General features: G+C 44.4%; 1 protein-coding gene and 1 pseudogene across 2 annotated transcripts; both read left to right on the top strand.

Moving 5' to 3' along the window:
- Positions 1–5,023: 5,023 nt before the first annotated feature.
- SLC25A17 (solute carrier family 25 member 17) lies at positions 5,024–58,369 on the top strand. 2 transcript variants are annotated; one of them, XM_054469592.2, is made up of 9 exons: positions 5,024–5,287; positions 25,493–25,553; positions 29,982–30,048; positions 31,895–32,046; positions 45,455–45,571; positions 47,201–47,346; positions 47,439–47,534; positions 50,230–50,312; positions 57,018–58,369. In XM_054469592.2, exons 1-9 carry the CDS (start codon positions 5,234–5,236, stop codon positions 57,163–57,165), a joined length of 924 nt encoding a protein of 307 aa, XP_054325567.1. In that variant the 5' UTR covers positions 5,024–5,233; the 3' UTR covers positions 57,166–58,369. The 2 variants fall into 2 exon arrangements, with proteins under 2 accessions (XP_054325567.1, XP_054325570.1); XM_054469595.2 differs by lacking the exons at positions 5,024–5,287; positions 25,493–25,553; positions 29,982–30,048; positions 31,895–32,046 and adding an exon at positions 39,968–40,074.
- LOC129023101 (riboflavin kinase-like) lies at positions 35,079–35,817 on the top strand (annotated as a pseudogene).
- Positions 58,370–125,129: the final 66,760 nt, after the last annotated feature.

The following is a 125,129-nucleotide window of genomic DNA, read 5'->3' as shown; positions in this document are numbered from 1 at the left end:
GGCGCTCCTCACTTCCCAGACTGGGCGGCCGGGCAGAGGCGCTCCTCACTTCCCAGACTGGGCGGCCGGGCAGAGGCGCTCCTCACCTCCTAGACGGGGTGGCCAGGCAGAGGCGCTCCTCACTTCCCAGACGGTGTGGCGGCTGGGCAGAGGCGCTCCTCCCTTCCCAGATGGGGCAGCCAGGCAGAGGCGCTCCTCACTTCCTCCCAGACGGGGTGGCGGCCAGGCAGAGGCGCTCCTCACTTCCCAGAGGGGGCGGCCGGGCAGAGGTGCTCCTCACTTCCTCCCAGACGGGGTGGTGGCTGGGCAGAGGCACTCCTCACCTCCCAGACGGGGCGGCCGCGCAGAGGTGCTCCTCATCTCCCAGACGGGGCGGCCAGGCAGAGGTGCTCCTCACTTCCCCCCAGACGGGGTGACGGCCGGGCAGAGGCACTCCTCACCTCCCAGACGGGGCGGCCAGACAGAGGCGCTCCTCACTTCCCATACGGGGTGGCAGCCGGGCAGAGGCGCTCCTCACTTCCCAGATGGGGCAGCTGGGCAGAGGTGCTCCTCACTTCCTCCCAGACGGGGTGGCGGCCGGGCAGAGGCGCTCCTCACTTCCCAGACTGGGCGGCCGGGCAGAGGCGCTCCTCACCTCCTAGACGGGGTGGCCAGGCAGAGGCGCTCCTCACTTCCCAGACGGTGTGGCGGCTGGGCAGAGGCGCTCCTCCCTTCCCAGATGGGGCAGCCAGGCAGAGGCGCTCCTCACTTCCCCCCAGACGGGGTGGCGGCCAGGCAGAGGCGCTCCTCACTTCCCAGAGGGGGCGGCCGGGCAGAGGTGCTCCCCACTTCCTCCCAGACGGGGTGGCGGCTGGGCAGAGGCACTCCTCACCTCCCAGACGGGGCGGCCGGGCAGAGGTGCTCCTCATCTCCCAGACGGGGCGGCCGGGCAGAGGTGCTCCTCACTTCCTCCCAGACGGGGTGACGGCCGGGCAGAGGCACTCCTCACCTCCCAGACGGGGCGGCCGGACAGAGGCGCTCCTCACTTCCCATACGGGGTGGCAGCCGGGCAGAGGCGCTCCTCACTTCCCAGATGGGGCAGCCGGGCAGAGGCGCTCCTCACTTCCTCCCAGATGGGGTGGCGGCCGGGCAGAGGCGCTCCTCACTTCCCAGACGGGGCGGCCGGGCAGAGGTGCTCCTCACTTCCTCCCAGACGGGGTGGCGGCCGGGCAGAGGCGCTCCTCACCTCCCAGACGGGGTGGCCGGGCAGAGGCGCTCCTCCCTTCCCAGACGGAGTGGCCAGGCAGAGGCGCTCCTCACCTCCCAGAGTGGGCGGCCAGGCAGAGGCGCTCCTCACTTCCCAGAGTGGGCGGCCAGGCAGAGGCGCTCCTCACTTCCCATAGGGGGTGGCAGCCAGGCAGAGGCGCTCCTCACTTCCCAGATGTGGCAGCTGGGCAGAGGTGCTCCTCACTTCCTCCCAGACGGGGTGGCGGCCAGGCAGAGGCGCTCCTCACCTCCCAGACGGGGCGGCTGGGCAGAGGCCCTCCTCACCTCCCAGAAGGGGCGGCTGGGCAGAGGCGCTCCTCACTTCCCATATGGGGTGGCAGCCGGGCAGAGGTGCTCCTCACTTCCCAGACAGGGTGGCGGCCAGGCAGAGGCGCTCCTCACCTCCCAGATGGGGCAACCGGGCAGAGGCGCTCCTCACTTCCTCCCAGACGGGGTGGCGGCCAGGCAGAGGCGCTCCTCACCTCCCAGACGGGGCGGCCAGGCAGAGGTGCTCCTCATCTCCCAGACGGGGCAGCCGGGCAGAGGTGCTCCTCACTTCCTCCCAGACGGGGTGGCGGCCGGGCAGAGGCACTCCTCACCTCCCAGACGGGGCGGCCGGGCAGAGGCGCTCCTCACTTCCTCCCAGACGGGGTGTAACCTGACCATACTTAAGCCAGTGTAAAAGTAACATACACGAAATGGCAAGTACTAGCTAGGTTCCTTTAATTCTTATAGCATGGGTGTATATAGAATGACCCTAAATTTTTTATATACTTTATGTAGTGTCAAGGGGTATGATGCTTATATAATTCAAAGGACCCTCTTTAAGGAAAAGAATGTAATTATGAACACTAAATTGGACACACAAGTGGATATTTGTTTAGAACGAAAAAAGCAGCCAAAAATTACAATCCTTAGGTTTTTTGAAACAATCTTTCTCTGTTGCCCACAGTGGAGTGCAGTGATGCAATCGCAGCTCACTACAGCCTTGACCTGGGCTCAAGCAATCCTCCCACCTCAGTCTCCCAAGTAGATGGGACTGCAGGCATGCACCACCATGCCCATCTGTTTGTCTTTAACAGCAATGAGGTCTTACTTTGTTGTCCAGGCTGGTCTGGAACTCCTGGTTTCAAATAATCCTCCTGACTCAGCCTCCCAAAGTGCTGGGATTACAGATGTGAGCCACTGTGCTCAACTAAATTATAATTTTTAAGAATTATGTCTCAGCCGGGCATGGTGTCTCATGCCTGTAATCCCAACACTTTGGGAGGCCAAGGGGGTGGCGGATAACTTGAGGTCAGGAGTTCGAGACCAGCCTGGCCAACATGGTGAAACCCTGTCCCTACAAAGTACAAAAATTAGCCGGGCGTGGTGGTGCATGCTTATATAGTTCCAGCTACTCGGGAGGCTGAGGAAGGAGAATTGCTTGAACCTGGGAGGCAGAGGTTGCAGTGAGCTGAAGTTGTGCCATTACACTTCAGCATGGGTGATGAGCAAAACTCTGTCTCAAAAAATATATAAATATGTGTCTCGAACATCACAACCTCATAGTTCCATTTAATAACTGATGTAGCTATGCAGTGTCTACGTTTTTCAGTGCATACTGATTATATGAAAATGACTGGCTGGGTGCAGTGGCTCATACCTGTAATTCCAGCACTTTGGGAGGCCGAGGTGCGTGGATCACCTGAGGTCAGGAGTTCGAGATCAGCCTGGCCAACATGGTGAAACCCTGTCTCCACTAAAAATACAAAAATAAGCCAGGTATGGGGGCGTGCACTTGTAGTCCCCAGCTACTTGGGAGGCTGAGGCAGGAGAATCACTTGAACCCGGGAGATGGAGGCTAAAGTGAGTCAAGATCGTGTCACTGCACTCCAGTCTAGGCGACAGAGCGATACTCCGTCTCAAAAAAAAAAAAAAGTGACTGTACTGTTTTCAGTATGTCAGTCTTTAGTTGATCAGGCTGGGCGCCTTGGCTCACGCCTGTAATCCCAGCACTTTGGGAGGCTGAGGTGGGCGGATCACGAAGTCAAGAGATTGAGACCATCCTGACCAACATGATGAAACTCCGTCTCTACTAAAAATACAAAAATTAGATGGGCGTGGTAGCGCATGCTTGTAATCCCAGCTACTCGAGAGGCTGAGGTAGGAGAATCAATTGAACGTGGGAGGCGGAGGTTGCAGTGAGCCAAGCCTGGGCCACAAGAGTGAAACTCCCTCTCAAAAAAAAAAAGTTGCAAGGCCCGGTACAGTGGCTCATGCCTGTAACACTAGCACTTTGGGTGCCTGAGGCAGGTGGATCACTTGAGCCCAGGAGTACAAGACCAGCCTGGACAATGCAGAGAAACGCTGTCTCAGGTTTAAAAAAAAAAAGCTGATCAAAATGTTTTTGGTATCTAAGATAGAAAAACGTCAAAACAAAGTAGTAACAATGTTTTCATAACTATGGTGCATAATCCAGTATATTCTTGACAGCAAGCTCCCAATTTGATAAGGAGTCAATGAGAACTGAGTTCTCAAGTTTTACAGCCAACTAGTTTCTGTCTACGTTCCCGTGCCAAAATCTTTTTTTTTTTTTTTTTAAGGAGTCTCACTCCGTCCCAGGCTAGAGTGCAGTGGTGCAATCTTGGCTCACTGCAACCTTTGCTTCCTAGGTTCAAGTGATTCTCCTGCCTCAGCCTCCCTAGTAGCTGCAGTTTCTACATTGTAATTTCTACAAGGCACGTACCACCATGTCCGGCTAATTTTTTCTATTTTTAATAGAGACAGGGTTTTGCCGTATGGGTCAGGCTTGTCTCAAACTCTGACCTCAAGTGATCTGCCCGCCACGGCCTCCCAAAGTGCTAGGATTACAGGCCTGAGCAGCTGCACCCAGCCCAAAATCACCTACGCTTCACTTTTGGTCCTGCACTTTCACGTCATGATTCTATGGCGTGATGGGAATGTTCCTGGAAGCAGTATCTTCTGCAAATTTTGTGAAAACGGCCAAGTTAAACTTTGTTAGGACCCTCTCCCAGGGATTAAGTGTGATGTTGGGCATAAAACACTTAAGCCTGGCACGTAGTCAGCACTCAGGAGTTATCACGAGGATATTCTAAAAGGAAACATGGTAGAGACAAGTGGTGATGGTATCTCAGGAAAGAATCCCTGAGTCCCTGAGGAGCATCCTGAAGCAGAATCTGACAGTATGGCAGGTTAAAGCTGAATGTGGTTTCTTTAGTTCTGTGTAATTTTGTTAGTCACTTTGCAACATGGAAAAAAAATTTTTTCCTTCAGTATTTTATGAAGTACTGCTACATAAATTGGCTTTCGTAATCCTCACAGCAGATGGGGATTGTTGGTACTAGTACATTGTCATTTCACAAAGGAGGAAACCCAAGAGGTTAAATGACTTCCATAGTTGCCAACTAGGGGGAGGCTCCCACTCGCGTCTTGTATTTTGGGCTCCTGATGCTCAACATCTCTTCCCACCACACTCAAGGGTTTTTCGGAAGAAGTTTCCAAATCCACAATTGAATTTTTTTCGTCTTGGCCAGAATGTGACTTTCAGAATAGAAAAGAGCTCAGGCGCAGAGAAACAGGGAGACTGGAGTCTCATTGAGTTTCCCCATCTTTGTCACCAGAGTAAAAGAAGGCCATTAAGACTTCTGAGATGGAGGAACTGGTCAGGGCCCTGGAACGCCAGAGAACGTCGTGGGAACCGGGAGCCGGGTACCTGGTCTCAGGCCGCCTTGCGCCTTGGAGCCCAGCCCCCGCGAACACCTCGCTGTCCCGCCCCGCGCCCAGAGGGGCCAATCAGCGCTCAGGGGCGTTCTCAGGCCCCCCCCTTTCCCGCCCCGCGACCCGGAAGTGGTTCTAGGGCAGGCGGGCGGGTTTGAGAGGGTGGGGATTGCGACTCTCACGCCCTGAGCTCCGGTGCTCCTTTCGTAACTCCACTGGCCGCGGCATCTGTGGGAAAAGTGTGGCTGGTCTTCGAGGAGCCGCACCAATGGCTTCCGTGCTGTCCTACGAAAGCCTGGTCCACGCCGTGGCCGGAGCCGTGGTGAGACGGGGTCTTCACGCCCGGGCCGCAACGGGTTGTAAGGCTTCTCAGGGGCCAGTCCTGGGATATGCCTGAGGGATGGGTCTGAGAGGGAGGTAGTGTGGGTTGGGGTCCACTGTCATGACTGTGGGGCAAAGAGGAATGGGCCATTGGCGGAAAGTTGTTGGAGGAATTCGAGGTAAGGGCCGAGACTCCGCCACCTCCTGGTCTCCTAGAGACTGTGGGGTAGAGAGCCGTGGTCACACGTGCCCACTCAGGGTCCGCATCTTTGCCTTGGGAAGTTTAAGGTCAGTCCACCACCGCACACTCAAACACTTCGCTTCAGTGGCCCTGAGGAGAACGTAGGTGTGAAGCCGTGTTGCATAGTCACATGCTTCCCTACAGCCTGTCTTCACGCTTGCCGCGGGCAAGTGGCAATACCTAGTAGGATAGCTCTGGGCACCATTATTGGCAGGAGAAGATAGTTCTTTTTTTTTTTTTCCGAACAGAGTCTTGCTCTGTTGCCCAGGCTGGAGTGTAGTGGCGCGATCATGACTCACTGCAGCCTCGATCTCCCGGGCTCCAGCGATCCGCCCACCTCAGCCTCCTGAGTAGCTGGGACTGCAGGTGTGAGCCACCACACCCGGCTACATTTTTTTAAAAAAATGTTTTGGGTCTGGCAATGTTTCCCAGGCTGGTCTCGAATTCCTGGCCTCAAACGATCCTCTCGCTTTGGCGTCCCAAAGTGCTGGCATGAGCCACTGTGCCTGGCTTTTTTTTCTTTCTTTCTAAATCAAGATCTGGGTTCCTGTCTACCACGAGTGTGGTTTGTTATGAGGTATACGCTTGATTCTTGGGCTTCTGATGTTTAGGTTCCACTTGACACTTCCCCTCTCCCCTCTTTTCCCTAAAACTTTCAACTTTTGGCTTGGGTGACTCCTCTTGTGGTTCTTTTATCTCTCTGCCTTTTCTCATATTCTTCACCAGTTGTTAGCACACACCTTTAGCTGTTAAAATCACTGTGACTTCAGAGGAACATCACTGAATCCTCTGTTTAGCCTCCAGAAACTTCACTGAGAGCTCACCTTCTGTGTAGACTAATCTGGATTTAACCCTAACTCCATCATTTGTTAGCTAGATGCCCTGTAAACCTCATTCCTAATCTGTAAAGTGGAGGAAGTGATACCTACCTCATAGAGTTTAGAGAATTAAGTGACACAGCATTTCATGAAAATGCCTAATTCAGGAAGCCTGGTTCATTCAGTTCAGCCAGAAGAGCCTTTCAGCCAGTATGAAGGCCGAGATGGACGCTTGCGTGACTTGCTTTAAGATGGGCATAGAGGCCTGTGTTTCCGGAGTGGAGGGAATAAAGAGGCAAATAGGTTTCAGGGGACCAAATTGTGTGAGACTTTCACTCTGGCTAGCTGTTGAACTTGCTGATTTACCTTTAAACGTGATCACCCTGGCTGCTGTGTTGAGAATAGAATGTAAGGGAACAAGGGACAATTAATTATTAGGCGAGAGATGATGGTGATTTGGATCAGGGTGGTAGCAGACATGGTAGAAGTGATCATTGACCTGGAATATATTAATAAAATGAGGGTTGGTTGACTCCAAGAGTTTTTGGCTTCAGTAACTGGAGGGATGGTGTTATTTACTGGGATGGCAGAGGCTGTGAAGGAGAAGGTTTTGGGGGAAATGATAAATTTGGCTTTGGTTTTGGAGGAGTTTGAAATGCCTAAGAGTAGTCGTGAGACTAGATGAGCTCACTAGGGAAGTGAGTATGGACTGACAGAAGAATCTCAATGACTGAGTCTTGGAGCAGGCTAACCATTAAGAGGCCGGGAAAATAAGATTGCACCAGCAAAGGAGACAAAGGAAGGATGGATCAGTACTGTGGGAGGGAAGCTAAGAACTAAGAGTGAAAGCCAGGTGAAGAAAGTGTTTCCGGGGAAGGATGTAGACCAGCTGGGTCATATGCTGCTGATGGGTCAAGGAAGGTGAGGACTGAGAAGTAACTGAGAATTTATCATGTTGATAAATTGAGTGGTTAATTGAGAAGACCAGTTTTGGTGGAGTGGTGGGGTAAATAGTTGGAGTGCATCTAAGAGAAGAAAGTGAGAAGATGGGAAATGTTTTTCTCTTCCTTCTTGCAATAAATGTTCATTAAACACCTTTATTGAGTGCATTCTATGTGCCACACGCTGTTCTAGGTGCAAGGAATACAGTAGAGAAGAAGGTCTTTTTCTTCATGAACTATGCATTCCAATACGGGAGTCAGACAATAAATGAATAGGCCGGGTGCGGTGGCTGACGCCTGTAATCCCAGCACTTTGGGAGGCTGAGGCGGGTGGATCGCCTGAGGTCAGGAGTTTGAGACCAGCCTGGCTAACATGGTGAAATCCTGTCTCTACTAAAAATACAAAAAGTAGCCAGGCATGGTGGTGGCGCCTGTAATCCCAGCTACTCGGGAGGCTAAAGGAGGAGAATCACTTGAACCCGGGAGGCGGAGGTTGCAGTGAGCCAAAATTGTGCCATTGCACTCCAGCCTGGGTGACAAGAGCAAGACTCCGTCTCAAAAAAAAAAAAATAAATAAAAAACCAACAAAAAATAAATGAATAAATAAAAAATAAGTAGAATAATTTTAGATACAGTTAAGCACTATAAAAGAACATAGAGGTTGGCAAACTTTTTAAAGAGAGCAGATGGGAAATATTTTAGGCTTTGTGTATAGTTGTCACAGCTACCCAACATTGCCATGGTCGTGTGAAATCAGCTGTAGACAGTAAATGAATGGACAGAGCTGTGTTCCAATAAAATCCTTTTTCAAAAACAGGTATTAGATTGGATTTGGCCCATAGGCCATCATAGTTTTCTGACTCCTGCTGTAGAGAGAGTGACTGGCAATAGTAGTAATATATTTCTATTTAATCTACAAAGATACTTCTTTTTTTCACTTGTTGCCTATTTTTCTCTTTTTTTCTTTTTCTTTTTCTTTTTTTTGAGATGGAGTTTCGCTCTTGTTGCCCAGGCTGGAGTGCAGTGATGCGATCCATCTCAGCTCACCACAACCTCCGCCTCCTGGGTTCAAGCGATTCTCCTGCCTCAGCCTCTGGCGGAGTGGCTGGGATTACAGGCATGCGCCACCATGCCTGGCTAATTTTGTATTTTTAGTAGAGACGGGGTTTCTCCATGTTGGTCAGCCTGGTCTCGAGCTCCCGCCCTCAGGTGATCCACCTGCCTTGGCCTCCCAAAGTGCTGAAATTACAGGCGTGAGCCACTGCACCTGGCCTGGAATTGCTTTTCTAACTTTGTTTGTTTATGCCTGAATCAAAAAGGATTAATGAAATTATATCGTCGTACATAGTATTCTATAACTTAATTTTTTTAAGAAGCAAATATGGCATAACAGCTGAAAAAAAAAGTTCTGTAGTAAAGCTTAACTATGAATGTCATCTTTAATCCAACTATAAAACAGGGACAATAACAACACCTCACTTAACTGGGTTCTTGTGAGAAGTAAATGTGATTATATTTGTGGAGCATCTAGCATAATGGAACATTGTAGTAAGACCATAATTATTCATTTCTGTCTCAAGTATATTCTTGCAAATACAGCACTTATACCTAGTTTTAGAAATTTAAGGGAATTGAAATGTTCTCTTGCCTCATGGCCATCTCCACCCATTCCCTTCACTTGTTGCAGATGATCTTACCTTTTACTCTCTAGATAAAATAGAACCTACTTGGGATGAGTTTTTTCCATTTTTTCCAATTACAGTTGTACTCGTGTTTTCTACATTCTGCTGGTCTCAGAGGAAAAACAGACATATTCAGTGTCTGCTACCTTCGATCTTGGCCCTCTCCTCCAGCCCACGGGCAGTTTTCTTCTAGAACTTTGCTCCAGTAATTTTCATCTCTTTCCTATAGCTTTAACCTAGTGTCTGCTTCTGTTCAGCCCTCAAACATGGTCAGCCTGTCCCATCAGAAAACTATACCAATCTGATCTGGAATCTGGCAGCTTCTTCAGCCTCTGCCTGTTCTCTTTCCCTTTGTGCTAAGCTTATTTAAAGAATATTCTGGGCCAGGTGCGGTGGCTCACGCCTGTAATCCCAGCACTTTGGGAGGCTGAGGCGGGCAGATCACGAGGTCAGGAGATCGAGACCATCCTGACTAACACGGTGAAACCCCATCTCTACTAAAAATACAAAATATTAGCCGGGCATGGAGGCAGGCGCCTGTAGTCCCAGCTACTCTGGAGGCTGAGGCAGGAGAATGGCATGAACCTGGGAAGTGGAGCTTGCAGTGAGCCAAGATTGCGCCACTGCACTCCAGCCTGGGCTACAGAGCAAGATCCGTCTCAAAAAAAAAAATATGTATATATATATTCTGCATGTACTGCCTTTTCTCATCCTACTTTGACCACTGGAACTGCTCTTCCAAAGGTCAACTCTGACGTCCTAACAGCTTAATCTACTATTGTGAATGGTATAAGGTCATGGATAACCAAGTACACACAATTTGTGTCTTTTCACAATGTCAGACTTCTATTGTGTTATTTCAGTTACAAAAGTCACAAGTTACATGGAGTTCTCAAGGAGGCAATTTTTTTTAGTACTTCTCATTCACTAGGTAGTCAATATTGTAAATCATACATAATAGTATACCTAATTAATACATAAATGATGTAGATTAAACATTCTGCAACAAAGTAACATTGAACATCAAAAGGAAAGAGTTAGGAAAAAGGGTTACCTAACCAGTCCAGGGAGAGTGATATAGACAAGTAGACAAAGTAGACCAGTCCAGGGAGAGTGATATAGACAAGTATCCTGGTTTCATCATGGCAGTGTGTTGGTCTTGTAAGAAAGAATCCTTGATGTGGGCAGAGCCTTTGGACACAGATATCAGGCATTTATAACAAGTGACAGCAAGTCAGTGTCTGTTAAGACCATTTTGAGTTTTTTAAGTCCTGTTCTTTTTATGGTCACAGAGTCTTCTGGTGAGGACTGATAGTGGAAGAGCATGCATGCTTGGTTGTGTCTTTATCTGGAAAAACATCTGGTCCCTGTTGTCAAAGTGCTTTTTGAAATGTAAGTTGGAGTCTTTTTCTAAGATGGAGTCACTTATGTCAAGAGTGCTCTATACATCTACTGACTGTTTTTGCATTCTTAATTGATTCCATTTCTTTGTAAGTATTCTATACTGTTGACCCTTCTACCTTTCTGAAGCTCCTTCTGAAAGAGCAGTTGGTGTTTGTTTTTTACTAAATAGCAATTGCTCTTTTGGAAGGAACTTGAGAACACATTACTCATTTTAGGGACCTCAAATTAATACTGGCTTCTACTACTAACAGATGCTATAGCTATAAAGGACATGTAGAAACCAACAATTGTTGAGTGCCACCTGTGTGCCTGGTATGATGCTAGGGGCTTTCCATAATTTTTTTTTTTTTTTTTTTTTGAGATGGAGTCTTGCTCTGTCGCCCAGGCTGGAGTGCAGTGGCATGATCTTGGCTCACTGCAAGCTCCGCCTCCCGGGTTCACGCCATTCTCCTGCGTCAGCCTCCCGAGTGGCTGGGACTACAGATGCCTGCCACCACACCCGGCTAATTTTTTTGTATTTTTAATAGAGACGATTTTTTTTTTTTTTAATACAGAGTCTCGCTCTGTCACCCAGGCTGGAGTGCAGTGGCATGATCTTGGCTCACTGCAACCTCTGCCTCCCGGGTTCAAGTGATTCTCCTGCCACATCCTCCAGAGTACCTGGGACTACAGGTGTGTGCCACCACTCCTGGCTCATTTTTGTATATTTAGTAGAGATGAGGTTTCACCATTGTTGGCCAGGCTGGTCTCGAACTCCTGACCTCAAGTGATCCACCCACCTCAGCCTCCCAAAGTGCTGGGATTGCAGGTGTGAGCCACCGCACCCAGCTACTTTCCATAATTTGATTCTAACTTCTCATAGCAACTTTGACAGATACTGGTCTCAAAATTACAAATGAGGAAATTGAGACATAGAGATTTGAAATTACTTGTATAATATATACTGTACTTGGGACCTGAACCTAGATTTTATCCCAAAGCCCACGCTCTTTCCATTAAACACTCGTGAGTGTCATCCATGAGGCCATTTGTGTAACTTGCCTATCTGTCTGTGTATGTATGAGTTAGCTTGATTGTTATGCCAGGGAAAAGACTTACATTAACTCTGATGAGGTGAACAACATTTTTAAATATGAAAGCCATAGTAAGTGGCTTTTAATCTTTAGAATTTTATTAGCTCAAACCATAGAAAACATCTTAGGTGGTTTTTAAAATTTTTTAGAAATTTTTATTTATTTATTTATTTTGAGACAAAGTCTCACTCTGTTTCCCTGGCTGGAGTGTTGTGGGATGATCACAGCTCACTCAGCCTCAATCTCCTGAGCTCAAGCCATTCTCCCACCTCCTGAAGTGTTGGGATTACAGGTGTGAGCCACTGTGCCCGGCTTTAAAATAATCTTTCTGTTCTATAGTGCAGTGTTCTAAATCAGGAGAGGCTATACATTGATTTCAGTGGTGCTGCTGTGACTCAGCCACTTCTGGACCCCTCTGGAAACTGATTTTGGGCTAGCATTGTCTTTTTCCCCCCACCCACTAGTTTTCACCCTGCTAGGATGAATCAACATTTTAGAAACAGTCAGTCACATTTGGTGATTTGGTTGGTATACCAACCCAAACATCATTGTTTTATTCTTAAAAGGCATGAAAATTTGCTTCTGTATTTATGTATGTTCCCATTATTCCCATAAGATTGCACACGCTGGGGGGACCAAGTCTTGACCAGATTTACCCAGTGTTTCATTCTTACTCTGTCTGTAAGCTCAACTTCATGTGTGGATTGTGTTGGCCAAATTGAAAAGTATACTTTAGATATTTATTGCCCTTTTACAGGAGAGATACAGCCAAGAATGAATAAACCATCTATTTTTTTTTTTAGTAAGTAGCCTGAAATGTAGATGATAATGCATTCTTAAGAAATCCAGGTGCCAGTCTGGGCACGCCTGTAATCGTAGCACTTTGAGAGGCTGAGGCAGGCGGAACACTTGAGGCCAGGAGTTCGAGACCAGCCTGGGCAATGTAGTGAGACCTCGTCTCTAAAAATAAATAAATTAATTAAAAAGAAAGAGAGAGAGAGAAAGAAAAAGAAAAAGAGAAAAAGAAATAAATCCAGGTGTCAGTTGTAGAATTGTTCACAAAAAAGAGGAACTCCCAAATCCCCAGGAACTTAGGTTAAAAATTGTTTATGTGACTGATATAGTTTGGATGTTTGACCCCTCCAAATCTCATGTTGAAATGTGACCCCCAGTGTTGGAGGTGAGGCCTAGTGGGAGGTGTTTGGGTCATGGGGGCAGATCCCTCATAAATGGCTTGGTGCCATCCCCTTGGTGATGAGTGAGTTTTCACTGTTAGTTCATGGGAGAGCTGGTTATTTAAAAGAGCCTGGTCCCCACTCCTCTCTCTCTTACTCCCTCTCTTACCATGTGACATACCTGTTCCCCTTTCACCTTCCACCATGATCATAAGCCACCTGAGGCCCTCACCAGAAGCAAATGCCAGCACTGTGCTGGCTCACACCTGTAGTCTCAGCTACTCAGGAGTCTGAGGCTGGAAAATCACTTGAGTCTGGGAAGCCAAGGTTGCAGTGGGCCACGATGGCACCACTGCACTCCAGCCTGGGCGACAGAATGAGACCTTGTCTCAAAAAAAAAAAAAAAAAAAATCTAGAAATAAAAAATAATCTAGAAATAATCTAGAAATAAAAAATAATCTAGAAAAAATCTAGAAAAAAAAGAAAAAATCTAGAAAATAAATGACTATAATTTAAAAGTAGTCATTGGCCAGGCTCAGTGGCTCATGCCTGTAATCCCAGCATTTCAGGAGTCTGAGACGGGTAGATCACTTGAGGCCAGGGGTTTGAGACCAGCTCGACCAACACAGTGAAACCCCGTCTCTACTAAAAAAAAAAAATAAACAAAAATTAAAAATAAAAGTTAATACATGATAATCATGGGAACACCCAATATTGATTTAAGCAAAAATCTTAACTATTAGAAGGATGGAGAGAATAAAGAGAGGGATTCGAGACTAGCCTGGGCAACATGGCAAAACCCTGTCTCTACAAAAAATACAAAAATTAGCTGGGTGTGGTGGCTCACTTCGGTGGTCCCAGCCACCTGGGAGGCTGAGGTGAGAGGATTGCTTGATACCCAGAGGTGGAGGCTGCAGTGAGCTGAGATCGTGCCACTGCACTCCAGCCAGGGCAATAGAGTGAGACCCTGTCTCAAAACAATAACCACAAAAAAAGAGGGAATGTGGTATAAGAGAGCTGAATTCTCATTCCCCATAAGAGAATGTAAATAATGTCTAAAAACGATTAATAAGATATCAGTATATTATTATATGGAGATGTATAAATTCCAAAACAAACAACTAGAATTTAATTGCCTCTCTGAAGGAAGATTGGATAAAATAGAGAGGAGTGGGGCAAAAACTGCTTTATTTTGTCATTTATACTATGGGATTTTTTAAAACTATGTGCATGCTTTGCTTTGATCGATTAAAAATTTACAATTAGAATATTTAATGCACAGTGGCTCACGCCTGTAATCCTAGCACTCTGGGAGGCCAAGGTGGGCGGATCACCTGAGGTCGGGAGTTTGAGGCCAGCCTGACCAACATGGAGAAACCCCGTCTCTACTAAAAATTCAAAATTAGCCAGGCGTAGTGGCGCATGCCTGTAATCCCAGCTACTCAGGAGGCTAAGGCAGGAGAATCACTTGAACCCGGGAGGCGGAGGTTGCAGCGAGCCGAGATTGCGCCATTGCACTCCAGCCTGGGCAACAAGAGTGAAACTCCGTCTCAAAAAAAAAGAATATTTAATGCATAGCTATGAATTTATGTTAATTGTTGAAGCTTAGTGATATGTTCACATTCAAGCACAAATTTCTGAACATATTAGATACGGCTGAAGATGCAATTAATGCACTAAAAGATAGGGACCACCAGTATACAAAAAGACACTCTTAGCACTCTGGAGATTCCAAGGGTCTTGGATGCTCTTGTATCAGGAACCAGAGACTAAGACACTATTATAACAAAAGACATTCCTATCATTCAGGAAATTACAAGAATTTTACCAGGAACTCTGTGTCGGGAGCCTAGGATAAGGACCAAATATATATTTTGCATCATAATATCATAGCCCATCATTTAAAAAAAAAACCCTAATAAATGATCATCTGTAAGACATTAATGATAGGATATAATTAATATCCTATATAATATATAGCTTCCTAGAGGTATTTACCTTTTTGTAGAGTTTTCCTAGAAAGGACAGTGGCCAACCCAGAGGTAGTGTGATGATGTCAGGTTCTGTTTCTGTGACCCTGGTGTGATAAGATTAGCTGAAAGGAGTATTAGAATTGATAGTAAATAATAATGAAGTTTGTTAATAATGTATTTTTTTTGTAGTTAATGGCCTGTGTTCAAACTATAGGCATAGGACCCATTCACACTCCTAAAAATTTTCACCAACCCCAGAGTCTTGCTTATGTGGTTATAACAATCAATATTATTGTGTTAGAAATTAAAACTGAGAAATCATTGAGATATTTGGTTTTGTTTTTTGGTTTTTTTTTTTGAGACAGGGTCTCACTCTGTACCCAGGCTGGAGTGCAGTAGCACAATCTCAGCTCACTGTAGCCCCAACAGCCCAGGCTCAAGCAGTTCTCCCATTTCAGGTTCTCAAGTAGCTGAGATTACAGGTGTGCACCACCACGCTGGCTAATTTTTTTTTTTTTTTTAATTTTTTTGTAGAGACTGGGTTTCTACATGTTTCACCATGTTGCTCAGGCTGGTCTCGAACTCCTGGGCTCAAGCAATCCGCCCACCTCAGCCTCCCAAAGTGGGATTACAGGTGTGAGCCTTTTTGTTTGTTTGTTTTTTTAAAGAGATGTGGTCTATGTTGTTGGCCATGGTGGTCTTGAACTCTTGGCCTCAAGCAGTCTTCCTACCTCGCCCTCCCAAAGTGCTAGGATTACAGGCATGAGCCACTGAGCCCGGCCAAGATATTTATTAATTCGTTAAAGATCATTAAAAATACATTAGCTGGGTGTGGTTGCTCCTACCTATAATTCCAATGTTCTCTCACCTCTACAAAAAAAAAAAAAAGGTAAAATACATCCATTACGTATTAACATACATAAGCTATATTTTTTAAACCATATTTTCCAAAATGTCATAAGATGAATGGCATTGATGTATAGTTTTGCAAACCTCTCTTTGACTTGATAGAAGATAGCTGGATCCTTTTATCTGCTTCTGAATTCAGTCTGTTGCAATATCACACATTTATGCGTAGGTTTTGGAAAATTTTGCTACACACTGAGAGAGAATAAGAATGAGAAAGGCAAATAGCATCTTATTATTTCATAATGATTCTTATGAAAAGGTTTTTAATCCTACAAAGCCTCCTAGAAAGGATTTGGGGACTTTTAGGGATCTCCAGACTATAGTTTGAGAATCACGAGACTGTATTATGTCTTGTATTCTGATGTCATTTATAAAAAATATTTGCCTCTTACCCACTTCAAAACTGAAATGTTTAGCACATGCGTCTTTATAAAAACATTGTACAGAGAGGCGTAACATGAGAAATAGAAACCACTCTTAATTCCCTCCCTCCCCATATAATCATTCTTAAGAATTAGTTGTTTGATTTTCCCAGATCTTATGTGTGTGTGTTGTGTACACTTTTATAAGTGGAAGAGAAAATGTCAACGTCATGTGTGTCTTGATTGAAAAAAGGTTGAGAACTTCGGTAGGAGAACCATAAACAGTAGGAGTAGGAGTCAGAGATCTTGGTTGTAACCTTGCCTCTGCCACTCTGGCTTTGGGCAGACCCCTTAACTACCCTGCCCCGTCTCCTCACTTCTCAGCTGAAGGGACTCCACTGCTTCAAGTGCCAATATAGTATAGGAAGTATAGGAAGTCATTTATTCTCCCAACACTGAATGGTTAAATGCTGTGGGGGTGGGAAGATAGAGTGTTGTAATTAAAAATGTTTTGAGTGAGATACAAAGAAGGGTGTCACTTGGGAAATAGATTCTTTAAAATTGTAATTGCTGTCAGCGATAGAACTCCCACTCAGATAGATGGTTAGAATTCTGTGGGACTCAAAATAATGGATTTATTTTATGCCTCTCTGGCACGACAGTATTGTACATTGTGGTTATCTTCTCGGTATTTTGTGCCTTCTAATTTTATGTAAGTGAACAGACAGTCCTCAGGGGAAAAAAATGAGTATTTATGTTAAGATAAATTAAATTCAAATTCTGAAAAGTTATGTGCTTATACAGCTTGGCATAAGACTCACATATATAACAAATATTTTGCTTTAGGTAACAGTTCCTTTAAAAACTGTCATCTTTGTGTTTGCTTGGCTAGGAGACAAATATAGCAAGTCCCTGAGGTATAGAATGCTGTGTTCCAAATTTACCTTTAGCATTTGGAGTACATTATTATTATTATTATTATTATTATTATTTGAGACGCAGTCTTGCTCTGTCACACAGGCTGGAGTGCAGTGGCACGATCTCGGCTCACTGCAAGTTCCGCCTCCCGGTTTCACGCCATTCTCTTGCCTCAGCCTCCTGAGTAGCTGGGACTACAGGCACATGCTGCCACACCCGGCTAATTTTTTGTGTTTTTAGTAGAGAAGGGGTTTCACTGTGTTAGCCAAGATGGTCTCGATCTCCTGACCTTGTGATCCGCCCAACTGAGCCTCCCAAAGTGGTGGGATTACAGGCATGAGCCACCGCACCTGGCCTCTAATTTTTATTTCTATATTAGTAATTTTTAAAAAGTTTTAATTATAGTAAGAGTGTGAGCTCTGTAGTCAGGCTGCATATGTTCAAATACTGATTCTATCACAAACTATCTGACTTTAGGAACATTGCTGTACCTTTTGGCATCTGCTTCCTTATCTGTAAAATAAAGAGAATGATAGTGCCTGCTTCATTGGATTGTTGTGAGGATTAATTTTTTTTAATTGAGATATAATTCATACAACATAAAATTATTTCAAGTATAGTTCGGTGGTATTTAATACATTCACAATGTTGTATAACCACCACCTCTATCTCATTCCAAAACATTTTAAATAGATAAAATGTGGCATATACACACAATGGAACACTCAGCTATAAAAAGGAATGAAGAATTTGTATGTGCTACAAGATGGGTGAACCTTGAAAGCATGATAAGTGTAAAGAAGCCATGGCCGGGCATGGTGGCAATCATCAGTAGTCATAGCTACTTGGGAGAGTGAGGCAGAAGGATCACTTGAGCCAGGAGTTCAAGGCTGTAGTGTACCATGATTGTGCCTATGAATAGGTACAGACGGCACTCCAGCCTGGGCAACATAGCAAGACCCCATCTCTAAGACAAGAAAAGAAAAGCTGGTAGCAAAAAGTCACAGGTTACATGATTTCCCTCAGAGTAAATATCCAGAATAGAGACAGAAAGCTGATTAGTGGCTGCCAGGAACTGAGTGAAGGGGGAAATGGGAAGTACTTGCTTAATGGGTATGAGATTTTCTTTGGGATGATGAAAATATTTTGGAACTTTGGTGGTGGTTGAATAATATTATGAATATATAGAATGGAATACTTTAAAATGGTTAATTTTATAATATGTTAATTCCACCTTTTTTTAAAGCCCCTTGAGCAATTAGACTGGCAAAAAAAATCCTCAGACAAACAAAATAGAAGAGTCTTCATAACCCTGTAGGTTTTTAATCTTCTTTCTGGCCCCAATGGATTTCCCTTACTTTCTTGCAAGCTCAGCTAAGCATTTAAAGGATATTTGTTATATATATTTTATTCGACATTTCTAGGTATTCTGCAGCACGTTGTCTAGGCTACCATATTGCTGGAAATGGAAGTCTACATTTCAACTTTAAATATTTAACCCTCACATTTACACTTACGTTTTCTAACAAAGCCTAAAAGAAATCCATACCTGTGTGTGTATGTGTGTGTACCCTTTCCTTTAATTGGTTAAAACTGGTCAGCTTTTAGTTTCCTCCCCACTTCACAGCTTTCCCCCTGCCTCTGCCTATCTGTTTACTGCTTCCAGCCTCCAGGGATTGTAGCAAAAAGGTGGAATGGGTTTCTGGCAAAATATGATAATGGTTAGCTTTCTGGGCACAGAATTTCCTGTTCCAGCTGGGTGCTCCAAGTCACCTTTGGCAAGTCAGGTTCCCGTACTCACAGTTACTAGCTGGGACTGGTACTGCCTGTCTGGCATTACTGTAGCACCCAGCCAGTCAACCTGAAAGCTGGCCCAGGGCTTCCTTCTGCTTACCAGTGTTTGTGTCCACAATTTGTATAATAGTAATCCTGTTGTATCAGTTTTCTATTGCTGCTGTAACAAATGACCACAGACTTAGTGGCTTAAAATAACACAAATTTATTTTCTGTAGGTCTTGTAGATCTGTAGATCAGACTGATGCAGGTCTCACAGAGTTAAAATCAAAGTGTCAGCAGAGCTGTATTCCTTTTTGGAGACTCTAGGCCTGCAGCCGTGTCCAGCCGTTTGAATGCGAGGACTTTTTTGCTTATCTGGTGTGGCGGATATCACAAAAATTATGCACAGACCTTTTTTTAAGCTCATCAGCTCTCTTAGTGTTAGTATATTTTATGTGTGGCCCAAGACAATTCTTCTTACAGTATGTCCCAGAATTATCCCTAAAAGGTTGGACATGTGTGCTCTAGGGGATAATCCATTTCCTTGCGTTTTCCAGCTTCTAGAGGCCGCCACATTCCTTGGCTAGTGGCTTTTTATCCCATCTTCAAAGCCAGGAATGTTGGGTTGAGTCCTCATCACATTGCAGCATTCCCACTACTCTTCTGTATTCCTCTGCTATCTTTTTTTGAGACGAAGTCTCACTCACTCTGTTGCCCAGGCTAGAGTGTAGTAGCACGAACTTGGCTCACTGCAACCTCTGGTTCAAGCGATTCTCCTGCCTCCCAGGTTCAAGAGATTCTCCTGCCTCAGCCTCCCGAGTAGCTGGGATTACAGGTGTTTGCCACTACTCCCAGCTAATTTTTGTATTTTTAATAGAGACAGGATTTCACCGTTTTAGCCAGGCTGGTCTCGAACTCTTGACCTCAAGTGATCTACTGCCTTGCCCTCCCAAAGTGCTAGGATTATAGGCATGAGCCACTGCTCCCAGCCAATAGTGCTTTCTTCAGAACAGCAGTTCTTAACCATTTTCTTTTTCTTTCTTTCTTTCTTTCCTTCCTTCTCTTTCTTTCCCCACCTTTTTTATGTTTATTTTTATAGAGACAGGGTCTTGCTATGTTGCCCAGGCTGGTCTCAAACTCCTGGCTTAAGTGATCCGCCTGCCTTGACCTCCCAAAGTGCTGGGATTACAGGGGTGAGCCACCGCACCTGGCCTTGGGCCATTTCCTCACAAGACAACAGATGATGCTCACAATCGACACAGACCCGGAGGCTCTCCTGGATGTCAACCATAATCCCACCCTTTTCTCACACACTCAATAAAACACTTCAGGCCGGGCACAAGGGCTGGCCTGAATGAAGAGACAACCTATACAATAGGATAAACTATTTGCAAACTATGCATCTGACAAGAGGTTAATATCCAGAATATACAAGCAACTCACACAACTCAATAGCAAAAACAAACAAAAACCAAGCAAATAATTAAAAAATGAAAGATCTGAATAGACATTTCTCAAAAGAAGACATAGAATTGGCCAAGAGATACTTAAAAAAAAGCTCAACATCACTAATCATTAGAGAAATGCCAGTCAGAATCACAGTGGGATATCACCTCACCCCAATTAGATTGACTATTATAAAAAAGACAGAAAATAAGGATCCCATTCCTTCACAAGGGCCCTGGTAGAGCGACCTTGCACGTCTAGGTACCAGCGAGCCCCAAGTACACACTTGCTCTGGGGTTGGGTGGGTAGATGGGCAAGGATGGATTGTCTCTACCATTCCTCAACCAGCTGAGGCCCTGAAATCCTCCCTTAGCCAGATTTCAGGACAAAGGAGCACTAGATATTATTAAAAGGACCCCTTTTGCTAGTCCTTTGGAGCCCGAATTTGGATTGAAAGGGAGAGGAACAGGGCCTGGGCTCAGAAGGGGGATATAAGGAAAGCAGAACCCAGTGTGCCTGTGTCAGTGTCATCTGGAGAAAAAGCTCTTGATGATATCTAATAGCCGTTATTCACATCAAAACTCTCTAAGGCCCTCCACCTATTTTCTCATTTATGGGAAATGAAACATTCAGAGAAAGGACTTGCCCAGTCACCTCAGATGGCTCAGCTGGAAACTAGAAGTGAGATGCGACATAGTGGAAATGTGTAGCATACAGTGAGCCACTTTCCAACTTAGCCATTAAAAAAAAAAAAGCCAAAAACTAGCAAATGCTGGTGAGGATACAGAGAAAAGGGAACTCTTGCACACTGTTGATGGGAATGTAAATTGGTACAGCCATTATGGAAACAGTATGGAGGTTCCTCAAAAAATTAAAAATAGAACTACCATATGATCCAGCAATCCCATTACTGGGTATATATCCAAAGGAAATGAAATCAGCGTGTCAAGGAGACCTCTGCATATCTGTGTTAATTGCAGTGCTGTTTACAATAGAAAAAATGTGGAATCAATGCTTATCTACAGATGAATGGATAAGAAAAATGTAAATATACCAATGGGAATTTTATTCAGCTGTAAAACAGAATGAAATCCTGCCATTTGTGGTAACATGGATGAACCTGGACAATAAATATTATGTTAAGTGAAGTAAGCCAGGCACAGAAGAACAAACACCACATGATCTTATAAGTAGAATCTAAAAAAGTTGATTTTATAGAAGTAGAGAGTAGAATAGTGGTTACCAGAGGCTAGAGATGGTAGGAAGGAGAGGGAGACCAGGAGAGGTTAGTTAAAGGGTACAAAGTTTCATTTAAGCCAGGTACTGTGGTGGCACAGGGCTGCAGTTCCAGCTACTCGGGAATCTGAGGCAGGAGGATTGCCTGAACCCAGGAGTTCAAGGCCAACTTGGGCAACACAGGGAGACCCCATCTCTTTAAAAAAAGAAAAAGTTAGACGTGAATAAGTTCTGGTGTTCTATTACAAACTATGGTGACGATAGCAAATAACAATGTCGTGCGTATTTCGGGATAGCTAGAAGTGAAGATTTCCAATGTTATCACCACAAAGAAATGATGTTTAAAGTAATGGGTGTGGTAATTACCCCAGTTTGATCATTATACAGTGTGTACATGCATTGAAACACTACACTGCATCCCATAAACATGTACAATTATTACATGGCACTTATAAATAAATAAATTTTAAAATGTCTCACTGTGGTATTCTTTTAATTCTCATCTACCAATTAGAACCCTTTTTGTTTTTCTATATAGTCCTTTTATATATAAATATGTTCTCATTATTAATCATTGGAGTAGGGAGGAGGCAGTGGTGGGTTTTCAGCTAACCCTCTTGATCCGGTCTTTCCAGTACTACTAAATTTATAAAGCTGTTACTTGGTGTTACTCATTTGAATTTTCTTTTTTTCTTTTTTTTTGAGAAGGAGTTTCCCTCTTGTTGCACAGGCTGGAGTGCAGTGGGACGATCTTGGCTCACTGCAACCTCTGCCTCCCGGGTTCAAGTGATTCTCTTGCCTCAGCCTCCCAAGTAGCTGGGATTACAGGCACCCACCACCACGCCTGGCTAATTTTTGTATTTTTAGTAGAGGGGGGGTTTCACCATGTTGGCCAGGCTGGTCTCGAACTCCTGACCTCACGTGATCCATCTGCCTCGGCTTCCCAAAGTGCTGGGATTACAGGCGTGAGCCAATGTGCCTGGCCTGATTTGAATTTTCATATGCCAGTTCTTGAGGTAGTAATAGACCAATGAGCTCTTTGGGCTGACTGTTCTCTTTATCTTGGTGTTTCACTTCAAGATATCCAGGTAGGTAGGCAAGGACTTTTATGTTTAGGAACCTTCAAGTATCTATTTAAAGCTGGCAGAAAAGAGGGATGAGGATGACCCAGTGTTTGAAGAGGTAGCTTCCAGAGCTAGACTTTTTCTGTCTGGAGATGCCCTGTCTATGCAGTACCCTTCAAAGAAATGCAGTACTGGCTGGGCGTGGTGACTCACGCCTGTAATCCCAACACTTTGGGAGGCCGAGGCGGGTGGATCACCTGAGGTCGGGAGTTCGAGACCAGCCTGGCCAACATGATGAAACCCTGTCTCCACTAAAAATACAAAAAATTAGCTGGGCATGGTGGCGGGCACCCTTAATCCCAGCTACTCGGGAGACTGAGACAGGAGAATCGCTTGAACCCAAGAGGTGGAGGTTGCAGTGAGCCAAAATCCCGCCATTGCCCTCCAGTCTGGGCAACAAGAGCACGACTCCGTCTTAAAAAAAGAAAAGAAAAGAAATGCAGTACCATGCGATAGAAAACAAATGCCAGAGCCTTAATAAACTTAATAAGCTTTCTCTAACTTTCCAGCTCCCATTTTTCTTGGAAATTGCCTCCTGAAGATGAGCAAGGATGCTGGATGCATGGATTTGTAGGATTTGTAAAGCCTTGTGGGTTCAGTGTTTTGTGAGACATTGAATATCATTTAGTCGTTGAGTATCATTTCTTGAAACATTGAATATCATTTAATCATTTATCATGACTAGAAAAGAACATTTATGTTGGGGTCATCAAAAAAGCATAAATAAGTGAAAGTACAGTGAATTGAATAAATGTTTAATTGAGAATTTAGGATGTGCACAGATATAGAAAGAATACTCTCACAAATTAGCAGAAGAGTTGGATTTCACTGTAGTATATGTGTTGAAAGAGCCATAAATAAGTGCTCATGGCAACCTAGAGGACTGAACAACCAATTGTAAGCTGATAGGTGGGGAGAGGTAACATTTAATATGTGTTTTGAAGAATACAAATATTAGAATATTCTCCCTTGTCATGGAGGCTGACCTATTTAAATTGATAATAGGCCTACCAAATTTTCTTATTTATCTTTAAGTTGACCTAGTTCCTAGTTATTTATCATGATATATATATATATATATTTTTTTTCTTTTTTCTTTTTTGAGAGAGAGTCTCTTTTGCCCAGGATGGAGTGCAGTGGCATGATCTCGGCTCACTGCAACCTCCATCTCCCTGGTTCAAGCAATTCCTCTGCCTCAGCTTCCCGAGTAGCTAGGATTACAGGCATGTGCCACCAGGCCCAGCTAATTTTTTTTGCATTTTTAGTAGAGAGGGGATTTCACCATGTTGGTCAGGCTGGTCTCAAACTGCTGACCTCATGATCTGCCCACCTTGGCCTCCCAAAGTGCTGGAATTGATTACAGGCATGAGCCATCATGCCTGGCCTTTATTCAATTTTTTTTTTTTTTTTTTTTGAGGCAGAGTCTCGCTTTGTCACCCAGGCTGGAGTGCAGTGGCACAATCTTGGCTCACTGCAACCTCTACCTCATGATTAAAATACTGTATGAAGCCAGGTGCAGTGGCTCACACCTGGTACTACTGCACTTTGGGAGGTTGAGGCCAGAGAATCACTTGAGGCCAGGAGTATGAGGTCAGCCTGGGTAAATATAGTGAGACTCTGTCTTTACAAAAAATAAAATTAGCTGGGTGTGGTGACACACATCTGTAGTCCTAAATACTTGGAATGCTAAGGCAGGAAAATTGCTTGAGCCCAGGAGTTCAAGGTTACAGTGAACTATGATCTCGCCACTGCACTGGAACCTAGATGACATAGCAAGACACTGTCTCTAAAATAATTAACTAATTAATTAGTTAATTTTTTTGTAACCATTATTAGATCAGCAGTCTGAAACTTGATTTTATGCCTGCAAATCTATACCAGTGGGTATGCATCTGGATTGAGAACCATAAACCAAAATGGAAGTTTCATGCATATAGTTTCATCCCTAAATATATGCTTGTGGTTTTTATATAGGACCTTATGAGTGGAAAGACTGTTGTTTGCTTGTTTTTTTCATTGATAATTTGTGTCATTGTGTTATCTTGGATGAGCTTAAAGAATTATTAGCAAAGAGATTGTTCCTATTTAATTTAAAACACAAGCAAACTACTACTGTTTCAAAGACAATATGATTCTTACATGTCCTTTCACTTTGTGGTGAATGTATTAAGCACAGAATAAAAGTATGTATCTGTTTAATTACCGGGTATTTTGGTTTTGGGCGTTATCAGGGAGTGCTCATGATAGCAGAAACTGACCTGTAGAAGGTTAAAAATCCATTTGCCTGCTATCTTTGACATGTGTCCTAGGTTGCAAACCCCTAAGTTTGTCATATGCAGGGAAATACATTTTCTTTTTCAGTGTCTGAGAGAGACAGAAAGAGGAGTTTTCTTCTGAAAAATTAAATACTTCTACTAAAGCATAGTAGAAGCTTGAACATTGCTAATCCTAATAGATTAAAATATTGTATGTATTTGTTCACTGAAAATCTGATTTGATCGATTGCTAATAATAAACTTTTGTTCATTTAAAAGTTGTGACTCCCGGCCAGGCACAGTGGCTCACGCCTGTAATCCCAGCACTTTGGGAGGCCTGAGGCGGGTGGATCACGAGATTAGGAGATCGAGACCATCCTGGCTAACATGGTGAAACCCCGTCTCTACTAAAAATACAAAAAATAGCCGGGCGTGGTGGCAGGCACTTGTAATCCCAGCTACTCAGGAGGCTGAGGCAGGAGAATCGCTTGGACCTGGGAGGCGGAGGTTGCAGTGAGTTGAGATGGTGCCACTGCACTCTAGCCTGGGCAACAGAGCAAGACTCCATCTCAAAAAAAAAAAAAATTGTGACTCCCAGCCTGGGCAACAAAGTGAGACCCCCATCTTTACAGAAAAATTTAAAAATTAGCCTGACATGGTGATATACACCTGGAGGGTATGTGCTTGTAACCCCAACTACTTGAGAAGCTGAGGTGGGAGGATCACTTGAGCCCAAGAGTTCAAGGCTGCCATAAACCACAACCACGCCACTGCACTCCAACCTAGATGACAGAGCAAGATCCTGTCTCAAAAAAAAAAAGTTGTGACTTACTATGTTTGTGATGCTGTAATGGCCTTTTTCAAACTTTTCAGGGAAGCGTGACAGCAATGACAGTGTTTTTTCCCCTGGATACAGCTAGACTTCGACTTCAGGGTAAGTACAAATCATATTCCTATTCATATGGTGTCAGGAAGCAAACATTTCTCTAGTAATTTCTTTTTTTTTTTTTTGAGACGGAATTTCGCTTTTGTAGCCCAGGCTGGAGTGCAATGGCATGATCTCGGCTCACTGCAACCTTCGCCTCCCGGGTTCAAGCGATTCTCCTGCCTCCGCCTCCCAAGTAGCTGGGATTACAGGAACCTCTTTTTTTTAGTAGAGACTGGGTTTCACCATATTGGCCAGGCTGGTCTTGAACTCCTGATCTCAGGTGATGTCCTGCCTTGGCCTCCCAAAGTGCTGGGATTACAGGCATGAGCCACCATACCCAGCCTCTTTTTTTTTTTTTTTTTTTTAATGTATGTGTGCTTTTATTTTTCTAGGGGGGATAGGGTTAAGGGGGAACAAGTTTTGACTGAGAAAATAAACTTTTCAGCTGAAACTGTATCCCAGAAGTTTGAAGTAAGTTGTAAAAGAGGGAGAAGATAGATACCTGGTAGACTGGGGCCTAAAGTTGCCACCCCCTTTCCCACTCTAGAGGCCCCTTGACTTCCTGCTCCAGATTACAGTGGGGAAGGAAGATTTCAGTTTTTTTCTGCCCATCAATGATCTGAAAGAGGCAGATGGAGAAAAGGCTCCGAGGAACCAATGGTGCACATCAGGCCATGTTACTTTCTCTGTCTGAGATGAGTTCTCTAAGACCCAGGGTAAAGGGTGGACTGTAGCTCTGTGGACTCAATTTGCCTCCAGACCTTTTCCAGAGCTTTTTGCCCAGTTGTTGCTGACAACTGATGACAAGACAGGCAAAGATCAAGGCCACATCAACAGCCCCTTCAAATTTCCAGAACAGGTGTATTTCCATCAGAGCCGAGCGGGAGGCTTTCAAACTCATTCCTTAGATGAGCTGCTTGCGGTTTTCTCCACACACCCTGTGAAGCCACACTCTGGGGTGACTTTAGCCTGGAAATGAGAATGGGCAGTGCCCTCTTCTATGCAGATCTGAGACGCTCAGGACCGCTGCTCCTCCCGGGGTGCAGAGGCAGTGCTTACTCTACAGCCCTTGCAGAGGTTCCAGGTCAGGGCGGGAAAGCCAGAGGTGCCCATGGGGCAAAGGCTTTATCAGATGTCCTTGTGGCCACAGCAAGAAAAACCCATGTGCATTCGTTGGCTGCGGAGGAAGGGCTGGCCGGGCATACAGGCCTGGCGCACCTCGGCCTTCACCCCAGTCTAGTGATTTCTGAATTAATCAATGATTTATGATACTATAGAGATCCACCATTGACTTTAAATACTGGTCATCGTTGTTTCCTATTTTATTTTTTATTTTTAAGGTTTATTTTCCTTTTCTTTCTAGAAGATATCATGTTTCCTAATTAACAGAGAGTCATTCCTGGATGAGTCATAGCCTTAGCCATTTTCTAATCTAAGAACCTGAGTGGGCTTGCATTAATAATTTTGAATTGTTACAATCCTTTTCTAAGAAGCCATATGACTTTTTTAAGGCACACAGTGGAGAGTTTTTTGAGGGAGTTAGATGGTCTCAAAAGAAGAGGCAGAATAGGAACATACTGGAGCCACATACTCAATGCCATTGCTAATGTAGGCATGTAGTCCTAATCTGCCTTTGCAGCTTTATGGGACTCTACAACTCACTGTGATTCTTGCTTGTTTTTTCCTCAGATTTGTTCAAGTTGAAATTGTAAACCTATGCCAGAACTTGCATGAAGAGATGAGTAAGATTAGCTTTGAATAGTAATTCAAAGGTTAAACCCTTTATGCCTACTATTTTTGGTTAATTTTATAGTTTTTGGATAAATAATTTTACATGATTCAACAGGCAAAATATATAAAAAGGTATACAGTGCAGTGAAAATGCTCGCTCTTAGTCTGCCCTGTCTCCCTTTCCTCTTCACTGCAGGTAACATGTTTATCAGTTTCTTGAATAGCCTTGCAGACTTTCTTTATGGAATAACAAGCGAATAAGAATATATAGTCTTAATTTTCTCCCTTTTTTACTTTTTTTTTCTCTCCCTTTTTTACACAAAAAGCATACTTTACATGCTGTCCTGTACTTTGAACTTTTCACTTAACAGTATGTTTTAGATGCCTTCCGAATCAGCGCGTTGGGAGCATCTTTGTGTGTCTTACCGCCGTGGAGTGTTCCATTCCATGGTGTGAATGCACCATAACCTGTATCACCCTTCCCCTGTTGTAGATTCTGGGGTTGTTTCCACCCTTTTGTTATTACAGAAATGATGTAAGAATAGATTTGTTCCTATGCCGTGTTGTTTATGTGAATTCTATGGGATAAATTCCCAGATATAGGATTACTGCATTAAAGGGTAATTGTATTTGTAATTTTGATGGTTATTGCCAGATTGCCTTCTTTTTTTTTTTTTGAGACAGAGTCTCTCTCATCCAGGTTGGAGTGCAGTGGCACAATCTCGGCCTGGATTCACGTGATTCTTCTGTCTCAGCCTCCCGAGTAGCTGGGATTACAGGCATGCACCACCATGCCCAGCTAATTTTTGTATTTTTAGTAGAGACGGGGTTTCGCCACGTTGGCCAGGCTGATCTTGAACTCCTGACCTCAGGTGATCCACCTGCCTCGGCCTCCCAAAGTGCTGGGATTACAGGCGTGAGCCACCACGCCCAGCCTCAGATTGCCTTCTATAGGAGTTTGCCAGTTTGCCATCCCACAAGCCATACTGGTACCAATTTTAATTCTTAGGAAATTGGTTAATTTGCGTATTTTATGTTCTAAAATTACTTTTCAGGTATGGGTAGGAAATTTGAAGTTAATTGAGGTGAGTTTTGTTTTCGGTGAGAATGCCAGGAAAAACACAGTCCTCGTCATTTTGAGACTTTATTTTTTAGATTAGGAGACAGAACGCAAGGCTAAAACCCTTTAAGGAACTTGAATTTTAGGCCGGGTGTGGTGGCTGACACCTGTAATCCCAGCACTTTGGGAGGCCAAGGCGGGCAGATCACCTGAGGTCAGGAGTTTGAGACCAGCCTGGCCAACATGGTAAAACTCTGCCTCTACTAAAAATATAAAAAATTAGCTGGGCATGGTGGCAGGAGCCTGTAATCCCAGCTACTCAGGAGGCTAAGGCAGGAGAATTGCTTGAACCCAGAAGGCAGAGGTTGCAGTGAGCCGAGACCGCACCACTGCACTCCAGCCTGAGCGACAAAGCGAGACTCCGACTCAAAAAAAAAGAAAAAAGAAACTTGAATGTTAATACTGGCTTTGCGGCCGACCACATCTGTCCTTCCAGCTTTTGTGTCTATAGCCTCTCCTGTAAAAGGTAGATAGTAATTTATTTCCTGTCTGCTTTATAAGATGCTAAAATGAGAAAATACATACATTAATTGAATAAAACAAGAGAGCTTTATAAAATATAAGAAATAAATTAGGCTGGGCGCGGTGGCTCACACCTGTAATTCCAGCACTTTGGGAGGCCGAGACAGGCGGATCACGGGGTCAGGAGATCAAGACCATCCTGGCTAACACAGTGAAACCCCATCTCTACTACAAAAACAAAAAATTAGCCGGGCATGGTGGCGGGTGCCTGTAGTCCCAGCTACTCCGGTGGCTGAGGCAGGACAATGGCGTGAACCTGGGAGGTGGAGCTTGCAGTGAGCCGAGATCACGCCACTGCACACTCCAGCCTGGGTGACAGAGCGAGACTCCGTCTCAAAAAAAGAAAGAAATGTTTTCTGTCATGTCTTTTCCTTTGGAAATTAGGAATTAAATTAGACTGCTTTATGGTTCATGAGTAACAGATGAAGGGCAAGGGATCTGCAGTGGGAATTTAGCACATGGTCACAGGGGCATCATTTAGTTCTGGGGCAACCTAGGGAACTCAAAGGTGAGGTAAATGGCATTTCAGTGAAACTTGCTGATGTTGACAATTATAATTCTCAAAGGATTTAGTTTAAACAGACACAGGCAAGGTATGGTGGCTCACGCCTGTAATCCCAACACTTTGGGAGGCTGAGGCATGAGGATCCCTTGAACCCACAAGTTTGAGACCAGCCTGGGCAACATAGTGAGACTCCGTCTCTAAAACTATTAAAAATAGGCGGGGCACAGTGGCTCATGCCTATAATCCCAGCACTTTGGGAGGCCGAGGTGGGCAGATCACTTGAGGTCAGGAGTTCAAGACCAGCCTGGCCAAAATTGCGAAACCCCACCTCTACTAAAATACAAAAATTAGCTGGGCATGGTGGTGTGCACCTGTAATCCCAGCTACTTGGGAGGCTGCGACAGGACAATCGCTAGAACCCAGGAGGTGGAGGTTGCGGTGAGCTGAGATCATGCCACTGCACTCCAGCCTGGGCAACAGAGTGAGACTCTGTCTCAAAAAAAAATTTTTTTTTAAATTAATAAATAAAATAAACATGCACTGTTTGGTCTTGTAGTTGATGAGAAAAGAAAATCCAAAACTACACACATGGTGCTCCTGGAGATCATTAAAGAAGAAGGACTGTGAGTACTACCTCATTTCACCTTCGTTAAAGCAACTTGTTAGGAGATTCCTGTGCTTCCAGTAGAGTTATGCTTACTTTCTGTCTTTCTCATAGCACTATAATGTTGTGAATTTGTAATTGCCTGATTTATAAGTACATAATTGTTTTCAGTTTCTTAAAGATCTGTAGTGAGGCATTTGATTCTTTTTATTTATTTATTTTTGTACAATGCTTATCTTAAGCCATTTGATTCTTGATCATGGAGTCTTCCATGAAACTAAAATGCATTGTTTTATATACAGTAAACTGAAAAAAAAATAATAGTTGTTTAGTTCATTCCTGTCAGGTGCATTAAGACAGATTATGTACTTCTTTTTTTAGCTTTTTATTGGAAATAATTTTAAATTTACAAAAATTTGCAAAACTAAACCTAGTACAAGGAAGACAAGTATATACTTTACCCAGATTCATCTGTTAACATCTTTTCCTGTTTGTTTTACTATTTTTGCTCATGCTGTCTCTCTGCCACCTCCCTTTTCTCTTTACACACACCACACACAAATTTCCTCTGAATTATTTGAGAGTAAGTTACATACATCAAAGCCTTTTAGCCCCATGACATTGACACTTTTAAACAATACAGTCCGCCTGTAATCCTAGCACTTTGGGAGGCCGAGGCGGGCGGATCACCTGAGGTCAGGAGTTCAAGACAGCCTGACCAACATGGAGAAACCCCGTCTTTACTAACAATACAAAATTAGCCGGGCGTGGTAGCACATGCCTACAATCCCACTTACTAAGGAGGCTGAGGCAGGAGAATCACTTGAACCCAGGAGGTGGAGGTTGCGGTGAGCCGAGATTGCGCCATTGCACTCCAGCCTGGGCAACAAGAACGAAACTCCGTTTCAAAAAAAAAAGAATGTTTCTCATTTTAAGTTTGCCTCACATTTCCTCATGATTCCATTGAGGTTATACATTATTGGCCTGAATAATGCACAGGTGATATTGTGTCCTTCTCAAGGTATCACATCTTGACTCACATATTGTCTGCCTGCCTTTGGTTGGCTAATTATGATTTCTTAAATTTGATTTAGCCACTGTGCAATTACTTTTTTCTTCCCTTGCAACTATAAGCAGTCTATGTGGAGATACTTCAAAACAATACAAATATCCTGTGCTATATCAACATTTCTCCCCTAAATTTACCACGAAGTTGCAAAATGACGACTTTCCAACTCCAGCATTGCTTCCACAGTGGAAATTTTACCCGTGTTGGCATTCTGCTATAAGCAGGACCTCCCCTTCTCCTTCATTTATTTATCTACTTATTATTGGTATGGGCTCAGAAATGTCTATTTTTCAGTGGTTTACAATTGATTACTGTACTTAATTATTTTGGTATTCAAATTGCCCCAGATTTGGCCTGTAGGAGCTCCTGTGAGCTCCTGTGCCCTTGTGAATTCCCCCATCCTTTTTTTTTTTTTTTTTGGTACTTATTTCCTATAATTACTTCATTTTAACTGTTCTTGCCCTGTAATAAAACATGAATGGTACTCTATTAACTAACAGCCATGAGGAAGTTGTCTCTAATTTTATATACCAATGTTACTAAAGAAAATTAAGGGAGGGAATTAATAAATCAATCAGACTTTGTGTTGTTTCTTTGGTATCATTAGTGCTAGAATAGATTTCTTGATTTGGACATCCTTCAGAATGTGAGGTGTGTGTACAGTTTGGAGTCCCTTGTATTCGTGTAGGAGTGAAGCTTGAGACCATGTGAATGATGGTCAGCCTTTCCTAGGATTTCTCTGCCAATTTCTAATTTGTCCATGACCTTTACTTTGCTTATTGTGTTTTTCCCCTAGCCTGGCACCATATCGAGGGTGGTTTCCAGTGATTTCCAGTCTCTGCTGCTCCAATTTTGTCTATTTCTACACTTTTAATAGCCTCAAAGCACTCTGGGTCAAAGGTCAACGTTCTACCACTGGAAAAGATCTGGTAGTTGGGTTTGTTGCAGGTAACAAGGTTTTCTGGGTATAAAATGTTTTTATATTTATCTTGTGGTTTTATATCCTCTAAGAGGTTATTTAGCCCAAAGTAATGCTTACAAAGAATATAGCCAGTTTTCCAAACTTGGTTTTTTTTTTTTAATTGTGTTAAAAAATATGTGACATAAAATTTACCATGTTAATTTTAAGTGTAAGGTCAGTAGTGTTAAACATGTTCACAATGTTGTGAAACAAATCTCCAGTACTTTTGCATATTGCAGACCTGATTCTATTCTCATTAAACTCCCCTTTTCCCTTTCCCTGAGCCCCTAGTAACCACCATTCTACTTTCAGTTTCTAAGAATTTGACTGCTTTAGATACTTGATATAAGTCGAATCATACACTACTTGTTTTTTTTGTGACTGGCTTAATTCACTTAGTATAATGTCTTTGACTTTCATCCATGCCATATAGCATGTGACATGACTTCCTTACTTTTTTATGACTGAATAATATTCCATTATATGTATATATCACATTCTGTTTATCCATTCATCTGTTAATGGGCACTTAAGTTGCTTCCATCTTTTGGCTGTTGTGAATAGTGCTATGAAAATGGGTGTGTAGCTCTCTCTTTGAGAGCCTGCTTTCCATTCTTCTGGATATATACCCAGAAGTGGGATTGCTGGATCATTTGGAATTCTGTTCAGTTTTCTCAGGAACCTCCATACTGTTTTCCATAACACTGTAACATTTATAATCCCACCAACAGTACACAGAAGTTCCCATTTTTCCACTAACACTTACTTTCTGTTTTATGATAGTAGCCATCCTAATGGGTATGAGGTGATATCTCACTGTGGCTTTGATTTGCATTTCTCTGATGAAATGAAACTTTTTTTTTTTTGCATTTCTCTGATATGAAACTTTTCATATGTTTGTTGGCCATTTGTATATTATCTTTGCAGAAATGTCTGTTCTGGTTCTTTGTCCATTTTTTAATCGGGTTATTACATTTTTTTGCTTTGAAGTTGTAGGATTTCTGTATGTGGTATAATAAAAAATGTATGTGGCCTTTGTCCATGGTTGCTGGCACAGTTCCTAAAACCACTGGAATTTCCTGAGTGGTAGTATCTTTTGTTATTCCTAATGAGCCCCTTTGAACTATCCCTGAGTTTAGGCTAATAAAGTTACTATTGGTGGGCTCCTAGATAGCTTCAGGATGGAGGCTGGTGGCCAGAGGAACCAGCCATGTGCTTAGAGAGAAGGGGAGAGAGGTTGAATTTTGGATAAATAACTCAGGATAGAAGTCTAGGAGTCATCACAGGCTCTTCGTGCCTTCCCACCCTCCACATCTGCTTGGCCATCAAGAACCACTGGTCTGTCTCCTCACTATCTCTTGGATCCATTTCCTCTTCTCCATATCCATAGCCATTTCCCCAAATCAAACCTTATCATTGCTCACCTGAACTATTGCACTAGTCTGATCTTCCCTTTGAGGTCTTCCTCATGAACCCACTTTGCGCAGTTTTGCAGCCTTTCTAGGAGAGTAGTTTTCAAAGAGTATCACGACTCAAAGACCTCAAGTTTGAGATTTGTTCACTTGGGGAAAAAAATTAGAATAGTTCCTGTAAGAAAAAGACTTGTTTTTTACATAAATTACAACAAATGGCAATCTAGTGGGATGTTCTATACTTGAGGCCAGTTATTTGTAATACCTTGATTTTAATCATTTTAGATTAGTTTATATGTATTTGCATTTGAAAGATTATAACTTACAGAGACTAACTCATATAACTTTCCATGAAACTTCTAATTCATGGACTATATGTTGAAATCTTTTGCTTTTTAAATTGTCCAAAGCTGTTTATTTGCTGTGTCTGCCATCCCATTACCCACCAGATATATACCACCCCTGTGTTACTCTCTCTGTCCTGTTCATCTCCTTTCTAACTCTTAGCGCAATTTAGGATTAAAGCAGACTCCCCCATACCTAACACAGCTGGACTGGTATAGTAGGGCAGCTAGCTTTCATTTTTTACTTTTTTCCACTTGTTTAAAATTTTTTTTTCAGGGCTCATGAACAATTTTTTTCTTTTTTTTTTTTTCAGGGCTCAATTTTAAAAAGTCAGTTAAAGTAACACATATAATAAATAGCCTACTAACCTTAATTGTTGTATTTTAACTTTAAAGTTCACTCTTCCACTTTTTTTTTTTTTTTTTTTTTTGAGATTGTGTCTCACTCTGTTGCCCAGGCTGGGGTGCAGTGGCATAATCTTGGATTGCTGCAACCTCTGCCTCCTGGATTCAAGCAATTTTCCTACCTCAGCCACCTGAGTAGCTGGGATTACAGGCACCCACCACCATGCCCAGCTAATTTTTTATATTTTTAGTAAAGATAGGGTTTCACCATGTTGGCCAGGCTGGTCTTGAACTCCTGATCTCAAGTGATCTGCCCGCCTCGGCCTCCCAAAGTGCTGGGATTACAGGCGTGAGCCACCGCGCCCAGCCTAAAGTGTTTTCTTGAGTGTGTGAGAAGAGGGTAGGATTACAGTTGACACATAGGAGACACTCTGTGTTGACTGTGAGCATCATCTGTTGTCTTGTCAGAAAATGGTCCAAGGCCAGGTGTGGTGGCTTACCCCTGTAATCCCAGCAGTTTGGGAAGTCAAGGCAGGAGGATCACTTGAGCCAGGAGTTTGAGACCAGCCTGGGCAACATAGCAAGACCCCATCTCTATAAAAAATAAATTTTAGACCAGGTGCGGTGGCTCACGCCTGTAATCCCAGCACTTTGAGAGGCTGAGGCGGGTGTATCACCTGAGGTCAGGAGTTTGAGAACAGCCTAGCCAACATGGTGAAACCCCACCTCTACTGAAAATACAAAAAAATTAGCCAGGTGTGGTAGCAGGTGCCTGTAATTCCACCTACTTGGGAGACTGAGGCAGGAGAATTGTTTGAACCCAGCAGGCAGAGGTTGCAGTGAGCCAAGATCATGCCACTGCACTCCAGCCTGGGCAACAAGTGGGAAACTCTACCTCTAAATAAATAAATAAATAAACAAACAAACATAAAATATTTTAAAAGGTAGGGAAAGAAGGAAAGAAAGAAAATGAAAATGGTCGGGAGACCCAGCTCCTGAGTCACCGGCATCAGGGATCCTCCGTGGCGTGTCATCGGCATTGTCTGGCCCCTGGTGCACCCCCGAGGCAGACAGAGCTCACGCCCCTTCCCACCCCGTGGCTGGTCCAGGGTCCGGGCACCGTGTAGACGGTGGCTCTGTAGGACGCAGGGACTGGGCTGCAGCCCATGCCTCGAGCAGACTGCATTACGAAGCATGTATCATACTCCTGCCGGGACCAAGTGGTATGGGGCTTCGGCCGTGGCTACAAGCAGCTTGGCATCCCCCACAGCTAATTTTCCTGAGCAAGTGGTAGATAATCTGCCAGCCAATGTATCCAGTGGCATTTATTATGGTTGGGCCAGTGTTGGAAGTAGAGATGGTCAGAAGATGGTGGTGAGCATAGGATGGAACCCATACTATGAGAATACGAAGAAGTCCATGGAAACACATACCATGCATACCTTCAAAGAGCACTTCTATGGGGAAATTCTGAGTGTGGCCATTGTTGGCTACCTCAGACCAGAAAAGAACTTTGATTCATGAGAGTCACTTATTTCAGCAATTCAAGGTGATTTTTGAGGAAGCTAAGAAACGACTAGATTTACCAGAACATTTGAAACTCAAAGAAGACAATTTCTTCCAGGTTTCTAAAAGCAAAATAATGAATGGCCACTGATGAAAAATCATATTATTTATTCATTCACTGTCTTCCAGTATTTCAGTGTTTTGTTTTGTTTTTATTTTATTTTATTTTAATTTTTTGAGATAGAGTCTTGCTCTCTCTCCCAGGCTGGAGTGCAGTGGCGTGATCTTGGCTCACTGCGACCTCTGCCTCCCAGGTTCAAGTGATTCTGCTGCTTCAGCCTCCTTGAGTAGCTGGAATTATAGGCGCACACCACCACGCCTGGCTAATTTTTGTATTTTTAGTGGATACGGAGTTTCACCATGTTGGTCAGGCTGGTCTCGAACTCCTGACCTCGTGATCTGTCTGCCTTGGCCTCCCAAAGTGCTGGGATTATAGGCATGAGCCACAACGCCCGGCCCAGTGTTTATTATTGTCCAGCATCATCTTGGTTATATTTCAAAAATCAAACATTTTCCTACAGCTGTGAATTAGTTTAAACAGTACAATGTAGTTACCATATCATGCTTCATCTGTTAAATTAAGCCCATCATGTCATAGCACTAAAAAGATTCATTTAAAAATCAAGATTTAAAAAATATATATTGATTAAGATGTACCACTAGGAAGGTATTACATGTGTATAAGTATGGGTAAAAAGGCAAGTCACTAGTTTGAGATGAAAAGTAAAATTTTCATGGTAAAATACCAGCATGTATGTACTTGTATAGTGCATACTTCTAAGTAGAGAAGGCTTATAAAAGTAAATGGATTAAGGCCAAGTGCAGTGGCTCACACCTGTAATCCCAGCACTTTGGGAAGCCAGGGTGGGAGGATTGCTTGAGCTCAGGAGTTCAAGACCAATCTCGGCAACATAGCGAGACCCCATCTCTATAAATAAAACAAAAGTAAATGCATTAAATGGAAGGTTGATAGTTTATCATAAACCTATGAAGATGTTTGTAAAATTTTGCTTTAGTCATTTTCTTTGAACTCACATCATTATACCATCTTCATTTTTGTATGGAGCTGGTTCAATTCTAAGTCCTCTAGACTTTCCCTGCCTATCTTTGTTGTTGTTGTCGAAGACAGTAAAATAAGTGTTCTTCAAGTCTAAAAAAAAAAAAGGAAAAGAAAACTGTCAAGAACTGCTATTCTGAAACTCTAAGTCTGTTTTATCCCTGCTTAAAAGCTTTCAGTATCTGTTCCTTGCATGCAGCTTGGCACCTTCAGCATACCAGACTCCTGCTGTTTATAGGATAAAAGCCTGACATATCTTATCTGCTGTGATACAAATTACCTCAAGCTTGATCTTTACGGATCTTGACTGCAGACACCACAGCACACTGAGCCCTTGTAACAGGCTACTCGCTAGGATGCCTGTGCTCTTCCACTTCTAGTTTTACGCTTACCAAGAGTGAACTGTTTATTCCCAAATCTGCTTATGCCAGTTGCATCTGTTACTGTAGGCAAAGCATTATGGTGTGGGTGTGCTTCCATGCCAAACTGTGAGTCTTTGACTGTACCAAGCCATGTAGTAACCCCATTCCTCTACAGCAACTGTGGTCTGTCTGACAACAGTCTTACTGCTTATTTCATCTTATTAACTCCCATTCATCCCTTTATTCTCAGCTACCTCTTCTTCAGGAATCTTTCCTTGTTTCCTATACCCACCACCCCAGGTTTTATTCTGGGTTAGGTGCCCTTCCTATGTGCTCCAACATGGCATCTACCTCTGTCTTAGTGTTTGTCTAATAATAAGTCTGCATATTCTTCTTCATCTTTTGCTAGACAGTAAGCTCCTTAAAGGCAGAGATTACATTTTTGTTATTTCTACATCCCCAGTGTCTTAGCACACTGCCTAGTACATAGAAGGTACTTATTAAACATTGAGTGAATGAATTAAATTTAAAATACTGCTCCTCCTGGAGTCTTCTCCATTTTACTAAATGGCAACTCTGGTCTTCCAGTTGCTCTACCAAAAATCTTGAATATATCTTCCTTCTCTCTGACCCCACCTCCAATCCATGAGCAAACCTTTCTTCTTATGATACCCAGAATTCAACTACAGTTGGCCCTCATCCGTGGGTTCCACATTTGTGGATTTGGCCAACTGTGGATTGAAAGTATTTGGGGAAAAAGAAGAGGGTAGTTGCATCTATACTGAACATGTAGACTTTTTTTTCTTGTCATTATTCCCTAAACAATACAGTGTAGCAACTATCTACATAGCCTTTACATTGTATTATAAGTAATCTAGAGATTAAAGTGTATGGGAGGATGTATGTAGGTTACATGCAAATACTTGTGTCATTTTATATCAGGGACTGGAGCATCTGGGGATCTTGATATCCAAGGGGGTCCTGGATCCACTTCCCCTAAGATACTGAGAAGTAACCGTACTTTCCTCTCCACCACCACCTCAGTCCCAACCACCATTATCAAATCTTTCTGGAATTATCTCCAGAGCCTCCTACTTTTTTTTTTTTTTTTTTTTTTTTTTGCAACAGGGTCTCACTTTGTCACACAGGCTGGAGTGCAGTGGCACGATCTTGGCTCGCTGCAACCTCTGCCTCCCGGGTTCAAGCGATTCTCCTGCCTCAGCCTCTCTAGTAGCTGGGATTACAAGCACACACCACCATGCCCAGCTAATTTTTTGTATTTTAGTAGAGACGGAGTTTCACCATGTTGGCCAGGCTAGTCTCAGACTCCTGACCTCAAGTGAGCTGCCTGCCTCGGCCTCCCAAAGTGCTGGGATTACAGGCGTGAGCCACTGTGCCCAGCCAGAGCCTCCTAACTGATCTCTCACTTCCTCCTTAGTCTCCTTCAGTCTGTATTCAGCACGGCAGCCAGTGTGATCATGTTAAAACACGAATGAGGGCTGGGTGCAGTGGCTCATGTCAATAATCCCAGCACTTTGGGAGGCTAAGGTGAGAGAATCGCTTGAGGCCAGGAGTTTGAGACAGCCTGGGCACCATAGCAAGACCTCATTTCTACAAAAAAAAAAAAAAAAAAAAATTAGCAGGGCATGGTGGCATGCACTTGTAGTCCTAGCTATTCAGGAGTCGTTCAGAGTGAGACCCTGTCTCTTAGAAGAAAATTTTAAAAAGTGAATGCGATCATGTCATTTCTCTGTTCAGAGCCCTCCAGTTGCTTCCCATCTCACTCAGAGGAAAAGCCAAAGTCCTTACCTTGTCCTGCAAAGCCTGTTTAACCCGGCCGTCCAATTCTCTTTACTTACACTGCTGCAGCCACCCTGACTTCTTTTCTTCGTCCTAAACACTCCTGGCATGTGTCTGCCTGTGTACCTGCTATGACCTCTACCTGGTAACCATGTGGATAACTCCTTTGCCTCCTTTTAGGTTTTTCCCTAAATGGCCACTGTTAAATGATAAACTTTAGACAAATTATGTTTAACAGAGCTTTTTTTTTTGTTTTTTTGAGAAGGAGTCTCACTCTGTCGCCCAGGCTGGAGTGCAGTGGCGCGATCTCCACTCACTGCAACCTCTGCCTCCCAGGTTCAAGAGATTTTCCTGTCTCAGCCTCCCAAGTAGCTGGGACTACAGGCTCAAGTCATCAAGCCCAGCTAATTTTTGTATTTTTAGTAGAGACGGGGTTTCACTCTGTTGGCCAGGCTGATCTCAAACTCCTGACCTAAGGTGATCCACCCCCGTCAGCCTCCTAAAGTGCTGAGGTTACAGGCATGAGCCACCATGCCTGGCCTAACAGAGTTTGATCAAGCAAAGAACAATTTGCAAATTGGGCAGCCCTCAGAACCAGAAGGTCAGAGTGACTCTGGAGCTGTCACATGGTAGAATATTTATGGACAGAAAAAGGAAAGTGACATATAGAAGTCAGAGGTGAGGTACAGAAACAGCCAGATTAGTTACCACTTGTTTACCTTATTTGAACAGTTGGCTGCCTGTGATTGGCTGAAACTCTATGATTGGCACAAGATCCAGGTAGGTTATAGTTCACTGTATACTGAGAAACCTTCAAGGTTATTTTTTTTTCCTTTTCTTTTTTTTTTTTGGTTGTTGTTGTTGTTGAGACAGGGTCTTGCTTTGTCATCTGGGCACCGGAGTACAGTGGTGCGGTTATAGTTCACTGCAGCCTCCAACTCCTGGGCTCAAGAGATCCCCCTGCCTCGGCCTCCCAAGTAGCTAGGACTACAGGGATGCCACCACACCCAGCTAATTTTTTTTTTTTTTTTGTACAGATGGGGGTCTTTCTGTGTTGCCCAGGCTGGTTTCAAACCCCTGGCCTCAAGCGATTCTTCTGCCTCGACCTTCCAAAGTGCTAGGACTACAGGTATTAACCACTGCTCCCAGCTGAATATTTATTTTAAAAAATAAAAAGAATATTCATTTTTATTGATATTAAATCTACCTTCTTAAAGCAACTAGAAACAAAGATGAAACTTAGTACATATGTTTTCTCCCCCTGCAAACGTATGAGTTAGCAATTCCAAAATGAGTTTTTGTATACTTTAGGATAAGTAAATATATTGTGATCCTGGCCTAGTTCCCTTGGACAATAAAGAAAAAGAATATACCCTCTCCCACAAGCCATTTATTCATCATGGTTTGTTCATCAAATATGTATTGGGTGTCTAGTATGTGCTAAATCCAGTTCTAGATGCTAAGGATATGGCAGTAAATAAAAAATGAAAATCTCTGTCCTCATGAAGCTTACAATCTAATATTGTAAGATAGACAATAAACAAGGAAAATACATAGTATGTTAGAGGATAAGGTTACAGACAAAATTTAAGCAGAGAAGGGATAGAGAGTACTGAGGGTTAGAAAGAGGTAACATTGGCCGGGCGTGGTGGCTCATGCCTGTAATCCCAACACTTTGAGAGGCCGAGGCAGGTGGATTACCTGAGGTCAGGAGTTTGAGACCAACCTGGCCAACGTGGCGAAACCCCCTGTCTACTAAAAATACAAAAATTAGCTGGGTGTGGTAGTGGGCACCTGTCATCCCAGCTACTTGGGAGGCTGAGGTAGGAGAATCACTTGAACCCAGGAGGCAGAGGTTGCAGTGAGCAGAGATCGAGCCACTGCACTCCAGCCTGGGAGACAGATCGAGACTCCATCTCCAAAAAAGAAAAAAAGAGGTACCATTTTAGATAGTATGGTGTTAAGATAAAGCTGTCTCTACATATTTTAACTTCAGTGCTGGGAATGGTAAAAAATTAAAAATAAATTAGCTGGCATGTGCCTGTAGTCCCAGCTACTTGGGAGGCTAAGGAGGGAGGATCACTTGAGCCCAGGAGTAGAAGGCTGCAGCAAGACCATGTCTCAAAAAAACAAATAAAATAAATAATTGTAACAGCTAATGGAATAAAACAGGTGTGAAAGTGAATTCCTGTGTTTTGAAATTGTAAAGAATAAAAGGAATAATCACTTGGTGATTGGATTAGATTAGTGGTTCTCCACTGAGGCTGATTTTGACCCACAGGGTCAAATGTGGCATCTAGTGGGTAGAGGCCAGGGAGACTGCCAATCATCCTACACAAGAGCCCACATACACACACAACAAATAATTTTCCACCCCAAAATATTAGTACTGTCACAGTTGGGAGACTCTGGGTTAAAGAATTTTACAATCCTTTGTGATTGTGAGAGTCTCTGATTGTAGGTCTTCTCTTTTTCTGAAGGTTGAGAGTTCCTTGAAAATTACTTTTGTGAGTTTTAAACTTCTCTTCATAACAAGTTTTTATATCTTAATATGTACATGTTTTTATAATAATTATAACAGCTTTCTTCCTGCTGTGAGTATTATAATCACTGTAGAAATGAGTTGTATCATCTCTAAGAAGAACTAGGAACAGCGTTGTTGCTCTTCAAATTCTTCTTGAAACTTAGAAATTTATTATTTATTGTATTTTCCCAGAAAAACAAGCCTATAAAGCTTAATATCTTGGGGAATAATTTGGGAACAGAATCTTAACAGATAACTTAAATGAAGAGACACTTATTTTTATGAAATTGGAATTTTTAGCAATAACTCTTACTGAATGCCAAAGGTATTATCATTCTTGTGATAGTTCAAAATGTATTTCCTGCCCTTTGGCCTTAAATCTGGCAAGACAGGTTTGTTCCTGTTGTGTGTAAAGTTTCATTCCTTCCTACAGAGTCAAGTGAGATTTGTTAGATTTGTGCCTTTGTTTTGCCATTTTCTTATATCCATGGTCATTGCACGTATTTCCCAGAAGTGCATACCCAATTAGCCTACTTCGTTTGTGTTTTCTCTCCATAGCAAAGGAGACTCACTGCTGATAAAACTATTTGTTTTCAAGATTTCAGGAGTAAATAGCTGTGTTCTAATTGTTCCTTGATTCAGTGAATAATTTTAGTGTGTTCAATTACTGTTATTCATCTCTTAATTTTGGTTTATTCTTTCTTGTAAATGATTTGTTACATAAAAGAGAGAAAGAAAATAGAATTATAGACATTAGAATTAGAAAAAAAACAGTCTTCTGCCCTTTGGTAGATAAAGTATTAATTTGTATTTCTACTTCAGAGCTGAAGTAGCATCCACAGCTTGGAACTGGCGGAAGAGTTTTTGTTGTTGTTGTTTTGAGATGGAGTCTCGGTCTGTCACCAAGTCTGGAGTGCAGTGGCATGATCTCGGCTCACTGCAACCTCTGCCTCCTGGGTTCAAGCAATTCTCCTGCCTCAGCCTTCCGAGTAGCTGGGACTACAGGCGCCCGCCACCATGCCTGGCTAATTTTTGTATTTTTAGTAGTGACGGGGTTTCGCCACGTTGGCCAGGCTGGTCTCTAACTCCTGACCTTGTGATCCACCCGCCTCAGCCTCCCAAAGTGCTGGGATTCCAGGCGTGAGCAACCGCGCCCGGCCGGAACTGGAAGAAGAGTTACACGGGCTTATAAAAAAGCAGACAATTTTCTTTATCCTTTGGGCCTGTCAGGAGTTGGAATTGGTGCTCACGAATGGTTTGTGGCATGCTTCTCTCAGTGGAATGCTGACCTTTGCTTGATGATATAGGTTGCAAGTTTTAGTAAAGTTTTGGATTCGCAAGTATTTTGAGTAGCTTCTCTCAGAACTCATAAAATTATACTGGTTAAAAAATACTCCTCCATCTATTTTGGCTTAGAGAGTGAAAAAAAGTACTTGAACTTCTCAGATAAAAAGCTTTGAAATACCAAATGTTCTTACAAGGACTTTATAATGTTATTTAAGTAATGTAGTACGTTTTTGTACTTGAGGTTGTCCTTTAGAAGAATCCTTTCAGGCTGGGCGCGGTGGCTCACACCTGTAATCCCAGCACTTTGGGAGGCCGAGGTGGGCGGATCACGAGGTCAGGAGATCGAGACCATCCTGGCTAACACGGCGAAACCCCGTCTCTACTAAAAATACAAAAAATTAGCTGGGTGCGGTGGCGGGCGCCTGTAGTCCTGGCTACTTGGGAGGCTGAGGCAGGAGAATGGTGTGAGCCGGGAGGCGGAGCTTGCAGTGAACCGACATAGTGCCACTGCACTCCTGCCTGGGTGAAAGAGCGAGACTCTGTCTCAAAAAAAAAAAAAGAAGAATCCTTTTAGTCTTTCTGCTTGTGTTAATAATGGGGATATGAAAGCAGATTTTTTTTTCTTTTTTCTTTTTTTTTTTTTTAATAAGAAAAGGTCTCACTCTGTTGCCCAGCTCTGGAGTGCAGTGGCACGATCACAGCTCACTGCAGCCTCAAACTCCTGGGCTGAAGCGATCTTCCCACTTCAGCCTCTTGAGTAGCTGGAACCACAGGAGTGTGCTACCATGCCTGGCTAATTTTTAATATTTTTTTTAAAGATGGAGTCTCCTTCTTTTGCCCAGGCTGCTATTGAACTCCTGGGCTCAAGTGATCCTCCCATATCAGCCTCTCAAAGTGCTGAGATTACAGGCATGAGCCACCACACTGGGTATGAAAGCAGAATTTTAAAGAATGGTTAGATCTTAATCATAGCTGCATTGCCTCCTAAGTGTTTTTGTATGTGCCTGCCTCTTAAATGAATAGAATTTTTATTTCTGAAGAATTTATTTAACAGGCAACATATTTCACTTGTTTAGAAAGGTGGGTGCACCATACCTTTCTACGGTATCTGTGGAAGCTTGTGATCTCTGGTCCTGAGCTCTCCTTTCCTCCTTTTCTCTTAAAACAAATGCAGTAGACTGCTCAATAGCACTTTCTAGTCTGATTTTTCCGGCTGTTGGTTTTTCTTTGTTAAGTGAAGTGTGCATTGCATTGAATAGGAATACATTCTAAAATCTAGGCAAATAGGAATGTGTTAATATCCTTCTATACTGGCCTCTGGGGCATGGGTGCTTTTGAAAAAATGAGACTAGCAAGAATCTGTTAACTAAGGGTTTTTTAGATTATAGGCAATGCCTCCAGTGACAGTGTATGAACATTTTAAGTTATAACTAAAGATGACTCCTTAATGTTATGTGAATCTATAAAAATATAACAAATATGACTGATAAAATTATTAGGTGATGTCTTTTATTTTGAGAAATGTGCTCTCATAATGCTCCTTAGAGATAGGCAGCAAAATATCTTTAACAACTGTACACAACCAATGAAAAAATTGAATTTGAATCTCTTGGCTGTTTTGTCAAGTTTATCCTTGGTTAGACTGTATTTCCTATATATAATATTTTGACATACCTTAAATCAAAACTTTATTTCTTCAATTGTCTTTAAATGGATTTTAGTAAAAGACTTCTCTTCTTTAGGATTTTTTCTCTTGATTCTTCAGATCTTGACTAGAGCCAGACAGCTGGATGTGTGTGCTTTTTTACTGAGTTTGTTCATTGCTTCATTTGTTCCACTATTTATTTAACAAATGTTTATAAAGTATATACCATGTGTCAGGCACATTGTTACAATTCTATCTGGTATTTTTTTTTTTTTAATCATTTCAGGACTGGTGAGGAATATTTTAATATCTCAAGATGGTGTTAAATTGGGATCATATGTTTTCAAAAAAGAAGCACCTGGCTCATTGTATTCTACTCTGAGGCAACCTTGGGGGGCCAAGATCCCCATCCTTAAGCTTGTAAGGATCATGATGCTTGTGAAGCTGTTTCAGGTGTTTTGTGACACTTAACTGATGCTTGCTGCCTGCCTATCCTAATTCTCTAAGCAATGAGGAACTCTTCAATGAGCTTCTAGTCTCTGTTAAGGCACTTTTAAATGTCACCACCTTTCCCCCTCCTGTCACTCATTGTACCAGATCCATACTCACTTCAAACCATATGAACTACTTAAGTAAGAGTTGTAAATTGTTTGTTTTATCTGATATTGTCGATGGACCTAGCATGTTAGCTATAAGCCACTCTCATCTCTAAAGCTGTTATGTTAAAATTATATTTAAAGCTATATCAAAATTGCTACTTTGAATGGTATATAAATTGACAAATAGATTGCCTATTGTACAAATGAGGGAACTTGTTGCTCTTCATCTGGAGAGGTGCTGCCGCCAGCCATTTTGCTATCAGCAAAGCTTCCAAATCGCTTCTAACAGTAGTGGCTTGTGTTGTACCCTGGCACAAAGAGACTCCTTACCTTAGGTCTCCTAAGAGGTCAGTGACAGGGATATAAATGGAATATTGCTATGTAGCTTTAAAACAGCAAAGCTTAAAAGCTGACATTTTGCTTTCCCTTTTTCTCTCCATCTTTCTTGTTAAAGGAGTGGTTAACGTGTTGCTAACAACTCCACTCTGGGTGGTAAACACCAGACTGAAGCTGCAGGGGGCAAAATTTAGGAATGAAGACATTGTACCAACAAACTACAAAGGTATCATTGGTAAGTATCTCTTCGCTGAATTCCTATATAAGAGTTTTCTTCCTTCTTTATATCTGGAATATGTTGCCACATAAAGCTACATAACATATCCTTTGCCTACTTTTTGATGGGTTTGTTTGATTTTTTTTCTTGTAAATTTGTTTAAGTTCTTTGTTGATTCTGGATATTAGCCCTTTGTCAGATGGGTAGATTGTAAAAATTTTCTCCCATTCTGTAAGTTGCCTGTTCACTCTGATGGTAGTTTCTTTTGCTGTGCAGAAGCTCTTTAATTAGATCCCATTTGTCTATTTTAGCTTTTGTTGCCATTGCTTTTACCTAATGTAAATGATGAGTTAATGGGTGCAGCAAACCAACATGGCACACGTATACATATGTAACAAACCTACACGTTGTGCACATGTACCCTAGAACTTAAAGTATAATTAAAAAAAAAAAAGGTGCATAACAGACAACCTCAAATCTCGGCATCCATCAATAGCATTTTTTTTTAACACGTGTTTGTGGATTGACGTGGTTTTGGCTCATCTAGGCTGACCCTAGCCTGACAGTCTCAGTTCACATGGCTCTCCTCTTTCTGGGACCAGCATGAGCATATTCTTCTCATTGTGATGGCAAAAGGTCAAGAGGACACACCCAATGGTATAAACACCTTTCAACCCTGTTGGCACCTTGTCTGCTGACATCCCAGTGGCCAAAGCACATCACATAGCCAAGCCCAAGACAAGGGGTAGAGAAGTATGCTGCTCCCAAGGAGTATCAGTGGGAGGGGATGAATATTTTTGAAGAGTAATCTGTACTTTTTTATTCTAGTGTTGTCTTTGGATAGACACCAGGTTGGTATCTGATATCTTTGAGCTTCTGCCTTTCAATAGTACCGCATTGCCAGGTTTTCCTTTCCCATACATCAATCTTTGTAGTGAAATAGTGGTTTTTAAAAGTCAAATCCTGTATAATAAATTCTAGGAAACTATCTTATCTTTTCTCGTGCTGGACTTTTTTTGTGAAATTTGTGGGCGCAGTTCACAGTTCTGTGTAATCCAGAATTTCCAGTGATGGTGATAATGACTTAGGAGAATTCGATCATCAGGAACAGTTGCCTGTGATTGAAGTTGGTCTCTCAATAACTTGGTGACTGTCAATGTCTGATTATCAAAAAGTAATTAACTGATAAACTTGCCCCCAAACTATCATTGCAAGAAAGAAATCTTTTTTTTTTTTTTTGGAAATGGAGTCTTTCTCTGTCACCCAGGCTGGAGTGCAGTGGCACAATCTTGGCTCACGGCAACCTCTGCCTCCTGGGTTCAAGCAATTCTCCTGCCTCAGCCTCCCAAGTAGCTGGGATTACAGGTACGCGCCGCCACACCTAGCTAATTTTTGTATTTTTAGTAGAGACAGGGTTTCACCATGCTGGCGGGGCTGGTCTCGAACTCCTGACCTCGTGATCCACCTGCCTCGGCCTCCCAAAGTGCTGGGACTACAGGCGTGAGCCATTGCAACCGGCGGCAAGAAGGAAATCTTTATAGAACCAGTATGGTTTGTGTTCTGGGTACATTTGAACAGAATTCATGTTGTCTTCTCTAGTTAGGGGATTGTGATCATGCTTTTCAAAAGTCCCTGATTTCTTCTTAGATGCTTTTCATCAGATCATTCGAGATGAAGGAATCTCGGCTTTATGGAATGGCACATTTCCCTCATTGCTGTTGGTCTTCAATCCTGCTGTCCAGTTCATGTTTTATGAAGGCTTAAAACGGCAGCTGTTAAAGAAACGGATGAAGGTAATCCCTGATTTTGAAAGCAGTAAAATAATTCTGTCTGACACCTTCTTGTTGACTTGATTGATATGGTTTGTTCTTCTTTTGCTTTCCAGCTTTCTTCCTTGGATGTGTTCATCATCGGTGCAGTAGCCAAAGCGATTGCCACCACGCTGACCTATCCCCTGCAGACGGTACAGTCAATTCTGAGGGTGAGTGCTGGGGTTCTCTTCGCATTTAGTCAAACAGCATTCGAATATATGTGGTCTCTTGATTTAAAACAATGTTAATAAAGCAATAAAGCAGTTAGTTGGTATACCAGAATATTCCCTATCTGTTTTTTTTCTTTTCTTTTCTTTTTTTGAGACAGGATCTCCCTCTGTCACCCAGGTTGGAGTACTGTGGTGCAACATGGGTCTCTATAGCCTCGACCTCCTAGGCTCAAGCAGTCCTCCTGCCTCAGCCGCCCAAGTAGCTGAGACTACAGGCATACACCACCTTGTCCAGCTAATTTAAAATTTTTTTGTGTGAAGATGGGGTCTCACCATGTTTTCCAGGCTTGTCTCAAAGTCCTGGACTCAAGCGATCCTCCCACCTTGGCCTTCCAAAGTGCTGGGATTATAGGCATGAACCATTGTGCCTGGCCCCCATTTTTCATTTGTTTGATATTCTGCTTAACTAGGCTGGCTGTCATTGGTTTAGAATGAAGTTTGCACTTGTAATTTCTTAGGTAACGTAATGTCTCAGAAAACACAAATGTGGAGACAAGTTCCTTAAAGACCTCAGGAAAGCATAAGTTTCCTTCCTTCTCATTCAAGTTGATTGGTTTGGTGCCCTAGCAGGGATTATCCTTTACAAAGTCAGAGGTTAATTCCTTTAGTTCACTCAGGAGGAATGAATGATTTAGCTTTTCTGAAGCACTCTCAAACTTCTGTTTTTTAATTCATTCAGTTACTTATCCATTCAAATATTTACCAAGCGCCCACACTGTGGGAGGACCTGGGCATGCAGTGGTAAATAAAAGTCATAATCCCTGCCCTTATGGAGCTAGTGGAAGAGAGAATGAACAGGTAAACAAGCAAAATAAATAGGTAATTACAAATTGAAAAAAGAGCTATAAAGGAAATTATTTACTGGAGAGGGGCGTGGTGGCGCTCTTCTTAGACAGCATGATTGGAGGTGGGCTTCTTTGAGAAGGAATATTTAAATCAAGATGCAAAGGACGGTAAGGCCCTAGCGGGGCAGAGTGGAGGAAAGTGCATTCCAGGCAGGGGGAGCATGATGTGTGTGTTAGTCCATTCTCATGCTGCTCTAAAGGACTGCCTGAGACTGGGTAATTTATAAAGGAAAGAGGTTTAATTGACTCACATTTCAGCATGGCTGGGGAGCCTCAGGAAACTTACAATGATGGTGGAAGGGGAAGCAAACATGTCCTTCTTCACATAGCGGCAGCAAGGACAAGTGCAGGGGGAACTCCTCCTATAAAACCATCAGATCTCATGAGACTTATTCACTACCACAAGAACAGTATAGGGGAAACCCCTCCCCCCCCATGATTCAGTTATCTCCACCTGGCCCTGCCCTTGACATGTGGGGATTATTACAATTCAAGGTGAGATTTGGGTGGTGACACAGCCAAACCATATCAATGTACTAAGAATTTGGTGCATCCTAGGGACTGAAAGAAGCACTCTATGGCAGTAGAGTGGCTCGGGGTGAGATTGCAAGAGCAGCAGGGAAACTGTAGGTGAGGAATGTACATTTTTATCCTCAGCACTTTAAGCTGAGAATATGTGATGGGAAGGGCTTTAAGCTGGGGAATATGTGCTGTGATTTACAATTGGAGAAGATTGTTATGGCTATTATGTGGTGAATTGGTCAGAAAGCTAAGAGAGAAAGCCAGGGGCAATCTAGTAGGAGGCCATTCAGTAATACAGGTGAGAGAGGATGGTGGCCTGGACCACAGTGGTGGCACTGGAGAGGATAGGGATAGGATGAGGACAGATTCAAGATCTGTTTTGGAGAAAAATTTCAAAAGGCTTGTTGCTAGATAAAATAGGGGTGGTAGTGAGAATATTCCAGTTCAGAAAAATTAGTACCTTCTGTTAAAAGCATTTTTACTAATATATTATTTTAAAATTGGTACTTAATATAAGGGAATTCAGTAGCATCCTTATAAATGTATTTTAACACTTTTATAATGTAAACACATAATGTGAAGAGCTTAGACTGCAGATGTTCTAAATGATTTGTTTCTCAGAATTTCCTAAAGAAGTGGAAGTTATTACCATCAATATCTAAATCATCATCCTCGGCATATTTTTTTCTTTTGAGGTAGAATTTTCCCTATACCTCTCTATAAAATGAAAATTATTATGCTTGCTTCATTGAAAAATTTTTCTTAGGCCGGACATGGTGGCTCATGCCTGTAATCCCAGAACTTCGGGAGGCCGACGCAGGTGGATCATTTGAGGTCAGGAATTCGAGACCAGCCTGGCCAACATGGTGAAACCACATCTCTACTAAAAATACAAAAATTAGCCGGGCGTGGTGGTACATGTCTATAATCCGAACCATAAGGGAGGCTGAGGCAGGAGAATCACTTGAACCTGGGAGGCAGAGGTTGCAGTGAGCCAAAATTGTGCCATTGCACTCCAGCCTGGGTGACAGAGTGAGAAGATGTCTCAAAAAAAAAAAAAAGGAAAAATTTTTCTGTTTTCACTTATTTGATTGAAATATTTCACTCAGTTGAAAAATACAGGATTAATGAAATCTGTGGTACTAATTGGATAAATTTATTAATGTATGCTGTAAGATACTGCTCCAACATAATATCCTCTCCAGGTAGAAATGAAGATTTTAAAAAGCAGCAACAGTACTTTTGTTTTTTTTTCCCTCTTTCCTCAGTTTGGGCGTCATAGACTAAACCCAGAAAACAGAACATTGGGAAGTCTTCGGAATATTCTCTATCTTCTTCACCAACGAGTAAGGTGAGCTTTGTAGATGCCTCACATTCCGTGCTCTCCTTCAGCAGCCATCTCTGCCAGGGAGGGGTTGCATTTCCCTCTCTCACACTACTGCCTTGGTGGTGGCAACCTCAAAACCTTTCCCTTGCTTGCTGTGCTTAGACATTTCCCATTTTAGGAGCCTAGTACAGTATGATAGCATTTTGGGAAATTATGGAAAAGTTCAGGTTCTTATTCTTTGTTAGTTACAAATATACAGAACTCCTTCAGAAAGAGAACCCTTCTATACTCCAATCACCCTGAGTGTGCTTTCATCAGTGGCATATCCTATGACGCCTCTTAGCAATATAACATCTGCCTATAGAATAGGAGTACTGGAGAAGGGAGGGGGCAGTGGAAAAAGTGATAATAGTGATGATGATGATGATGATGATGATGATGATGATGATGATGATGATGATGGTGGTGGTGGTGGTAAGAGTAGCTAACATTTTCAGTGGTTTGCCATGCAGCAGACACTGAGCTAGAGGCTACACATAGGTAATCTCAATCCTTTTTTTTCTGAGACAGAGTCTTGCTCTTTTGCCCGGGCTGGAGTGCAGTGGCGCGATCTCCGCTCACTGCAAGCTCCGCCTCCTGGGTTCACACCATTCTCCTGCCTCAGCCTCCCAAGTAGCTGGGACTACAGGCACCTGCCACCACGCCTAGCTAATTTTTTGTATTTTTTATTAGAGATGGGGTTTCACCATGTTTGCCAGGATAGTCTTGATCTCCTGACCTCATGATCCGCCCTACTCGGCCTCCCAAAGTGCTGGGATTACAGGCATGAGCCACCGCGCCCAGCCTTCTCAGTCCTAACAGTAGCTCTGTGAATTAAGAACTATTGTCATTTCCTGTTTCATTTAAAGAAACTGACACTTAGTGAAGTCAGATAAGTCAGGGACCTCCTTTGAAGCAGAAGCTCTTATAACTTTGTTACTGTTCCTAGATACAAGATACTTTGAAAATAAATTTATTATTAAAATAAAATATGCAGCCAGGCAAAGTGGCTCACGCCTGTAATCCCAACACTTTGGGAGGCTGAGACAGCAGGATAGCTTGAGGCCAGGAGTTCAAGACGAGCCTGGGCAAAGTAGTGAGACCCTGTCTCTACAAAAAATATTTACAAAATTAGCCAAGCATGTGGCACAAACCTGTAATCACAGCTACACACGAGGCTGAGGCAGGAGATTCACTTGAGCCCAGCAGATTGAGGCTATACTGAGCTATGATGGCACCACTGTACTCCAGCCTGGGCTATAGAGGCAAGACCTTGTATCAAAAAAAAAAAAAAAAAATTCAAGGGACTAAAAGATAAAATTAGGCTGGGCATGGTGGCTCAAACCTATAATCCCAGCACTTTGGGAGGCTGAGGCAGGCAGATCACTTTAGCTCAGGAGTTTGATACCGGCCTGGGCAACATAGTGAGACCCCGTCTCTACACAAATAAGAAATTAGCTAGGCATGCTGGTGCCTGCATGTAGTCCCAGCTACCCAAGAGGCTGAGGTGGAAGGATTGCTTGAACCCAGGAGGTGGAGGCTGCAGTGAGCCGTGATTGTGCCACTGCACTCTAGTGAGCAACAGAGTGAGACCTTCTATCAAAAAATAAAATAAAAGACAAAGAATAAGTATAAAGTAAAAAATAAATACTCACTATATCAAGTATTGGGAGGGATGTTGGAGCAACCAGAACTTACTTTCTTATGCTGCTGTTGGGAATATAGAATGGGAATGTACAGCTACTGCTGTATACAGCTGATGGGAATATACGGCTGCTTTGGAAGGCAATTTGGCATTTTCTTTAAAAATTTGTATATACCACACCTATTATAGGACCCAGCCATCCACTTCAGGGTATTTACCCAAGAGAAATGAAAGCATATGTCTACACAAAAGCTTGTATACAAATGTTAATAATGGCTTTGTTTTTTTTTTAATTTTTTAATTTTTGATTTTTGTGGGTACATAGTAGGTATATATTTTTGAGGTATGTGAGATGTTTTGATACAGGCATGCAAAGCATAATAATCACATCATAGAAAATGGGGTATCTATCCTCTCAAACATTTATTCTTTTTGTTACAAACAGTCCTATTATACTCTTTTAGTTATTTTTAAATGTACAATCAAATTATTATTGACTATAGTCACCTGTTGTGCTAGCAAATACTAGGTCTTATTCAAACTATCTATTTTTGTACCTATTAACCATCCCTACCTTCTCCCCGCCACTACTCTTCCCAGTAGTCTCTGGTAACCATCCTTCTACTCTTTATCTCCATGAGTTCAATTGTTTTGATTTTTAGGTCCCTCAAATAAGTGAGAACATGCGATATTTGTCTTTCTGTGCCTGGTTTGTTTCACTTAGCAGAATGACCTCCAGTTCCATCGATGTTGTTACAAACGACAAGCTCTCATTCTTTTTGATGGCTGAATGGTACTGCATTTTGTATAAGTACCACATTTTCTTTATCCATTTATCTGTTGATGGACATGTAGGTTGCTTCCAAATTTAAGACATTATTTGTAAGAACCAAAAACTAGGGCCAGGCACAGTGGCTCACACCTGTAATCCCAGCACTTTGGGAGGCCGAGGCGGGCAGATCACGAGGTCAGGGGATCGAGACCATCCTGGCTAACACAGTGAAACCCCATCTCCACTAAAAATACAAAAAAAAAATTAGCCTGGTGTGGTGGCGGGCGCCTCTAGTCCCAGCTGCTAGAGAGGCTAAGGCAAGAGAATGGCGTGAACTCGGGAGGCGGAGCTTGCAGTGAGCCGAGATTGCGCCACTGCACTCCAGCCTGGGCAACAGAGCGAGACTCTGACTAAAAAAAAGAACCAAAAATGAGAAACAACCTGGCTGGGGTGCAGTGGTTCATGCCTGTAATCTCAGCACTTTGGGAGGCCAAGGCAGGCGTGTTATTTGAGGTTAGGAGTTCAAGACCAGCCTGACCAACATGGTGAAACCTCATCTCTGCTAAAAATAAAAAATAAAAATAAATTAGCCAGGTGTGGTGGCTCATGCCTGTAGTCCCAGCTACTCGGGAGGCTGAGTCAGGAGAATGGCTTGAACCCAGGAGGCAGAGGTTGCAGTGAGCCAAGATCTCGTCACTGCACTCCAGCCTGGGTGACAGAGTGAGACTCTGTCCCACCCGCCCCCTACCCCCTCCAAAGAAAAGAAAGAAATTGGACAAAAAAACAATTCATACTGTCTGATTTCATTTCTATAAAATTCTAGAAAATGCAGATTAATCTGTAGTAACAGAAAGCAGTCAGTGGTTATCAGGGCCAGTGTAGGCAGAGTGAGAAATCGTTATAGAAGGACATGAGGATACTTTTGGGGTAATAGATATGTTCACTGTCTTGAAGGTGAACTTATCAGGGTGGTGTCATGAGTATATACATGAGTCAAAACTTCTCAAATTGAAGTCAGTTAAACTTCAGTAAAAGCTGTAAGTACATGCATATATAATCCCTATTTTTCTTTCTCTCATTCCTTTTCTAAGAGGTAATCACTATTAACAGTTAAGTGTATATATTTCCAAAATATTATGTAAAATATATATTGCCAACATATCGATGCAGCTTGCCGTTTTTTAATCATCCTCACTCCTTCATCAGAATTTTTTTTTGGATGGGGTGACAGGGTCCCACTTCTGTCACCCAGGCTGGAGTGCAGTGGCACAATCATGGCTCACTGCAGCCTCAACTTCAAGACCTCAGGTGATCCTCCCATCTCAGCCTCTCGAGCAGCTGGGACTACAGGTGCACGCCACCATGCCAGGCTAAATTCTTGTATTTTTAGTAGAGACAGAGTTTCACCATGTTGCCCAGGCTGGTCTCCAACTCCTGGGCTCAAGGGATCCACCTGCCTCAGCCTCCCAAAGTGTTGGGATTACAGGCATAAGCCACCATGCCTGGCTACAACTTGCCTCTTTAATAAACTTAGTATCTCAAACATCTCTTCACATCGAAATCTATAGACTTAATCTATTTTTTGTGGTGACTGCCTGGTTTCCTGTTATATAATATACCATGATTTATTTACCAGTACACTTATTGATGGATATTTAGGTTGTTTCCAGGTTTTTGCCTTTACAAACATTGCTGAATGAACAATCCATAAATTTAGCTCTGTATACCTGAGGGAGTATAATTGTAGAGAAAATTACCTTAACCAATGAAATTACTTGGTTAAGGAGTTTGAACATATGAAATTTTGATAGAGATTTCCAAATCGACCCCAAAAAAGTGATAACAATTTCTGTTTCTATCAGCATTGAGAGAATTAAGAAAGATGTAGTTAACAAGAAAGTTAAGAACGTAGTGTTAAATGGAAATCTATGGGTTTATGTAGTTTTCAAATCCATTGTGTTTTTACATCTTGTATCTGCTTTGGTTCTCATTCAACCTTAAGGATGTGGAAGGGTGATTATACTCCCATTTTGCAGATTAGGAAACAAATTTAGAGAAAGAAAGTGACTTGCCCCATATGAGATCAAGGCAGAGTCAGATGTTCAAACTCAGATGCTCAAACTCAGATGCTCAGTAAGCACTCAGGAAGGATTGAATGAATGAAGAGCTTTCATTCTGTTCATTAGAATGTTCTTCAATGATGGAAATATCTGTACTGTCCAGTAGAGCTGCCACTAGTTATATGTGGCTATTGAGCACTTGAAATGTGCCTAGTGCAACTAAGAAACTGAGTTATTTTTATTTTTATTTATTTTATTTTTTGAGACAGAGTTTCACTCTGCTGCCTAGGCTGGAGTGCAGTGGCATGATCTCGGCTCACTTCAACCTCCGCTTTCCAGGTTCAAGTGATTCTCCTACCTCAGCCTCCTGAGCAGCTAGAACTACAAGGCATGCGCCACCGCACCTGGCTAATTTTTGTATTTTTAGTAGAGATGGGGTTTCATCATGTTGGCCAGGCTGGTCTTGAACTCCTGACCTCAGTTGATTTGCCTGCCTCGGCCTCCCAAAGTGTTGGGATTACAGGCATGAGCCACCATGCCCCGCCTATTTTTTAAAAATTTTAATTGCCACATATGGCTAGTGGCTGTGATAATAGATAGTGTAGTATACCGTACCAGGCCTCTGCAAACTTTTGTGTGATTAAAAATCACCTCAGGTGCTTGTAAAATGTAGGTTTGCCTCCTCTCTGGGTTGTGGCCTGGCAATCTACATTTCTAAACTAACCCTGGTTCTTCTGATGTGGCTGAACCTCACCTTGGGAAAGACTGAGGTGGAATTTCTTAGGTTTCTTGGGGTAACATAATTCAAGTTAGTAAAGGAACTAGACATTCATGGGTCAAGTCTTTAAGTTATTCCCCTTTATCACATGATTTTCCCCCAATTATAGGTTTTCACACAGCGTATATATAAGATGTAGTAATAGCTTCTGATGGGAACACTTGATTCATTTTAATATCTCAATCTGCATGCTGTAAATAGCCCTGGAGTTGCTGATGAACTAGCAGATAGGATTAATTCACTCTCAACAAATAGCTTTAGAGAGATCTTTTGCTCTGAACTCCCATTTTAGCTGAAACATTCTTCCCTGAGGTTAGATTCATACGGGCTGGTTTCCAGGCTGGCATCCTCCTCCTCCTCATCTGGGAGCTTGTTAGAAATGCACATTCTTGGGCTGGGTACAGTGGCTCACGCCTGTAATCCCAACACTCTGGGAGGCCGAGGCTTGGAGGATCACATGAACGTAGGAGTTGGAGACCAGCATGAGCAACATAGTGAGACCCTGTCTCTATTAGTAAAAAGAAGAAATGCAAATTCTTGAATTTCATCCCAAACTTAGTCAATGAGAAACTAATCCAGCGATGTATGTTGTAACTGATCCAGCGATGTATGTTGTAACAAGCCTTTCAGGTGATTTGGATGCCTGCTAAATTTGAAAACCACTGGGTTAGAGGATGAAATGTATGGGAAGTTTGAGAATCAGGTGGCTTTTCATTTTTCTCTTTCTCTAGTTATATTGAGCTAAAATGATCTAAACATATTGGCAGCTTTCCTGCCATTTAGGGACTAAGTTGAAATAACTGAATTAGCATTAAAGTGAAGATCCAAAAGTTCTTAGTTAGATCTCAGATTTTGCCATTAATACGGTTTTAGGAGGTTTTAGGATCTGCATCCTCTCAGTGGGATATTGTCAACATTCTGCTAATTAATGGTGACTATAAAGACAAAGTATTAATGGTTCATGAATACTAAACTTTCATCAGTCCCCAAATACCTTTAAAGATAAGAAGTACTTTAACAGGCCGGGCGCGGTGGCTCACGCCTGTAATTCCAGCACTTCAGGAGGCCGAGGCGGGTGGATCACGAGGTCAAGAGATCCTAGCCAACATGGTGAAACCCCGTCTCTACTAAATATACAAAACATTAGCCGGGGGTGGTGGCGGGCGCCTGTAGGCCCAGCTACTCGGGAGGCTGAGGCAGGAGAATGGCATGAACCCGGGAGGCGGAGCTTGCAGTGAGCCGAGATTGCGCCACTGTGCTCCAGCCTGGGCGACAGAGCGAGACTCCGTCTCAAAAAAAAAAAGTACTTTGACAACAGAAGTCTGTGTTGAAATCTAAAACCTCCATTGCTTGTTCTTATCAAAGTAGCTATCTAGGTAGCATGTTCTCTGATGCAGGAGCTGACTTCTGTTTTTTCAAACCTCTTTCTCTTTAGACGTTTTGGAATAATGGGACTCTACAAAGGCCTTGAAGCCAAACTGCTGCAGACAGTCCTCACTGCTGCTCTCATGTTCCTTGTTTATGAGAAACTGACAGCTGCCACCTTCACAGTTATGGGGCTGAAGCATGCACACAAACACTGAGACGCCTTCCCAAGAAAAATTCCGAAGATGCTCAAGAGGGAGGTTTCCTCCTGAGTGAAGAGAAGTGATTCTCCTTTGACTCTGGCTCCTGCCACCACAAATGTTACCCTCATTGGCTTGAAAAGCATCCAAGGGTGAACAGGGAGTATGGCCAACTGGACCTGTTGTCACCTTAATTGTCATGCTGGCCGGTTGGATTCTGGGGTTGCAGTTGGACTAATGTGAAAAAAACATATTGCTGAAAACCTAAAAATGAAAGTTTGTGAGTGTTTATTGGTTTTCTTAAGAGAAATGGACTATTTTGCTCTCATGTGTAATGTTTTCTATTTAAATCTTTCTTAAATATACCAGCTGTTCTCTTTCCCTGAACTCTCCCCCAGGTTCTAGGACAAATTTAATAACATGTAATTCTCCTCAAATACTTTTGTATGTCTCAGTGTTGGTGTTTTCCTCCCTAAAACTAACATTAGGGCTGCACCACGGGCATGACTTGATTTTTGTTGGGCTTTTTTTTTCCTGCTTAAGGAGAGGTGTCTTTTTAGGATATGAGCTATTTATTTTGTGAAACGAAAATTGTTCATCCCAAATGATTCTCTTATAAACTATTTGTAAATGTCACTTATTCATTAGTGTTTGACATAATTTTTAGAATATTTATTTTGAATCAATCCTTTCATTACGAAAGACTTGAAGTTTTGTGTCCATCCTTACAAGCCCTGGTCAGTCAAGTCCCAATAAATGGTCAGCACAAAAAAGATATTCTTGAAAATTGCTCTTTATTAAGGTATTACGTTGAGTTTGCAACCAGATGGGAAAAATCACAAAAATGAGAAGGGGAGCAGATATCTTGTTGAGGTCTGGATATTATCTCCCTTTATAAACTTGGTGTAGGCTGTATATTTTGAAAATAAACATCTGGTTGAGGTTATTTCATTTGGAAACCTTCCTTAGAGTCCTATTGCTCATGTGGTCCATCAGATGGTAATACTGCCACAAGCTGAGAGCTTGCTGGGCACGCAACCCAGAGTTTCTGTATCCTGTTCCGTATTTTAACATTCCCAGGTGATTCACAGCCACATTAAAGTTCAGGAGACCATAGGACCCCTGACCCATGAGAAGAAGTGATTGGTTTCAATTATAGACATCAAGATAAAGATTTTTCTCAAAGGAAAGAGATTAATGTATTAAAACAACCTCTGAAAAATCTAGGAGTCCTATCTCATCTTTTGCTTTCACCTCACGGCACGTTGTTAAGGTGGTAGGGCTTTTATTATGCAGCCAGGAGTGGATTTCGATATCTCGACCCACTCAAGAAGCAAATTCACTTGACATTAGCAGAGCAGTTCTTTGGATTTCTCTGACTTCGTTTTTGTCCCTATAACAAAATGGCGGGTTTTTCATTTGTAAGTCCATGATTTAGTCAGAGAGAGTAATAATGAAATACTTCATTATTAAGGATTTAGTTCAATTTTGAGAGTGGAAATTTCCTTCTCTTATTTCCTCTCTTTAGTCTCTGTGGTAATTTCAAAGTATATGATTGTTAAAGATCATTGTATTGTTCTAGCAAACAAAAATTAGCAGGAGCTAATAATCTGGGAAGAAGACTGAACATTAGTCCCCTATTTAAGTCAGAGAATTGAAGACAGAATTGTTTTTACTATTTTCTAATTTGACTTTAAGTTTTTTGTGTGCCTGTGGCAGACCTTGAGTGGGAAATACAAAATTATTTTGATTTCTGTATAGGAGAAGAATGATCATAAAGGTGTCATGTGTATTTTCATTATTGTTTTAATTATGCTGTTCCCTTTGGAACTTGAATTTTGAGCTCAGAATATTGTGAGTTGGTCTGTTAGGATAATTTCCAATTCAAATTATAAAGCTGTATTAGGTATTTATGATGTGAGAATGTATTTGATGCTTCTCTTTTTCTGATTTTATGAGGAAACAATTTAACATTGAGGGTTATGTTCCTTATGGAAATTTACAAACTCACTAGTTGAAACTAGTTAGTAACCCACCTAGTTTTGTAACCACTGGTTAATAATAAGTTGTTTGAGAAAACTAAAGAGCTGAAATCTGTACTAGGGAAATGGGAATTTTTTATTTTTGATACTTTGTGCAACTTCTCTAGAATATGAGGATTAAGAACCTTCAGGATTGTATTAGTGTCACAGCAGTAGAAAATTTAATTTCTGTAAGTATTTAATATGTGTTTTGAAGTAGGCACTGTAATATTTCTACCCTTGTCTGTTGTACAGTTAAGTATGAAATGCAGAAATAGATCTAGCATAAGAACATATTCAATGGGAGTTAGAAATCTTGGGTTTTATTCCCAGCTCTGTTGCTGACTAGCATTTTACGCCATCTCTTTGTAATTTGCTGTTTGATAAGTGGAGATAATACTACCCACTTCAGAGGATGTTTGAGAGCTAATGATGTCAGCCAAATCCCTTTATGACTGTGGAATAGGGAAGATCTGAGTGAAACTTTAGACAGTACCTAGATTTATATAGCAATTTCCCTTTTGAAAGCTTATATACTTTCTCATTTTATAATCCTAATATTTCTGTGAAATAGTTAAGGACAAGTAACAATATCCCCATTTAATTAACAAGGAAATTGAGAGAAAACTCTCAAACGACTTGCCTCTTTGGAAGCAGGACTAGAGTTTGAGTTTCCTGCAATCTAGTGTAATGATTAAGAGAATGGGTTCTGGAATTAGATAGACCTAGGTGCAAACTTGCCCTACTCCTTACCAGCTGGGGGAACAAAGCAATTACTGAACTTTTATGAAACTTGGTTTCCTCAATTATGAAATGGAGATTTTTTTTTTTTTGAGACGGAGTTTCGCTCTTATTGCCTAGGCTGGAGTGCAATGGCACAATCTCGGCTCACCGCAACCTCCGCCTCCCGGGTTCAAACAGTTCTCCTGCCTCAGACTCCCGAGTAGCTGGGATTACAGGCATGCGCCACCATGCCTAGCTAATTTTGTATTTTTAGTAGAGACAGGGTTTCTCTATGTTGGTGAAGCTGGTCTCAAACTCCCAACCTCAGGTGATCCACCCACCTTGGCCTCCCAAAGTTCTGGGATTACAGGCATGAACCACCATGCCCGGCGAAACGGAGATCTTGATAAACCTACCTCATAGGGTGATTGTGAGGATTAAATGAGATCATACACGTAAGTCGCTTAGCCCGGTACTTGCCACATGAGAAGAGCTAGATAAATGTTAGCAACACTATTATGATATCATTGTTACTGGTTAGGGATATGGCTATTTGAATGGATGTATCTGTGATTTAGTGGAAGCCACTATGGATTTTGAGCCAGACCTGGTCCCAGTTTTCGTTCTGTCACTTTATTAGCATTTGTGGCTACAGACAAATCACTTGACCTTTTTGAGCTTCCAGGGCTTCATCTGTCAAGTAGAAATGATGACCTTTCAAAGCCGTTCTGATGATTAACAGCTGTAGATATGGGAGAGCATCTGGCACAGTATAGGGCATATCTATGTGCTTAATAAGAGCTGTTTGAACCAAGCAAATGAACTAGGTGTTACTTTGGGGCAGCTTTTCCTCTTTCCATTTGTTTTAATTGTGAACATTTCTTTTTTGGGAGCCTTCCTTTGTTGTATCTTCTCAAAAAAGGAGCCAAATCCAGTAATTTTATATTTTATTTAGTAGTCAAGTTTCCCAAACACTTAATCAGTTAATCAGTAAAACATGAACTGGTTTAATGGCAACATCACTGACTGAGCTAGTGACTCACCTTGGCTCTTTTGAAAAGCTAAAGAATGGTGACTTGAGGAGCCAAATGCCACACACCTAAGGAGAGCCCTTCTCTGGGCAAGTGAATTAATTACTTGCCTGGCAGTGTGGAATGTCACCAGAATACCCAACATACACAAAGCCTCATTTGTAGGATATTTATGAGAATAGCACTAAAAGTGGCTGATTGAGGCCAGGCACCAGGGCTCACACCTGTAATCCCAACACTTTGGGAGGCCAAGGCAGGAGGATCACTTGAGTCCAGGACTTGGAGACCAGCCTGGGCAACATAGTAAGACCCTGTCTCAATTACTTAAAAAAAAAAATCAGCTGGGCACCGCGGCTCATGCTTGTTGTCCTAACTTCTTGGGAGGCTGAGGTGAGAGGATCGCTTGAGCCCAGGAGGTAGAGGTTGCAGTGAACCGTGGTCGCACCACAGTACTCCACCCTGGGTGACAGAGCAAGAACCTATACCCCGTGCCCCCCCACCCACCACAAAAAAGTGGCTGATTGAGACCCTGATTGTTTTGTTTTGTTTTGCCTTCATAGGAGCAGTGGGAGGGCTTTTATTACTATATAAATTGAAGGTTAGTGCTGATCTTTCTGGGACATACTTGTTGCCTCTGAAAAGTGTATTCAGTGGGCTTAATGAGCAAGAAAAAAGTTTTCTAGGGGCTAGGTGGAGAAGAAGGAAAACTACTATTTAAAGACAGAGTGAAAAGAAATTAGGAGATGGTATGAGACTCAAGGAAAGGGAGAGACCAGCGCCTACCCACAACACTCAAAAGAGATGTTCAAAAAATGTGTGGCAAGTACATACTGGACAGTGAACTGTGGGACCCAGCAAATGGGTTCAGTCTGTAATGACATTGAAAAGGAAGGAGAACTCTGTTTGAAACTAGTTACAGAGCATGAGAGTGGGTACTGAAACTTCCATGCAAGAAATTGAATGCCCACTAAATGCTAGTCACAATTAATTTATATACATATATATATATATTTTTTTTTTGAGACAGTCTCACTGTCACCCAGGCTGGAGTGCGGTGGCGCGATCTCGGCTCACTGCAAGCTCCGCCTCCTGGGCTCAAACCATTCTCCTGCCTCAGCCTCCCAAGTAGCTGGGACTACAGGCGCGCCCCCACCATGCCCAGCTAATTTATTTGTATTTTTAGTAGAGACGGGGCTTCACCATGTTAGCCAGGATGGTCTCGAGCTCCTGACTTCGTGATTCGCCAGCCTCGGCCTCCCAAAGTGCTGGGATTACAGGCTTGAGCCACCACGCTCGGCCTATATACATCTTGATATCCTTGCAACAACTCCAGCGTATGGGGTTTATTCCCATTAACAGGTGAACTAGTTGCAGCTTAAAGGGTAATTTATCTACAGTCACACACCTCATGAATAGGGGTAGGGATTCCTAGTTGAGGCGGACTTTTTACCCTGCCATAGTACATTCTTCAGATGTCCTTAAAAGTAAGCCATCTAGGCAGGGTGTGGTGGCACACGCCTGTAATCCCAGCACTTTGGGAGGCCAAGGCGGGTAGATCACCTGAGGTCAGGAGTTCAAGACCAGCCTAACCAACATGCTGAAACCCTGTCTCTACTAAAAATAGAAAAATTAGCTGGGTGTGGTGGTGGGCACCTGTAATCCCAGCTACTTGGGAGGCTGAGGCGGGAGAATAGCTTGAACCCAGGAGGCAGAGGTTGCAGTGAGCCAAGATTGTGCCACTGCACTCCAGCGTGGGTGACAGAGCAAGACTCCGTCCCCCGCAAAAAAGAAAGTAACCTTCATTTATTTCTTTGCTTTAATTGGAGTCACCAAAATGATCTACCCTAAGGGCACTGTTGATGTAATTGTGTCACGTGCACCTCATTCTTGTTTTGCTGTGGTTTCTATAGAACCCGTTGGCAAATTGGATGGCCAGTCAAGTAGGTGGTTCCCTGTGTGGGTATCATATGGAGGACCTTCTTAAATTGCAAATTCCTATTCTAAGAATAATGTTATATTCATTTAAGAAATCATTTTTTATTATCTGCCATATCCAAACACTATGCAAATTGCTGGGATTATACAGATGAATAATACTCAGTCTCTGCCCTCATGTATCTCATTGTTCAGTGTGGGAGTCAGACAAAAACAACTTAAAATTGTACCGCTGATGAGTTCTGATGAGAAGTGTGCTGTAAATGTTCAGGAGTTGCTTTGAGAGCATGAGGAAGTGGGACCTCACTCTGTATTGAACTGTGGGGCCAGACGGTGACATTTGAACTAGAAATACACCAAGCAGTGGGTGGGGGACCTCGACAGGAAATAAATAGCATATGCAAAGTAGGAAGAGGCTGATACTTTATTATTTGTGCATTGGTTTGAATTAGATCCAGAAGATTTCCAACCTGGACCTCTGGGTTGAACAAATATTGAAGCGGAGGAGAAGAAACAGCATCAGGTCACAGAGGGCCAGCAACAAGGGAGGGAGGGGTGATTAGGACCCCCATTCTACGTAGCAGTTATGTCTACATGTAGACTTGGGCAAGAAGATAAGGTGCTTGTACTCTAAGAATTTAAAACATAGGCCGGGTGTCATGGCTCATGCCTGTAACCCCATTACTTTGGGAATGCCAAGGATGGTGGATCACGTGAGCCCAGGAGTTTGAGACCAGCCTGGCCAACATGGCAAAACTCTGCCTCTACAAAAAATACAAAAATTAGCCAGCCATGGTAGTGCATGCCTGTAGTCCCAGCTACTTGCGAGGCTGAGGTGGGAGGAACATCTGAACCCAGGAGGCAGAGGTTGCAATGAGCCATGGTCGCACCACTGCACTCCAGGCTGGGTGACAGAAGAAGACCCTGTCTCAAAAACAAAAACAAAAACAGGCATAGTGGCTCATGCCTGTAATCCCAGCACTTTTGGAGGCCAAGGCCGGGGTATCACTTTAAGCCAAGGGTTTGAGACCAGCCTGGCCAACATGGAGAAACCCCATTTCTACTAAAAATACAAAAACTAGGCAGATTTGGTGGCAGGCACCTGTAATCCCAGCTACTCAGAAGGTTGAGGCAGGAGAATCACTGGAACCCAGGAGGTGGAGGCTACAGTGAGATCATGCCACTGCACTCCAGCCTGGGTGACAGAGTGAGACTGTCTCAAAAAAAAAAAATTTAAATCTAATTTTATTTCATTTATTTTTGTAGAGATGGGGTCTTACTATGTTGCCCAGGCTGGTCTCAAACTCCTGGACTGAAGCAGTCCTCCCACTTTGGCCTCCCAAAGTGCTGGGAGTACAGACATGAGCCACCATGCCTGGCCCAAAATCTAATTTTAAATGTACTTTAAAAATTAGACATAGGGCTAGGCGACAGAGTGAGACCCTGCCTCAAAAAATAATAATAATAATAATAATGAGACATAGCATTAATTGTTTCATTTTACCTTTATGAAGACTGACCAGGAAGAACAGTTTAGGCTTACTGTGAATTCTTGTTATTATCAAGGTCTGGACTTGGATTTATCTTGATTAATACAGAAATGTTTACTTGGTAACTAGTACAGAGACTAGATGAAGTTTTTTTTTTCCCCTCCTAATTTGTGTGTGTGTGTGTGTGTGTGTGTGTGGTAAAATACACATGGCATACCATCTTAATCTTTTTTTTTTTTTTTTTTTTTTTTGAGCCAGAGTTTCACTCTTGTTGCCCAGGCTGGAGTACAATGGCACAATCTTGGCTCACCACAACCTCTGCCTCCTGGGTTCAAGCGATTCTCCTACCTCAGCCTCCCCAGTAGCTGGGATTACAAGCATGCGCCACCACACCCGGCTAATTTTGTATTTTTAATAGAGATGAGGTTTCTCCATGTTGGTCAGGCTGGTCTTGAACTCCCAACCTCAGGTGACCCGCCCACCTCGGCCTCCCAAAGTGATGGGATTACGGGTGTGGGCCACTGTGCCCAGCCCCATCTTAACCATTTTTAAGTGTAGACTTCAGTAGCATTTAATATATTCATAATATTGTTCAACCAACAGCACCATTCATCCTAGAACTCTTCATCTTGTAAAACTGAAACTCTATACCCATTAAACACTAACTCCCCGCTCCCCACTTTCCCCTGTCACCTGGCAGCCACCATTCTAGTTTCTGGCTCCATGATTTTGACTACCATAAGTACCTCATTCTAAGTGGAATTATACAGTAATTGTCTAACTGTGACTGGCTTATTTCACTCAGCATAGTGTTCTCGAGGTTCACCTATGTTGTAGCATAGGTCAGAATTTCCTTCCTTTTTGAGGTTGAATAATATTCCATTGTATGTATATATCACATTTTGCTTCTCTATGGACATTTGGGTTGCTTCCACATTTTAGCTATTGTGAATAATGCTGCTATGCACATGGGTATACAAATATCTCTTTGAAACCTTGCTTTTAATTCTTTTGGATACATACCCAGAAGTAAAATTGCTGGATCACAAGGTAATTCTATCTAATTTTTTTTTTGTCTGAGACAGAGTCTTGCTCTGTCACCCAGGCTGGAGTGCAATGGCGCAATCTCAGCTCACTGCAGCCTCCACCTCCCTTGTTCAAGCAATTCTCCCGCCTCAGCCTCCCAAGTAGCTGGGATTACAGGTGCCCGCCACCACACCTGGCTAATTTTTGTGTTTTTAGTAGAGACAAAGTTTCACCATGTTGGCCAGGCTGGTCTTGAACTCCTGACCTCAGGTGATCCACCCACCTTAGCCTCCCAAAGTGCTGGGATTACAGGCGTGAGCCACCGTGCCCAGCTCTATTTTTAATTTTTTGAGGAATCACCATACTCTTCCATGGCAGCTGCACCATTTTACACTCCCACCAACAGTGCACAAGGGTTCCAATTTCTCCACATCCTCATCAACGCTTATTATTTTCTGCTTTTTTGATAGTAGCCATCGTAATGGGGTGTGTGCGGTGGTATCTCATTGTAGTTTTGATTTGCATTTCTCTAATGATTAGTGATAATGAGTATCTCTTCATTTGCTGATTGGCCATTTGTATATCTTCTTTGGAGAAATGTCTATCCAAGTCACTTGCCTACTCCCTAGTGAGCCAACTCAGAATTAAAAAAAAAAAAAAAAGTTATTTGCCTGTTTTTGAATCAAGTGTTTTTTTGTTGTTGAGTTTTAGGAATTCTCTATATATTCTAGATATTAATCTCTTATCAGACATATGATTTGCAAATATTTTCTCCCATTCTGTGCGTTGCCCTTTTACTCTGTTGATAGTGTCTTTTGATGTACGCATTTTTAAATTTTCATGAAGTCCAACTTGTCTGTTTTTTGCTGTTTTTGCCTGCTACTGGGAAAGCTGAGGTGGGAGAATATTGCCTGAACCCAAGAGGTGGAGGTTGCAGTGAGCCGAGATCACGCCATTGCACTCCAGCCTGGGTGACAGTGAGACTCTATCTCAAAAAAAAAAAAAGAAAAGAAAAGAAACTAGTTGAGTTTTTATTTGAGTTCTTTATTTTGCATTTGTTAGTGTATTAAAAATTATAAAAGATTAGGTGCAGTGGCTCATGCCTATAGTTCCAGCACTTTGGGAGGCCGTGGCAGAAGGACCGCCTGAGCCCAGGAGTTTGACCAGCCTAGGCAACATAGCAAGACCTCATCTCTAGAAAAAATAGAAAACATTATCTGGGCATGGCGGTGCGCACCTGCAATTCCAGCTACTCGGAAGGCTGAGATGGAAGGATTGCTTGAGCCCAGGAGCCAGGAGGTGGAAGTTGCAGTGAGCCATGATCATGTCACCACCCTCCAGCCTGGGTGACAAAGCAAGATACTGCCTCAAAAAAAAAAACATATATATATATATAATATGTATATATAAATTATATACACACATTTATATATAAATGTATTAAATATATATGTAAGGATAATATATAAATTATCCTTCACCTTAAGTCTTCACTGTTTTTAAATATATATTAAATATATTTACATATATGTTATATATAGCAAATACATATAACATATTTATATTTTAATTTTTTTATTATTATTTTTTTGAGACGGAGTCTTGCTCTGTCTTCCAGGCTGGAGCGCAGTGGCGTGATCTCGACTCACTGCAAGCTCCGCCTCCCGGGTTCACGCCATTCTCCTTCCTCAGCCTCCCGAGTAGCTGGGACTACAGGCGCCCGCCACCACTCCCAGCTAATTTTGTGTATTTTTAGTAGAGACGGGATTTCACCGTGTTAGTTAGCCAGGATGGTCTCAATCTCCTGACTTCGTGATCCGCCCGCCTCGGCCTCCCAAAGTGCCGGGATTACAGGCGTGAGCCACCGCGCCCTGCCAAATGTCTCTGTTTTTTTTTTTTTTTTTTTTAAGAGACTGCGTCTTGCTTTATTTCCCCGGGCTGAGTACAGTGGCATGCTCATAGCTCACTGCAGCCTCAAACTCCTGGGCTCAAGTGACCCTCCTGCCTCAGTCTCCTGAGAGGCTGGGATTACAGACTAAATTATTTTATTAACCCCTTGAACCATGGAGTTATGTTGGGCAAAGTGCATCTGTAGAAATGCTTTATTATTATGATGATAGTCATGGAAATCAAAAGGAAGTTTATGGATTATCTTTGTTGATGTTTTCATTTATAAATCAACTCCCATTTGATAGAAAATGGCTGCATTTGTTTTTAACTTTGCAGTTATAGATATGAAGAAAGCTTTAAACCACCAGAGGGCATTGCAGTCAGCTTCTTATTATAAATCATTATAAATCACTGCTGTCAGAGATGCCTAGTGAAATTTGTTCCCAATTAAACCAGAAAAAGAAGCATTTTTAGGCCAGGTGCCGTGGCTCACGCCTGTAATCCCCGCACTTTGGGAGGCCAAGGTGGGCGGATCACGAGGTCAGGAGTTCGAGACCAGCCTGACCAACATGGTGAAACCCCATCTCTACTAAAAATACAAAAATCAGCCGGGCGTGGGGGTGCGTGCCTGTACCAGCTACTCAGGAGGCTGAGGCAGGAGAATCGCTTGAACCTGGGAGGCAGAGGTTGCAGTGAGCCAAGATCACACCACTGCACTCCAGCCTGGGCAACAGACCAAGACTCCGTCTCAAAAAAAAAAGCATTTTTAGATCTGATAAACAATCTGAATAGGAGCTGTGGCTTGAACTTAGTGGAACACTGCTTTGAAGCACCTTTTATATGTATTAAAGCGAAGAGTGGAGTTGGTAGTACTTTGCTGAAATTGTATTGTTTTACTTTTTTCTTTCCCCAAGCGTATGCCCAAACTTTTGTCATCTATCATTTATCATCTTTTTTGGCCAGAGAATGAAGCCAGTACCTCTTCATATCAACAGGTATTGAAGTGCGAGACACAAAAGTTACAGTTTTTGGCCAGTAGTATCCACCTCTTTATGGCCTTTATTGGAGCTAACAGAAACCTGCAAAATTAGGTGGCCGGGCACGGTGGCTCACGCCTGTGATCCCAGCAATTTGGGAAGCCAAGGCAGAGAGATCACTTAAGCTCAGGAGTTCGAGACAAGTCTAGGCAACATGGCAAGACCCTGCCTGTACAAAATATACAAAAATTAGCCGGGCATGGTGGTGTGTGCCTGTGGTCCCAGCTAGTTGTGGGGCTGAGGCAGGAGGATTGCTTGAGCCCCAGAGGCCAAGGCTGCAGTGAGCTGAGATCGCACCACTGCACACTCCAGCCTGGGCAACAAAGTGAGACCGTGTCTCAAAAAACAAACAAAAAAAAAAGAAAGAAAAGAAACATGCAAAATAGAATGATCCACAGTTTGTTAAAACTCCCTAGTTCCTGTTCACCATTGGTTCAAGTGCCAACAGGCAGAATAATGGTTAAAAGTCAGAGAAGGAGGTAAAAAGCATTTTGACAACCCATGAATTTAAAAATCAAATCCTCACTAAACAAGTGTTAATACAAACAGGTAAAAAATCTTTCCACATCATCTGTATTTTTTTTTTTTTTTTTGAGACAGAGTTTCGCTCTTGTTGCCCAGCCTGGAGTGCAATGACACGGTCTCGGATTACTGCAACCTCTGCCTCCCAGGTTCAAGCAGTTCTCCTGCCTCAGCCTCCCAAGTAGTTGGGATTACAGGCATGAGACACCACGCCCAGCTAATTTTGTATTTTTTTTTTAGTAGAGACGGTGGGGTTTCACCATGTTGGTCAGACTGGTCTCAAACACCTGACCTGAAGTGATCCACCCGCCTTGGCCTCCCAAAGTGCTGGGATTACAGGCATGAGCCACCACACTTGGCCCATATCATCTGAAATAAATGTTGTAACTATTGAGGCTTCCTGGTTATAGCTGACTAGAGCTCTCATTGGTCTATACTCCAGGAGCATTTGAGATATTAATTTATTTTACGAACACTTATTGAGTACATTTGTGCCGGTCACTTGCTAAAGCTGTAGCATACAGATGTAAACACTGATTATTAATCTTTGTATATTTCTTTGTAGTTTATAAAACAATCTGGCATCCACCCTCTTATTTGGTACTCCAGACCTCTGAGATGCAGTGGGCAGATGATATCTCCATTTTATAGGTGTGGAGATAGGTTCCAAATTGTTAATGACTCATTCATAGTCGCACAGCCAATAAGTGACAGAGCAGGACCAAACAGATCTTATAACTTCAAATGCCATCCTTTTTTCCACAACAGCATGCTGTCTTCCTAGAAGAGGTAAGCCTATTACTCTCAATACATATCATATGCCAAAGGACCCCAGGTTAAAAATATAGCCACTTGATGGTTGTGATTATTTAGCTTAACAAGCAACTTAGCAAGTAAGTTCAGAAGTTTACCAGTACTATTTATCTTTTCTCCAAAGATCAAAGGTAGATTCAGCATACAGTCAATGAAGAAAATAAATTGGATTCTTTTTTAGTACTTGGTTGACCTTTACTAAGAATCTCTTTCCGCCGAGTGTGGTGGCCCACGCCTGTAATCCCAGCACTGGAGGTCAGGAGTTTGAGACCAATCTGGCCAACACGGTAAAACTCCATCTCTACTAAAAATACAAAAATTGGCCAAGTGTGGTGGCAGGTGCCTGTAGTCCCAGCTACTCAGAAGGCTGAGGCAGGAGAATCACTTGAACTCAGGAGGCAGAGGTTGCAGTGAGTTGAAATCGCGCCACTGCACTCCAGCCTGGGCGACAGAGCAAGATGCCATCTCACACAAAAAAAAAAAAAAAAAAGAATATCTTTCAAGGCTCAGTTCCTGCATCTTTTTCCTTGAGGTATGATTTATGCAGTAACACCCACGTTAAAAAGAGTAGGCCCATCATTTGAATTTCAAGTTTGGGTGAGGATGTCCCTAAGACAAAGTTCTCTGGAATGCTTTTTATTTTATTTTATTTTATTTTTATTTTTTATTTTTTTGGAGACAGAGTCTTGCTCTGTCACCCAGGCTGGAGTGCAGTGGCATGATTAAAGCTCATTGCAGCCTCAACCACCCAAGCGATCCACTCACCTCAGCCTCCCGAGTAGCTGGTACCACAGGCAAGTGCCACCCTGCCCAGCTAATTTTTTCTTTTTTTTTTTTTTTGTAGGTGGGGTCTTACACTATATTGACTAGGCTGGGAGGTATATATGTCTTTGTTAGTTTTTGGAACATAATACTCTGGGTAGAGCTCTGTTAAGCACCTTCAGCATTGAATTGTATTTATTTGTTTACTTACCTACCCTCTCAACCTAGTAGATTCAGAGCTCTGAATCCTCGTTACCATGGCTAAGTACCAGGCATTGCTATGAATATTCTGTAAATATTTGTCCATTGAGTTTATATTGAGGGGGGTGGGCTACAGTGTTGAGAAAGACATGGCTTCCCTAAGATTTAGTGCTTTAGAAATTTCACCATATTAAATACCATATGGTTGATGCACTCCTATCTTAGTCTGAATTGAATAAAGTGTGGGTGTGTCTAGGCGGAAGGAAGCTGAGAAATACATGCGTGATCTCAGGAGCTTGTGAGTAGAAAAGGTACTGTGTAATAAAACAAGAATGCTAGCCTCAGTGGCTCACATCTGTAATCCCAGCACTTTGGGAGGCCAAGGCAGGTGGATCACATGAGGCTAGGAGTTCAAGACCAGCCTGGCCAACATGGTGAAACCCCATCTCTACTAAAAATACAAAAATCGCCAGGCATGGTGGCACGCACCTGTAATCCCAGCTACTTGGGAGGCTGAGGCACGAGAATCGCTTGAACCCGGGAGGTGGAGGTTTCAGTGAGCCGACATCACGCTACTGCACTCTAGCCTGGGAGACAGTGAGACTCTGTCTCATGAAAAAGGAAAACAAAACAAAACAGGAATGCTAGCCATGCTAGCCTGCGTAACATGGCAAGACTCCATCTCTACAAAAAATTAAAAAGAAAAATAGCCAGGCATGGTGGCATGTTCCAGCAGTCCGAGCTACTCTGGAGGCTAAGGTGGGAGGATCACTTGAACCCAGGAGTTTGAGGCTGCAGTGATCTACGATGATGCCACTGCAGTCTGGCCTGGGTGACAGAGCAAGACCCTGTCCCTTAAAAATTAAAAAGATGTCAACAAATAATTTTTAAAGATCTGCCATGTGCCAGCCACTTTGCTAGGCAACAGGGATACAATGTAAATGAGACAGACAAGATTCTTGTTTTATGGGATTTGCATTAGAATGGAAAGAGACAGACAATAAGCATATAAACCAGTAAAGTGATTTTAGACATACCTAAGAGCTATAAAGAACATAAACTAGGGAGAATTTTTTTTTTTTTTTTTGAGACGGAGTCTCGCTGTGTCACCCAGGCTGGAGTACAGTGGCACAATCTAGGCTCACTGCAAACTCCGCCTCCTGGGTTCAAGAAATTCTTCTGCCTCAGCCTCCCGAGTAGCCAGGATTACAGGCGCCTGCCACCATGCCCGGCTAATTTTTTGTATTTTTAGCAGAGACGTGGTTTCGCCATGTTAGCCAGGCTGGTCTCAAACTCCTGACCTCAGGCGATCCACCCGCTGCAGCCTTCCAAAGTTCTGGGATTACATGTGTGAGCCACTGTGCCAGCCCCCAAGGCACAGTCTTAAGAGGTCCTAAGAACATGTGCTCAAGGTGGTTGGGTTACAGCTTGATTTTATATGTTTTAGGGAGACATAAGACATCAATCAATACATGTCAGCTATACATTGGTTTAGCCCGGAAAGGTTGGGGAGGGGAGCTTACAGGTCCTAGGTGGATTCAAAGAGTTTCTGATTGGCAATTTGTTGAAAGAGTTATTATCTTAAAACTCAGAATCGGCCAGAAACAGTGGCTCACACCTGTAATCCCAGCACTTTGGGGGCCAAGGAGGGTGGATCACCTGAGGTCAGGAGTTTGAGACCAGCCCGCCAACATGGTGAAACCCTGTCTCTACTAAAAAAAAAAAAAAAAAAAAAAAATTAGCCGGGGGTTGTAATGCATGCCTGTTGTAATCCCTGCTACTTGGGAGGCTGAGGCAGGAGAATTGCTTGAACCTGGGAGGCAGAGATTGCAATAAGCTGAGATCCTGCCACTGCACTTCAGCCTGGGTGACAGCGACACTCTGTCTCAGAACAAAACAAAAAACCTGGAATCAATAGAAAGGAGTATCTGAGTTAAGATAAGGGTGGGTTGTGGAGACTAAAGTTCTTACTATATAGATGAAGTCTCACAGGTGGGTGCCCTTAGAGGCAACAGATGGCAAATGTTTACTGTTTAGATCTCTAAAAGGTGCTAAACTCTGAACCAATCTCTTCAGGATCAGAAAAAGACCTGGAAAGGGGTCAGAATTCTCTACAGAATATAAATTTTCCCCACAAGAGACCGCTTTACAGGGTCATTTAGAAATATATCAAAGAAGGCTGGGCGCGGCGGCTCACGCCTGTAATCCCAGCACTTTGGGAAGCCAAGGCGGGTGGATCACGAGGTCAGGAGATCAAGACCATCCTGGCTAACACAGTGAAACCCCATCTCTACTAAAAATACAAAAATTAGCCGGGCGTGGTGGCGGGTGCCTGTAGTCCCAACTACTTGGGAGGCTGAGGCAGGAGAATGGCATGAACCCAGGAGGCGGAGCTTGCAGTGAGCCGAGATTGCGCTACTGCACTCCAGCCTGGGTAACAGAGCGAGACTCCATCACTCTGTCTAAAAAAAAAAAAAAAGAAATATGTCAAAGAAATATATTTGGGGGTAAAATACTTCAATATTTTAGGGCCTGCTGGCTGTCATGTGATGCTATACTAGAATCAGGTTGGAATTTGGTATCTTATTGCTACAAAGAATATGTTTTGTCGGCCTCAAGGTCCCAGTTTTAATGTTAATGCTGGGCAGCTGTGCCCGAATTCCGAGAGGAGAGTATAATGAGGAACGTTCAACACCCTCTTCCTATCACGGCCTGAACTGGTTTTTCAGATTTACTTTGGAATCCCCTCGGCTGAGAGAAGGGGTCCATTCAGTTGATTGGGGGTCTTAGAATTCTATTTTTGGTTTGCATTAGTGTCACCCAGCTAAGACAGTTTATATATCCTATTGCATTATATGTATATGATTTCTTGTCTTGCTCCTGATCTTTGGGGAAAGCATCCTGTCTTTTGCCTTTGAGCATTAGCTATGGGTTTTTCATAGAGTTCCTCCATTGTTTCTTTTTCCTTTTTTTTTTTTTCTTTTTTTTCGGAGACAGAGTCTTGCTTCGTCACCCAGGCTGGAGCGCAGTGACGCGATCTTGGATCACTGCAATCTCTGCCTCCTGGGTTCAAGTTACTCTCCTGCTTCAGCCTCCCAAGTAGCTGGGACATGTCACCATGGCCAGCTAATTTTTGTATTTTTAGTAGAAACGGGGTTTCGCCATGTTGGCCAGGCTGGTCTCGAACTCCTGACCTCAGGTGATCTACCCACCTTGGCCTCCCAAAGTGCTAGGATTACAGGCGTGAGCCACTGTGCCCGGCTCCTCCATCGTTTCACTGCCTGCAAGCAGGCTCAGTAGGACTGAGCTCCTACTCTGTATGCAGCACTGAATAGGTGGCACTACATAAACAGATTGTTTTCCTAATGATAGTGGCAAGAGATAGAAAAATTCCTAGGCAGATAGGGGCAGGTCCCTGGTGAAACCCAACCTTCAAGCCAAAGACAGCTTAAAGCCTGAAAACTGAGCTGCCAGTTCTGGGTAGAGTCCACAACCGGAGTGAGAACTTCCTTGATGCCTTTTAGCCAATTGAATGGTGCTTTTTCCAGGCCTGCCCATAGACCAATCAGCATGTATGCCCCCATTCTGAGCCCATATAAACCGTGGACTCACCACACATTGGGCTACCCTCTTTCAGGCTCCCCTGTCACACAGGGCTACCCACTTCGGGTCCCCTCGCATTATCGAGAGCTTTTCTGTCACTCAATAACATTCTTTCCTGCCTTGCTCACTCTCCAGTGTCTGCCTAACCTCATTCTTCTTGGTGGCAGGACAAGAACCTGGAACCCACCAAATGGTGGGTGCGTAAAGAGCTGTAACACCGTAGCTCTCCCTCCTGCTTCCTGAGCAAAGGGGGAGAAAAAGCCACTGTGCACCACATGCCCCCATTCACCAAGCTTTGGGCAAAGGGACTGGAGGAGCTGTGACACAAATGAGCTGTAATACGCCCCCAAATTCACCGTGCTGCAGGCAGCAGGAATGAGAGAGAGCTGTGTCATTTCTTGGGGACTCAAACCTTGGGACATCCCAGGCAAGAGCCATAACACCCCTTGGGGCTCCATGGTTGCTGGCATGTTCGTGTTTTCAGCCACCACCACGTTCCCCTCATTTAAACGTTGGTGCCTAATATGAAAATGGTCCACAGCATGCCTGGCTCCGCTGCAGGCTGAGCATGGAATCCTTGCGCATGCACAGGATCTGGGCTGGTAGCCTGAGCTGAGGGCAGCCTGCCAGGGCGAGCTGGTGGAGTGAGCCCAGGAGTAAGCCCAGAGCCAAACCAAGCCTGGACAGAGGCGCTGCCAGCCATGGATATTTCCAGGTGTCGAAGCGGCATCAAAAGCATCCTGTGTCACTAACATCATTGCAATGCTACTTCTTTATGCACCAAAATGTTTTGACTTATTGCTTTGTTTTCTTTTAACCATTTTGTACAGAAATCATTCTCAAAAGCTAAACATCCTCAGCCACTTTCTTTTTTCTCTCTTTTTTTTTTTTTTTTTTGAGATGGAGTTTCACTCTTGTCGCCCAGGCTGGAATGCAATGTCATGATCTCGGCTCATTGCAACCTCCGCCTCCTGGGTTCAAGCAATTCTCCTGCCTCAGCCTCCCGAGTAGCTGGGATTAATGGTGCCCACCACTACGCCTGGCTAATTTTTTGTATTTTTAGTAAAGATGGGGTTTCACCATGTTGGCCAGGCTGGTCTCAAACTCCTGACCTCAGGTGATCCACCCGCCTGGGCCTCCCAAAGTGCTGGGATTACGGGTGTGAGCCATCGCACCCAGCCCATCCTTGGCCACTTTCAACATAACATAGGCCAGGCACAGTGGCTCATGCCTGTAATCCCAGCACTTTGGGAAGCCAAGGTTGGGAGATCGTTTGAGCCCAGGAGTTCGAGACCAGCCTAGGAAACATAATGAGACTTTGTCGCTACCAAAAAAAAAAAAAAAAATTAATTAGCTGGGTGTGGTGGTGCACATCTGTAGTTCTAGCTACTTGGGAGGCTGAAACAGGAGGATTACTTGAGCTCAGGAGGTGGAGGCTGCAGTGAGCTATGATCATGCCACTGCACTCCAGCCTGGGCAATAGAGTGAGTCCCTGTCTTCAAAAGTAAAAATAAAAAATGAAAAATAAACATAATACATATCGTTCAGTTGTTGCTTTCGCACTGGGACATCATTGTGATGTGTCACTCTGGTGGCACATAATGTGGGGATACTGTAACTGCCCAGTGGGTTCACCTTGCCCTCTGGCTAGGCAGAGCCAATTTATCAAGACAGAAATTGCAATGGAGAAAGAGTAATTCACGCAGAGCTGGCTGTGCAGGAAACCAGAGTTTTATTATTACTCAAATCAGTCTTCTTGAGCCTTCAAGGGTCAGAGTTTTTAAAGATAATTTGTGGGGCATGGGTTTGGGAAGTGAGGAGTGCTGATTGATCAGGTTGGAGATGGAATCATAGGGGGTTGAAGTGAGGTTTTCTTGCTGTTTTCTGTTCCTGGGTGGGATGGCAGAACTGGTTGAGCCTTATTACAGGTCTGGGTGGTGTCAGCTGATCCATGGAGTGCAGGGTCTGCAAAATATCTCAAGCACTGATCTTACGTTTTACAATAATGATGTTATCCCGAGGAGCAGTGTGGGGAGGCTCAGACTCTTAGAGCCAGAGGCTACAATACCCCTAAACTGTAATTTCCAATCTTGTAGCTAATTTGTTGGTCCTGCAAAGGCAGACTGCTCCCCAGGCAAGAAGGGGGTCTTTTCAGGAAAGGGCTGTTATTAATTTTGTTTCAGAGTCAAACCATGAACTGAATTCCTTCCCAAAGCTAGTTCGGCCTATGTCCAGGAATGAACAAGGACAGCTTAAAGGTTAGAAGCAAGATAGAGTCAGTTAGGTCTGATTTCTTTCACTGCCACAATTTCCTCAGTTATAATTTTCCAAAGGCAGTTTCAATACCTTTGGGAACTTATTGGACGGTTTGTCCCTTCAAAGAATCACTCCAAACTGCTGTGCTTTTGCATTTCTGTATTTTTTTTTTCTAACAAATACATATTGTCCTGTTCCTAGCTGTTAATTAACACTTTTTCTGACCTTCATATGCCTGCGTCTGAGAACATTCTCTTCTAATAGGCAATTTCTAATTTGGTGAGACTGCCAAAGAGCCACAAAGTTTTTAGAAGTTTTTATAAAACAAGAGCAAGTACACTGAGGAGGACATTTTCCTATGAATAAAGTGCAATACCTTGTTTGATGACTTAAATGCCTCTTATTTCCTAGGTTCTCAGCTCTGTTCTGGATGAATCACTGTCAGGTATACAGTATTATTATATCATAAATAAAATTATTTTTTAAGTCTTCTAGTTCTCTCCCCCTCACCCCACTCCTAGTGAATTAGCTTTTTGGCAGTTCTAGAACTGGGCAACAGAAGAGGTTGGCTTTATAGACAGAGAAGAGCTAAAGAAAGAGCAAGACCCTGTCTCAAAAAAACAAAAAGAAAGCAGAAGCAAAGAACAAAGAGCATATTGGTGATTTCAAAGCTATCTTTCTTATAAGGCAGGGACAGAGAGACAGAACAATAGAAAAGTAACTGATTAGTAAACATCAAGCTACTTTTTTCCTGTAAGGACTAAAGCAGAGGGAACTTCATTATCATGCCAATTGAAGATTTAAATTGGCCTGTTTGGGAAATTATTTGTGATTTTGGGGAGGGTCAGTCAACTTGGTTTGGGTTTAGTGATGTGGAACTTTGGCATAGGTGAGTCCATTTTGATTTTTGGTCTCGTCCGTTGGATCCAAGAGCAGAAACTTAGTCCAAAACAATAGCATCCTGTAATTTTTATTTAACACATTTAATCACATAGATTCAAATGCATAATACAAAGATGGTCAGAATTACTAAAAGAAATTGACAGATCCGGCCCAGTGCAGTGGCTCACATCTGTAATCCCAGCATTTTGGGAGGCTGAGGCAGGTTGATACCTGAGGTGAGGAGTTCAAGACCAGCCTGGCCAACATGGAGAAACCCTGTCTCTACTAAAAATACAAAAATTAGTTAGGTGTGGTGGCACATGCCTGTAATCCCAGCTACTCAGGAGGCTGAGGTAGGAGAATCTCTTGAACTCAGGAGGCAGAGATTGCAGTGAGCTGGGATCGGGCCACTACATACCAGCCTGGGAGACAGAGCAGGACTCCATCTCAAAAAAAAAAAAAAAGAAAGAAAGAAATTGACAAATCCACTAATCACATGGAACTCTTAACATCTCTTTTTGAAAATTAGATAGGCTAAAGAATATTTGAGTAACATCTTATAATTATTTACCTCTTTGATATGGTGATTCATAATAAGATATATCTATTTGGTGTCTGTCCCTGGTTGCTGGCACACAACTCCTAAAACCCTTGGAGTCAGAGGAGTAATAAGAGTATCTTTTGTATGCTGATGAGATGACTGATGGGGCTGGTAGCCCCTAGATAGCTTCAAGATGGGGGTTGGTCACCAGAAAGCCCAAGGTAGGATTAGAGGGTTGGGACTTTCAGTCCACACCCCACCCCCAACTTCCAGGGAGGAGAGAAAAGTGGAGTTGATCATCAGTGGCCAATGATATAATCAGTTGTCATCCTGAAATAATCAAAAGCATCAGCATCCAGTTTTAGAGAGTATATTGAAGGAAAAAACTGGGAACAGCCATCCGGGTAACGTAGACTCCAGAGAAATGGGGTCAGTGCTCCAAAATTAAAAGTTAAGGTCTTGCTTGTATTGGCTGAAAATAAAGAAGTTTAGTAGGATTATAACATTTTCTATACCAGACTGGTTTATGAGTTACAATTTAATTAGTTGCAGTTTATTTTCTTTTCCTTATAGCTTTCCTTTTCTTTACAACTTGTTTTCATTTCCTTTCCAATTCAAAGATATGTATTTGACACTCTATCTTAGATAATGTGATAGTCATGAAGTCTTTGTGTGGGAAGGAAAAGAGGGAGGTTAATCTATAATGAAAATCAACAGTTAAGAGGGAAGGGGTCCCTGATGCTCTTTAGTCATTTACAACATTTTACAAAACAATGTAGGTAAGGAAGAAGGCCACTCTATAATCAGAGAAACATAAGTTACAGCTGGCTGCCTAGGTTATAGCTGCCTGGTTATGACACTCAGGTCCCATAATCACATTCCCTTAAGGTTCAAAATATTTTAAAGTTCCAAATGACACAGGATTCTTTCAGTGCCACCTCACCAGCTAGAAATCTTCATGGCTGGGGGCACCCCTACCCGGGCCTTGCTTGGCTCTGGGCTCACCGCTGGGCTTACTCTCCCCACTCAGTCCAGCAGGCTGTGCTCGGTTCATGCTACACGCCCAGATTCTGCACCCGTCGTGGCTCTGCACTCAGCCCGCAGCTGGTCCAGGCATGTTATGACTGTCTTCCACCTTGGGCACCGGTGTCTGGATGAGGGGGACACAGCAGCACCTGAAAACTTGGAGATGCCAGCAACCACAGAGCCCCAAGGGGTGTTATGGCTCTCACCTGGGGAGTCCTGAGGTCTGAGCCCCGAAGGACTGTTAGAGCTCTCTCTCCTTCCTACTGCCTACGGCACAGGAAATGATGGTGGTGGGGAGCATCTTACAGCTCATTCATGTTACAACTTATGTTTGTTCCTGCCTCCCAGTGGCAAATGGGAGGACATGTTACAGCTCATTAGTTCCTGCCATCCACATGCTTCAGTGAATGGGGTGTCAATCCTGCTGCCCCACTCTGGCCTGCGGTTCCTGGGCTGCCCCAGCCCCACCGCCGCCTCTTCCCGTCACGTGAGGTGGCCGCCTGACACTGGCAGAGGGTGGGTGGGCTACCGTGTTACAGCTCCTTTCGCACCCATGGTTCAGTGGGTCCCAGGTTCTTGTCTCATGTCCAAGAAGACTGAGGTTACGTGGACACCAGAGAGTCAGCAGGGCAGAGAAGCTTTTGTTGAGCAACAGAACAGCTCTCATCATGAGAGGGGACCTGAGGTGGGTAGCCCTCTGTGTAAGAGGGGGCCTGAAGGTAGGTAGTCCCAACATGTGGCTGAGTCCAGGGTTTTTATTGGCTCAAGATGGGGGCGTGCATGCTGACTGGTCCATGGGCAGGCCTGGAAAAAGCACCATTCGACTGGCTAAAAAGGCATTGAGGAAGTTCTTACTCTGCTTGTGGAATCTATATGGAACAGGCAGCCCATTTTTCAGGCTTCAGGCTGTCTTTGGCTTGAAGGTTGGGTTTCACCGGGGACCTGTTCCTGTCTGCCTAGGAATTTGTCTGTCTCTTGCTGCTTTCACAACCACTTAGAGTTTGAATTACTTGTTTTCACATAATCAAGCCTACATAATGAAGACTGTAAAAACCTAAAACGGGCCGGGCGTGGTAGCTCACACCTGTAATCCCAGCACTTTGGGAAGCAAGCCGAGGCGGGCAGCTCATCTGAGGTTGGGAGTTCGAGACCAGCTTGACCAACGTGGAGAAACCCCATCTTTACTAAAAATACAAAATTAGCCTGGCATGGCGGCACATGCCTGTAATCCCAGCTACTTGGGAGGCTGAGGCAGGATAATCTCTTGAACCCGGGAAGTGGAGGTTGCGGTGAGCCGAGATCGCGCCATTGCACTCCAGCCTGGGCAACAAGAGCAAAACTCCGTATCAAAAAAAAAAAAAACAAAAAAAACAACTAAAATGATTAGATTCAGAGAGCTTCTGGATTGCAGAACATGTGGTGGTGCCTAGAGGGTGGTGTGCCCAGAGATGGCCTGAAAGTTCATCCCCCTCCCTCATGCCTTGCCCTATGTATCTCTTTCATCATGCTGTTCATCTGCATCCTTTGTAATATCCTTTATAAAATAAATGTGTACCTGTAAATAATTTCCCTGAGCTCTGTGAGCCACTCTAGAAAGTTAATCAAACTCAAAGAGGGGGTTGTGGGGGAGCCCTGATTTATAGCCAGCCAGTGAGAAGATCAGGTTACAGCCTGGGGGTTGCAATTGACCTCTGAAGTGAGAAGCAGTCTTGTGGAACTGAGCACTCAACCTGTGAGATGTGATGCTATTGAATTGGAGGACACCCAGCGGTTGTCCACAGGAGACTCTGCTAAAGAATTGCTTGGGCCAGGCACGGTAGCCCACGCCTGTATTCCCAGCACTTTAGGAAACTGAGGCAGGTGGATCACCTGAGGTCAGGAGTTGGAGACCAGCCTGGCCAACATGGCGAAACCCCATCTCTACTAAAAATACAAAAATTAGCCAGGCATAGTGGTGCACGCCTGTAATTTCAGCTACTCAGGAGGCTGAGGCAGGAGAATTGCTTGAACCCTGGGGGCAGAGGTTGCAGTGAGCTGAGATTGTACTACTGCCCTCCAGCCTGGGTTATAGAGCAAGACTGTCTAAATAGTAATAATAATAATAATTGCTTGGTTATATGTGGGAAGAAATCCCTGTACATTGAGAATGAGAAGTAGCTTAGAGCAGTCTGAGCTATGTGAGGTTTGCAAAATTTATCACACCCAGAGAGTCATGAGTATACTTCAGTCACACATACATACCTGCACCCAGGCAATTGTTTAAAAGCATTTTCTTCTTTCTTTCCTTACCTGTAGTTTCCAGACTAGCTGATAAATGACATAAAATGTTATCACAAGTTGCAGAATGTGACCCTTACCCATTATCTTCATGTTCCTAGAATTCATGATACAAAAAAACAATGTATAGCCAATCAATAGCTTATGTTATTTTAATGAACCAATGTAAGAACTACCCCTTCTTTTTTCCTTTAAAAACCCATGTATAGCTGCTGCTAATTGGAGCATATATTCAGGGAAACTTGAATCTATGTCTTCTGGGTTGCAGTCTTCAAATTTGGCCCAAACAAACCCTACTTAAAAAAAAAAAAAACGGGTCTGGGCGCAGTGGCTCACACTTGTAATCCTAGCGCTTTGGGAGGCCGAGGTGGGTGGATCGCCCGAGGTCAGGAGTTCGAGACCAGCCTGTCCAACATAGTGAAACCCTGTCTCTACTAAAACTACAAAATTAGCTGGGCGTGGGCACCTGTAATCTCCAGCTGAGGCAGGAGAATCGCTTGAACCCTGGGGGCGGAGGTTGCGGTGAGCGGACATCACGGCCATTGCACTCCAGCCTGGGCGTAAGAGCAAAACTCCGCTCAGGAAGAAAACAACAATAACAAAAAATGCTACTTATATTAATTTTGTCCCAGTTTGTTTGTTTGCTTCTCTCTCTCTTTCTCTCTCTCTCTCTTTCTTTCTTCTTATTATTTTTGGTGACAGAGTCTCACTCTGTTGCCCAGGCTGGAGTGCAGTGGTGCAATCTTGGCTCACTGCAAGAACCTCTGTCTCCCAGGTTCAAGCAATTTTCGTGCTTCAGCCTCCCCAGTATCTGGGATTACAGGGTCATGCCACCATGCCTGGCTAATTTTTGTATTTTTTTTAGAGACGGGGTTTCACCACCAGGCTGGTCTTGAACTCCTGACCTCAATTGATCACCCACCTCAACCTCCGAAAGTGCTAAGATAGCCACGGTGCCTGGTCAGAATATATTTTTTAAATGTGCCTTAAAATTTCTCAATACAAAAAGGTTCAATGAACATTATCTAGGAAATAAAGAATAAAAAAAATAAGATTACTAGGTAGAAAATAAACATTTAAATTCATAGAAAGGAATTGGAAGGTTATATACCAAACTTTTTTTTTTTTGAGACAAGGTCTCGCTCTGTCGCCCAGGCTGGATTGCAGTGGCACAATCACAGTTATATATATATATACGTGTATATATATACACGCACGTATATATATATATATTTATATACACACACATAATTTTCTAAATAAAGGAAGTCCTGAAATTTTAGGTTAAAAGGTGTATTAGGGCCAGGTGCAGTGGCTCATGCCTGTAATTGCAGCACTTCGGGAGGCTGAGGCAGGCAGATCACTTGAGGTCAGCAGTTTGAGACCAGCCTGGCCAACATGGTGAAACCCCATTTGTACTAAAAATACAAAAATTAGCCAGGTGTAGTGGCAGGTGCCTGTAAGCCCAGCTACTCGGGAGGCTGAGGCAGGAGAATCATCTGAACCTGGGAGATGGAGGTTGCAGTGAGCTGTGATGGCACCACTGTACTCTAGCCTGGGCAACAGAGCAAGACTGTCTCAAGCAAAAAAAAAAAAAAAAAAGAAAGAAAGAAAAAAAAGGTGTGTTAGTCAGGGTTCTCCAGAGAAACAGAACCAACAGGATATTATAAGAGAGATTTATTATATGAATTGATCGCTTCTTGGCCTTGTGGCTAAGATCAAGCGTAGATTTATTATGGGAATTGGCTCATGCAGTTATGGAGGCCAAGAAGTCCCAGGATCTGCCATCTGCAAGCTGAAAAACCAGGAAAGCTGGTGGTATAATTCAGTCTGAATCTGAAGACTGAGGACCAGAGGGACAATGGTGTAAGTCGCAGTCTAAGCCCAAAAGCAAGAGCTAGGAGCACCGACCTCGAAGGGCAAGAGAAAATGGATGTCAGCCCAGAAAGAGCAGATTCGCCCCTCCTCCACATTTTGTCCACTCAACAGTGGATGATACCCATTTTTTTTTTTTTCTGAGACGGAGTCTCACTCTTTCGCCCAGGCTGGAGTGCAATGGTGCGATCTCCGCTCACTGCAAGCTCTGCCTCCCGGGTTCATGCCATTCTTCTGCCTCAGCCGCCCGAGTAGCTGGGACTACAGACGCCCGCCACCACGCCCAGCTAATTTTTTGTATTTTTAGTAGAGATGGGGTTTCACTGTGGTAGCCAGGATGGTCTCGATCTCCTGAGCTCGCGATCCACCTGGGAGGATCTTTTTCACTCACTCTACCAACTCACAGTGCTAATTTCTTCTGGAAACATAATTACAGGACTACCCAGGAACACTGTTTTGCCAAGCTATCTGGACATCCCTTAGCTCAGTCAAATTGACACATAAAATTAACCATCACACGACCATCCCTTTTCAACTTGTCATTCATACACATCTCCTTAAACCACACTTAATCTCCACATGAAGACACAAGGTTTTTTGGGGTTTTTTGGAAACCAGATCTTGCTCTGTTGCCCAGGCTGGAGTGCTGCAGCCTCAATCTCCTGGGCTCAGGCGATCTTCCTGCCTCAGCCTCCTGAGTAGCTGGGACTACAGGTGCATACCACCACACCCAGGATGGAGTGCAGTGGCACAATCTCGGCTCACTGCAACCTTCACCTCCTGAGTTCAAGTGATTCTCGTGCCTCAGCCTCCTGAGTAGCTGGGACTACAGGCACGCGCCACCATGCCCGGCTAATTTTTGTATTTTTTAGTAGAGATGGGGTTTCACCATGTTGGCCAGGCTGGTCTCGAACTCCTGACCTCAAGTGATCCACTTGCCTCGGCCTCGCAAAGTGCTGGGATTACAGGCGTGAGCCACCGTGCCCGGCCAACTTTTTTTTTTAAGAGACTCTTTTTAACTCACTCTACCGACTCACAGCACTAATTTCTTCTGGAAACACCATCACAGGCCTACCCAGGAACACTGTTTTGCCGGCTATCTGGACATCTCCTTATGTTGCCCAGGCTGGTCTTGAACTCCTGGCTTCAAGTGACCCTCCCACCTCAGCCTCCCAAAGTGTTGGGATTACAGGCATGAGCCACTGCACCCTGCCAAGAGGCAAGGTTTTCATGCCACTGAACATGTTACAATCATCTGGTGTACAACTGGATTTCTGTCTTAGTCCCTTGGGGCTGCTATAATAAAATATGATAAACTGTTTATCTTATTTACAAGAGAAATTTATTTCTCCCACTTCTGGAAGCTGGGAAATCCAAAATCAAGGTGCCGACAGATTCAGTGTCTGGTGAGGGCCCAATTTCTGGTTCATAGACAGCATCTTTTTGCTGTAATCTCACATGCTGGAAGGAGCAAGGGACCTCTCTTTGGGTCTCTTTTATTAAAGGACACTAATCCCATTCATGAGGGTATTGCCTTGGGCAATGCACAGCTCTTTCAACTTCAATCAAGTATCTCCTGAGTTTGAGTGCTTGTTTTCGAAAGTGTGGTAGAAGTTTATTTTTCTCCTTGGTCCTCTAGTAGCCAGGTTACAGCTAGGTCATCTTGACTGTACCATCTGCAGAGAGGACGACTCACCTTCGTTAGGATAGAAGCACCAGTGTCTAACTAGACAAGGACTATGGACTTAGAATGACATAGAATTTCCAGTCCAAAACATTTACCAGAGCATTATGGTGTTCAAGGCATTGTGGGGACCCTGAGGGGTGTATGGAGGACTATGAAGCAATCCCAGCCCCCACAGGAAGCTTGCAATTATTTTGGATGATAGCCATCCATACAAGATTGTGTCTGGGAGTGGTGGCTTACGCCTGTAATCCCAGCACATTGGAAGGCCGAGGTGGGCAGATCACCTGAGGTCAGGAGTTCGAGACCAGGCTGGCCAACATGGTGAAATCCTGTTTCTACTAAAAACACAAGAAAATTAGCTGGGCATGGTGGCGGGTGCCTGTAACCTCAGCTACTTGGGAGGGTGAGGCACGAGAATCGCTTGAACCCAGGAGGCGGAGGTTGCAGTGAGCCAAGACCGCACCATTGCACTCCAGGCTGGGCAACAAGAAAGAAACTCAGTCTAAAAAAAAAAAAAAGACAGTTTGCTTTGTCCCTAAAAATTAGTATCTATGAATCTTCTTACATTGTTATTTCTTCATGTGTAAATATCCTATCAGTGCAGCTAAATCGTAAGCTCCGTGAGAACGCAGACAGTAGCCTGTGTTTCAGTGCACATTCCTACATGGAAGCTCTGAGTTACGGTTAAAGATGAGACTGATTCATACAGATGATAATGCTCTCGAGTTTAACATTGTCTCTGCAATGATCTATGAGCATATTTGGAAAAGAAATCGCATCAGGGGCCAATTGTTTAATGGGAGGATTTCTGGGCACTGTCAGGAGGCGTTATAGACAGACCTGGGTCAGTTGCAGAGCGGAGAGGATGTCTTGGCTTCTTCCTTTTCCCTTTCTGGCTCCAAGCAAATGGGCAGAACCAAATGAGGCAGGAAGGCGAAAGGAAAACCTGGATTCCGCAGTGAGAGCTGGAGATGTGCTCTGTCAGTGACTTACGTGAAACCACCCTCTCTCAGCAGGTTTAGGTCTGACCACGAAAGAAGCCTGGGCTCCCCAGGGTCACATGTGATGGCTGTTAACAGGACAACTGGCTATGCCCACTGTGATAATTGTATCATCCACTGAACAGTTAAACTCTTTCGAATACTCTCAGAATTAAAGAGGATATGTGGTGGTGGAAAGTGACAATTGGGGCAGTGTGGAGTCCTCACGTGTCCCTTTCTTATGCTTCCTTCCAAAGCTGCTACCTGTCTAACGCCAAATTCTACCACCGGCCCTTGTTACAAAAGCATGAACTTCGAACAATTTTCTAGTCTATACTCCTTGCTCCCAGGCAAGTTTTGCCTAAATTACTCCCAGTCGTGACATGATTTAAATTTTTTGCCCTTTTTTTTTTCGGAGACAGGGTGTCTACTCTGTCACCCAGGCTGGAGTGCAGTGGCACAATCTCAGCTCACTACAACCTCCACCTCCCAGGCTCAACCAATGCTCCTACCTCAGCCTCCCAAGTATCGGGGACTACAGGCACACACTACCACACCCAGCTAATTTTTGTATTTTTTGTAGAGACGGGGTTTCACCATGTTGTCCAGGCTGGTCTTGAATTCCTGGACTCAAGCGATCTGACTGCCTCGGCCTCCCAAAGTGCTGGGATTACAGGCGTGAGCCACCGCGCCCGGCCTGTATGCCCTCATTTATACAAGTTTCCTCACTGAAGAAAACTTGGATCAATTAGACAAATGGATGAAGAAAATATCACCCAGAGTTCTCCCACCTCCAAACAACCATTGTTAATATTTAATGTATTCCTCATTTATTTGTCTGTGCGTAGTGTATGTCTATAAACCACGATTGTGATGCATATCATTTAAATCAGTGTAATAAGCACATTTGCATCCTGTTTTTGTTATTCTACATCAGAACATATCCAGCTCCCCATGTTATGAAGTGGTTTTGAAAGCATAATTATTCTCTTTCCAACTTTTATTTATTTGTTTATTCATTTATTTGAGACAAAGTCCTGCTCTGTTACCCAGGCTGCAGTGCAGTGGTGCGATCTCAGCTCACTGCAACCTCTGCTTCCCAGGCTCAAGCAATTCTCATGCTTCAGCCTCCTGAGTAACTGAGACTACAGGCATGTGCCACCGCACCTGGCTAACTTTTGTATTTTTTTTTTTTTTTTTTTTTTGCCATTTTGGCCAGGCTAGTTTTTGCCGTTTTGGCCAGGGCTGGTCTCAAAATCCTGGCCTCAAGTGATCTTCCCATCTTGGCCTCCCAAAGTGCTGGGATTACTGGTGTGAGCCACTTCACCTGGCCTCATGTGCAGGTTTGTTACATGGGTAAATTGTGTGTCATGGGGGTTTAGTATACAGATAATTTTGTCACCCAGGTAATCAACATGATACCTGGTAGGTAGTTTTTCAATTCTCACTCTTCTCCCACCCTCCACCCACAAGTAGGTCTGTTGTTCCTTTCTTTGTATCAGTGTGTGCTTAATGTTTAGCTCCCACTTATCAGTGAGAACATGGGGTGTTTGGTTTTCTGTTCCTGAGTTAATTCACTTAGGATAATAGCCTCTAGCTCCACCCATATTGCTGCAAAGGACATTATTTCATTCTTTTTATGGCTGTGTAGTATTCCATAGTGTATGTGTACCATGTTTTCTTTCTTTTTTCTTTCTTTCTTTTTTTTTTGGAGACGGAATCTTGCTCTGTCGCCCAGGCTGGAGTGCAGCGGCGCAATCTTGGCTCACTGCAATCTCTGCCTCTCGGGTTCAAGTGATTCCCCTGTCTCAGCCTCCCGAGTAGCTGGGATTACAGGGGTGCACCACCACGCCCAGTTAATTTTTGTGTTTTTGTAGAGGTGGGGTTTCACCATATTGGACAGGCTGGTCTCGAACTCCTGACCTCAAGTGATCCACCCGCCTTGGCCTCCCAAAGTGCTGGAACTACAGGAGTGAGCCAACATGCCTGGCCCATGCCATGTTTTCTTTATCCAGTTCACCACTGATGGAAATCTAGGTTGATTGCATGTCTTTGCTACTGTAAATAGTGCTGCCATGAACATATGCGTACATGTGTCTTTATGGTAGAATGATTTATATTCCTTTGGATTTATACCCAGTAGTGGGATTCCTGGGTTGAATGGTAGTTGTATTTTAAGTTCTTTGTGAAATCTCCAGACTGCTTCCACAGTGGCTGAACTAATCTGCATTCCCACCAACAGTGTGTAAGCATTCCTTTTCTCTGCAACCTTGCCAGCATCTATTATTTTTTGACTTTTTAATAATGGCCATTCTGGCCAGGCACGGTGGCTCATGCCTGTAATCCCAGCACTTTGGGAGGCCGAGGCGGGCGGATCACTTGAGGTCAGGAGTTAGAGACCAGCCTGGCCAACATGGCAAAACCCCATCTCTACTAAAAATACAAAAATTAGCCAGGTGTGGTGGCAGGAGCCTGTAATCCCAGCTACTCGGGAGGCTGAGGCAGGAGAATCGCTCAAACCCGGGAGGCGGAGGTTGCAGTAAGCTGAGTTCGCACCACTGCACTCCAGCCTGGGCAACAGAGCAAGACTCCGTCTTAAAAATAAATAGAGAAATAAACAAATAAATAAATGAAGGCCATTCTGACTGGTGTGAGGCATATCTCATTGTGGGTTTGATTTGCGTTTCCCTAATGACTAGTGGTGTTGAGCATTCCCCATTGTTGGTATAGCCCAGTGAATACTGGGGATCTCTACATCTCACAAATTAGGAGCTTCAGTGGGACGGAGGATAGAGGTTAGGGAGAAAACCCAGAATTCTTCTGTCCAAATGTTTCCCTTCAGGAAGAAGGATCAAAGTCATCTCAGACTCGGTCTAGTGGTTCGGAGCGGGGACTGGCCCCAAGGCTGCCCAGGCCCCGCCCGCTCTCAGCTTCACCACTTACTAGCAGTATGACCTCAGGCAAGCTGTATCCCTTTATTTTTCCCATCTGTAAAGTCAAGATGGTAATAGTTCCTTCCTTGTACGGTTTTTGGAAAGATTAATTGAGTTAAAATTCAGGCCAGGCACAGTGGTTCACGCCTGTAATCCCAACACTTTGGGAGGCTGAGGTGAGTGGATCATCTGAGGTCAGGAGTTCAAGACCAGCCTGGCCAACATGGTGAACTCCCATCTCTACTAAAAATACAAAAAATTAGCCTGGCTTGGTGGCGGGCACCTGTAATCTCAGCTACTTGGGAGGCTGAGGCAGGAGAATTGCTTGGACCTGGGAGGTGGAGGTTGGAGTGAGCCGAGATCATGCCACTGCACTCCAGCCTGGGCGACAGAGCGCGACTCTGTCTCAAAGAAAAGAGTTAAAATTCGTGTACAGACCAGCGCCCAGCCTAGCTAAGTGCTCTGAAAGTGTTGGCTATTTTTCTTAGCTATGGCAGAGGGAACTATATTATTTTATATGCCTCTGCTATAATTCAACAGTTTTTTATGCCTTTAGATAGGGTTCTTTATTTGACTTAGGAACAAATGTGTTGCTTCTGTATGAATATTAGAATTTAATTCCGATGGGAAAGAGAATAAATTCAGGGAAAAAATATCTTCTCATAAACTTAGCATGTCATTTATTACTTTTTCCTCAAAAATGCCAAAAGCCTGATTCCTCTTGATAAATGGTCCAGAGAGCTTTCCTAGGGCTCTGAGGTTTGTAAAACCCTCTCACATGGTCCTCCGTGTAGCTCTGTGATTACACCCAAGATCTTTGCATACTAGAAAAATAATTTCATCCAAGTTGCTCTTCCAAGGGTTCAGAGAGGAATGTGAGTTTTTTTGTTTTTTTTTTTTTTTGAGTCAGAGTCGCACTCTGTCACCCAGGCTGGAGTGCAGTGGTGCGATCTCAGCTCACTGCAACCTCCGCCTTCCGGGTTCAAGCGATTCTCCTGCCTCAGCCTCCTGAGTAGCTGAGACTACAGGCGCGTGCTACCATGCCCGGCTAATTTTTTGCATTTTTAGTAGAGACGGGGTTTCACCATCTTGGCCAGGATGGTCTTGAATGTGATCTGCCTGCCTCAGCCTCCCAAAGTGCTGGGATTACAGGTGTGAGCCACTGCGCCCAGCCGAGTTATTTTTTTAAATCATCACTAGTTCAAGTAGCAAGCTCCCTGGGTGTGGCCTCAGGAGACCTGGGATCAAGTCCTATTTAGTTGTTTCCTTCGTTCTTTACTTGAATGTCTGGTGGCTTTTGGCAGTTGTGTCACATCTTTGAAGCTTGTTTTCTCTTCTTTCTTTTTTTTTCTGTTGCTTTTTTGTTTGTTTTTTGAGACAGGGTCTTGCTCTGTCACCTGGGCTGGAGTGCAGTGGTGCAATCACAGCTCACTGCACCTTGAACTCTTGGGCTCAAGTGATCCTCCCACCTCAACCTCCTGAGTAGCTAGGACTACAGGTATGTGCCACCACACCCGGCTAATTTTTTTTTTGTAAAGATAGGGTCTCACTTTGTTGCCCAAGCTGGTCTTGAACTCATGGGCTCAAGTGATCCTCCTGCCTCAGACTCCCAAAGTGCTGCAATTACAGGCATGAGCCACCACATCTGGCCTAGTTTTCTCTCCTATACAGTGGGTGCTTTACGTAACAATCTTGGAAAGATGTTAGAGGATTCAATTAAATTTAAAAAAAAATTAAAAATAAATAGCCAGGCGCGGTGGCTCATGCTTGTAATTCCAGCACGAAGCACGCCAAGTCCAACAGCTGACATCATATCACAATGAACAGAGAATTGCAGGGTCAGGCTTTGTGTTTTCATTTTTTTTTTGAGATGGAGTCTCGCTCTGTCGCCCAGACTGGAGTGCAGTGGCACGATCTCGGCTCACTGCAAGCTCCGCCTCCCGGGTTCACACCATTCTCCCGCCTCAGCCTCCCTAGTAGCTGGGATTACAGGTGCGCGCCACCATGCCCGGTTAAGTTTTGTATTTTTAGTAGAGACGGAGTTTCATCATGTTGGTCAGGCTGGTTTCGAACTCCTGACCTTGTGATCTGCCTGCCTTGGTGTCCCAAAGTGCTGGGATTACAGGTGTGAGCCACGGCGCCCAGCCAGGCTTTGCGTTTTCTATTGGCTCTCATCACAGTCCAGCCTGTTTATTTCCATCTGAGGGAAGCAGATTCATTCTCTTATTGTATCCCGTTCTCTCACGTTCGCACTACTGAGTGTCACCTTATTAATTGTAAGTTCCAAGAGAAAACATCTCTATTTCAGCAGAGATCTACATCTCACATGACTAAGTGGCCTTTTTAGGGAGGCCGCTCTGTGGTGCGTTGTGTTCCCTAAGAGACAGGCTTGTAGCTATAGAAACTGTAACCTTGTGTAGCCAATGGTGTGGCAGGGGTAGCGCTGACTTTGTTGATTTCTTTCCTCTTCATTGTGGTTCAAAATACCTGGGGACATTGCTGAAATAACTGAAAGCTGCTTCCCCTTCCCCTTCTGCCCCAACTGTGTCTTTTGCCCTTCTGTAGCATTAGATGTAAAACTCAGAAGATTTTTTATTTTTATTTTTGAGACAGGGTCTCATTCTGTCACCCAGGCTGGAGTGTAGTGGTGCAGTCTCGGCTCACTGCAACCTCCACCTCCCAGGTTGAAGCAATTCTCCTGCCTCAGCCTCCTGTGTAGCTGGTATTACAAGCACATGCCATCACGCCTGGCTAATTTTTGTATTTTTAGTAGAGATGGGGTTTCGCCGTGTTGGCCAGGCTGGTCTTGAACTCCTGATCTCAAGTGATCCTCCCACCTCGGCCTCCCAAAGTGCTGAGATTACAGGCGTGAGCCCCCAAGCCCAGCAGCACCTGGTATCTTCTAAATCAGAGTAGGATTTTGTTTCACAGGTCCTCGAGATTAGGAAAAGAAATATGTAAAATAAAATAAAGAGGCCAGACAGGGTGGCTCCCAACTATAATCCTAGTACTTTGGGAGGCTGAGACGGGTGGATCACCTGAGGTCTGCAGTTCAAGACCAGCCTGGGTAACATAGCGAAACCCCATCTCTACAAAAAATACAAAAATTAGCCGGACGTGGTGCTGAGCACCTGTAGTCCTGGCTGCTCCGGAGGCTGAGGCGGTAGGATCACTCGAGTCCAGGAAATTGACGCTGCAGTGAGTGGAGATCATACCACTGCATTCCAGTCTGCGTGACAAGAAGACCCTGTCTCAAAAAAAAAAAAAAAGAAAAAGAAAAAGAGAGAGTAAAGGGTGAGAGTGTGCAAGGGTGGATAAAAAAAGTAAAAATAAAGAAAAAAAAACTTTGACTTTGCTGGAATTATCATTACAAGAATGTTGTCTCAGGAAGACAAAACAGAAGGTAAAAGCAAGCAAGGGTCTAATAAATGATACTGGCAGGCTGCAGATAGACCATGTGTCCAGAAGGAACTGTCTATTTGCACTTTAGAGAAAGGACACCAAAGAAAGAAATGAGCAGTAATTCCCCAGGGTTGTGTAAGGGAGGGGAGCTGCCAAATCTGGGGGCAGTCACTAGAGCGGTGCGTCCTGCCCCGAGGCAGGAACAGGCAGTTACTTGTTTATTCAGCACACACAGATTGAGTGCTTACTGTGAACCAGGTGCTCCGGATCAGGTGCTAGGAGGTGAAAGGTAGGTAGGCTCTGCCCTCGCCTCTCACGTTTTGGGGAGGGCAAGGCACAACCTCAGAGGAGCCTGTGATTCCAAATTCACAAAGCCCACAGGGTAACTCAATATTGCAAAAGGCGACTGCAGGCCTAAGACCACAACTACCACAGCCCTCTCCTCATCTTTTTGACTTGTAAGTAATTGTGACTCCTGCAATCCAGGCTAACAAAGTAAGAGAGATACTTGTTTGGTCCAAATACTCTTAACTGATCCTATGAAATCCATTTTGCTGTGCAAAGGAAGTTGGGCAATGTTCTAGTCCAGGCTTGGCCCAGAGAGAGAATTTATACAAGAATCCTATAAACCAGGCCAGGTGTGGTGGCTCACACCTTGAATCCTAGCCCTTCTGGAGGCCAAGGCAAGAGGATCTCTTGAGACCAGGAGTTCAAAACCAGCCTGGGCAACATAATGAGACTGCATCTCCACAAAACTTTTTGAGACCGAATCTCACTCTGTTGCTCAGGCTGGAGTGCAGTGGCACGATCTCAGCTTACTGCAACCTCTGCTTCAGCCTCCTGAGTAGCTGGGATTACAGGCGCTCGCCACTATACCCAGCTAATTTTTTGTATTTTTAGTAGAGACGCGGTTTCACCATGTTGGCCAGGCTGGTCTTAAACTCCTGACCTCGTGATTCGCCTGCCTCGGCCTCCCAAAGTGCTGGGATTACAGGTGTAAGCCACTGCGCCTGGCCCACAAAACATTCTAAAAGTTATCCAGGCACAGTGGTGTTCGCCTATAGTCCCAGCTACTCAAGAGGCTGAAGTAGGAGGATCACTTGAGCCCAGGACGTCGAGGCTGCAGTGAGCCATAATCACACCACTGCACTCCAGCCTGAGCAACAGAGCAAGACCCTGTCTCTAAAAAAGAAAAAACAAAAAGAATTTTATAAAACAAAATATCACAGTAATGTTTTCAGCCTCTTCCCAATAGCGACCCTATTCCATCATTCTGGACACCCACCTTACAACATCCCCTCCCCACCCTCCTTCATGCAAAGGAAACTGTTGACATCCTGCTTGACAGAGCAGTTTCTTTGTGGTTTTGTTTGTGTGTATTTGATTAGTGTGAGTCAGGTGACCCAGTCCCTAAGAACCCGACCTAGTTTTATGTGCACCAGAAAAGGTGTGCTTGAGGCCAGATGCGGTGGCTCACGCCTGTAATCTCAGCACTTTGGGAGGCCGAGGTGAGTGGATCATCTGAGGTCAGGAGTTCGAGACCAGCCTGGCCAACACAGAGAAACCCCATCTCTACTAAAAATACAAAATTATCCAGGCATGGTGGCACATGCCTATAATCCCAGCTACTCGGGAGGCTAAGGCAGTAGAATTGCTTGAACTCAGGAGGCAGAGGTTGTGGTAAGCTGAGATCACGCATTCCAGCCTGGGCAACAAGAGCAAGGCTCCGTCTCAAAAAAAAAAAAAAGCTAGGCGCGGTGGCTCGCACCTGTAATCTCGGCAGGTTTGGGAGGCCGAGGCGGGTGGATCACGAGGTCAGGAGATCGAGAACATCCTGGCTAACGCGGTGAAACACCACCTCTACTAAAAATACAAAAAAAAAAAAAAATTAGCTGGGCATGGTGGCGGGTGCCTGTAGTCTCAGCTATTCGGGAGGCTGAGGCAGGAGAATGGCGTGAACCGGTGAGGCGGAGCTTGCAGTGAGCTGAGATCACACCACTGCACTCCAGCCTGGGCGACAGAGCGAGGCTCCGTCTCAAGAAAAAAAAGAGAAAGAAAAGAAAAGGTGTGCTTGTCCATTCACTCATGTATTTGACAGACATTGATTGAATACCTATGCAAGGGCCAGGCCCTATGCAGGGCTCAGAATACAGGGAGGAAGACACAGTCCCTGCCCCCAAGGGACTGGCAACAGAAGGAATCCCTATGGTAAGTAAAGGGACAAACTGAAAAACCATTAAAGCAAAGCTCCTCCTATAACAATAGGTTCTGCAATTTTATAAAAAATCACAACTTCTTGTTGCAGGCCAACTCCATCCCGCCAACCCCAGGACTGGATCCTGCCCCAGTGGTAGCAGAGTTCTTGACTTGCCTCTGACAGAGCAAATGACAAGGGGGTGAGGATCCAGTGGTCCCAAAGATAATTAATTTTCTCATTGATACAATGGAGAAAACAGAAATTAATATATTAAATATCACTTTTCAGCCAGATTCTGTGGCTCACGCCTGTAATCCCAGCAATTTGGGAGGCCGAAGCGGGAGGATCGCTTGAACCCAAGAGTTCAAGACTGGCTTGGGCAACATAGTGAGACCCCCATCTCTACAAAAAAAATACAAAAATTAGCCAGGCCTGGTGGTGTTCCTATAGTCCCAACTATTCGGGAGGCTGAGGTGGGAGGATTGCTTGAGCCCAGGAAATCGTGGCTGCAATGAGCCAAGATCGTGCCACTGCACTCCAGCCTGGGCAACAAAGAGAGATCCTATCAAAAATAAAGAAAGAATATCACTTTTCAGCCAAGTTTTCCAGAAAATGCTGAGAGTCTAACAGTTGTTAGAACGAAAGCATTAATAGCCATTAAACTGTGTCTAAGGACAGATCGTATTAAACTGTGTATAAGGAGAGATTGTATTTTATTTTATTATTTTATTTATTATTATTTTTGAGACGGAGTCTTGCTCTGTTGCTCAGGCTGTAGTGCAGTGGCATGATCTCGGCTCACTGGAAGCTCTGCCTCCTGGGTTCATGCCATTCTCCTGCCTCAGCCTCCCAAGTAGCTGGGACTACAGGCGCCTGCCACCACGCCCAGCTAATTTTTTTGTATTTTTTAGTAGAGATGGGGTTTCACCATGTTAGCCAGGATGGTCTTGATCTCCTGACCTTGTGATCTGTCTGCCTCGGCCTCCTAAAGTGCTGGGATTACAGGCGTGAGCCACTGCGCCCTGCCCTATTTTATTTTTTTAAATAAAATAGAGTTGGGGTCTCACCATGTTAGCCAAGCTGGTCTCAAACTCTTAGGCTCAAGTGATCCCTTGGCCTCCAAAAGTGCTGAGATTATAGGTGTGAGCCACCGTGCCTCCCAAAGTTGTCCTTTTAGATCTAGTTAAGGATCTTGAGATGAGGTCACTCTGGATTATACAGGTGGGCCCTATATCGTATGACAAGTATTTTTATAAGAGACACATGGAGGAGAGGCGCACAGAGCAGAAGCCCATGTGAAGATGGAGACGGAGATGAGAGTGATGCAGCCACAAGCTAAGGGACACGTGGTGCCACCGGAAGCTGGGAGAGGCAGGGAAGTCTCCTCCCCTAAGGCATATCCCTACTGACACCTGGATTGCAGACTCCGGCCTTCAGAACTGTGAGAGAGAAAATATCTGCTCTTTTAAACCACTGAAGTGGGGTCGGGCACAGTGGGTCCCACCTGTAATCCCAGCACTTTTGGGAGGCCGAGGCTAAGGCGGGTATGTTGGGTAAAAGCTGAGTGTTGGGAAAAAAGCTGAGGCAGGGCTTGCATGTCTGACATAATGTAAAAGAGTCTTGGAACATGTCTGGGGTCCAGGGTCTAAAACCCCTCGTGGCCTTTGGAACACCAAGCTCTGTGCTAAAGGGTAGAAGGCTGCCCTGCCACACCACAATCTAAGCCCAGGGCATAAAAGCTCTCGTGGCTTGGATGGAATCCAGGGCTCAGGGCATTAAAAACCCTCGTGACCTCTGGAATGTGTCTAGACTTGCTGGCTCCTTGCTTCTAGCACTCCCATTATTTCAAGTAGCAAAACATGTTCCATATGCTTCAAACAAAAATGCTAAACCGTCACAGCTGTAGATCATGCGCTTGATGCACTGCTTTCTTTCAACCCCCACATCCTCACCACCTGCTTCTTTGATCACCAATAAATAGTGTGGGCTCCCAGAGCTCAGGGCCTTCGCAGCCTCCATACTAGCGTTGGCCTCCGGTCCCACTTTCACTCTTGTCTTGTCTCATTCCTTTGACTCCCCCGGACTTCGTTGCCCCCACAGCCTGGTGTTGAGTCTGATCACCCAACAGGGTGGATCACCTGAAGCCAGTCGTTTGAGACCATCCTGGCTAACATGGTGAAACCCCGTCTCTACTAAAAATACAAAAATTAGCTGAGCGTGGTGGCAGGCATCTGTGATCCCAGCTGCTCGAGAGGCTGAGGCAGGAGAATCGCTTGAACCTGGGAGGAGGAGGTTGCAGTGAGCCGAGATCACACCACTGCACTCCAGCCTGGGCTACAAGAGCGAAACTCTTTTCAAAAAAAAAACAACAAAAATACCCACCAAAGTTATGATTATTTGGAAGGCAACTATGCTCACTACTATATCACCAATGCCACTTGGTTATGGTTGTTACAGCAGTGCTAGGAAACTAATACATGAATCAACATGCCTATGGAAATATTTACAGCCCTTTCTTTAATATGTTTAATTTTTCCCCATGCCTTTGCTATTTCCTTTTTTTCAGAAGGACAGAGGCAGGCTGCACACAGTGGCTCATGCCTGTAATCCTAGCAATTTAGGAGGCCAAGGTGGACGGATCGCTTGACCCCAGGAGTTTGAGACCAGACTGGGCAACATAGCAAAACCCCATCTCAAAAAAAAAAAAAAATTAGCCAGGCATGGTGGCTCTCCTATAGTCCCAGCTACTTAGGAGGCTGAAGTGGGAGGATCACCTGAGGCTGGGAGTTCGAGCCTGCAGTGAGCCGTGATCACCTGGGTGACAGAGTGAGACCCTAACTCAAAAAAAAAAAAAAAAAAAAAAAAGGCAGAGGCAGTACAGGCTTCAGCCAGCCTGTCTCATTTAAATGCCAATTTGGTCATTTCCTAGCTGTGTGACCTTAAGCAAACTACTTAATCTCTCTGAGCCCCCATTTCTTCATCTGTAGAATCTTTGCATTGGTATTAAATGAGACCGTCAGGCAAGCGCTTAGAATCATGTCTGACATATTATTAGCAATACACATAAGTGGTAGTTTATGTATTCTCTCCTGTTCCTCAGTGATTTCCTGTCCTCATCAGAATGCTATTTCTTCATGGTAATGAGCCAGTTTTGTTCCTGCCTAGATTTTTAAAAAAATCATTATTACTTGTGATTCATTTACCTCATTATGCTTTTAGGCTATTAGAATGGGGAAAATGTCACTCAGAAGAGTATGAACAAACCAAGCCCCATGGAATCTGACTTGATAGCCAGGGCTAATCATCAGAAAAGTCAAAAGTCCAGCCATTAGCAAAGTAGAGAGACAAAGAACCCGATTTAACTAATAAGCACTTCAATACCCGTGATTTCTAACTGACTCTCTCTCTTTAGACTTTCCTTTGAAATTTCAAAGGGTATGAATAATTTAATTGATTTTCAAAATAATTGACTTGTTTTTGACAAGCGTGTGCGTGTTTGCTTGGTTTGTGGTTGAGATGGACCAAAAGGGACAAAAGGATTACTAGGTTTAAGGAGCCCCTGTCTATCCTGTATTTCAAATTTCAAAGACAGTATTTGTTCTTAAAACAGTCACTGCTTCCCTTGCTTTGAAGGAATTTAAGAGTATGTCTTAGCTTACAAATCACTTAGCAGCCAGGTGCAGTGGCTCACGCCTGTAGTCCCAGCACTTTGCAAGGCCGAGGCGGGTGAATCACCTGAGGCCCGGAGTTCAAGACCAGCCTGACAAATATGAAGAAACCCCCCCCAACCCTACTAAAAATACAAAAAAATAGCTGGGCGTGGTGGCGCATGTTTGTAATCCCAGCTACTCGGGAGGCTGAGGCAGGAGAATCGCTTGAACCCGGGAGACAAAAGTTGCGGTAAGCCGAGATTATGCCATTGCACTCCAGCCTGGGCAACAGAGCGAGACTCCATCTCAAAAAAAAAAAAAAAAAGAAAAGAAAAAAATCACTTATTTCCGAACAGCCAGCACACTGGCTTCTTCACTTACAATTATTCCTCATTCAGACCCTAGCAATTTCATAAAGTGTTGAGTTTATTACTAGCGCTTGGCCTCCAGGGCTCTCCTTCCACACTGCATTAGTAGCTGAACTGTCTGCTTTGTCTACAGGGCCTGCTCATCTTGCGATTGGACCATCTTTTCCTTTCACTTTCACGGTCTCTTTCACACGAGTAGGAAAGAAATGGAAAGTATATATATATATATATATATATATATATATATTTTTTTTTTTTTTTTTTTTTTTTTTTTTTTTTTTGAGACAGGGTCTCTGTTGCCCAGGCTGGAGTACAGTGGTATGGTCTCAGCTCACTGCCACCCTGCAACCTCTGCCTCCTGGGCTCAAGCTATTCTCCTGCCTCAGCCTTCCGAGTACCTGAGATTACAGGTGCGTGCCACCATGCCTGGCTAAGTTTTGTATTTTTGGTAGAGACAAGGGTTTCACCGTGTTGGCCAGGCTGGTGTCGAACTCCTGACCTCAGGTGATCTACCCACCTTGGCCTCCCAAAGTGCTGAAATTATAGGTGTAGCCACTGTGCCCAGCTGGGAAAGTATTTTCTTCCCAAGCCCATACCTTTAACAGATTTGCAAAATCAAGCATCCCTAATGGTTTACCTTGGCGTGGCTAGAAGTCTTGATTTATATGATATTAGGTTTCCTAAAAGAGGGAGACTTCCCTGTGGCCCTCACCTAAGGGATTTAGGGGTAATTCATGAAGCAAGTTTACAATAAAAAATCTCTACCATTGCATACCAAAAAAAAAAAAAAAATGATGGTTACAGTCATACCAATGGCATGTTTAAAACAAGACTTAATTGGCCAGGCGCAGTGGCTCATGCCTGTAATCCCAACACTTTGGGAGGCTAAGGCAGGCGGATTACCTGAGATCAGGAGTCTGAGACCAGCCTGGCCAACATGGTGAAGCCTCGTCTGTACTAAAAATACAAAAATTAGCCAGGCATGGTGGCACACGCCTGTAATCCCAGCTACTCCAGAGGCTGAGGCAGAATTGCTTGAGCCTGGGAGACGGAGGTTGCAGTGAGCCAAGATCACGCCACTGTATTCCAGCCTAGGCGACAGTGCGAGACTCTGTCTCCAAAAAAATACATAAATACATAAAAATAAAATAAAAAACAAAGACTTAAATGTTGCACTATGATACTGTGACATCTGGAGACCCATATTTAGTATAATAGGTGAATTACTCATTTTGAAAAAAACATTTTTATGGCTCTGACCTTGGTAAATTCTGACATCTCTCGTTGATCTGGTTGCTGTGATTGGGTCAGTTTTCAAGATGCAACGATGAAAGGCTTCATGGTGACACCTGGTCCGAATCTCACCAGAAGCCTCAGGGCCAGGGGCCAGCCATTGCTTCACCTGGACTGAGCCGGTTCCATGGCGCAGATGGCAAGTTAAGGATGGGGGAAGGAAAGGGCGAGAAAACTAAAGGAGAAGGAAGATGAGGGTGGCAGAAGAAAGGGGACCAAAAGATGCATACATTAGGGCAAAAACATTATGGTTGAAGTGAAGGCTTCAACCAAACCCAGCATATAAAAAATCTCAGTTTGGGCCGGGTGCAGTGGCTCACACCTGTAATCCCAGCACTTTGGGAGGCTGAGGCGGGTGGATCACCTGAGGTCAGGAGTTCGAGACCAGCCTTACCAACATGGTGAAACCCCATCTCTACTAAAAATACAAAAAATTAGCTGGGTATGGTGGCAGGCGCCTGTAATCTCAGCTACTTGGGAGGCTGAAGCAGGAGAATCACTTGATCCCGGGAGGCAGAGGTTACAGTAAGCCGAGATCGCGCCACTGCATTCCAGCCTGGGTGACAGTGCAAGACTCCGTCTCAAAAAAAAAAAAAACATGCTTGAGACTTTAGAAACACTTCTCTCAATAACTCATGGGTGGAAGGAGAAATCATGATGGATATTTAAATTATTTAGAATTAAGTGATAATGAACATGCCTCATATCAAAACTTGTGAGATGCCTTAAGGTCATACTCAAAGGAAAAGGTATGGCCTTAAATGCTTATAGAAGAAAGGCTTAAAGGTTAATGAGAGATTTTGGGAGGTTGAAGCAGGTGGATCACATGAGGTCAGGAGTTTGAGACCAGCCTGGGCAACTTGGCAAAACCTGTCTCTACTAAAAATAAAAAAATTAGCTGGGTGTGGTGGTGCGCACCTGTAATTCCAGCTTCTCGGGAGGCTGAGGTATGAGGATTGCTTGAGCCTAGGAGGTGGAGGTTGCAGTGAGCAGAGGTTACAGGCGCCTACCACCACACCCAGCTAATTTTTGTATTTTCATAGAAATGGGGTTTCACCATGGTGGCCAGGCTGGTCTCGAACCCCTGACCTCAGGTGATCCACCCGTCTCGGCAGCCCAAAGCACTGGGATTACAGGCATGAGCCACTGGCGCCCGGCCACTTTTTTTTTTTTAATTATAAAATTCTTATTTATTTTAAATTTAAGAAAATCTTTACTCTGTACCTATGATTACCCAGGCTGTTGCTTTTTAACATATGGTGAGTGTCCTGGACGCCGCCTGTCTGTTGCTAGCTGCTACCGTGGGATGAACCGCCGGCCAGGCTACACTGATTTATACAATATTAGGTTTCCTAAAAGAGGAAGACCTACCTGTGGCCCTCACCTAAGAGCTTTAGGGGCAATTCGTGAAGCAAGTATACATAAAAAAGATTCCTAGCATTGCATACCAAAAAAAAAAAAAAAAAAAAAAGATGGTTACCGTCATATCAACGTCATGTTGCCAGGAGCCCCAAGTGCTCCCGCCCACCAGGGCTCCCGCTCCGAATGCTGCCCATTGCATCGTTTTCTACCTCCCTCCCGCCCGGAGCCTCTTCTGAACCCTTCTCATTGGAGTCCCTTTCAATGGCAAACCTCATTCCTCATTCTACTCCCTGAATACTCTCTCGGTCCTCATTCTTCCCTTGGAACACCGCCCCCCTGGTATCGGTCTTGGAAGGCTATTTCTCATTCACGCCTTTCAGACCTAGAGGTCTAGGGATGCGATTTGCCTCCTCCTCCAACACCTCCCACAACCAGCTGACTACCCCTTTGTTCCACCTCCCACACGAAGCCTCCCTGGCCCTACCCTCTTCTCCAGCCCCACCGCCTCTGTCCCACTGTCCCACTTCAGACCTTATCACGCTTGATCTTGATATTACATGAGCCTCCTCGGCCCCCCTCCGCCTGCAGTCTAGGCCCTCCTTTCCTTCTCCACACTTCTCCACACAGCAGGCCATTCCCAGAGGGATCTTTTTTTTTTTTTTTTTTGAGACAGAGTTTCGCTCTTGTTGCCCACGTTGGAGTGCAGTGGTATGATCTCGGCTCACCGCAACCTCCACCCGCCAGATTCAATCAATTCTCCTGCCTCAGCCTCCCAAGTAGCTGGGATTACAGGGTCACGCCACCACGACCAGCTAATTTTTGTATTTTTAGTAGAGACAGGGTTCCACCATGTTGGCCAGGCCGGTCTCAAACTCCTGACCTTAGGCGATCCACCCTCCTTGGCCTCCCTAAGCGCGGGGATTACAGGCATGAGCCACCACGCCCGGCACCAGAGTGATTTTTCTAGAAGCACAGATTGTGCTGGCCCTGTTCCCAGTGGCTTACCTTTCAGGGAGGTCTCCTTTACCTCCCCTGGGCAGTTAGGTGGTCGCCCCCTCCGGCTCCTCTAGCACCAGGGCAAACCTTGGTCACATTACCAGGGCAAACCTTGGTCACATCCCTGGCACATCTATCAACTTTGAGGAGAGGAAACACGTAGGTGTGGCCATGCAAGGTGAGACGTGTGGACCCACAGCTTCAGCAGCACATAAGGGCCTGTTAGGAAGGCAAAATCCGGCCAGGCGCGGTGGCTCACTTCTGTCATCCCAGCACTTTGGGAGACCGAGGCAGGAAGAGTTTGAGACCAGCTTGGGCAACATAGTGAAACCTCATCTCTACAAAAAAATGCAAAAATTAGCTGAGCATGGTGGTGCATGCCTATAGCCCCAGCTACTCAGGAGGCTGAGGTGGGACGATCATTGAGCCACAAGAGGTGGAGGCTGCAATGAGCTATGATTGTGCCACTGCACTCCAGCCTGGGCAACAGAGAGACCCAGTCTCAAAAAAAAAAAAAAAAAAAAGAATTTTAATTTGCATTTAATAAAGTCCCAAGTGATTTGCTTGCACTTTATTTATTTACGTTTTTTTTTTTTCGTAAGACGGAGTTTTGCTCTTGTTGCCCAGGCTGGAGTGCAATGGCGTGATCTTGGCTCACCACAAACTCCGCCTCCCAGGTTCAAGCAATTCTCCTGCCTCAGCCTCCCAAGTAGCTAGGATTCCAGGCATGTGCCACCATGCCTGGCTATTTTCGTATTTTCAGTAGAGACAGGGTTTCTCCATGTTGGTCAGGCTGGTCTTCAACTCCTGACCTCAGGTGACCCACCCGCTTCTGCCTCGCAAAGTGCTGGGATTACAGGCGTGAGCCACCGCTCCCGGCCTTGTTTGCACTTTAAAATTTGAGAAGCACTGAATACTGAAGAGAAGCATCAGCAAGGTGAGGGGACAAGAGATTTCAAAGTTCACATACTTTTCATTGCCGTAGTTTGGGAGAGCTTGGGGTGAGAGTGGGCGAAGAGAGCCAATTGAAATGACCTACTGTAGTCTGGGCATGGTGGCTCATGCTTGTAACCCCAGCACTTTGGGAAGCCAAGGCAGGCAGATCACTTGAGGTTAAGAGTTCGAGACCAGCCTGGCCAACATGGCGAAACCTCGTCTCTACTAAAAGTACAAAAGTTAGCCGGGCGTGGTGGTGCACGCTTGTAATCCCAGGTGCGTGGGAGGCTGAGGCAGGAGAATTGCTTGAACTCAGGAGGCAGAGGATGCAGTGAGCCAAGATCATGTCACTGCACTCCAACCTGGGCGACAGAGCAAGACTCTGTCTCAAAAATAAAAATAAAAAATAATTGAAATAACCTACTGACATCCTAGAATGAATAAAATCAATGCAAGCTTTGAGGCTTAGATCTGGAAGAGATCCTATTATTCTGGAAACAGCTGACAGTTTCAGATTGATGTTGTGCTGCAGTGAATAAGGCAGACAGATGCCAGGATATGTCAGCAAATGGACCTGTCACAGCATCAATTAAGAGAAATGTTGAACACTCACCCCTTTGTCGGAGCCAGCATGAAGCAGGAGCACAGCAGCAGGAGGGCGAGAAGAGGGGAGACAGCTCTGTCCTGGCAACAGGAAATTGCCTCGGGAAGATTGATTTGCACTTAGTGCAAAGTCACTGTGAGGTCAGAAGGGGCTGTGTGTTGAATCTTTTTTGCATGTTCGACTCACCCGGGTTGTCCTGCCCAATATGCACTTAGCACTCCTATTACTCATAGACTCATCACAGGCAATGGCACTTAAATAATGGACCCTTAAGCCTACCTGAAAGGCTCCGGTTGTCTTTTGTTAATACAAACTAGATCTCTAGGGAAGAGCTAAGCTCTCCTACAGGGCAGTCAGTGTGGGGGCAGCTTGGTGGGGTGGGGGAAGGATGAGGGGGCTGTATTGATAGCCTTTGGGCACCCAGGAGAATGCTGCTGAGGAGAGCGTCACTGTTGATGTGCATCTAGCTCCATGGGCCAAGTACCGCAGTGGAAAGTTCACAATCCCACGTGTTCTACTCCCTACCCGTATCACCCTGGTATTCTCATTCCTACAGCTGAAAAACCTGAAGCAGAGGTTACATGACTTGAGGCATCCCACTGCTAACTAATGGCAGAGATGCTGATATGGGTTGAATTCTGTCCCCTAAAAAAGATATGCTGAAATCTCAGACTATAACCTTATTTGGAAACAGGGTCATTGCAGATGCAATTAGTTAAGATGAGATCATACTGGAGTGAGTGGAGCCTTTAATCAAAGATGATTGGTGTCCTTATAAGAAGTGGGGGCCGGCTGGGCAAGGTGGCGTGTGCCTCTAATCCCAGCACTTTGGATGGCCGAGGCAGGTGGATCACCTGAGTTCAGGAGTTTGAGACCAGCCTGACCAACATGGTGAAACCCCATCTCTACTAAAAAAAAAAAAAAATTAGCTGGGTATGGTGGTGCATGCCTGTAATCCCAGCTACTTGGGAGGCTGAGGCAGAAGAATTGTTTGAACCGGGAGGCGGAGGCTGCAGTGAGCCAAGATCTCGCCATTGCACTGGAGTGCACCAGCCTGGTCAACAAGAGAAAAACTCCATCTCAAAAAAAAAAAAAAAAAGAAGTGGGGGCCAGGCAGTGGCTCGCACCTGTACTCCCAGCACTTCTGCAGGCCAAGGTGGGGGGATTGTTTGAGCCCAGGAGCTCAAGACCAGCCTGGGCAACATAGTGAGATCCTGTCTCTACAAAAAATTTTAAAATAAGTTGAGTGTGGTGGCACACTTCTGTAGTCCCAGCTACTTGAGAGGCTGAGGTGAGAGGATCACTTAAGCCTGGGAAGTGGAGGCTGCAGTGAGCCTTGATCGCGTCACTGCACTCCAGCCTGGGTGACAGAGTGAGACCCTGTCTAGAAGGAGGAGGAAGGAAGAAGAGAAGGGAGGAGACACACGGGGCAGGTAGCTATGCGACAGTGGAGGCAGAGATAGCAGCGATGCAATTCCTACTGGCTAGAGAAGCCAGGATCACTGGCAAACACGAGAAGCTGGAAGATTGAAGGAAGGATCTTCCTTCCCTACAGGTTTTGGGGGAAGCATGACACTGCCAACACCTTCATTTTGGACTTCCAGCCTCCAGAACTGTGAGGCAACACATTTCTGTCATTTCAAGTAACCCAGTTACTTAAACAAAGATACTTTGTTACCGCAGCCCTGGAAAACAAATACAGGCGGGATTCAGACTTTGGCCTGCTGAGCCTGTGGTTTTCCTGTTGATGTCGCGCCGCAGACATGACATGGACAGAGCTACTTGGGATGCTGGGATCGCGGCATCCGTACTCACATGCCCTCTGGAGCCCTCCTGCGCACATGGTAAGAGTCGTCCACAGTCATGTGGAGAAGGGGATGCTGCTTGGAAAGCTTCAAAAATGGAGCAGACTCCTGCATGGAGGGACCCTTTACATCCCATGATTTTATAAAGAAAGAAAGCAGATGACATGTCGTCATCAGCCATATAGAAGCAGAACCTGAGTCAGAGATCTTTGTGCAAGGGATTTATTGAGAAAGGGTTCCCAGCAAAAAAAAAAAAAAAAAAGAAAAGAAAAAGAAAAGCGGCCGGGCACGGTGCCTCATGCCTGTAATCCCAGTACTTTGGGAGGCAAAGGCGGGTGAATCATCTGAGATCAGGAGTTCGAGACCAGGCTGGCCAACATGATGAAACCCCATCTCTACTAAAAATTCAAAAAAGTAGCCAGGTGTGGTGGCGGGCGCCTGTAATCCCAGCTACTCGGGAGGCTGAGGCAGGAGAATCACTTGAACCCGGAAGGCAGAGGTTGCGGGAGCCAAGGTTGCACCCCTGCACTCCAGCCTGGGTGACAGAGCAAGACTCCATCTCAAAAAAAAAAAAGAAAAAAAAAGGGGGCCGGGCATGGTGGCTCACACCTGTAATCCCAGCAGGTTGGGAGGCCGAGGCAGATGGATCACTTGAGGTCAGCAGTTCAAGACCAGCCTGGCCAACATGGCGAAATCCCATCTCTACTAAAAATGCAAAAATTAGCTGGGCATGGTGGCACACGTCTGGAATCCCAGCTATGCAGGAGGCTGAAGCAGGAGAATCACTTCAACCTGGGAGGCAGAGGTGGCAGTGATCGTGCCACTGAATTCCAGCCTGGGCGACAGAGCGAGACTCTGCCTCAAAAAACTAAAAAATAAATAAATAAATAGAAAAAAAATGGGAGGAAAGGATCATGCAGGGGACTCTGATACTAGAATAGGGTTTGGGATACATCTCCCAGATCCTAAAGGCCTCAACGGGCAGGGATGATGGCCAAAGATAAACAGGGAACAGATTTTTTAAATTGTCATAAAATATATAAAACATAAAATTTACCATTTTAATCATTTTAAAATATATAGTTCAGTGGCATTAAAGTACATTCATATTGTTGTGCTATTATCACCACCATCCATCTCTAGAACATTTTTCACCTTCCCTAACGGAAACTCTACACCCACTAAACAATCACTTCCCACTGCCTCACACCCCCAGCCTGCGGTAACCACCATTCTATTTCCGTCTCAATGAACCTGACTACTCTAAGTCCCTCACATAAGTGGAATCATGCGCTATTTGTCCTTTTCTGACTGGTTTATTTCACTTAGATAATGTCCTCGAGGTTTACCTACATTGTGTGTGTCGGAATTTCTTTCTCTTTGAAGGCTGAATGATATTCCAGTGTGTACACTGTACTGCATTTATCCACGTCTGTCGATGGACGCTTGGGTTCCTTCCATCTTTCGGTTGTTGTGAATAATGCTGCCGTGAACATGAGTGTACAAATATCTGTTCAAGTCTCTGCTTTCAGCAGTGGAATTGCTGGATCATGTGGTAATTCTATTTTTTTTTTTTAGAGATGGAGTCTTGCTCTTGTCACCTAGGCTGGAGTGCAATGGCACGATCTCAGCTCACTGCAACCTCTGCCTCCTGGGCTCAGGTGATTCTCCTGCCTCAGCCTCCCGAGTAGCTGGGATTACAGGCATGTGCCAATACACCCAGCTAATTTTTGTATTTTTTTTTTTTTTTGAGATGGAGTCTAGCTCTGTCGCCCAGGCTGGTGTGCAGTGGTGCGATCTCGGCTCACTGCAAGCTCCGCCTCCCGGGTTCACACCATTCTCCTGCCTCAGACTCCCAAGAAGATGGGACTACAGGCACCTGCCACCACACCTGGCTAATTTTTTGTATTTTTAGTAGAGATGGGGTTTCACCGTGTTAGCCAGGGTGGTCTCGATCTCCTGACCTCGTGATCCACCCATCTTGGCCAAGTAGTGGAGTAGTAGAGACGGGGTTTCACCATGTTGGCCAGGCTGGTCTTGAATGCCCATCCAATGGATTGAATCAAATGTCCAGAGACCAGCTTGACCTCCCCTCTCCCTAGCTGCCCAGAGCAACACACTGGCCTTCTGGGAGATCCCTCAGCTGCCCCCTCCCTGCTGCCCCTGTGGCCCAGCAGCTGTTTCTGGTGACTCCCGGAGATATTCCAGTTCATCATGAGGTTTCCAGGTCCTTCTGCCCGTGACCAAGTCTAAGGAGAAAGGGTGATCTGGACTCCCATATCCTGGAAAACCTGCCCCAGAGCAGGGGCCGGGGGAAGAGAGAAAGCAGGCTGCACCTGCCCTGCCTCAGGGACTGGCTCTGGTGTCCCTGCAGCATCCGAAGCTGAATGCCCCAGTCGCTTCATTCCACTCAGCAGGTACTTCTGCCTCAATGTGAGAAAGAAATTTGCATCCCACCAACAGGCTTAAGTAAGATAGATGGAGGTAGCCGGCCTTCCCGCCTCATGAACACCTTTCATCCTGCAGAGGCTGCTATGCAGAGGGCAGATGAAGCGCTTTTTTGTTTGTTTGTTTGTTTGTTTTGAGATGGAGTTTTGCTCTTGTCACCCAGGCTGGAGTGCAACGGAGTGATCTCGGCTCACTGCAATCTCTGCCTCCTGGGTTCAATCAATTCTCCTGCCTCAGCCTCCCGAGTAGCTGAGATTACAGGTGCCTACCACCATACCCAGCTAATTTTTGTATTTTTAGTAGAGGCGGGGTTTCACTATGTTGGCCAGGCTGGTCTGGAACTCTTGACCTCAGGTGATCCCGCCCACCTCAGTCTCCCAAAGTGCTGGGATTACAGGCATGAGCCACCACACCCAGCTGGAGCGCTTTGTTTTAATGTGGCCCCTGCAGGCTGGATTTCAGATTTGTGGCTCATCTGCCTGAGAGATGCCCAGTAAGTGAACAGCTGGGATTGCTGCAGACTGAGGACTAAACACACTTGAGCCTCCTGCCAGGGGCAGCTGTTTAAAGTCAGAGGGAGGGACCAGTTCTGTTTGCAATATCTGGGGTGGGCTTGGGGTGCCTGGGGCATTAGCCTGAGTAGTGCTGTGGGAAATGGAATTTGGGACCCAGAAAAGCACCCAGGGCGCTGCTCTTTTCCGGGGCTCCCCCTTTGGGATGAAAAGCTGTCCGGGAGAGCAGAGCCAAGTTCTCTTCCAGAGCTGTGGGAGACCTTTCCCGTCCTTTGCAAACTGGGTGTTTAATTGTACTGGGCTTACAAAATTGACATAAGGCTTAAATAGTAATAGCTAGTGCTTTAAAAGCTCTTAGTAGCCAGGTGCGGTGGCTCACGCCTGTGATCATAGCACTTTGGGAGGCCAAGGTGGGCGGATTGCCTGAGCTCAGGAGTTTGAGACCAGCCTGGGCAACATGATGAAACCCTGTCTCTACTAAAATACAAAAAATTAGCCGGGTGTGGCAATGTTCGCCTGTACTCCCAGCTACTCAGGAGGCTGAGGCAGGAGAATTGCTTGAACCAGGGAGGCGTAGGTTGCAGTGAGCCGAGATTGCGCCACTGCACCACTGCACTCCAGCCTGGGTGACAGAGCGAGACTCCATCTCCAAAAAATAATAATAATAATCAAAAAGGTCTTATTACATGCCAGTCATCATTCTAAGCGCTTTACATATGATAACTCATTTAATCCTTGCAACACCCTTAGGTATCATTATCCCCATTTTTCAGAGGAAGAAACTGAGGCTCAGAGAGCATATAAGTAATTTGCCGGAGTTCACACAGCTGGTCACAGAGCTAGGATTTGAACCCAAGTTATCCAGTCCCAAAGTCTGTGCCCTTAGGCACTATGACAGGTCTGCAAAGTGACACCCAGCAGGCACACATTTAAAGGTAAATCATTGTTACCGGTATCCAAGCCACTGATCCTAGCTTGACTTGGGGGGCGAGCTCTACAGAGGCTGATTCTCTGTAATCCTACCTTTCCCTTCCCCACATCAGGGCCCTTCTTAGCACTCTGGGTGGTTTCTCCAACCACGCACCTAGAATCTTGGGCTTGGGTTACAATGCTCTGTTTATGTGTTTGTCTCCCCGATTGCCTGCCAGTGATTCTTCCTTCCCATATCTCAGCACTTAACATAGTTCTTGATATATACTAGGTGATAAACATTTTCTCTTCTTTTAGCACTGGAGCCATGAGATACCCCTGAGAAGTGGTGAGCTTGTGACGTGAAGAGCTGGGTGACCTCCTCTTCCTTTTGGTGGCCTGAGCCAGAGATGTACTTTCTTACCTGCTCTTTTCTGCTTTCATGTCTCAAGCTGCCTGGGGGGCTTCTTTTTTTAGGTCTCTTACACTTGACTAATCTTCTGTGAATGGGCCAAGAACCCACAATGGGGAAAGGACAGACTCTTCAATACGCAGTATTGGGAAAACATTCACCTGCAGAAGAATTAAATTGGAGCCTCGTCTCACATCTTATATAAAAATCAACTCAAAATGGATTAAGGACTTTAACATAAGATGTGAAACTAGAAGAAAACATAGGGGAAAATCTTCTTGACATTGGTCTGGACAATGATTTTTTTTTTTTAGATGTAATCCCAAAGCTCAAGAAAAAAAAATAAGTGAATGGAGCCAGGCACAGTGGCTCATGCCTGTAATCCCAGCACTTTGGGCGGGCGGATCACTTGAGGTCAGGAGTTCAAAACTGGCCTGGCCAACACGGTGAAAACTCGTCTCTACTAAAAATACAAAAACTAGCCAGGCATGGTGGTGGGCACCTGCAATCCCAGCTCCTTGGGAGGCTGAGGCAGGAGAATCACCTGAACCTGGGAGGCAGAGGTGGCAGTGAGCCAAGATCGTGCCACTGCACTCCAGCCTGGGCAACAGAGTGAGACTTTGTCTCAAATAAATAAATAAATAAAACAAAAATACAAAATTAGCCAGGCATGGTAGCGCATGACTGTAATCCCAGCTATTCGGGAGGCTGAGGTGGGAGAATCAACTGAGCCCAGGAGGCAGAGGTTGCAGTGAGCCAAGATCGAGCTATTGTATTCCAGCCTGGGTGACAGAGTGAGACACTGTCTCAAAAACAAAACAAAAAACAACCAAAACAACAAAAAAAGATGAATGGGGTGAAGAGACAACCTATGGAATGGGAGAAAGTATTTGCAAACCATACATCTGATAAAGGATTAATAACCATAATATATGAGGAACTCAAACAACTCAATAGTAATAAAACAAATAACCTGATTTAAAAACAGGCAAAGGACCTGAGTAGGCATTCCTGAAAAGAAGACTTACCAAGAGCTAACAGATAAATTAAAAAGTGTTCAGTATCACTAACCATCAAGAAAATGCAAATCAAAACCACAATGAGCTATCATCTCATGTGTGTTGGAATGGCTATCATCAAAAAAACAAAAGACACCAAGTGCTGGTAAGGATGTAGAGATAAGCGAGCCCTGTACACTGCTGTTTAACAGTGGATTTAAATTTGTACAGCCACTATGGAAAGTAGTATGGAGGTTCCTCAAAACATTTAAAATAGGTTGGGCACGGTGGCTCATGCTTGTAATCCCAGCACTTTGGGAGGCTGAGGCAGGAGGCTCACTTGAGGCCAGGAGTTCAAGGCCAGCCTGGGTAACTTGGTGAAACCCCATCTCTAACAAAAATATAAAATTAGACAGGCATAGTGGCATACACCTGTAATCCCAGCTACTCAAGAGGCTGAGGCAGGAGAATTGCTTGAACCTGGGAGGCGGAGGTTGCAGTGAGCCGTGATCACACCACTGCACTCCAGCCTGGGCAACAGAGCAAGACTCTGTCTCAAATAATAATAATAACAATAATAATAATAACAATGGGAAGAGACTTAATCTGTGGTCTAAGAAGTAGAATTGCAAACGTGCTATGTGACTCAGTCTCCAGGGCTTCTCCTTTGGCAAAATAAATTTAGAGGGTCCTGAAATTTTGTTTCCTTTTCTTTTTTTTTTTAGATGGAGTTTCGCTTTTGTTGCCCAGGCTGGAGTGCAATGGTGCAACCTCGGCTCACCACAACCTCCACCTTGCAGATTCAAGTGGTTCACCTGCCTCAGCCTCCTGAGTAGCTGGGATTACAGGCATGCGCCACCATGACCAGCTAATTTTGTATTTGTAGTAGAGACGGGGTTTCTCCATGTTGGTCAGGCTGGTCTCGAACTCCTGACCTCAGGTGATCCGCCTGCCTTGGCCTCCCAAAGTGCTGGGATTACAGGCGTGAGCCATCGCGCCCAGCTCCTACCAGTGTTTTCTGTCGCAGACCCGTGTCTTTCCTTCAGGGCTCTTACCACCAGCTATACATATTGCTCATTTGTCTCTCTGCCAGTTTAATGACTGTCTTCCCATAAAATGTGAGATCTGGGAGGGCAAGGACCATCCTGCCTCTCTTGCCCTTGTATCTGCAGTCCTTAGCACTGTGCCTCGTACATAGTAAGTTAATACTCAGTAAATATCTGCTGAATTAATGCTAACTTTCTATAGATCAGGCATAGTAATTTCATCTCCTTATCTTTATTGGCTTGTCAAAATTAATTATATATTTTTAAAAAGCTCTCCACGCTTTGGGAGGCCAAGGCGGGCGGATCACTTGAGGCCAGGAGTTGAAGACCAGCCTGGCCAACATTGGGAGACCCCCATCTCTACTAAAAATACAAAAATTAGCCGGGTGTGGTGGCCGGCGCCTGTAGTCCCAGCTACTCGAGAGCTGAGTCACAAGAATTGCTTGAACCCGGGAAGCAGAGGTTACAGTGAGCCGAGATCCTGCCACTGCACTCCAGCCTGGGCGAAAGAGTGAAACTCTGTATCCAAAAAAAAAAAAAAAAAAACCTCCTTAGACGGGAAAAATATGAAAAATAACATATTTTCCCCCTTTAATGCCCCCCAACTGCAAAGGTAAGCACTGATAACAGCTTATTTTGTCTCCTCACAAACTTGTTTTAGCCCTTTTTAAAACACACACACACACACAAATGCGATAAGTATAATTCCATTCTGCAACTTGACTTTTTTTGTGTGGTAAAGAACATATAACATAAAAGTTACCATCTTAATTTTTTTTTTTTTTTGATACAGAGTCCCGCTCTGTCCCAGGCTGGAGTGCAGTGGCATGATCTCGGCTCACTGCAACCTCCACCTCCACCTCCACCTCCCGGGTTCAAGCGATTCTCCTGCCTCAGCCTCCCAAGTAGCTGGGACTACAGGTGCCCGCCACCACACCCTGCTAATTTTTGTATTTTTAGTAGAGAAGGGGTTTCACCATGTTGACCAGGATGGTCTTGATCTCCTGACCTCGTGATCCTCCCACCTCAACCTCCCAAAGTGCTGGGATTACAGGTGTGAGCCACCGCATCTGGCCTTAATCATTTTTAAGTTTAGAATTCGGTAGTTATAGTCACATTGTTGTACAACCAATTTCCAGAATTTTTTCATCTTGCAAAGCTGAAACTCTGTACCCATTAAACAATCCCTCATTCCTCCCTCCCCCCAGCCCCTGGCAACCACCCTTCCCCTTTCTGTTTCTATGAGTTTGAACAACTTGCTTTTTTTAACTTAACAGTACATCTTTCCATATGGGTACATAAGCTCTAGCTCATTATTCCTTCAGCTGTCTAGTGGCTTAGCTGATATTTAACCCATCTCCCATCAGTGATGTGAAGGTCGTTTCCAGCTTTTTGCTGTTATTATACAAAAATGCTGTCATGCCAGGGTTAAGCCCCAGAACCGTGAGATCAAAGGGTATGCACTTGTATTGGGCCAAATTGCTGCTCAAAGAAGTTGTACCAGTCAACGCTCCCACCCACAGAGGAGGAGGGGCTCTTCATTCTGCACAGCAATCAGGTTCTTCCCAATGTAAACCAACAAGTAAATATTGTGTAATCCCAGGGACAAGCAGGACCAAGCCTTGAAAGGAGGGGTCAGACTCCCCTCTGTGGTGATTTCCCCAGGAGAAGCTCAGGAAATGAGCCGGCCGAAGACGAGGGAATCGGTGCAGCGAGATGTACAGGAGGAAGTCTAATTCAAAAGCCGCATAATGAGTGGACTTGGAAGAAGCTCGTTGCTATGGCAACCTGATTCCCCTGCTGCCAAGAACGGGTTTTCTTCTTTCTTCTGCACCTGGCAGAGCTCCTTTTCCTCCACATTACTTGAGAAAGAAAGACAGAGTTTGGCATTCTTTTACTGAGGTCGGTGCTGTTTCTGTCGGTGGCCAGCCATTACTGAGACAGCATGTGCCCCCGACAGGTGCAGACCTGGCCGAGCCCTGTCCCGTGGTGGGTGGACAGAATGCACCCGGTGTCTGGACTATAACACTGACGTCATGGGCCACACCAACCTGGGCTGCCTTTTCTGATACTCCCCAGAGGTGCCAGGTAGGCCAAGCCCCCATGGAGACTGTTCTGTTTCCTTTACAAGAAAAGCTTTTCTAGATTTTGGTTTAAGAATGCCAAAGTTCTGGCCAGGTGCGGTGGCTCATGCCTGTCATTCCAGAATTTCAGGAGGCAGAGGTGGGAGGATCGCTTGAGGCCAGGAGTTCAAGACCAGCCTGGGCAACATAATAAGGCCCTGTCTTTACAAAAAAAAAAAACAAAAAAAACAAAAAAAAACCACCAAAGTTCAAGGGCCCAGTGAGCTTGCTTGAGCAAGCCTCTTAAAACTGCTCAGGTTTTAAGTCATTTTGCCTGGCTTCTTCCAGGGCATTTAAACTTGAAAATGCTGATTGAGGTGGGGCATGGTGGCTCACGCCTATAATCCCAGCACTTTGGGAGGCCGAGGCAGGCAGATCACCTGAGGTCAGGAGTTTGAGACCAGCCTGGCCAGCATGGTGAAACCCTGTCTCTACTAAAAATACAGAAATTAGCTGGGCATGGTGGCAGGTGCCTGTAATCCCAGCTACTTAAGAGGCTGAGGCAGGAGAATCACTTGAACCTGGGAGGCAGAGGTTGCAGTGAGCGGAGATCGTGCCATTGACTCCAGTCTGGGCGACAAGAGCAAGAGTCCCTCTCAAAAAAAAAAGAAAGAAAGAAAATGCCGATTGGAATAGAGCTGCAGGAGGGACGACAGATGGGTGGATAGAGTTAAATTCAATTCTTTTCACCTGTTCTCTGCATCGGGCTCTGTGGTAGGCACACAATTTACATTCCCCTTCATGTAATGCTTTTCACGGCTCAGTAAGGTGGAAATTGTTATCCCATTTTTATAAGAATGAAATCTAAGGCTCTGGCTCCACAAGCTTAAGTGTTTTGCCTAAGATCTTTGCGGGAATATGAACCCAGGTCCACCTCATCTCAAGGTCATGTCCCCCACCACTACCTTCCACAGTGAGGTCGTTCGATCAAGCAAACCAGGCAGGTGAGGGATCGTCTCTTTTCTTGAGATGATGGCAGCCAATCATTAAATCTCCCCCTAAGCAAGGAAGGCTTTAGGGACTTGACCTCCAGCCTCACCTGAAGGTCCCCTTGTCCTCAGAAGTCCCACCTCTCTCCTTCAACCAGGCAGTGGGATATAGCAGGGAAAGCATAGTGTGGAGCCAGATAGACCCAGGTTCAAATCCATGCGCACTGTGGACACCCTGATTTCGTCCTTGCTATAGAATTGCGGGAAAACAGCGACTCTGTTGTTTTGTTTTGTTCTTGTAAACACAGGGTCTCACTATGTTGCCGAGGCTAGTCTTGAACTCCTGGGCTCAAGTGATCCTCCCACCTCAGCCTCCCAAAGAGCTGGGATTACAGGCATGAGCCACCATGCCCAGCCCTTGTTTTGTTTGAAAAATGCTGAGGACTGCCAGGTGCGGTGGCTCACGCCTATAATCCCAGCACTTTGGGAGACTGAGGTAGGTGGAACTCCTTGAGCCCAGGAGTTCGAGGACAGCCTGGGCAACATGGCAAGACCACATCTCTACAAAAAAATAAACAAAATTATCCAGACATGGTGGCACGCGCCTGTGGTCCCAGCTACTCAGGAGGCTGAGGTGGGAGGATCACTTGAGCTGGGGAGGTAGTAAGCCATGATGGCGAACTGTACTCCAGTCCAGCCTGGGCGACAGAGCAAGACCCTGTCTCAAAAAAAAAAAAAAAGTAAAAGAGAGAACGCCAAACGCCGAGGGCCATGGAGAGGACTAAGTGAACCGAGGAGAAGGATCCTTGACTTTTGTATTAAACTCAACCAGCCCAGGCCAGGCGCAGTGGCTCACACCTGTAATTCTCACACTTTGGGAGGCCGGGGTGGAAGGATCACTTGAGGTCGGGAGTTCGAGACCAGCCTGGCCAATGTGATGAAACCCCATCTCTACTAAAAGTACAAAAAAATTAGCCGAGTGTGGTGGCCAACTCCTGTAATTATAGCTACTCAGGAGGCTGAGGCAGGAGAATCAACTGAACCCGGGAGGCAGAGATTGCAGTGAGCAGAGATGGTGCCACTGCACTCCAGCCTGGGTGATAGAGCAAGACTTTGTCTCAAAAAAAAAAAAAAAAAAAAAACTCAAACAGCTCGTCTCTACCCAGCAGCTTAGGAGACTTTTCTCCTTCTAAGCTCTTTTTTCTGGGTTCTCCTACAAAAAGCTTCCTTCTGTCGCCCCCAGGGTATATAAAGATATTTACCTGTACCCTTGAATTTTATTTCTCTACATCCCATCCTAGAGGCAACTGTGCCTGGAGCCATTCCTGGGGAAATCTTGCCCCACTCACACATTTACTCTTCACCTTCCAGACCCCATACCCCTTTTCTACATGCCTGTTGCCTCCGGCCAGGCCTCAGAAATCTTGCCCTGTTCTCTCCAGGCTTTGCGGCATGGCCTAGGTGACAGTGGCATGTGTAGCGGGATCGCAGATTAATATACAAGGAAAGGCGCACGGAGAGATGATGTTTCTCTATTTCCTGCAGCTGATCTGCTGAGCCATGAGCCCCTGTGGGGAAGTGGAAAGAAACCGTCATCACTGCACTGCAGCTTATCTCGGTTTAGATAGCCTCTCGATGACTCAAGTCTCTGTAAATACTCTGGTTTTTTGTTTTGTTTTGTTTGAGATGGGGTCTCACTCTGTCACCCAGGCTGGAGTGCAGTGGCACGATCTCCCAGGTTCAAGCAATTCTCCTGCCTCAGCCTCCCAAGTAGCTGGGACTACAGGTGGATGCCACCAGGGCTAGCTAATTTTGGTATTTTTAGTAGAGACAGGGTTTCACCACATTGGTCAGGCTGGTTTTGAACTCCTGACCTTAGGTGATCCACCCACCTCTGCCTCCGAAAGTGTTGGGATTACAAGCGTGAGCCACCGCGCCCGGCCTAAATACTCAGTTTTTTAAGTGGCCTCTTCTTTCCACTGCCGCTCTCCATGATGATGTGGCCAGGTCTACTAAGTGGTCCCAAGTGGGCCTTCTGTTTGGTTTGGTTTTCCTTCTTTCTTTCTTTTTTCTTTCTTTTTTATTTGTTTGAGACACAGTCTTGCTCTGTCACCTAGGCTACAGTGCAGTGGTACGATCATAGCTCACTGTAGCCTCAATATCCTGGGTTCAAGTGATCCTCCTGCCTCAGCCTCCCAAGTAGCTGGGACCACAGGCACACGCCACCACACTCAGCTAATTTTTTTTTTTCACATTCAGCTAATTAAAAAAAAATTTTTTTTAGAGGCTGGGTGCGGTGGCTCACGCCTGTAATCCCAGCACCTTAGGAGGCCGAGGTGGGTGGATCACCTGAGGTCAGGAGTTCGAGACCAGCCTGGCCAACCTGGTGAAACCCCATCTCTACTAAAAATAAAAAATTAGCTGGGTGTGGTGGCACATGACTGTAATCCTAGCTACTTGGAAGGCTAAGGCAGGAGAGTTGCTTGAACCTGGAAGGCGAAGGTTACAGTGAGCCGAGATTGCCCCACTACACTCCAGCCTGGGCAATAAGAGCAAAACTCTGTCTAAAAAAATAAAAAAATAAAAAATAAACAACTTTTTTTTTGTAGGGGCTGGCTCTCACTATGTTGTCCAGGCTGGTCTTGAACTCCTGAGCTCAAGCGATGCTTCTGCCTCGGCCTCCTAAAGTGCTGGCATTACAGACGTGAGCCACTGCGTCCAGCCCCCATGTGGGCCTTTTGAAGTGCCCTGCTGACACTCCCTGCCTGGTGAGTCCTCATGGCTGAGTTCCTGTCGTGAGGTCTGCACATATACTGGTCTCTTTCCTGCCCTCACACTCTGGGAATCTCAAGCCCCTTCAGCTCTTCCAAGTCCCCTGGTCAGATTCTGGAGGGATTTCAGGATGCCCTGTGGCTGTGGGGAGCCAAGTGTGGGGCTAGGCTCACCTGTGCAGCCATTTCCCAGCTCATTGTTACTTCCTGTCCTCTTGATTGCTGGACGCAGTGTCCAGACCACTATGGGATGCTTCCTAGGGCTCCAAATAAAACAGAGGAGGCTGGGTGCGGTGGCTCACGCCTGTAATTCCGGCACTTTGGGCGGCCGAGGCGGACAGATCACAAGGTCAGGAGATCGAGACCATCCTGGCTAACATGGTGAAACTCCGTCTCTACTAAAAATACAAAAAATTAGCTGGGCGTGGTGGCGGGCGCCTGTAATCCCAGCTACTTGGGAGGTTGAGGCAGGAGAATTGCTTGAACCCAGGAGTCGGAGGTTGCAGTGAGCCAAGATCGTGCCACTGCACTCCAGCCTGGTGACAGAGCAAGACTCCATCTCAAAAAAAAAAAAAAAAAAAGACAGAGGGCTGAGGATCCTGTGCCTTTAGCTGTCCCTCAACCCTTCTAACACACACCTCCCTCAACCCCTGCCTCTGGCCTGGAGGAGGAGCTTAAGAGGCAGTAGTGGGACGGCCTGTGTCCCTTGCCTCTGCTTCCTTTCGCAGCCATCCTGGGGCCACAGCCACTGCATCACATCTGGATTCCTTCCACCCCAGGCACACACAGCAAAACTCGGTGATCTAGTGCAACAGGCCTGGCTCTTGATATGTTAACACGTGCCTAAATTGTTTAGAAAATCCTTTTCTCTCTTGGTAAAGACTGGCTTTCAAAGCTATTACTTTGCCTTACACAGAGGAATATTTTTTTGGATGTCCACAGCTGCGTACTGGCTTTCTGTTTCTCTTTGCAATCCTAATCGTCTCTGAGGCAAACAGATGCCTCTGGCAGAAGGGGAAGGAGATCACACAAAAGGGAGTGAAAAAGAGGAAAGCACGTTAATATCATGCACCCAGGCCCTGTGCTTATGACTTGGCAGTGTTTAAGGTTCCTTCCAGCCCTGACATCCTGTGAATCTGTGAATCCTCACCTTTCAAGCCTATCGACATAAGAACCCTTTTTTCATTAGCAGTGTGCTTTTTGTTTGTTTGCTTGCTTGTTTTTTGTTTGTTTGTTTTGGTCTGGTTTTTTTTTGTTTTTTGGGGTTTTTTTTTTTTTTTTTTTTTGAGACCAAGTCTCACTCTGTCACCCAGGCTCAGGCGATCCTCCCACCTTAACCTCCCAAGTAGCTGGGACTACACGCACCTGCCACCAGGTCTGGCTAGTTTTTGTATTTTTAGTAGACACAGGGTTTCACCATGTTGGCCAGGCTGGTCTCAAACTCCTGGGCTCAAGCAATCCGCCGGCCTCAGCCTCCCAGAGTGCTGGGATTACAGGCGTGAGCCACCGTGCCCTGCTGTCTTTGAATTTTTATTAAAGGAGAAGGAGATTTGAGACACAGAGACATAGAAAGCGAGCCGGGGAAGACTGAGGCAGAGATTGGAGTGGTGCCTCTGTGGGCCTCAGAGCCTCCAGAAGGGACCAACCTACCTGAGAACTTGATTTTGGATTTCTGGCCTCCAGAACTGTGAGATAATACATTATTTCACAGTTTCTAACCTGCCAACTTTGTGGTATTTTGTTATGGCAGCCTAGGAGACTAATACAGGGCACATTGGATTTGAAATAAAGAGGTCATTGGTTGACTTTGGTGGGTTCTAAACCAGTAGGAGCAACTTTTCCAGGAAGCTTGACTTTCAAGAGGAGGAGCGCTATGGCAGTAACTAAAGGAATGTTGCTTTAAGAAAAGATATATATTGGTTCCAGCAGAGCTATAAAACAAACAAACAAACAAACCCAAACAAACAAAAAACCCCACCAAACTACAAATAAATAAATATTAAAAAAAAAAAAAAAGCTGAGGCGGGAGAATCTCTGGAACCCGGGAGGCGGCAGTTGCAATGAGCCAAGATTGTGCCACTGTACTCCAGCCTGGGCGACAGAGGAAGACTCCATCTCAAAAAAAAAAAAAAAAAAAATCCAAGGACATCAGCTATAGGATTTAGGATGGACCTATATGACCTCAACACAAGACCTTAAACTTGATTATATCTGCAAAGACTCAATTTCCAAATAAGGTCACGGTCACAGGTGTCAGGGTCAAGACTTGGACGTATCTTTTGGGAGGACACTATTCATCCACCACACATCCTTGCCAGGCCTCATCCTGACTTTTTGCAGCATTTGACCTGCTGGGTCGCTCGCTTGTGGAAACCATGTTTTCCACTGGCTTCCAGGATGCCGTGCTCCCCTGGCTTCCCTCCTGCCTGTCTGGATGATCCGACACAAGCTCCTCTGCTGATTCCTCTTCTCCCACCCAGCCCTGAACAGTGAAGGTTTCTAAGATTCTATCGTGAGCTTTCTTCCTCTTCTTTCTTTTCTCCTCCTCCTCCTCCTTCTTCCTCGTCTTCCTCTTCCTCTTCTTCCTCTTCTTCTTCTTCTTCTTCTTCTTCCATCTTCTTTCTTCTTCTTCTCTTGGTTGGGCCATTGCATTCATTCCCATGGTCTTCAACAAAGACACAAGGGAGTCATCCTGGATATGACAGTCCATATTATTGGCCGGGTGCGGTGGCTCACACCTGTAATCCCAGCACTTTGGGAGGCCAAGGCAGGCAGATCACGAGGTCAGGAGCTCGAGACCATCCTGGCTAACACAGTGAAACCCTGTCTCTACTAAAAATACAAAAAATTAGCCAGGTGTGGTGGCGGGTGCCTGTAGTCCCAGCTACTTAGGAGGCTGAGGCAGGAGAATGGTGTGAACCCGGGAGGCAGAGCTTGCAGTGAGCCAAGATCGCACTACTGCACTCCAGCCTGGGCGACAGAGCAAGACTCTGTCTCAAAAAAAGAAAAAGTCCATGTTATTGCAGATTTTAGGGCTAGAATGGGTCTTTGACAATGTAACCTGATGGCAATGGGAAAAGTGAAACTGCCTATGCAAAGATAATTCCAATGAGAGAAATCTAACATGGGTGACTCCCTCTGGCCTCCAGCCTCACAGGTTGGCTGTCTTTACTCATTTCTGGGCATAGGCCAAGCTAACCATGAGAGGAATTTAGTTTATAGTTTAACTTTGAAGCAAGGATGATAACAGTCCCTTTTAATTTGAGAGCTGAAACCACCTTTGTAAGACTAGTGAAAGGCCAAAAGATTAGGATTATGAGGGGAGGCTCAATTCTGTCAAAATGCGGATGTAGTTTCTGTAATCCCTTATTGCTCAGGAGTCATGAGGCCAGAGGCCATAAGATTTGTGACTTCCCCAGTTGCTCCTATAGATAACATCACTCTTGTAGAACCTAAGATTGGCCTTTGTGATGTTTTTCAGACTCGTGACCCATGACCAAGACTGTGGCCCTATCAAGAGGTGGACTCAGTGCACGAGGACCATTTTCCACACCCCTACAATTGCATCCCTAACCAGTCAGCAGCACCCATTCCCTAGTCCCTGCCCGCCAAACTATCCTTGAAAAACCCGAACCACTGATCCTTCAGGGAGACTGATTTGAGTGATAATCCCAGTTCTCCTGTATAACCAGCCTTGTGTCAATTAAACTCTTGCTTTACTGCAATACCACCATTCAAAAAAATTAATTTGGTCTGTGCAGCAGACGGGAAGCACCCATTGGGCAATTACAAAAGGTCAGAAAAGTGACAAAAGGAATACAGTATTTTAAGGCCAGGCACAGTTGCTCAGGCCTGTAATCCCAGCACTTTGGGAGTCCGAGGCAGGTGGATCACCTGATGTTAGGAGTTCGAGACCAGCCTGGCCAACATGGTAAAATCTGTCTCTACTAAAAATACAAAAATTAGCCGGGCATGGTGGCATGCTCTTGTAATCCCAGCTATTTGGGAGGCTGAGGCAGGGGAATCACTTAAACCTGGGAGGTGGAGGTTACAGAGAGCCAAGATCATGACACTGTACTCCAGCATGGGTGATACAGTGAGATTCCATCTAAAAAAAAAAAAAAAAAAGAGGAATACATTATTTTAAGAAGATTTCTCCAGTCTTGGTGTTCGAGATGGACTGGATTGGTGAAAGAGACTAGAAAACCAGAGACCCTTTGGGGATTTACTGTAGTAATCCAGTATATAATGAGGAGGGCTTAGACTAGGATGCTACCAAGAAAGAGAGGGAAGAGGAGAATGAAGGTTTTTTGGGGGGCACCTATTCTGTGCTACTTTATATACACGTCAATTCTCACAACAACCCTACAAGGAATGTATTCAGATTTCCATTTTTACAGACTTTTTAAAAAGTTCAGAGAGGTTAAGTGACTTGTTGAAAGTCACACAGCAAGTCTATGGCCATCCTGGGGCATAAACCTAGGTATTTCTGAGACCAGAAATCAGATGGAAGGAATAAATGTGTGAAATAATGTAATATAAGGCTCCTGGCCAGAGATCCTAATACCTTTGTTACTAAGTGATAGAAACCAAAAGGAGCATCTGGTGTTATCATATTCGCTTTCTGTTCCCAGTTCCTGAAATAGCTCCAGAAGGATAAAAGTGAAAGAAGAATCTTCTGTTATTCATCACAAGCACCTTTGGCCCACACCTGAGTTTATGTTAATGAGGTGACTTAGGGAAGTCCTTAAGGATGAAAGCTGGGAGCTGGGGGAGCCAACCAAATGATTACAGAGTTGCAATTCTCAGCCACACCCTCCCGAAGGGTTGAGTTGGTCGCCAATGGTCAATGATTTAATCAATCATGCCTCCATAGAAACCCTAACCTGAAGGGTTCTAAGTTGATGAACAAGAAGGCATCCATGTGTGGGGAGGGTGGTGTACCCTAAACTCCAAGGGAATGGAAGCTCCTGTGCTTGGGACCCTTCTGGACCTCATCCCGGGTATCTCTTCCCCTGGCTGTTCATTTGTACCTTTAAAATATCCTTTGTAGGCTGGACACGATGGCTCACACCTATAATCCCAGCACTTTGGGAGGCTGAGGAGGGCCAATCACTTGAGGTCAGGAGTTCGAGACCAGCCTGGCTGACATGGTGAAACCCCCATCTGTACTAAAAATACAAAAATTAGCCAGGTGTGGTGTCACACCTGTAATCCTAGCTACTTGGGAGGCTGAGGCAGGAGAGTTGCTTGAACCCAGGAGACAGAGGTTGCAGTGAGCCAAGATCACGCCACTGCACTCCAGCCTGGGTAACAGAGCAAGAACTTGTCTCAAAAATAAATAAGTAAATAAATAAAATAGCCTTTGTAAAAAATCTGTAATAGGAAGTAAACTTCCTGGGTTCTTTGAGCTGTTCTAGTAAATAACTGAACCGGAAGAGAGGGATTGAGGGAACCTCTGATTTGTAGCCAAGTCAGGTAGAGGTTGTGAGTAACCGCGGGCCCAGCCACTATCAATTGGCATCGAGGTTGGGAGGAGTCTTGTGGGACTGAGCCCTTAACCTGTGGGGTCTCCACTAACTCCAGGCACTTCGAGTTTAATTGTAAGACACCTGGTCAGCATCCTCTGATGCTAATTGGAGCATTGTTTGATGTGGAGAACTTCTTACAAATTTGGTGTCAGAAGCAAAGTATGGTAGAGAAACTACAGTGAGTGTGTAGAGAAAAATAGTTTGTTCTTTTTAGGAATGTAGAGCAAGGGACAGAATGTCCTGAATGGAAATGGGGGATTTTTTGTTTTTAATTTTATTCTTTTGAGACAGAGTCTCACTCTGTCACCCAGGATGGAGTGCAGCAGTATGATCTCAACTCACTGCAACCTCCACATCCCAGGCTCAAGTGGTTCTCCAGCCTCAGCCTCCCAAGTAGCTGGGTCTACAGGCACAAGCCACCAATGCCTAGCTAATTTTTGTATTTTTGTGGAGATAGGGTTTCACCTTGTTGGCCAGGCTGGTCTCGAACTCCTGAGCTCAAAGCAATCCACTTGCCTCGGCCTCCCAAAGTGCTGGCATTACAGGTATGAGCTACTGCTCCCGGCCTAGAAATGGGGAATTTTAGAGAGTAAGTTAGTGTGGATGGTAAGTGGTAGAAAGATCATGGAAAATGGTTTCACCTTATTGAGTCTGGGATGATAGAGATGTCATGTGAACAGAAGGAAATATTGAACCGGGGGGTCAGAAAGGGAGATAAGGATTTGAGAGGCATCAGTAAAGAGGTGGCTCATGCTGTTATCTCGGCACTTTGGGAGGCCAAGGCAGGAGGATCACTTGAGGCCAGGAGTTCGAGACCAGGCTGGCCAATATGGTGAAACCCTGTCTCTACTAAATATATATCTATATATATCTATATATATATCTATATATAGATATCTATATCTACTAAAAATATATATATATCTACTAAAAAAAATATATCTACTAAAAATATATATATACTAAAAATATATATATATATAAATATAGATATATATCTCTACTAAAAAAAAATATATATATATATAAAATTAGCTGGGTGTGGTGGTACGTGCCTGTGGTCCCAGCTACTTGGGAGGCTGAAGCAGGAGAATTGCTTGAACCAGGGAGGTGGAGGTTGCGGTGAGCCAAGATTGTGGCACTGCACTCCAGCCTGGGCAACAGAGTGAGACTCTGTCTCAATAAATAAATAAATAAGTACATACATACATAAAGTAGAGAGTGGTCGACTGAGTGGTCACGGATATGGAGACAGCAGGGGACTGGTCACGTTTAGGAGTGCTTTACCTAAAAGATGGATGGCATTTAAGATTCCCTTCCCCATCTCCTTCAGAAGATTTTTCTTAATTTCTGGTTTCTTGCTCTTTACTCCATTTCCCAAGGAAGGAAGGAAAGAGAGTTGGGGAGGCCACCAGAAATGTATAAGCTCTGGCAAAGCTCTTATTGCCTGGCGGCCAGGCTGAGGCGGGGCAGCCACTCTCCAGGCTCGGGTGGGCCTGCCGTGCCAGCCAGCTGGTCTCAGATGGTTAGTGCAGGGAGGGTGGGCTGACCTGAGGGGACACCATGTAAGGCAGAGGTGCCAGGCAGCATGTGCCCAAAGTCCATTTGTCTGGCAAGTCAGAGCTTTGTCCAGGGTTGGTAATGTTGCCAGCATTTAGCTTTTGGGCCTTTTTTCCTGGTGAGACCCAGGAGAGACTAGGGTAGAGAGACAGCAGAACTGCTATGAACCAAACTCTCTTGTTTTTCCCTTTTGCAATGAATTGGTTCATCTCCAGGCTGCTGTTACAACCACGTAATTGCAACCAGATTACTTTCTTTCTTCTTATTTTTTTTTTCAAACCTCTAAATCTACTTTAAACTTTCTTTCTTTCTAATAGAGATGGGGTCTTCCTATGTTGTCCAGGCTGGTCTCAAACTCCTGGGCTCAAGTGATCCTCCTACCTCGGCCTCACAAAGTGCTGGGATTACAGGCGTGAGCCACTTCAACAAGCCCGGATTACTTTCTTGTCACGTGTTGCAAAACAGACTCCAGGAGGATCTGAGAACACAGAATGCATCAAGCTGAGACACAGACAAGGGGACACAGTGGGGATACCCATGTGACTGCTACTAGCCAATAAGTGTGTCCCACTTCCCTGGTTTTCATGCTTGGTTGGGTGGAAGTGGGAAGATATCTAAC

Source organism: Pongo pygmaeus, chromosome 23 (assembly GCF_028885625.2).
Source record: "Pongo pygmaeus isolate AG05252 chromosome 23, NHGRI_mPonPyg2-v2.0_pri, whole genome shotgun sequence".
NCBI classification, from domain to species: domain Eukaryota; kingdom Metazoa; phylum Chordata; class Mammalia; order Primates; family Hominidae; genus Pongo; species Pongo pygmaeus.
This window is presented reverse-complemented; position numbering and strand designations above follow the sequence as displayed.

What these genes read in the sequence shown, in the direction of transcription:
- SLC25A17 (XM_054469592.2), top strand. Translation starts at nt 5,234, where the DNA reads ATGGCTTCCGTGCTGTCCTACGAAAGCCTGGTCCACGCCGTGGCCGGA. An exon ending in ATCATTAAAGAAGAAGGACT is followed by an intron (nt 30,049 to 31,894) that starts GTGAGTACTACC and finishes TTTTTCCCCTAG; the next exon opens with CCTGGCACCATATCGAGGGT. An exon ending in CGGTACAGTCAATTCTGAGG is followed by an intron (nt 47,535 to 50,229) that starts GTGAGTGCTGGG and finishes CTCTTTCCTCAG; the next exon opens with TTTGGGCGTCATAGACTAAA.